The sequence below is a fragment of the Cinclus cinclus genome, chromosome Z (genome assembly GCF_963662255.1).
Source record: "Cinclus cinclus chromosome Z, bCinCin1.1, whole genome shotgun sequence".
Lineage (NCBI taxonomy): Eukaryota > Metazoa > Chordata > Aves > Passeriformes > Cinclidae > Cinclus > Cinclus cinclus.
Window position 1 is genome coordinate 69,667,656 of NC_085084.1, and position 144,179 is coordinate 69,811,834.

A 144,179-nucleotide genomic window follows, 5' to 3' on the forward strand; every position below is an offset into this window, starting at 1 on the left:
TGACAAGGAAGCTCTGTTTTTGATTGCACAAATAATGTTGTTGTAATTCAATTAAGTACGTGAGAATTTTAATTCTTCCAATCAAACTATTAAACTTCAACATATGTCAACATTTGCTGTGGAAATTGAATACTGCTATGAAAAAAAATTAAAAAATAGATGTCTCCAGATATTTTTTGTAGGAATCAAAAATATGTTTTACTCAGAAAATCCTTGATTTATAAAGAAAATAAAGATTAAGAGTCAAGTGTATTTCCACAGGGCTGTGGCCAAATTCACTGTGAGCAGATCCATTTTCACAATAGCAGTATAACACCAAAAAAAGGAAATAAAATTAATGACCTTTGTGTTACAGAATTGTGCGCATCCAAACCCAAAACATTTGCATACATGTATAAGCTAGACTGTAGAAGGCTTTCTCTTCATCAAAAGGAATCATTTCTCTTTTCTGAAGCACTCCTTTAAAGAGAGAAAACAAAGGGCAATGTAGTGTCATATTCTGTATGGACTGCATTGGACCTGGAGACCTTGAGAGGGATCTGCATCTCTCAACTGAACACTTTTCAATTTCCTCTTAAGACAAATAGTCCTGCACGTGCAAAATGCAGGTGTATGCACATGCAAGTAAACTATCTGAGCTAATCGTGCTGGCTTGGGTTCTCAGGGCCCTTCAAGCAGCACCCTGCACTCACTGTTTTGCTCACAGCACGAGGATTCATGCCACCCTTGAAGTCAGTCAGATTTTAACAGACAGTTTCAAATTCCCTGACAGTCATATCATACTTACTCCTAGCACTACTTACACACAGTGTTGCCTATTATGACCTAATCTTTTTAAAATCCAGAGCGGGCTAAACATTTCCATCACCCCAAGCAACAAATAAGTGAAAGTGGCTGAAAAGCGTTGATTTATCATCTAAGCATTTTCTTTACATGACTCTGAAGGAACTATAATGAGCCATCTTGACAAAAAGCCATTTTTAAAAAGTGTGCCTTTCACGTATACAGCAGACTGTGTAATTACAGCATATGGGGTAAATAGTATATTTTTAAAAAAATTAGTATGCATACCAAAATACATGTTTACCTTAAAGACTGTAGTAGCTTTGAGGCAGTTATTGTAGTCCATCAGGTAAATAGCACACATTTCCTAAATGCTGCACAAATGTATGTTATTATGCAGTATGTGTGTCATTATATAATAGACTGCAGTGGCTTTGAAAAACAAACTATTCTGTTGTGTTAATACTTCTAAATATTAATGACATCATATTTTTACTTGCCTATGTTAGGAATGAAATAATAAAAAGTAAAACAAAGCAGTGTACAAAGGGAATTCTAAAAAATAATTTCATCTCCCCCCCTTCCACCTCCACACAAATCAGTAGGGGTTTAATTTTTATCTTTCACCATTTCAGAGCCTTTCAGGTGGAACAAAAGCATCTACTCAATGTAGTAAGAAAGGGAGCAAAAGCTTTAATTTTGCATGTTCCTAATGTCTTATTTCTTTTTGTGAGAGAAAAATAATAGAATTTGCTTAGTCTTGACATCAAGATTTCTTTATCGAGTATTCTCTGCGATGATACATATTCTGTCTTCTTACACCTGTATGGTTTGTGCTGGAAGTATCAGAGTTATTGTTCTGGTTCTGGGCCATGCACAACTGAAATAGCACTAAAGCAGAAAATACTAAGACAAACAGGAAAGATTTAATCAAAAGAAAAGGAAACAAAAAGAAACAACAAAAAAGAAAACAAAAAACCAGACAAAACAAACAAAAACGACCAAACCAAACCAAAAAAAACCCACCAAAAAAAACACAAAACCCCCCCCGAAAAAAAGGGAAAAAAAAAAAAGAAAGAGGACAAAAGAGCAAAGGCTGAAAATGTAAAGCAAAGTCATGCCATCTTAACATTTGTGGACAAAAACTGGAATTTGAGCTACACTCCACACTTTGTGGATCACCCATTCCTCCTCCTCTTCCCTGATGAGAAGGCATCAGTTGCCTTCTATTATCCCTGACCTTTGCCAAGCAGCCACTTTAACCCTCTACTCTCCACACAAATGCAGGAGTTGGAGAACCCCTGCATCATCACCTTCTTGTGCTCAGTAATAAAGATTGTAGCTGTAATTATGGTGGGTTACCCCAGTCAGATATGGGAATGAGATCATGTAGGTTGTGGGCTTGACTTTACCCTTCCCCTTTGGAATAACTCTCCTAAAATCTTGAATCTCCTTTAGTTCGTCCAAGCACCTGGGTTAGCAAAGAATTACAAATACAATTCAGTATTGATCCAGGTGGGCAGGAGGTGAATTTATAATATTCAGATTATGTTATCAGCTGAATGAATAATTGATACTAACTACTTTAGTAGAAAGAGTATAGTTTTAAAGTCAAAAAGTCATTAGGTCTTTGGCTGTCTCTCTTTAGGAGAGTGTTGTAGTCATATTGAAGTGATACAAAATATCACACTACTGAAGTTTTGCATATACCTGAGATTTTTTTCTTTGCTTAAAGGCTATATCCATGATTGTAGAAGTATGGAAACAAAATATGATTGCAGAAGCTGTGAGCGAGCTGTGGATAAACTTGACTTACAGGGATTTCCAGAGCCAATAGAGGAAAAGATTAAATAATCCATCCAACCCTGTTAATTATTTTCAGTCACTAGTGCAACCAATTTGTGATCATTAGTGACAATTTCAGCAGAAGTTCCAAGAGTGCACAGAACATTAATTTTCTTTTAGCCAAAAGATTAAAACCTTTGGATGGAGTCAGAATTTCATTTGATGGTTAACCTAATTTCTACTTTCTTACCTGCAGAAAAATGGTACTTGCTCAATTAAAGACATCCTTGTATTTCTATTTTGAGATAGAGAAAGTCAGTCATGAGCCAATATATTCAGTATATTGCTAAAGGGTGATATATATATAAAAGTATTAGGGTTTAATTTACAAGAAATCCAGCAAAATGAAAATATTTTATATAAGCAAATGATTAAAAAAATAATTACCTTATTTTTATTGTTCACAAGTTTCACAGTTTGTATTTTTTCATTTTGTTCACTTTCACAATGGCACTAAAATGCCCTAAATTACCAGCATGACCCATAGTAACATAGTTAACAGATGATAGGAATCTTAGGATAATTTTCACAATTTTTATGTATTGTACTGATTTCAGAGTAAAAAATTATAGTTGACCAGGAAAATTATTTTACTGCTTTCTTTAGAAAATCCTTTCAGCATATATTGCTGAATTACACATACTTTTGTCTTCCACCCAGTGGTTTCATAGTCAAGATTATGGCTAGACCCAAAGTTCTACTTGCATCAATGTGAATTTAAATTCAACCACTAAATTTGTTAGCAAATCTTTTTATGCTGGTGATAAAAATTCTGTGTTTTCCTTTTGTTGTCTGCAATGTTTGAATTTTGAGAGTGGTCACCAAAAATGTTGTTCCTATGGAAGCCCAGGGAAACTAATTCCCTGCAATTTTCAGTGGTGAGTAAAGAATTTGCCTTCTGAACTGAAAAGCTTTTTTGGCTTTTCCAGCATAGTAGGTCTGAAAAGAAAAGAACAATTTTGAACATTTATAAATATAATTTTTTTGTGTGTACTTTCACATTTATTCTTATTTAGAGCAGCATTTATTTTTTCCATGTGCATTAAAAGGTTACCCAATAAAAACATGACACAACTGTGCAGAGAGCAATTCCCCTACTTGCAGGAATCCTTTGGTATTTTAGCCCCAGTGATGGAAGAAAAGCAGTTTGTTATGAGTGCTGAATTGCTTTTTTCTTTTCACATGTAGTAGCACTTAAGTGTCATGTTAAGCCTGAGGCAGGAAGGACTTTAAATGACCTGTTCTGACTGGAATTGTGTTTACTGTACTTTTTCAAAATGCAGTGCAGGATCCCTTTCCTTATCAGTACCTAAAGTCTAACAGCTTGCAGACTCAAATTTCCCCTTCCAGGCAAAGTTGGATTTGTCTGTTGTTTTTCACAGCTAAGAGTTTAGTGAATTCTGCAGTTTGGTATCTGCCTTGTATTACCCAGTGCCACCTTCTAGGCTAGGAATCAACATTTTCCAGTTCCCAGAAATTGCCCAAAAGGCTGCTAGAAGCACTGCACATTGAGATGTGTAGGAACACATCCTTCTAACAGTTCACATCAGGAATTCTGGCAGTGAAGTTGTAGAAGCACTCTCTGTTGGACTAAACCAGTGAACAATTAAGCAGTGTCTGTAGGGAGTGATTGCCCTTGGCATTCGTGACTGCAGGTGTGACATGCAGTCTTTGCTCGCTCAAACCTTCACAGATCCTTATGGCAGAGGAGCCTTACAAACATCATTAATGTGGGAATATCTCTCTGGAGGGAGACTCTTGACATCACTGCTCCCCCAGTCACAATTTTGCTCTGGATTTCCTCCATCCAGACTGTACCTTGTATTCTTCCTAGTCTGCCCTACAACAACAAAAAAAAAAAAAAAAAAAACAGACAGTGTTGCCCCATCCCCACTCTTTCACAAAATATGACTCCCAGGAATGAATTGTTTCTTGACGAAACTGTCCCCTGCTTCTTTTGCTATGCCCTAGAAATATTTTGTAGATTTATGTTTGTATGGTCCCTTCACTGCCTGTAGGTTTTAAATTCCTGTCAAAGAAAGCTTTATTTTGCCTCATTTTGTGCTACCTTCAGTGCTAGGTACACCAGGGTGTTACTGGCATCCTAACAGCATAAAATGCAAGAATTAGAAGTTGCTTTGTTTTGTTTGATTGATTTTTTGTTTCTTATAGGGGGAACTATCTTGGACCAACACACATGTAATACCTGCATGCAGCTTGGTTTCTTGTTCCATATCAGCACTGGCCTCAGTGGCAGCATCCCTGCCTGACAGAGGGAAGGACAATAACTCTATGACATATTTTATCAGCAGTGGGCTGGTGGTGCCACAGCAACTCTCTAAAATATTTGTATTCCTAACTTAGTAGCATCAGAGGAACTCAAAATCAGCCATTCCTCAAGTCTACCACCTCCTTGTGGTTTTGCTTCTCTCTTTTACTTAGATGTTGTTCATTCTGGAGGAAAGACATGAGGGCTCAACTGCAATGAGTGTGTGAACTAAAGAGGTACATCTATCAGAAGCTTCATGGGTTGAGCACACACTGGAGAAGAGCAGCCCAGCAGGAGAATTCATGTTTCTGAGGGGCTCTGTTGATCAGAGCTAGTGTAAAACAAATGCAAGTATGGACTGCTAACCATTGTCTTACAAATATGATGAGATCCAAAGATATGGGAGGGAAAGTAAGAATCAGCATGTACCTTCAAGACTGGAAAAAAAATAGGTATGCCATAAGTGGGATTTTCTAAGACTAAGTTTTGTCTCTTTCTGGAATCTGCCTCTGGAAGAATCAAATGTGAATATTTGTAGTGCTAGAATAATGCAGAATATATTCTTGTCTGAACTTCAGGCTGGTTTCCATCATTAGGCAAAGGGTAGTTGTAATGAAAACAGGGGTCAGATAAATTAATAATGATTTTTTTTTTATTTCTGTACTGCTAAAAAAAATACATATATATATATATATACATATATATACACATAAACTTATATAGTTAAAAAAAAGTAGTAAGCACTGAACATGTAAGTCACGTGGCACTAAAATTGATGCTCAGTTTCACTGCTGGTCACTGAATATTTGTTTTCTTTATTAAGAAGAAATAAGATTTTCCAATTATTTTAGAACTTAAATAGTGTGGCTTTAAAAGCAAAATTAAAATACCTTAAAATCAGAACAAATGACAGCAAAAGATGTCAAATATTGGAATTATTTTCAAGTTTTAAGGGATATTTCAACAGCATGTTGTCAATAATGGAAATTATTTTAATACTAAGATATCAAATGATAAAACTGCAGATTTTTAAATCAGGGATCATGAGCAATACTACTTAGAAAAGTCAAGATCATTATTAAATAGTTCCTTGTTCAAATCTTCCTAAAGAGGGCTAATATATCTATAGTACTTAACTACAAGTCGACCTTTAATTTTACTTTATAAGTCCTAAAATTAAATTAGGTACACAAAAAATATTAAGATTATTAAGTAACATTAAAATCAGCTTTAATTTAATTTATTTTGGGGTTTTTTCTGTCTGCTTTAGTATAGAAAAGGAAATGTTTTCAAATAAATTTCAAGTTTTTAAAACGTGGTGTCTAGGAATCTTCTCTTTAAGTTGAATACCTGCATTCTTACCAATGAAAATTTCTCCAGAAAACTAGATTTAAGTTATAGAATATTATAAATGAAGTTATTGCTCTAATGAAGGAAAAAAAATAACATATCATTTAACTGACTTGGGAAGTTATTGGAACTGCACAAGAAAAGTTCTCCTAAAATGAATTACGTCTGAGTTTGAAAAAATAATTGTGAAGAAAGAATAGAAATTTGCATACTAAAATAAAATTAATCCATTACTCTTGTTTCAAACCCATTTGTGAATTATTTACCTGTATATTTACCTTAAAATTTTCAAAATAATTCCAGACTTTTATATATAAAATTGAGAGAACACACATGTCATTGAATGATTAGTTGCTGTGTTACAGAGGTAAAGATAAATGAACCAAACATAAACTCCAATTTTCTTTCATTGTTTTAGCTGTTGCTAAATACAAATGCTTTATAAAGCACTAAGTGTTTTGAAGATTATACACCAATTGTGTCAGGTCAATGAGATAAAATTCTGAAAATTATGAGAATATCACTATTCTGGTACCTTTCCCTCATGTCTTGTTTTCCACAAAAACATCTACACATGCCAGCAGAAAATTAAGAAAATGGAATAAAAATTCAGGGAGGTGAAAGGAAGTTCCAGGAAGGGAAGTTCCAGGAAGGGAAGTTCCAGGAAGGGAAGTTCCAGGAAGAGAAGTTCCAGGAAGGGAAGTTCTGGGAATTTCTGGGAGGTTCTGGGAAGGCAAGGCATGGCAAGGCAAGGCAAGGCAAGGCAAGGCAAGGCAAGGCAAGGGAAACCAAATCCCCCAAAAACACTTACCAATTTTGGTTTCAGTTCTTCTCAATATTAATTCCTTTTTTTACATTGCTGTCAAAATTACTTTACTGTAAATCTAAATCTAAATTAATGTGATGATGGATCTGGTTATTTTTGTTATATGTATATATATTTAAAATCCTAGTATATAAGTCATATGATTCTCAGTCTTCTTTCTACACTAGCAATTAATTTAAGAAGTGTGAAAGGAATTGCAGAATATAAATGAAGTTTCTGATCTGAGATTTCACCATCCTTTTTGTAGGAGATGGTTTATGGGATCTTTTGATCTCCACTATGAATGTCAATGTTTACTTCTTAGACTCTAGGTTTTTTCCTCTTCCATATGGTTCCAATTCATTGTAGATGATGGTCTGTTTGCAGAACATTTCTACTCAAACCTTGCTTTTACAAAGTGAAATAATTATATATTGTCTTCTTGTTCTTTTATCAACAGCACAATTGTAACCCCTCTGTAAGACTTTTAGTAGCAGAGAAATCCAAAAAAAAAGATGCTTGCTTCTATATCCTGAGTATCCATATCCTCTTTAATCTACCTCATCTGAAATATGTTTTCCTTCAAGTTCAAAAACATGATCTTGATTCATTCCATCCATTTATAATAATATACTTATTTCATGTTTAGCTAAGCTAGTCACAATCAGGAAATGAGTTATTGATGTGAAGAAAAAAATTGAGAAGATAAGAACTGCAGGATAATCTATTTCATAGAACCAATACATATTATCTTCTTAAGTTTAAAACCTTAGTTCTTGTAGTTTAGGGACACAATGCAGTGCCAAATCTGGATACATTTAATGTCTTAAAACTGAATTTCATGGCCTTGGTGCTAGCTGAATCAACTATAAGCTCATAAGTTTTCCAGCACAAACAAAGAAAAAAAGGGAACCATGAATCCTTAACTTACAATTATTCTAGTGAAGTCTGTTCATTTAAAAAGTGAATGAGCATCAGAATTGACAAACAACAGAATGAGGAATAACAGAGTATATGTATGAATATATCAGAAATGAGGAGCAACAGAGCCCCAGACACAAAGGTCTCTTTTGTTTGTGAATGTCTAAATGAGATTGTATTCTAACATTTTCAAATGCCTTTTTTATTCACAATGAGCCAAAATCCTAATTTCTTCCAGACTCTAAATGCTCAGGACTGAAATTTAAAACTTTCTGTGTAGCATCTTCTCAACAATGAAGGCACTGCACCTGAATGTCTATTACCAAAGTGTAATAAAAAGAGAAAAACCTTTTTTCCTTGAGCACCTTCCCCACAGTCCACAGTTTTATCAAGCAGAAACTGGTTCTGCAAATGCAGAAGCTTAGTTCAATATATCCTCACCCAAGTTTTCCACTTCAAACAATAAAGAAGGCTACTCTTTCCCTTAAAAATTGCTGTGAAATGTATTCACTGGGAAAAAAAAAAAAAAGAGAAAAAAGATAGACACATATTTCTTAATTATTTTATGAAAATCAGAGAATGTCAAAATCCCAGACGTTCTGGATATACCTAAATTTAAGTGTGGACTTCCCTACATGGAGAAAAGAAAAATCTGAAAGCCTGATTAGATGTCATCGACCTGTTTTTAGTACAATTTAAGTACAAACATAATTCTTCGTATGGATTTATGACTCATTTTGCATTCATTATTTGGGACTTGACTAACATAATTTATTCCAGTTGTGATTCTTTTCTCTGCAATGTCATTGCATCTTATTCGTTCTTTCTAGTGGAAGATAAATGTCTTGCAATAGAAAACAAAATGCACAGCCAAACCAAACCAAATCAAACCAAACCAAACCAAATCAAACCAAACCGAACCAAACCAAACCAAACCAAACCAAACCAAACCAAATACATCAGATTACCCTCCTTCTGGCTTTTTCAGGATGCACCAGTCTTTCTTTTAGTGATACTTTGGATCAAAAACAGGTTGTTAAGGGACTTTTGTATTACTTGCAGAACTGACCATAGGCACAATTCTATGCAGGTAAGTATTATATAAAAATATATTTTAAGAGTATGAACATCTCTCCCAAATACTCTGAGCCTTCATAAACTTTTTGCAGAAAGATGATGTTTTAAGCAAGCTGAGAAAACTTAGTGACTCTAAGCAAAATTTTAGCAAATGGTAAATATGTTCATAAAATCAAATAAAATTTAAAAAAAAGAGAGAGAGAAAAGAAAGGTAGGAAAACATTCTCAGTGGCGAATATCAGGTAGAAGAATTCAGAAATGAGTACAAAATATGCCTTCCAAACCAAATTAGTGACCATTTCATATCAAAAGTGTTTTTCAATATCACACTTTGAGTGATTAAAAGCAGAATGTGAAGAAGACAATATTTATTGGAGACATTTTCATTCCTAGACAGGTTATCTCTGGTCATGAAACAGTGCTGGAAAGTGAAGTTCTTTGTTTCATGAAGAGTAGTCTGTTTCAAAGCAAAATTAGTGCCTTTTCTGTCCTACTATTGACCTCGACTTTGACCTGGCTGGACCACCCTTACTAGAATGGGAGGTAATAAAGTCCCCAGGCTGGCTCAGCCCTAGGTCTCAGTAAAGCAGAGACTATCAATCATGTGAAATTAAGTGTAGTGGTTTTGTGATGTGGATGTTTACTAGGAACTAAACTGAGATCATGAAAAACTATTCATTTACATTTCCAAGGAATACTTAAATGAATACCAAGACATTGAAGCAAGATTTCTGAATTTTTAAACAATTTTAGGTGATACAGCTATCCATTTTAAAAAATTATTGCAATTATATTATTTGGAAATTTAGTGTTTTGAAGTTAAATAAAGTGCTTAGCTTTAAAACAAGTTTTATAATCCTGTGTGCAATAAAGAAATATAACAATTCCAAGACAAATTCAGTAATTAATTATTTATATATTTTATATTTTAATTGACATAAAAGTGAAAAAAATTCTAATCATTAATCAAAATTAATCGCTTTCAAATTGAATTTTGGAAACTTTTAATGCTTAAGATTTCAAGTATAATACAGCAAAATCCAGCAGATTATTCACATGTCATCTAACATTATCCCATTCAGCTTTAAAATTTTGCTCATCAAAACCTCTCAGAGAACTAACAAGATTTTTTGGTGTGAAGGAGCTGATGAATATTTGTTTATATTATTGACATAGTTCTTAGGAGTCCCCAGTGATGCAAGTCCTATTGCTTTCAGTACGACTTACATTTTGAAAATTTGTCCATCTCAGAGAGTTAATCTTTCCACATAGGAAGTAAAACTTACAAAGTGAGGGGCTGGTGGGAGGAAAGAAGGAAAGCAAAAAGCGGCTGCTGTGCAGAGCCAGCATCAGAAGATAGCATGATGCAGCACCCTCGCTGTCAGATGGCATTGCCTCCCTTTAAAGAGGTGCTTATGAAATGTTTTACCATGAGACAGCACAGGTTAGCTCGTGTATGAAGGAGGCATGCTGGCATGCCTGGACACTGCCTGCTTTTCATACACTGGCAGGAGACAGGACCGAGAGAGCTTTTCCCCTTGGGAAAAGGGGAAAAGGCTTCCCCAGGGAAGCCCTGCTTGCATGGAATATTTGCTTTTGCTGAAAGAGAACTTTTCACAGGTTTGATCTGCTGTACAGAGGAGAAATGCCGTTTCTTCCCTCTGTCTTAGGATCTAGCCACAGTCTGTTTTCCTATATCCATTAGTCAGAGTAACTGTTCCTGGAGCTTATCTTCCCAATCAGAAAGTCTATAAACAGATTTAAATAGAAGCTCAGTTTCTGAAAGAAACTTCTGCAGTCCCCAGAAAGTAGCTTTGCTATCCACCATGGGGTCATGACCCCCAGGTTGGGAATCAGCAATGCCAAAGATATCCTGTGTCAGTCTCATGTGGCTCAGCTCTGCTGAAGGCTTCTGTCTTATTATTCTCACACCTCCAGAAGAGAGATGGTTGAGTCCCCTAATGCTGATTGTCATGTCTCATTTCACTGCTAAGTTTCCTAAATTTTATTTGCAGAGGTTTTACACAGTTGAAGTGCAGATTTTGCTTCATTTAGAAGTTCTTCACACAGGTACCCTCTGGGAGACATTTTTTTCATCATGCATAATAGAAAGTGTTTTATTAACAGTGCATAACAGCTCATTCTTGCTGTCCTAAAGCAATTTACTTGATCCCTTGCTGTTCTATGCGATCTTAAAAAACAATTGTTTTATTCCAGATTTGATTAATCTTCAAGCTTAATTAAAAAAATAAAATAATCAATTGAAACTTCTTCAATATCTGAAATTTCCCATTTAACTTTTTCTGGTATTCAAGCCAAAAGAATAACTGCAAAATAGTTCCTTTCTTTTGAAAAGGCAGTATGGGGGAGGTTGCTGTTGAATATAACAAAGGAGTGTGCAATTTGACAGCCAAAAGGTTGATGCCATTAGGAGCTCTTCAAACTTATTTGCTGAGAAATCAAGATGATTGATACCTGTTTGTCAGTCTGCTTTCCTGACAGTGGCTGCACAACTTGATTTCAGGACTTGGTCAGGTTTGTTGGTCCAGAGCCTTCATTCTGCATTTTATAATGCTTTGCTGAGTCTAGAAAAATCATTTTATAAATTCCTATTTTTTTTTAATAATAATCTTTTGTAATTCCATTGTCTGTCAATATTCTAAGATAATTGTCCTGCTGCTTTTCCTTATCATTTGGCATTTTGCTTAGTGCTGCTGTGGCCAAACTGATATTGAGTCAGTTAAGTGGTGCTATCAATGGTGAGCACTGAATTTTACTAATTTCATTTCCTTTTAAAATTTTCTGTGTGTAATTTCACACACTAATGAAAAGCATTTCAAAAGCCTAAACAGATGGATTATACAGCCTTATGCTCCCAGCTCTGTGCTTCATAAGGCTAGAAACTCTCACACACAAAGCTAATTATGGACTTAGTTCAACTGGACTACCGTGTCCTGTCCTGTCCATGTTGCAGGACTGTGGAATATTTGTCACACTGATAAATAATAATGAAAAGAAGGAAAGGAGATTAAAACCTCTCCAATATCATCTCACCAAAAGTGTATCCTATCCACAGTATGGCCCTGATGCAAAAATGTTAAATACATTTACTAAAGATGGGACCTCTTGGTATCTCAGACAGCAAATAGAATTCTAAAACTGAGTATTTTGAGGCAGTCGATAAAGATTAATGGTATTTATCACTGATAATTCTTACTTTTCCCCATGTGACAACCTAAGGAATATTGAAAGGACTGTATGTTTGATTTTAGGGATGAGAAGGAAGAGAAATCAGAGTTAGACTGGTGTCCTTACACCTTTTAACTCTAAATTGAAAAGATACAAATAATCAATATGTTGCCTTAGATATTCTTTCTACACTTGATATTAAATTGCAAGAAATAAAATCGTGTTCATGAAGTTACTAATTTAAATTAGAATAACTTATTCTACACCTAAGTAATATTCTTTCATTGTTCATATTCTCATTTACAAATCCCAATTCTTCAGCTGTCTCAGAGCAAATAAGCTACTAACAAATGGTAATAAATAGATAGATCTGACTGATGTGGATATGCCTTTACAAGAACATACATTTCATTTGTGTGACCTCACTACAACTGTAGAGACTCTTGTGGCTCTTCTTCTTCCCCAAGTATCACAAAATTCTAGCTTATTTTGCCCTGCATTCCGTCCTCATATTGCACTTACGTAATGCCTGTGCGTGCATACAATAGAACTGAGAGACAATGTAAACAAGGCATAAGTTTTCTTTATGATGTATATAAGGATATTCAGCATTTTGGAGGTCCAACATCAAAAAAGCCTTGACTTTCAGAGAGGAAGATAGATTGTTCACTAGAACAGTGTGATTGATAGATGTATAGACATGCAAGTCAAGTACAATCATCAATCTTGGACAAACTCCAGGACATTAAACTTTAAGAAAAAATCAGGCAACCTATTTTCAAGCATTTTCTGCTTCACCACGGCTCTGTATACAGGAGTGAAAAGTGTCACCTATTGCACATGTCGTTTACTTTCAGTGTGCTCATCAGGTCTTTCTTCTTAAGGAACAATGGGAAAAATACCACAATAGGAAACCCTCTAAAGTAAAACTACGTTCAATAACATCAAGCTGAGATACAGCACTTTCACTGCTTTTATTTTCCTCCATGCTTAGTAATGTAATAACACTAGGCATTACAGAACTCACACATTATGGAGCATGATTGAAAAGCTCTGAGTATATGAGAATTAATCTTCTTTTACCATGACAGACTAGCATATTAAAAATGGTCCCACTTGTATAACTGTTGAAAATTGCTTTTGGAAATCATTCAAATAAAAGAGGTTGAAAAATTCTTTTTGAAAACTGCATGAGAAAATAAAATCTGAAAAGTATGCAAAGTACCATAAGAAAGGTATTTCAAATGTATTTTGAGTGTCAGAGATAGATTCTGTGGCAAAGATGTGGCAAAGAAATTGTGGTGCTGCACTGCATCTAAATGGGTGGTTACCAGCTTATCTAGTAAAATAAATATATGTGGCAAATGACACATACCAATTTAATGACACTTTGAGTTCATGTGAAGTTTGGCAGAGTAATAAAAGTCTTATCTCTTGCCTCCACTGTTATTGCACAGATTTAAACTGCTGTCTCAGAGGCAGTTTTACTATCTTTTTCAATCTCTGCCATAAAAGTGAGACTTGATTTGCTCAGCATGAGAACAGATCAATAAAAGCTGAGTTACACAGTGGATTAGATCACTAACTCAGACATCAAAGATGTTAAATACAAGTTGTATCGGAACAATTAGATCAAAAGTTAAGTTCAAATGTACTGTACTTGTTTGTAAGTCTCAAAATAAATATCAACCTGAAAAAGACATTGAAAAATTGTCAGTTTTGTTTCTTTTGTTTAGAAAAAAGAAAGAACTTAGTTTCTGAGCAGCCAAAGACATAATTACTACAGATAGAACAGTATTATTCTATCAATATAAGTAATATATTATCTATATATAGATAGATCGATAAAATATATATGTAAAGTATATAGTATATATACAATTTGATTATTCTATATAATTTTTCTAATTAAATCAGATATCTATAAGCATCTTGTCTTCTACAAAGGGATTTGTATTAAAAGGTGCCTGTTCAACAAAGAATAAAGGTCAATTCCCAAAATATTTTGAGGTACTGGCAATGTCCTGAACAATGATCTCTAGCCTTCTATATGCTTTAAATATAATATTTTTTAAATGATGAGTCAATTTAAAATAAATTGTTTCCTATTCAACAAGGAGATATTTGTTTACTTATAAGGGTAAGGCTCACAAAAACTTAATTATTCAATTCAGGTGCAGTTAGGAGCTAGAAAACATAGTAATATCCACAGCTTGCACACAGATATATGCAATAGATTGCATATTACCCATAAAATAAATTCATGTCAATGAATATTTTGGATTAAACTATTTATCTATATTACAGAGGTATAAATGTTGTGAAATTACACAGATGGCAGTGGTCATTTTAGTATAACACTCTGTCATTCTTTTCCTTTGAAATTTATGTAATTTTAGTTCATGCTGATACGAGAGTCCTTTAGGGCAAAACAGCTCTTTTTATTTCCTGTACAGTGTAATGTCATTCCTTATTGAAAAATAATAATAATGATAAAAAATTTGAAAGAGATTCCACTAGCTTTCTTCTTTGTTTGGAATTCTCTCTTGGACTTAAAAACTAAGCAGCTGTGTCAGATAATTCTCTAAACATTCAGTGTGTATGATTCAAATGCAGATTCTGACTACTACTATCATAAAGTGCAGGAAAACAACATTTTTTTAAAAAATAATGCTCATCTATTGACTAAAAATACAGTGTTCACTAGGCAGCAGGGTCTTGGGCATGTACACAGCTTTTGTTGAAACACAATTATTGTAGATGTTTGAGAAGCAAACATGGAGTATCATGATTTCTGAGTTTCTAAAAATCTTTGACATGGTGTAGAAAATCAATATTTTATCAGAAATAATAATTAATATTAATCTTTTAAAACAAGGAATTTACGAATTAGTTGTCTACAATTACTGGTAATCAGATATCTGAATGACTTATACAAGGATATTTCAGTTGTTGATTTTAAATATCTAGAAAATACCTTATTCTGAGGAAGAGAAAGTTTCATTATTAGTATTAATTATTTAATATCACAGTAAATATAATGCACATTATTCAGTTAGTTATTTAAACAAAAAATACCCCATTCCTTGGATTGCTTTGTTTTGCTCTAATGAATTATTGTTTCCCTTTCCATATTTTTTAGGTATTGCTTACTGTTTTTCACCTTCAAGGATATGCAAAAATTAAGGCAATTATTGGATAGACTTCTAGAAAGAATTTTCAGATTTAAATGAAATAAATTTGGCACAGTTTTTCTGCTATACATAGCAGATGATGCAGGCCAGGACACAATTGATACCAAAATAATTTCTGAATGTCCTACATTTATTGGGGTTTTAGGAACTACATTTATTTAATTCCTGTGTGTTTTCACCATAGCATGAAACAATTCCTACTATTACTCCTTTCTCCCCAGGACTATTAGTGGCAGATTTATTCCTTGAATTCTCTTGTGCGGTATCTGTCCTTTCTACTGCAGTCCTCATGGCAAGCCAAAGTCACCAAGAAAATAATGAGTTCTTCACATTGGAAAACTGCAATCTCTGTTTTACAAGTGCTAGGCTGCCTATTATTTATAGGAAAATAGAGAAGTCATTGGGATAGTGAAAATCTTCCAGATATTGACCATCTTTCACTCTTTTTTTGCATTTTCAGGTAGAGCCCCAGTGATAAAAATGACTTGCTTTCTAGTTGCTAGCTATCATCTCCCTAATTTTCTTTGATCAGGATATGACAGACAGACATCAAGCTGATAAATTCGCATGACTTATTCTTGTTCACAAACAAAGATTCAATGTCCACTCTGCAATTCTTAGATATGCCAAACTTTTCAATAATATAAATCATGCTCTGTTTTCAGCTGGATACTCTAAAAGGATGGGATATTTATTTTTTTTCAATATCTGCACAAAACATGGTAAGACTGTGGTGGAAGATTTTGAGGAAGTGCTTTGTGGCATGGTGGAAGTAATTCTATAATGAAAGAGTATATTTTTCATTTATCATAAAGAATATGGAAATATCTGAGTCAGTTTTCTGTTATCTGTATCTGTCCCAAAGGTTGCTGAATGGAAACCAATTTTGAAAGTGGACTTGACCAGGTTACTGAAGAAGACTGAAAAAGGGTCTGTTTGTCCCTGGCAGAGGGAATAGGTGAGTAGTCTGTCATTTGAGCACCTTGGACAGTGTTTGTAATTCTGAGGATTAACCAAACTGTACTTCCTTAATGATAAACCATGATAATTCCTTAAACACTATTTTAAATTAATTATATTTTAATTTAATTCAGTAAGATTTTACAAGGAAAAAATTTGGATGCATTAATTATTTCCAAATCATAGTAAATTGAAGATGAACATGCACTGTCACCCAAACAAAATGAGCAGAATGCAATGACTGAAGTCATGCTATTGCTCCTCCCTGCAGAAAACATTGTTTTCATGGCTTGTGTTTTCATGGTTTTTAACCTACATAGACTGCAATTGCATTTCACAGTTTTAATGACCAGATAAAAGTGAGGGAAAGCAGTGGAAGGTATGGTAGTAGTGAGAATATTCATTTAAGATTTAAGTAATGACAAATTGCAAGGAGATTATTGTAACAAAGGAAACTGCTGGATGCACCCCTGTGGGTATCCCATATAGAATTCTGAATGCTTTTAGTTAAACCCATTGTGAAAGCAGCTGATGACAAAAAAAACACTCATGCTAGAAAAAGTCATTACGTCAGTTCTATAGATGTCTTGTGCAAGAGAAATGTAAATGCAGACTCTCAGTTGCTTTGATAATTAATTGTATAACACATTTCATATCTTTGAATTAGTTGCTGAAAATATATCTTGCATTGATAAAAGAAACTGCAACTGTTGCAGCTTGTGTGGAAAAATGAGAATCAAAATAACTGTTTACAAAACATAAATTAAATCACAAGTGTACACTGATAAGGTCGTTGAATGTTAAGTTAATTCTCATGAAATAAAAGTTAACACTAAATGTATTTGCTATATGTAAACAACGCAGTTACGTAATTAGAACTAACAGGAAATGACTGAACTAATTGAAGTAGCACTCCGTAAGCAATTTACCTCATTAAATTTTTTACAGTTCTCCATCTGCATCAAAGTTATTATGCATTTAGTTTAAATAATTATAAAGGAGGCAAAATCAAGGTTAATTGGCATTTTAATTATTAATATCTCAATTAAAATTATCTTACATATAGAAAAGTCTTCCCATGTAAATAACTGCAATATGGTCTCTTACTTATCCTGTAATTTGAAGAACTAGATGAAAGCGAATATGGATTTCTTCATCGTGAGTTCCATCATGGGTATTGATGGAACAATCCACATATTGTGGAATACTCCACATTTATCTTTATTAACCTCTTATCACCTCTATAATTGTTATTGGGGGGAAGTATGTTCGCGTGCAAATATTTATAAGGACAGCTGTGTGATTCTGGATGGATTTTCCACTTGACGGGATAAAAATCCACTATCCCTGCATGAGGAGTAGATGAAAACAGTAAAGAGTTAGTTAGTCTACAGATGTGCAAAGTAACTTTCCAAACCTGCTTAGACCAATAGATTGACATTCTTGTGGCTTGCCATGACAATTCTCAAAGATGTTTTTGGTCATATGCAGAACACGCATTTTGATATTTTTATGTCTTCTGTGAAGGATGATACTTACTTTCAAGAATCTTAAGGTCATCAGTGTATTACAGACAGTAATGCAAATGCCAGATATCTGATTTACTATCAGAGAAGAACCTGCCTCAGCGATTTGACAAGGAGACTTCTATAATTTCATGTGGTTAACAGGAAATGGAAAAAGAAATGACACCTCAGATAGATAAAATTAATACAGATTTCCATTTTTGTCGTATCTGCCACGTGCCTTTTCTCACTGTAAATAAAGAGACAGTAAATTGTTCAATACAAATACTAGTGAAAAAGGTAATCCCTACCAATTGTCTGTCTTTCCAGTTTGCTGACAATTCCCCTCATATTTTGTTTAATTTTTGTTAAATTATTTTGCACTTTGAACCTTAGACTGCATATATTTCATTAAAAATAAGACAAAAAATAGGCATTCAACAGTAGTTTTAATGTTGAGGCATTGCAATTTGCTTTTGTAAAGGAGGTAGATAGAAACAGCATAAACACAGGTACTTTCAACAAGAAATTTATACCAGATCTTTCTGAAATCTTGAAAAACTGAGCAGTACTCCTACTGCTGAGTGTATTGTCTGGAACCTTTAAGTTCAGGGTTATTCACAGATTTCCTGATGGCTTTCTTTCACTCCTCCTCTGGGTCATTAAAGGTATTGAGGTGGATAGTTGCTATAATAAGCCTGCTGCAGGACACTGAGGCTGGCCTCCAGGAAGAGCAGAACCTCCTAACCCATGTGATGGAAACTGCTAAACCAGTTGTGTGTTTACACATCAAGCAATCCCTCTGCTTGAATGCAGTTTTTACTGGAAATCACACTAAACAAGATGCTCTCTGGAGCAGCCAAATAGGCATGTATATTAAGCAGGCAGGCTAATACTTGGGCTGAAATGCAAAAAATTCCTTTTTCTCATCCCCACTGAGAGACAGATCCTTGCCTGCTTTATTCTCACACTTCAGGAACTTTAATTTATATTATGCATTGTAAAGGAATAAGTATACTTGTGCATATACTAGATATATTATATGTGGGATTATTTATTTATTTATTCATTCATTCATTTATTTATAATTTGCACAAATATTTTTTTAAATCATCAATTTTCTCACTTTTCACTTGCATAACGTGTTTGACTTTGCTTCCATCAGAGATCCCCCTCCCCGTATGCCTTTCCTTATGGTCTCAGACTGTCCTGGAAGTCCCTTTTCCTTCCCCTAAGTGTACCTAGGGAAGTGTCATTAATTACTTTACTTTTAAGTAAATTGCTGCTTAACTGTTTTTGGGGTTTTTTTTTTCCATATCTTGATGAAAATAATAGCAAAATTCCTGCTATAAGTATTGTGATAAATTCCAGGCTCCACATGCCTATGCTTGGATGCATGTTTGGAAGATGAAGATAATGTTAGTGAAAATAAGTTAAATGTTCTGTTTGGTAATTGAGCTTAAATTTTGAATTTAGAAAGACTGCATTAAACCTAACTTGCAGTTTAGTCAGTATTTGTCTTCTAGCATGAATAAGAAAACAGATGAACATCCATTATGAATTTCATGTAACAGAAAAGATGTTGTGAAAACTCCACAGCAAGGTAGTGTTTCATTAGGCTAAAGACTGAAGGGAATACAGTACCTGGCCACCTACCTGCTCTCCTGAGAATGAGATCTTGTGTAGACTTGTAATTGTCTTTCTCACTCTTCATCCATGCCCAAGTACTTTGGGAGTACTACAAGGGACTATCACTGTGGGCAGGCTGGTGGCAAAAGTAAGTCTTTATTTCTTAATGAAATTTCTGTTACTTAATGAGTACTTGAATTGAAGTTTCTAATGATGAGTCACCTTTTCTAGTTGTCTGGCAAGAGGCTAACCTCATGTACTTCATCTGGTGAGGAAACCCAGAAGTAGCAATGTTTCTGCACTCCACTATATGCTCCTGTAAGGGAGAAAAAGCTCTTAAAGCTGTGTTCTCAAGTTTCACTGAACAGATCTCTAACACAAGGTAAAATCTTACAGTATATCTGGCATAATAATTATTGATGCATATGGAAAATAACATGATTGGTTTCTATTTCTGTTCTTCTTATTCTTGATTACTACTTTGTTAAAGAGTAAACTTTTTCCTAGAACAATAACAGACTTCCTCAGAACAACACATGCAGCTTGGCTCACATTTTACCCTTCCTAACAATTATGGATACTTCTCTGGGGTGTGCAGTGCAGTAGCCTGGCTTCCCTCCTGCCTTATGCCCCAGCTTGTTCAACACAGTTCTTTCCATGTTTTGCTAGAAGGTGTCTTAAGTATATGGGACTTGAGGCACAGAGTACGAGGAAGATTTTGTGCAGGACATGCAGTGCTCAAGAGGACTTCTCCATGTAGTCCCTGGCTTTCAGCGTGAGCTGCAATCACCGAAGCAAGTGGTACATGAGCAAGGGGGTAAAAAAGGGCCCAATCTTTTTGCTGTTTTATCTGCAGCATTGTCTTGAGAACTGGAGAAAAGCAAATTAAAGGGCTGTGCTAATTCATAACTTAAACAGACTTGGTAAGTTCAATTTTGCAGTTTTTATTTTTCCTGAGTCAGAACTTGACAGTACTGCTGGTGATAGGCACAAGAAGAACTTTGTAGTATATGATTCCCCTGAGAGAAACTGACGCAGGATTTATGCCAATAAATCAGACTTAACAGTGCTAAGGCTAAAGCACAAAAAGAAACCTCTGATGGATATTTTTCAAAAATCTCTGTTTCTATGATTTGTGTTTGTCTTTTGAGAAATTGTCAATGCCTTGTGGCAGAACCAGAGTCAGGGAGAAGTGTGGTTTTAGTTTTCCACAGAAGATAATTAGCATCCCTTGTTTATTTTAAGTAAGTATAATGAGGAGATTAGAAACAGTTTCAAAACTTGCATATCTCTAAGTGACGTTTTGTGTTAATGCAATGTTATAACTAACCTACAAATGATAAAACGGTGTTTTTTTGTTGTTTTTTCTTGCCTAATGACTGTTGATAAACATCTGTGATAAGACTTAAAATATAAATGTCAAGGGCTGAGACATTTCTTCGGCTGGATAAAAAGATCTTAAGATTTCATGAAGAAAATGTTGCTATTTTTCACCATCACTTACCAAGAGAAACCAGAATTGTCTCTTGAGAAAAGAAATCTATATTTAAAGCAAAAACTGAGATTGTGTAGTTACAAATCACACAGCTGCACACATATAGACACAGTAGTGCATAAAAACAGTAGAGGAGTGTGCTGGTTTTGGCTGGGGTAGAATAAATTTTCTTACAGTGGCTGGTATGGTGCTGTGTTTTAGATTCATGCTGAACACATTCACAATATAGAGATGTTTCTGTTATTGCTGAGCAAGGCTCACACAGAGCCAAGGCCTCTTCTACTCCTCATACTGCCATGGTGGTGAGGGGACTGGGGAATACCTGGGAGGAGACACAGCTGGGACAGGTGACACAAATGGATTAAAGAGATATCCCAAACCATGTCACATCATGATCAGCATAGAAAGTGAAGGGGAGAAGAAGGAAGCAGGGAGGAACACTTGGAGAGGTGACACTTGTTTTCCCAAGTCACTATTATTGTGTGATAGAGCCCTGTTGACCTGGAGATGGTGAGCAGCCCATGGGAAGCACTGAGTTAATTCCTTGTTTTGCTTTGTCTGCATGCACAGCTTTTGCTTTCCCTAATAAGTTGTCTGTATCTCAGCTCATGAGTTTTGTACTTCATACCCTTATGATTCTCTTCCCAGTCCTGCTTGTGTGGCAGTGAATGAGTGGCTGTGTGGGCTTTGGTTATTAGCTGGGATTAAACCACAACAAGTAGAAGTATATTAATAATCACAGGAAATAAAATCAAATGAGTGACAAAACCAACACATTTTCCTTTCTTTTTTTTTGCACACATAGGCACACAAACTATACCGTTGCTATCTATTAGCTTTCCTTATCACTGTGGAAGGCTGGATTTGGTATGTGACTTTCACAACTAGTGTAATGTCAAATCAAAACAGACATAGCTAAAATACCCTGCCTATTTCTTCAGTTTTCTTGTCTTATTTTATGAGAAGAAAATTAATCTTCTAGGATTTTCATGATAATCAAAATTGTGATTGAGGTAAATGATTATTATAGGATAAATTAAAACATATCAGCTTGGCCTGTCTGCTTTGTTGATTTCAGTTCATGAGTATGTGTATAGAGGAGAAAATCTGGCATGTCAAGGTTTGGTGTTACTAAGTTTAAACCAAGTATGCTTTCAGCTGGGTTGAGGAGAAATAGTCTCTAGTTCTCAGCAGAGCACAACCTGAGTAAATAGGAAGTATTTGACATTTTCAAGATTTTAAGAAATTGATTCCTCTCAGGTGTAATTGTTTTCTGTTTCTAGCAGGTTTTTTGTACAGTCTGTGCAAACATGTGCTTTCTGAATTTTAAAATGTTGTTATATATTCATATAAAAGCATAGAAAGTTTTCAGAAATCATACATTGAAAAGTTGATTCCAACAGTTTTTTTAATACAAATTAAAAAAAAAAAAAGAAAAAAAGCAAATAAAAGAAAAAAATATATATGTGAAAGAAGTTGTCAACTCTATAAGAAAAATAAAATGCCAGTTCTGTAGTAAAACTAGACACAAGTAGGTATTGTGTCTTCTGTTTAAGAATGAACTTTTTCTTTTTGCTGTTTTTTCCAGTAAAACTGGGATAGTTAGTAGCACATAACAAGAATAAACTTCTAGCAACAAATCTTGTAGAACTGGTGACATTTTCTCAATTAGACCTTAAGACCATATCTGTTCTAATAAGATAAAGAGTGTCTGAGGCCATCCCAAGACCTGTAATGCAGACATGTGCTTCCAAGCTCTTAAAGAGGTTCCCAGTTCACTGTTGGCCTTGCCAATATGGCACTGTCTCAAATGAGAGAGAGGTCAGACTACAACAGGAGCCACTCAAAATATCTGAATATTGCCTGGTTTGAGCCTACCTTGTTTTAGCTCTTACAAGAGCTAACCCACACACATAGGGCTGCTTCTGTATCTACATTGTTACTGCATAAATGCTTAAATGCAGCCCATGTTCTGCTACAATTTGCAAATGAACTGCCCCTAGAGCAAAAGAATTTAAAATACTCTAAAAAAAAAAAAAAATCAAACTTTTCCAGTCTTCCCCCTACACTCTGTGTCTACTGACTGCATTGGCAACCTGTGCTAGGAGCCAGCCACAGTCATGGTGTAGTACTCCAGCAGACAGCCATGTGCTGATGGCATGCTGCTATGAAAGGATACGTTTTAAGCAAGCAAATTTTCAGATTAAAAGTCAGATGATACAAGAGGGACACATTAAATTGTTGCCTCTGAAGAATGAATAAATAAGGGTAAAGCATCCAAGTTAGTAAAGTATTGGTTACACTGTGGGTGAGTTACTTCCTCCCCTATTCGAACTATGGAGTCTGATGAGCAATACATTAGTCATTGTGGCAAGGAACTCCCCCAAAAAACCCAACAAAGCAAAAACAAATGCAAACAAAACAAAAACAAAACAAAAACAAAACAAAATAAATCAATTAACCAATCAATCAAACAAACAAACAAACATCAACCCCCCCCCCCCGAACTTGAATCCAGATTACAAAATCTAATAGTCTATGCATTTCAGAATGAAGAGAAACTAGGTTCCAGACAGGTTCTCAATACTGTTTATAATTTTAAATTAGATTTCACAAAATACATAAGCAACAGTGAAGTGCAATGGCATTAAGTGTTGTTGCAACATATTTGTTGCAATTATGAGGTTAATCTGCCTCTGTATCTCAGTGTTATTCAAGGGGTATGTGTCTTTTCCAGTATAAAAGACCTTGTACTGCTGACTTCCAGCCAGCCTTGCTCTCATCTTCTGAGCTACTGCTTGAAAGTACCAGAATTAATGTGTAAATATATATGACAAATTTGAAAGTAAGTGCGTGTACTTTTATACAAATAGTATCTATTTACTCCTGCTTCACTTTTTAATTTTTTCCATTAACCAAAATTCTGTTTTCTGTGTGATATTCCCATTGGGATATAAAATTGCAGTAACTGGGTTTCCCTTTGGTGAGATGATTTTTTTTGATGACCGATGAAACAAAACATAAAATTGATCAGTACTATCTTTTGATGAGTACTCTGCTCTTTTAAACAATCTTCTTTAAAGACACATTCTACCTATGGATGTGTCTAATGTTTTTCACTGCCTTCATTACTTTTTCTGCATACAAGAGAGGCACACAAGCCATCACTGAGCTTGTGCAATTGCAACTTCCATGAATTTTCATTTTGAACAACAGCACGTGTCTTAGTTTCCTAAGAAAATCTAATTCATTTACTGTCCAGATGAAAAGTTGTGCTGATGGAACCCTTTCTTTCAGAAAAGAAAGGAGAAAGAAAATGAAGAAAACTTGATGTTGTATATTTTCTGCGGCTTTAGGTTAAGCTCATATGTACGTTTTCTGTTGTCTGTTAAGTGTATCCTTTCTGCAGTGGGAGTGTACCTGTATGCCTATGACAGACATTGTAAAAGTCTAATACCATGATCTGTCTGTATCTAATATTCTTTATAGGCAGTCATTCAATATCCCAAATAAACACATCTTTATTGGTAAGGAATCTATTTAAAGGAATGGGATTAAAAATGCATTTTCTAGTGGCAAATATTCAAATATTCTCCTCTGAGCATTGTCTTTAAGAATATTTTTTACAAATTTTCTGCCAGAATATCTGATGCTGATAAGAACTCACCATTATTTAAAGAATATATAACCTTCCAGGAATTGCAAATACCTGTAAGAATCCGACTTGCCTTAGTTCACTAAAGGGGGAAAAAACACAGAGAAACATTGAGCTTGTTCAGGTTTCTCTGAAAGAAATACTAAAAATTCTTTTGCTTTTGTCCTTATCCCCTCTGTAGAATTGTGCAGTGTTCATGTACACCACTGAGGAAAAATATGTTAACATAAAGAGGGCTGGTGAATCACAAAGGGGAATTCTTTATGTAGCTTGTTTCCATATGAAAGTAGCAACATTTGCGCATAAATGGCTTGCAGCATTTTTTTATGAATTGGGCCCTAAGAGCTCATGATTGTCCTTGCTATTCAGTTTTCAGTCATTGGGTAGCGTTGAAACAACAGGAGGAAAAAAAGGAAACATTTTGTACCTGTGGTACTCACTTGGACAACAGAATCTTAATAAAATAGCTACAGTCTTTTCCCTTTTTGTTACAAATTATACAGGGAGAAAATGATGCATGAATCAATGAAAAGGAAAATAATATATTTCTGAAACATTAATAGTCAGTGCCATATGCCAGATTGAGGGGGGGAGGGTGTACAGGGGGGGACGGAGGGGAGATTGTTACACTGATTTTTCTATCTGATTTAAATTCACTTTCCAATCTTTCCTAACCTGGTTGCTGCCTTGACAGAATCAAATTTTGTATGGAAAGTGAGATGATGATACTCTTATCTGCAGGTTAGTAGTGCTTCTTTTTTTCTTTTTCTTTTCTTTTTCTTTTCTTTTCTTTTCTTTTCTTTTCTTTTCTTTTCTTTTCTTTTCTTTTCTTTTCTTTTCTTTTCTTTTCTTTTCTTTTCTTTTCTTTTCTTTTCTTTTCTTTTCTTTTCTTTTCTTTTCTTTTCTTTTCTTTTCTTTTCTTTTCTTTTCTTTTCTTTTCTTTTCTTTTCTTTTCTTTTCTTTTCTTTTCTTTTTCCTTTCTTTTCTTTTTCCTTTCTTTTTCCTTTCCTGAACTTTCCTTTCCTTTCCTTTCCTGAACTTTCCTTTCCTGAACTTTCCTTTCCTGAACTTTCCTGAACTTTCCTGAACTTTCCTTTCTTTTCCCGAACTTTCCTGAACTTTCCTGAACTTTCCTTTCCTGAATTTTCCTTTCCTGAACTTTCCTTTCCTGAACTTTCTTGAACTTTCCTTTCCTGAACTTTCCCTTCTCTCTTTCTTTCTCCTCTCCTTTTCCTTCTTCCCTTCTTTTTTCATTTATTTATAGAATACCCCAAGTTAGAAGATATCCACAAGGATTCTCTGAGTCCAAATCCTGGCACAAGAGTCACACCATGTCCCTGGGAGTGTTGTCCAAATACTTCTTGAATTCTGTCAAGCTTGGTAATGTGACCAAACTTGGTGTTGGGCACTGCCTAACAACCTTCTGGGTGAAGAAAATTCTACTAATATTTAACCTTGCAGTCAGGGAAGAAAACTGACTTGGCTGATCAGGGACCTTTTGAGCAAAATCAGAGAATAAAAAGGGTTTATTATGCCCTTTGGAAGAAGGGGCAGGAAACTCAGAAAGAGTACAAGGATGCCATTAGGTCATGTAGGGAGAGCATTAGACAGGCTAAAGTATAACAAGAACTCAATCTGGCCACTGCTGTGAAAGATAATAAACAGTATTTTTATAAATCCATTCAGCAACAAAAAAGCGGCCAAGTAAAAATCTCCATCTTTTATTGGATGTGGGGGGAATATTGCCACCAAGGATGAGGAACAGACTTGATGCCTTCTTTGCCTCAGTCTTTAACAGAAAGTCGGTGGTCATCAGGGCAAGTGGCTCCCTAAACCCTTTTTCATGGGATGGGGAGCAGAACAGACCCCTGCAACCCAGGAGGAAGTTGTCAGTGACCTGCTGTGCCACTCAGACACCCACAAGTCTATGGGACCAGATGGGATTCACCCAAGGGTACTGAGGGAACTGGCAGAAGAGAGAACAATGCCTGCCCCTCTGCTTCCCCCACTGAGGAAGATTTAGGCTGCAATGAGGACACCCCAGCCACCTCTTCTCCAGGATGAACAGACCAAGTGATCTCAGAGACTTCTCAACTGCCTTTCCCTTCATCATCTTCCACATATTAAGCAATAACATATTCAGGAAGAGATAGGTAGATTCATTTGGTTGTTACACCAGAATTGGTTCCTAGTGAATTGTTACTATTGCAATATATGGAGTTTCTTTGAGGGAAATGCATCCACGTACTGATAATGATAATGTGATCTTAAATCATGTGATGAGACCAGAGATCGCATCACTTACCTGCATGTTTGTATAATAGCCAACTCTGCTTGAGATTTCTGCATTCAGTAGATAAACTGAGAGTGTTGTCTCCCTCAAAAAGAGCTTCCATAAAAGTATGCTTTAAAAAAAAAATTGTTACTGTTTTTAAGTTGAAGGAGAAAAAAATATTATCATGGTAGCTATCACTAGCAGGGGTAAATTCTGAAATAATCTTTAAGCAGTTTCCTTCAGATTAATATTTTATTCTAGATATAATAGATATGCTATTAGAAAAAAAGATTCCCTATGTAATGATCCTTGCCTCCAAACTTCTAAACTAATATCATAAGGAATTATTTTATGAATTTATGTTTCTAGTGACAGAAGATACAAATTTTTGTTTGTGTCCCTCAGCTTACTGTCAGCCTGTTGGTAGTGAAGAGAGTGAACCTGTCTTGTAGGTGATATCTCTGGCTGTATAGGAACAAAAGAAATCCTTTTCCCTATCTCTATATCCCCATGAGTTCATAAGCACAAGAATATTTCAAGGCTTTATCCTTTTGCTTTTCTTCCCAGTCTAGACAACTTAGTAGCAGTCCATCAATAGGAGATTCTGCAGCTGGTTTGGGAGACAATTGCTTGTAAAATGAAACAATCAACTTGATCTCCTGTGCTTCCAGGCTAGGTGTGACAGTAGGGCTCAGAGTGGGCATGTGTTTCCTTGGTTATCTGGGGCAGTTGTACACCACTGTACCATGCACCCTTCCATGTGGCATTACCAGTAGCCCCTGTTTGGAACTGGGATGAGTAAACTAGCATTATTTAGCTCAATCTCACTAACAAATCTGATCATTAGTGTTCTAAAACTCAGTACCATGGACTCCTGCTCTGAAATGGCTACATGATGGAAGGGGAGGAGGACCTGGTAGCAAGCAAATGACAGACTCAATTGTAGATCAATGTGGTGATTGTATCAATTTCAGATTCTCTACTAACAATAGGTGTCTGATTGGACACCACTGACTTTATTGGGAAGTAGATGAGATATAATATACCTTCCAGTGCATTAGTTGTTTCTGCTGATTGGATGAAGGATAAATTTCACAGAGGGCAGTTTGAGTCCCATCATTCTCACAATTACGTTGAACACCAGCTAAAAGTGTCCTGTTGCTGCTGCACTTTACAGCAGCAAATTAGAAGGATTTTCCTAATGCATTTCCTCACCATAGTCTGTGCAGGATCATTCTTCTGTAAACTAAGATCTGGGTCAAAATGTCTCACAGTTCTTAATTTCAATAATTCCATTTAAAGGGTAATCACTTTCTCTAGAAAAGGAAAAGGACAATAGAAAGAATAAACAGAACAGTTGGACTCATGGAAATAGCATAAATAAATTGAATGCTAAGAAGCTTTTATTACGGTAAATCGTGTTTTATTCCAGAAGATAGCAATGTAAACTCTGCAGTGAAAATAGCCATTAAACAAATCAACACCCTCTTAATCTCATAACCCTACTTCACCCCCTCCACCTCCTCCCCCCCCCCCCCCATGAATTTTAACAATGCTACATTATCTGGACCACCTCTCTTTGTTTGAACCACAAACTTTACTGTGCAGAAATTAATGTGTGAGATCTTTCATTACTGTTTTGAAGATTCAGCTCTGTAAGATGTTGAATTCTCTTCTAATGATCTAGCAAAGGGAAGGAGGCAGGGGGAAGGAGGAGGGAAATCCCATAGTTTGCTGAAGAGCATGTTATTTGTCTTCCACAGACTTAAAGCTTTGCACGTTAGCTCTGCTGGCTCAAGGCCAGACTGCATAGTACTTTTTAGAGTCACACCCTGAGACCCTAGTTCATCAAGATACTTAAGCATTTGTCTGATGTTCAGTATACGAAGGAATACCAGTTAAATTGGAGTTTAATTATGTGATTAACTCAATTTATTTAACATTTTAACCAGAGCATATAAACAGACCGTGTAAATAAAGGGTGGAAGAGATTCTTTCAAGAGTAATTCAATAGCTGTTAAATATTTTCTATATGGTTCATGAATTGTGTGGCCTCATGTATTTACCTTTTAATTGTTCAAGACTATTAGGATTCTAAAAACAAACAACTGAGAACTAATCTGATCTAAGGAGCTTTCCAAGGAACTTTTTTATCATTTATCAAGCCCCCTTTGCTCTGTTAGACTTCACAGAATGACAAGGCTATTTTCAAGCCGTAAACCCCCATGCCCCATGCAGTTATGGCATGCAACCAAAGAAGTCTGGAGGAGAAAATGAAGTCATAATTAACAACAGCTGCTCACGCCTAGCATTTTCTAAATAACATCCAACGATTTTTCTTTTCTTCCCCCACTCCCCAGCCCCCCCCCCCCCGCCCCCCCCAAAATCCAGAATCAACCCATACCCTATTGATTTATCTTCAGGTTAAAAAGAGGAAGCCTCACACCAGTCTCTGGGGGTCTCTTTGTTGTCCAAACAGTGCAGGAAACTCTCATCACAGGTCATTGGAGAGAGGTTTCACTGTTGTTTGCTTGTTACATTCAGTGAACAAAATCAAAGCAAAATGACAGTAATTTCCTTTGCTCATGTATTGGTATTAGTGTGGTGTAAGACTTTGTCATCAAAGCTCATGGGAGTGTTCTGTCCTTTAGAGGCTAATATTAAAATATAGAATGGTATGATCATGTTTTATTGGCTTAGCCTTTCCCTGCACTGCTTATAAAAACAGACAGTGCTTTAAAATGTCTCACTAATGCTCATTTTCCTGAGGGTGGAGTTGACCTCAAGTACTTTACAACTTGGCTGTTAGTTAAGACTAATTAACTTTGACTTTGTTGTTAGAATAGTCTAATCTGCAGTTTCATCTTAAAGAAGTCAAAAAAATAGTACATTCAAATAAAACAATGGAAACAGTGAGTGTTTATATGTTGGCTATATAAGGAAGTCTTTTCCTCCTCAGTTTTCATCTTTATCTTTCTAAAATGTCTGTGGTTTCACACACTTTAACAATTCTTTCTAAACTGGACCAGAGCTCTTTAAGAGTGAAAACACCCTTTGTAGTTTGCGTGCCTTATCTGCTTGTTTCCAGGTCCTGTGAGCAAGAAGTACAACTACATTTTTAAGCAGCCTGTGTCATTTGAAATAACATTTTTTCTTGAAATGGTACAGCTTAATGCTTCTAAACAAAGAGCATTGTGCTAATGACTAAATTTGCAATGCTTAATTGTATCATTAATCCTTGATGTACTGTCTTTGTGGGGCTTTCCTTATAGCATTATCACTCTGTAGGAGTAAACCATATTTTTTTTTGTGGGAAACATTATTTTATTCAAGCAAAAGGAATGGAGAGGCTTGTGGTTTAATTATGTTAAAATTTTAAAAATTACCTTATCATACTACTTTTGCAAAGAACTTATTTGCATTAGACAATAACTTTTGAGCAAATAATTTTCTTTAAGAGCAAAAGTAACATAGACTTAGTTTATATAATAGCCACGAAAGTGGCTTTAATGTCATGTTTGTCTTTAATGTATCAGTTTTATCAATACATTCAACATTCCTTTATCTTTAGTAAAAGCTTAACAATTTAGTTTTAGAGGAATTATGGCTATAAGGTTTAAACCACTCTATTCAAAAGTTTGGATTTTTGAATCTTCATCATTGCAATTAAGTTAAAATTGAAAACAATTTAGGAACTTATGCTATGACATTAATATTAGAGTTATTTTGTTTTGTTTTGTTTTGTTTTTTTTAAGTGAAAGCCCCAAAAAAGAAACTTCTGAAGTTTGTGTCTGGACCCCACAAATTATTTTGGACAAATTGACTGCCATTACAACATACAAACACTACATTCATAGACCTGAAGGTTGACATTCATAATGTCATATTTTATTAAGATAGTGTCAAACAGCACAAAAATATATTAAAGTAGTTTTATTTAAAGGTATTTTATGATGTCTTGAGCGGGACTAAAATATCAAACTGGACAGACTGAGAATGAAGCTGTACAAGTGTGGTTTAGGAAACCTCCCTCACTGCATTAACCACATAGCAAGCTTTACCTGATGGACAGCACCACCAAAAAATACAGGATGAGTCAGCTATCATATCAGCCTTACAGTAGCCAGGTCACTCTCTCAAATACATTGACTTATGCACAAGCCTTTTGTTAGGTGTTTTCCACTTGGGGATTCTGTAGGAAAGGAGACAGTATCCTTCCATTGCAATCAGCAGTTTTGGCAATTAATTCAAGCAGTTCAAAGAGTTAGGAGTAGGATGTTAGTTAGAGCTTCAGCACTTTGTTACACAAGTGAAGAGCTGGAAACTAGAACTCCTTCAGAAATGTGGTATTTTGATCTGACAGACTTTCATTTACAGAAGTAGCAATGCCCAAAAATTTTCCTTTTTCTGCTCAGCTCCTGAAGTTGGTTTCTCCAGTGCCTCTATCTCTACTTGGTTGAGGTTAAATGTACACTTTAGTGTCTTTGTGCGTATTTGTGAAGTAGGAACAATACAGCCTGACTCCAAAGAAAGGGGATCAAAAGTGATGTAAGTAGTAGGATGGGAGGTATGTATAATCAAGCAAATATGTTCAAATCACACCAGCTACTTCTCTGCTATTAACAAGGGGCCAAAAGAGGAGGTTTGGGAAGGAAGGGCTCACCACATCTCCCCTGTTTCCTCACAGTTTGCTGTGGTGAGCAGTGGTGCAGTTCACAGGGGCACTGACATTCTGTTCTGCTCTGAGCTACCTTGACTCTCAGCCTGACTGTAAGTGTTGGTCTCTGAGGCAGGCAGAGCTCAGTGAGCTTCTGTTTGTTGTGCTCTGTTTTATTGTCTCCTCTCAGGAAAACAGTCACTCTGATTCATCTGATGAATAATTATCAAATATTCAAACTTTGAAATATGGCTTAAATGTCATTCTGGGGATAGGACAAGGTGCTTGATAATGTTTTTTTCATAGATCAGCATTGAACTTTTTATAATAAGACATTCCATGCAAAGTTTTTGGGTTAATGCATCTTATTCCTTAATATCTATGCCTGCTTGAAGTGTGACATGTAGGTGAGTTTATGCTTTTTTAATTTAACACTCTCATGGTTTAATTTTTCATGTTATCTCATTGTAGTTATTTGCTTTTGACAGTGTGCCTTTAGGAAATATTTTCATTTTTATGTTTTTTGACATTGCCAGTGATCTGTTAGATTAAGAGTCAGCAGCTGGAACTACTCACTTCATTTTTTGCCTTCACCCCTGCTCTTCAGGTGGTCTTCTGCTTGCAATACTCTTCTTAACAAACATGATCAGGCAAAGAAAGTAAAACAAAATGCTATGTTTGATCTCTAAAATCAAATTATTCCTAGTTGTTAAAATTACATGTAGTTTGTTGAATACTGTAGTTGGTTTCTTGTTTTTTTTGTTTTTCTTTCTTTTAACTGGAATGAAGCAGACCTTGCACTGCAGTAAATGCAAAAGCAAAAGCTATTGCATGCAAAGGTCTCACTGTGCTCTTTTAGCCTCCCTTTTAAGCACTTGTAACTGTGCTCTACAGAAAGGCACTATGTTTCTTAGGACACACACTCTTAAAAAAAGGTAGATATTTTGGCTGTTCCACTTGCTTAAAAAACTTTAGTGACAACATGTTTCTCATCCAAATAGACAGAGAGAGAGACTGAATGCCATTGTGTATGTCTCCAATTCCCTGATTGTGAGGTCTAAAAACAAGATATTGGGACATGATTCAAGGAAAATTATGCAGGGAATGTGTCTTTGAGAGCTAAATGTGACTTGATGCATTTGATTTTTTTTTTTCTGTTAAATAAGTACTGTTGTTCGATAACTGACCAATGTTCCCACTGGATTTTTAGCTGTTTTGCTCTAGATTACCATTGGAGAATATTCTAGATTTTAATTGAAGAATGGGGCAAGACATTTTCTTATACATGGGCATTTCAGACTGCCTAGACAACAAAGTAGTCTGATAATAATGTCAATCTTAGCTATTAAAGCTGCTTCATCTATATGATATTGCATTAAAAAAAAAAAAGGTGTGGAGGATTGATTCTCTGAAGTAGTGTCTGTGCTGGAGCTGCATTGCAGAGGGGAAACAAAAATAGTTTGCATGAGGTTAAGGTGCAGGTAGTACAGAGGAAGAGTTATAGAATCCTATTCACTAAATATACCTTCAAGTTTGCTGAATAGACTAAAGTTTTTTCTAAAACTGTGTTAATTTTCTGCTGAATGTGTGAAAAGACTACCTGCTCCTTAGGCCTAAATCAGTCAGAAAAGGAGTTTGCTGTCTGCCAACAGCATAGAATAAAGCTTTTCAGATTATTACTTTAATGTGCCCAACTGTCAATCTGCTGCCAAATTTTACTGGCTATTTTTAAAATTAACATTATTTTAACAGACCACTCAAAAATAATTGTGACACTTGAAAGTGAAAAAAACTTTTTGTGGCCATTTGCCAAAATAATCGTATGTAATAGCAAATAAATTTCTTTCTATACTTCTGTACTTACTGGGGTTTAAATGCTTCACAGTGAAATTCTTAGAATTTTATCCTGGTAGCCTCAAAGTATAGTGCAGAAGAAAACTTAATTCTGATGAATCATCTGCAACACTTATGGGGAAATAAATATTTCAAAGGCTTGATAATTTTGTAGTTTTGAAAGGCACTGTTTGCCAACTGTGAAGTAAGCATTCCACTTTCTTTCCTTTCTCATATCAGTTCTGAAAAATTATTATAAACTGAAGTTACAAATATTATTTTCTCTTAACCCATTTCAACATAAAAGGCAGTTCCCACTTACTACCTTTCAAATGACCATTTATCCTTGTATCCTTGTAGTAGTAAGAAAAACTGGACTGTAAGTCCACAATGAATTTCATATAAAATTATCATTAACTTAAACTAAATTTAGATAACCCTCAACTTGTAGTCACAGTACATGGAAAGGACTCATGATTGTTCCTAGATTAAAAATAAAAGAATACTGTGTCCTTAGCTATAAAAGTACTTTGATGACATATTTTCAGAAAGGATCTTGTGCTCATCTTATTAAAACCCAAAATTTTCTATTTGACTGGAAGATCCAACATTCTAACTGTTCTCTTCCATTTTACCTTTTATATTTCAGCTGCATGAACTTACAGATGGTGTAGGGTTTGCACAGAAAGAAACCACTGCTGTAGGATAGAGTTTTCCTTTAGTTATGAAATATAATCACAGCTCACCACTGTGCGTGATGGTTGTGTACTTGCTCACAGTAGAGGAAGAACCATCAATATGCTATTGAACATCACCAATTTAAAATGTTTAGTTTCTTTCTAGTGCAAATTTAACTGAAAATTGAAAATGGTCCTGAGTTACACCATGAACATCCTGCATGGTATTATTTGTGTTATAGGTGTGCTGGGTAGAGCTGTATGAACTACTATAATATGAGGCCTCATTGGAGACAAGACATTTATCTCTTGAGTCTACTCTACTGAGAAATCTTTCAAAGAAATAGGTATTTATCTTGCCAAGAGTATTTTGTGTAGGTAAGTTCATTGATCCATTGGTTGGAGAAAGCCACTCTGAGGGTAGATGGAAGGAATAAACATACAGCCATCCCAGGAACACAAAACAGACCCAAGCCTGTATTTTACTTTCTAATGTATCTAGGGATCAGTTAAAATGCTCAATGAATGCAGAACTGAGCTCTATCTAAGATATATTTCTAAAAGAATGTATTTTGTCCCAAGGAAACACAGCTGTCTCTGTGTCACTTCTACAGAAGTGACTTCTACAACCTCTTTCTTTTCTTGTGAAAAATGGTAAAATTAAATAGGTAGAAAGAGGATATTAATGTAGCGAAGGAGAAAATCTGACTGATTGTAGTTGACTTAGAAAGGTTTTAAAACCAATCTCAGGAACTTTTATGATTTTTCAGTGTCAAACTCAACAGTGAGTACTTAAGGGCTTTGAGTCTGGTGTCTCTGTGCTGCTCTGTGCTCTGCAAGCATCACAGAGCACTGCTGAAACTACTAAAGTTTAAAAGTACTAAAAAGCAGCTATAACCTATATTTTCATAAAGTGGTTTTACTGTTTTGTTTCTCAGTCAAGATACTGTGAGCAGTAAATTCACTAGAATATGTGTAACAAGGTCTGTACCTGGACATAGTAGAACTTACGGTAGTTTATCAAGAAGTGGGGGCTTCACATTTAAATAAGTGTTAATAAGTTAATAGAAAATATGTCTATTTGTTTACTTTCAAGATGTACATAATCTTGTAATCAAGTTTTTTATAAAGACAGGGATGTAGATGTGGACAGATAATGTGGACACATTATCACAGGTGATGCAAAAGATGCTGTATTATGCTGAGCCTCAAATAAGCTGGAATCTGTATGAACTTCCTTTGAAAGAAACCTTGAAAATTAAAAACAATTATGATGGCCACATCTATAACCTTGTATCACTGCCTCTTTCATTTCAGATGATCACTCTGGCACTCATCATGAGTGTTTCACCTGTCAAAGGTAGAATTTCAGTTGTTAAAAATTTTAGATAAGGATCTGTGTACAACAGCCCACTTATGCAAACTATTTCTTTCTTTATCCAATCGAAAGATACATGCTATTTTTCTCTTAGAAACTTGTGTCAGGGGTATCAGCTGGTTAACTGGTCAACAAATTAAAAAATAATTTGGAAAATTAAATTTAACATGAATTTTAGTTCACAGAATTACAAGACAAATGAAAGGTCAATAAAGGATTGATTAGCAGTCTTTATAGCAAGATGAAAAGGTTTTAGTTTAACAAAATATGTGCTCAGACAAAATTATCAGGTTTTTTCAGGTTCTAAGTTTCTTAAGTTTCCAGAAGTTACAGTCATGCCAAACTCCTGATTTTACAATTCAGCATATTAAAACTCCTTGTTTACAGATGTCATGTATGCTAAAAGTCTGTGTAGTTTCATAGGAATGTAGGAGAAATTATGAACAATGGAAAGCTGTGGAATGGTTGTATCACCTGAATATTTCCGTAAGTCACTTATGTTTGGAAAATGCTTAGGCAAAATATAATGTGTATGTGGACTCTAACATTTTTCCTAGGTAAACTTAGGCAAAAGTTACTGACTCAGTTGGTTCCTTGGGCTGAAAATACACACTATTTTCATGGTTTGTAACACCATGTTTGATTAGAAAAATGTAGATTTTACTTAACATGCATGTGAAGGATAAACAACTAGCCCTTTTAAAAGACAAAGCAAAAGCCCTGTATCCATGACACTCAAAGATTCCCTCATCACAACCATCTTTGGTAGAGAGGGATTTATATGCACTTCTTTCTTATGACATGTAATTTTCTAGAGAAAAAGTAATATTGCCTAGTTTTAATTCAAGTTTCTTCTTTCATAGTGGGGAAGAAGCACTAGGGTTTGGAAGTTTCCTTGAAAGGGTGCAATGCTATCTCCCTAATACCTGCTACTTCATAAATTGTATCATTTTCCTCAAAGGCATATGGAGTTGAAATACCTTCAGGGTGTGGTATAATCCACATTAGGTGTTCATCTAGTTCAGGGAAAAAAAAAAAAACAACAGGTACTATTAGATGCCAACTATACACTCAGAGCCCAGAATAAGAATGTTTCTTCTCTGGGTAATGCAAACAACATGTCTTGTTTCAAGTGCCCAGCAGAAAAGTCTGGAGGTCAGCATGAGTGGTATGGCCTTGTTTACAGGTTTGACACTTTAACTTATTAAAACTGAAGAAAATGAGACCCTGAAAAAATTGGTGTTCTTACATTTAAAGTAGTAAAATTCCTGCTTGTATAATGTGTTCAGTATAATGATAAACCAAGCCTTGCACTTTTGCATGTATGTTTCCAATGCGTTTGTCTCAGAATGATAAACTGAAATGAACAAAGCAAAGAACAGTACAGTTGCTTTAAGAATAAATGCCATTTCGATCTCCTTCATGACACCTTATTTCTGAAAAAAAGGAACCTCAGCTGTAGTCTGACACATCTGATATATCTCAGAGAAAATATGTGAGCATTGCACCTTGTTCAAGAGCAGCTTCTTGTCCCCATCTCCCAGAAACCTCTGTCCCCTCACACCTTGCTTGTGCAAACTTTGTGGATTTATCCAACTGTTGAGCAAGTTTGTCCTCCTGGCCAGTCCTGGGCCTTTTTTGTGGTTCTGCGAAACACTGGACCAATCTTCCTGCATCTGATTTTTAGGAGGAGGCCATGCTCTGGAAAGTGATTTCTCTGGTTAATCCTTCCTTCATATAAAATGCTTTAACAGAAAGAATTCTGTGTTTCTTGTGTCTGGATATCTCTGGATACAAGAAAAAGAAACAGTGGAAACTAATGATTCTCATGGATAAGACCAAACACAAGTCACAGTTTTGAATATTCTTTATCCCAGAGAACTCGACCTTTGTAACACAACTTTCTATAGATGTTTCCATACGGTAATCTTAATGATAGTGTTTTATCAAAATATCTAACAGCCAGCACAATTGTAATTCAGTTTAATTAAGTCCTTGAAGTACACATCAAAAATGAAAGTGGAAAAACATAGGTCTTCTTCAAATATATCAGTAACTATATAATCCAATACTGTATAAGAAACTCTTCCCTTGTTTTATTTCTAGATTGTATCATAAGTCATGCACTATCTTCCAGTGTCTGATGTAAAATGTGGTGCTCCTACATGATTTTAAAAGGGATTTTTCTTGAGTAATCCCATAATTAATAGATTGCCATGTTAAAGGGCTATTCACTTTTCCTTTCTGAGACTGGAAAAGTCTTTTTTTCTTTAAAGACTGACTTTAAGGGTGCCTCCCACACTTTTGTGTATATGAAGTTGTAGTCCTTTAATTAAGCTGATCTTTCCCTGGCTGCACGGGATTGGCCCCCAAACTATTCCAGGACATTTGTGTCATGATCCCACCTGACAAGAGACAAAACCAGAAAGTTAATGAAGCACTCAAGAAATCAGAGGTCTTCACAGCTTGCAAGACAACAGTTTGCTACAGGCATGGCTGGTGTTTGAAAATTGGACTGGAGGCATCACATACATGTGTTTGAACAGCAGCAACTGCTTCACACTGTTGAAAGATCAAGCAGAGGCAAGTAAAGGCTGCTGTTCTGCTGTAAAGAAGCATTCATTAAAGAACTCTGCTCAGCCTAAAGAACTCTGTTACTCTGAAAGGGTTAAACATAAGCTTTTGTAAGATGCAAACATAATGCCATCTTCCATGAGGACTTGAAGTTTTTGTCTTCTGTATTATTTTTTCTGCTACTCTGTTTCTACATTTTGAGTTGTAGAAACAGAAAAACCACTCTTAGGCAATGACACACCAATTAGCACTTTTCTTGTTCATCTAAATATGTCTTCCTGAAGGCTCTGTTCATTATTTCTCAGAAGAGGTTGCTTTTGTTCTTGCCACCTTTACATTCTTTAAAAATCACCTTGCCCAAATTCCACATCTATTCTCAAGACTCAGGGTCTTTAATTTTCTGCTTGTAATTACATCAGTGAATTTTTCTGGTTTGGTACAAGTACCATAGATCACTGCAGGAATGTAATGAGTGTGTCCCTAAATTCTGGTGCAGATCTCTCTCATGAACAACAACAACAAAAAAAAATTAACTGTAAGGAATGGGAGTCACAAAGAATTTAAGGTATTGATAGTCTTCACAATGGCTGCCAGTAGAAAAATGTTTGGTAGTCTAATATAAATATTATAAGACAACTAAACAATTTCCCACAGAAAATACACCAGAGGACATATATGTTTTAGTCCAGTACAAAATTTTAGGAAATTTTTACTTATTTATTCATACCTTGCTATTACAGATGCTGCATTAGGACATTATATGTGCTACAGTAGGTAGTATCAGAATATATTTCAATGCAATTTCCAGAACTGGGAATTTTAAAAAACAATTTTGGAAGGGGCTCCTTTCCAAAAACTTATTAGTTCTTCAAAAGTGAATAAAAAACTATTAATTGAGAGAACTTTTTTAGAAATTGAAACCTCAGTTAATGGAAGTAATGTGATTTAATTTCCTCTCAAAGAATGTGTGGATGCATTATTTTGGAGTTCCTGTGTGAGGTGTATTGGGGGTATATGAATATCTTTCATGTAAAAGAGTGATATATTATCAGTATTAAAGTGGCAACTGTTCTGCTTCTAAAACTTTTCAACTTTCTGCAATATACCTCAGTGGGTAGAAGTTTTGAGTTTGATTTCTCCTTCAGGAGGGAGACAGGTTTTGCACTGTGACTAAATTGTATTATTTTTTTTCCAGAACAAATGCAGATAGCGGTTAACAAGTCATACTTTATGTGGAAACTGTTAACATGTGGAGAATCATGTCTGTGTCCTGAGATCTATCCCACTTAGTAACATTTTCCACAACCAAAAGCAGGTAAAGTAACACATTCTTCTTAGGCTGGCAAGTGGCACCAAATTAAGGGAACCAGCTGATGCTCTGGAGAACAGGGCTGCCATCCAGAGGAGCTGGGTCATACTGGAGGAATGGATCATGTGCAGTTCTGAACAGAGAAATGCCAAGCCCAGCCCCTTGAAGTCAGGGGCCAAGGACACAGTGCAGGGTGCACACTGTTAGCAGCATCCAGCTCTGCAGGAGTAGGAGCACAGCCAGGACATGGAGGGGTGTGAGGACCCACCTTGACTTGGCATTTCGGACCACACCTAGGTACTGTCTCTGATTTAGAGGAGGAACTCTCCCTACCTGAGGAGAGACTTTACCAGATTGGTGTGAGACCAACAGAGAGCCACCTGGACGCTCATGGACTGGAGCATCTGCACAGTGAGATGACCCTGAGGGGCTGGGCTGCCACAGGCCTGGAGAAGGGAAGGCTTTGAGGGCACCTCAGAGCATCCTTCTGCCTATGACCTGCGTTTTGGACAGACAGGTGCAGGCTGTGCACAACCGGTATCATGAGAAACAGTAGGTGTACATTAAAACATGACGAGTTCAAAGTGGAGATAAAAGGAAAGCCTTCTCCTCATGGTGACATCCCAGAATGGAGTGGGTTTCCCAGAGAGCTGATGTGCTCTGCATCCTCAGAAGTCTTGAACACCAGGCTTGGGAAAGCCCTGAGCCACATGGTTCAATCTTCTCAGTGGTGGCTCTCAGGCAGAATTGTTGGTAGAAGCAGATAGCAGACCTCCTAACATCTTTTCAACTGGAATTTGTCCATGTTGAAATGACAATAGCAACAGACCTTCCTCCTTCCAGAAGAAGCAGTGATGAAGGGATTGAAGAAGGAACTGTTTCACATTTCAGCTTTCACCTTTTGATAACGGGCAAAACAGAGATTTCTCATCAACACTTTTCTGTGAATGCCCAGATGAGAGAGAAAACTCCACAATTGTACTTGCAGGCTCAGTCTTATTCCCTGAACAGTTTGAAAATTAAGTGCATTTTTCAAAAAGAAAATTTTGCACTTAGGAATGTACTTTGATGCTTTGGGCTACAATGACATTTCTAAGCATCATCTTGGTGGAAAAACATAGTTGGATGATGAACTGAGGGTTGTTGGATGACTGATGTTTGTATTGAGAATATGCAAATCATGTCAAAATAGTGTTAGGAGAAGTTTCATGCATAACAGAATAGTCTGAAAGAAAAGCACTTGGCAAAAAACAAACATATAAACCATAAAATTTATATTCCTTTACTTTTAAAGGTTAGTTGAACTACATGTAATAAACCACTTTTTTTTAATGTAAAGATTACAATACATGTGAACTATATATTTATATATATTAAATAATGATAAAGCTCCTAATTAAGATGCTCTTTGGTCTCCTATGAAGATAATTTGACAAGCATTGAAATAACAGAATGAAATATTTTGTGGTATTTTATCTTCTAGATATTCAGTTTCAACTATTCACACAAATGATGATCTCCTGCATTTGATGCAGTATCCTCAGTGCCAAAAATGTTCATGTATATGTGTGCGTAGATATATATGTGTGTATATGTATTTTTTTATATATATATATATATTTATATGCAATAAAAGCAATGAAAGATTCTCTCAAGGTGCTGTGTACCTATGGCTTCTACTCTTTCTTCAGTATTTTTTTTTCAGGTCATCCTGAGGGGCATACGTGTTTGAAAAATCTTTAAGTCTTGGACCTCATTTGCTGTGTTTTTAAGTGTTTGAATGTATTTCTTGCAAACACATTATTAAAAAAGAATTAAGAGAAAAAGAAAAAATGGAAAATAGGCTGAAGGACTAGATCACTAGGAAAAAAAAGACAAATATTTTTGTGTTTCTGTACTGCCCCATCAGAGAGTGGCGGTGTATTGCAAAGATATATTTGGTGTCTGAGGTAAGGACAGAAAATCTCAAAGCACCTGATAAAGTGTTTATCATCTTAACACTTTTCTAGCTGACACTAAAAAAAGTTTTTTTCTTCAAAAGACCAATATTTAAAGGGTGTTGATTTATGTAAATAAATAATTTATCAACTTGTTCTCTTTCTTTGCTGCCAACCAGATGCTTCTAGCTTTGCACTGCCAGACGATGTCAGCTGCAAAGCATAATGGCCTTGTGCTTCATGTAGAAATAGGGACATAAATATTTTAAAAATCTTGCTACAGGAAGTGAGGGGGAGTTAGGTTGGGGGTGAAAGATTTTTCTGTTTTTCTGTGAGAGTACCGCAGCTCTACATATTTTATGGGCTAGTTTTATCAGAAGTGGAGGCAGGGACATTTCAGTCTGATTTTTATCTCCTAACAAGACTGACAGACCCAAGTCTTTTCATGGCAATTTGTTGAAGACATCTGGTGAAGCTTTCTAGGGGATGAACACACAGCAGAGTGTTTCTCTGGTATCAGTTGGCATGGCAACTAGTAAAAGACTATTCAACATCCATAGGTTTCAAAAAGGTTGAAGCCTAGTTGAAAATCCATTTGGGCTCCTATCTGCAAAATTCTCCTTTTGAAAATGCACTAAACCTAATTTCAGGGAACCAGGCTGAACCAGTAAGTACAATTGTGGAGCCTTCTGCCTCAAATAATTTCCAAAGCACAGTATTAATGATTCCAGGAAGCAGAGACCTGAGATGATAGACAGCATTACTGGCACTGTACAAAACAGAATATTACCAGAAGGCTGGTAAAGTCTGCTGAAGCCTGGGGGTAGTGCAGGGAAAGATGAGATGAGACAGAGGGGAGGAAAAGATGTTGTTATCAAAGTTTAATACAGTAATTATCATGAGTCACCACAGGCAAATGACTGATTATGCTTCATCTTTATATATTAAGTAACATAAAGTTTATTCTATACAAGGCACTCCATTCCTCATTTGGCAAGATCATATCACTCAAAACACACCCAACAGCTAGCTACACAATATAGATTGCTTATTTAAAAAGACTGGCATAGAAAAACAATATCTTGAAAAGTAGTAGTCACATATTCTGCACAAAAAATCTGAAAAAAAACCCCACCACCAAAAACCCACCAAGTACATTGCCTTTGATGGGTAAATTTATGAATATTGAGAATATGCCAGCCTGGATGTTGTTGTCCTGTAGTTACTAGCATAATCATTACTATCTACAATGCCAGTGCAGGAATGACTTTTGAGAAAATATACTCTTGGAATTTGATTTTTTCTGGAGCACACCCCTTCACAAATACAAGTGGCTTGACAACTGTTGCGACTCTGTAGAGTCACTTTCCATATTTAAAATTATTTATATAATGGATTACATGGAAGCACACTATAGCTGGAGGTGTAACTGGAGAACCATGTTGAAGACAAGTGTGGATCATCTCAAGGTGAAAGCTTGGTTATGGAAACAAGATATTCCTTCAAATTTTTGTGCTGGTGTACAAAAATAGGAACAACCAGTTAAAAGAGTCAGGCTAGGATAGAAAACTCCTGCATAAGTTCTGTACAACTAGTACAGCAGGACTGTGGGGAGACCTTTGCAAAGGCCAGAGTACTGTGGAATACATAGTGCCTATAGATTCTTCCTACTTTTCAGAAAAATGAAGTGTAGCAATACGCCATAAAAATCCAGGATAACCATGCTATAGGAGGCTGCTGGTTTCGGTGTGTTTAGGAGCATACATTAAATCAGTAAAATTGGAATTGCTATCGGGAAAGTATCTGTGTGCACTTGTGCTTATATTTCCCTTTTATACATGATTTTTTTTTGCCTGCTTCTGTACTACATAGGTTACTTTGGAATTTATCAGTGTGATATACTTTCTCCTTAAATAAAATTTAAAATGTAAAAGTAATTGATTACTAAGCCTGCATTCAAAATGCTAAGATGCAATACAATGTTTCCCCTTTACCTGGACCTCCTTAGGAAACCAGATGTAAGCCTTAACAAGGGTTATCCAGGTTAAATACTATTGCAGTAAACTGTACAGCAATGAGTAATCTGGCTCTAATTAAAGTTAAAACTTTTTCCTCTTCCCTTCCCCCCAGACTTTGCCTGTGATCTTTTCAAATTTATAGCAGGGAATAAAAGAGAATTCCTGCCAAACCTATAGTTCCTCACCCCAAATTATGATTATATATTCTTCTTAACTGTGATAAAGTGACAAATATGCATGAAATTATGTATGAATTTAAAACTTGCAGTAGACGCACAAAGTTTTTCTCACTAATGAAATTACATTTGCTGTCCTAATATTGCTGCTCTATGAATTGATATGGATTGTTTCAGCGTGACATTGCTTCAATTAGACATCCAGTCCCCAGTGTTTCACTTCACAGTTTTGGATCTGTGTAGGTGATTCTGGTGAAATAGATTCAGTCTATCATTGAAGTGCTTATTGAAACGCTCTAGCAGTGAGCTCCCTTATTAAACATGAAGTTGGCAGAAATAGTTGTTTTGGTGCTTTCTTACTTGGGACACAAATACAAGATCATGTGCATTAGGAGAGGAACAGCTGAGAGCTTGTGGCACCGTGATACCATATTGATATACTTTTAGAAGCAAAGGAGCACTGACTATGGGTACTGCCTACATGAACCTCTAGGACTCTTCATTTCAGGAGAAGTTTGATACAGAATTCACAGTATCACAGAACCGTTGAGTTTGGAAGGGACCTCTCAAGACCATCTGATCCAACCTCCCCATGCTACTCAGGATTGTGTCCATACAATTTTTGAAGACCTTAATGGATGGAGATTTCACAACCTCTCTGAGTAACGTGCTCCAACACTTGGTCACCCTCACAACAGAAAAGGTTCCTGATGTTCAGAGGAAACATCCTGTGTGTGTGCTTGTTGTCTCTTGTCCTTCACTGAAATACACTGAAAAGAGCCTGGCTCATCTTCTTTGCAGCCTTCTTTCAGATTTTTGTAAACTTTGATAAGATTCCCCCTTTTCACTGCTCCTAGAGCCTGTGAACCAATTTGCTCCTTGCAGGAGCGTGCATTTGCTTGCCTTTTAATTCAATGAGAAGAAGCCTGTTTACATTTACATTATTTAGCTCTTTTTTAAGGGCAAATACTTTGCAAGCACTGTGTATGAGTACTGAAACCAGTATGGCTAAGGCGAACCCTCTCCTAGTTGCAGGAGAAGATAATGACAAGGACTTCAAAATGTTTAGCTCCTGTTATGTTTGCTTGTTTGTTTGTCCATCCCTATTTCTACTTCTGGGGCAGTTGCATTTATTTTATTCAGCACTAGTTATGAGCCTTGAATATCTCATCCTGTGCCCCAGCATTTCCAGTAAACAGATAGATGGTGACCTAAAGTGAATCCAGTTAGATGCAATTTTATCCATTTTGTTTAGTTACTTGAGCATGTGGCAGCATATATCCTATATCAAGGAGATATATTCCATATCAAGGAGAAAACACCCTGTTTTCCCACAATTCACCTATATTCTTTCTCAGGTAAATCAATGTATTTATCTTTGAACGATGCTATACTTTGAGGAAACAAGCACCTTGTTTTGAATTGAATCATTCACACTGAAGACAGTCCATGGGCTTCAGCCTCCACAGATATGTGGACAACCAACCTACAGCAACTGCTCTACAGTGCCCATGGGTAGAGCCTTTGTTCAGTTCCAGTTCCTCTCTTGATCAGTTCTTATCCTCCTGTATGAAAATAGCAGCATGCGGTTAAGAGAGCAGCTCTAATGAGTGTGTTACACCAGTCTGAATTCTTTGCTAGCTGCAAAAATACTAAAACTTTTGAGAGACACTAATTAAAGAGGGAGGGGTGTGGGGGGGATTGGGAGAAAGAAAGACATTAAATCATCTAGTTCCATGCTTGAAATGGTGATAAAACTTCATTTCCACTTTTTGTTTTTCTTTAATGTCAATACAATGGATTTACTAGTCTTCAGAAAAGGGATCCTAGTTTTATTCCTTCTACCTTTTACTTTGTGTACATTGTAGTATTACATTCAATTCTGATGTAAGCTTTCTTTCAAGATATGCCTATTGAAATCCATGAATTAGATCCACTAAGTGAAAAATTAAACTTAATATATCTATTTTCTGGGTAGTTCTTGTGCCTGATTGCATCAATCTGCCTCCTCTTTTTTTTTTTTTTATTTGATATATAATTAAATAGAATCTTTAAAGTACTCCTCATGTGTGCTACTAGGAATCCTTGCTACCAGTGTATAAAAGAGGTTTAATCTTCTGAATCTCTCTTTTTCTAAGAAGATTACATACCACAGAAATGAAATTATTTGAGTGATCTTCTATGATATTATTGCAAAGCCTTAATAAATTGCCTGTAGGAGGTTTCCTATCTTTATGTTTGTTTCTGCAGTTGTAAGCAATGCTAAAGAAACACTAAATGTTTCACTAAAGGAACAGCAGAATGGTTATTATTTAATTATTTAAACATTTCTGACTTGATAAATATTTTACAGATACATTAAAATTATACATTGTCCTTAGACAACTTAATTTTGATTGGATACTGATTAATAACGGAATAAGTAACAGGCCTTCAACATAAAATATATAGATTACTTAAAATAAATTCTGTTTTCAGAATATCCATTATCTAATCATGTGTGATTTAACAAATGATTTAGAAGAGCAACTAGACTTAAACAAAGTTGACCCTCCTAACAATTCTCCCACTACAGATGGTGATTTCTAACCAATCATGGCAGGGAGAAGTTATTACTTTATTCTACAAATAAAGGCATACTTTAAAGGTTAAATAAAAGTGAATGGTATAATTCACTCCAGTGAATTCTTCCCAGCTTACTCCCCCAGATGCAATTGCTCTCCATTCTAAACTCAGACTTCATTTTTAATTAATACATATCAAGCTGTTCTTAACCTGTTTTCAACACAGTACTCCCAGTCACACTTCAAACTTCAGATATCCTTTAATAAAAATAAGCTGTGTTAAGATCTCAGACAGCTCAGGCAGTCACATACACTCATTGTTTTCTGTTCCAAATCAAAAAAGTGTGCTATATAGTAAATCCCTTTTCACTGTGACCCTTCGTAAAATGTTAACTGAAAAGCTTAAGTCTGATGGACTCAAAGTGCTGTGTGATCACATAGGCTGTGTGAGTCTGAGGCTCACAGCCAGGCCCAGCATCAGATACTGGATGAAGTAAAATTCAGCCTTGGAGTCTGACAGATTCTGGGTGACAAGATCACACCAAAAAACAGAGCCAAAGCCCTCCTTCCCTCCGTGGATTTGGCTTTAAAATTAGGTCAAGGGGAACTTTGGAGATCAAGAGCAGGATCTATATATCTAAAGAAACAAAAAGAAAAAAAAAAATCCCAAACCTTTCATTTTGCAGTAATAGAAATAGCCAAACTATTCGGGTGTCATTTTTATAATTTTGATGTAAAAGGATATCTCTACCTAGGCTGAAGCTCTCCGGGATAATCAGATGATCAGCTATAGTAATACTAAACAGTTTTTCAGATCTACCCAAAGAATAAATTGGTATATTGGCCTGTCTCAGGAAACTGGAATTCAGTCAAGTAGGCATCTGAAGCACTTAAAAGCCTGCAGCACTGGAGGTGAAATGTTGCATCAATCTCAGCTTCCTCAGTTTCACTAAAGGCCCGCTCAAGCACAGAAGTCCTTCCCTGGATGTTTAAACAACTTCTTGACCTGGAAAAACAGCATCTCAAAATATGGATGTTATGAGGAAACCTTACTGTCATTGAGAAAACATTTATTGCTGTAATTGCTACTGCTATTAATAATATATTTTTTCTTAGTTATGCAAATATGCTATATTTTATACAAGTGCAGCAGCTGCTTTAAATTGCTGTAAATATATGATAAAATTTTTCATAATAATATATATTATTATAAAACTTTGTTATAATTATGAATTTTCCCCATTTTTTAGCATCAGTATAATGCAATTCATTTTAATACTTAGTATTTCAACATATCCCCAAAGTACCTGAGTTTCTAAAAGCAACAGAAAAGGGTAGGTGAATGCACACTGAGGATCTTTAGCTGTTGAAAGCTAAAGCTGTTAAAATGCAAATGAAATATTTATATTTTTAATATGTCTAGACACTGTAACAGCCTATAGAGAGTTCTGCGAATTCATAATCAACTGAAGCCAAGGTGTCAACTTTGACTTTATCTATTTTCTTTTCATTACGCCCCTTACGTGGCATAAGGCTCATTAAATGATGATTCTCTGTCTTATACAAGGCATGAAGACAAATTAGGTGTTACTATCAGTCATTATTACAAAAATACAAGTTTATAACTAGAAAATATTGTTTAATTAATATAATGTCTAAATTTATGTGTCTGTAGTACTATTTAATTCTTGTATTGTAATTTGTTATTTGAATTTGGATGTTTATTTTGACAATGAAGTTCTGGAGTGATGTTTCTAGTACAGTTCCTAGGGCTTCCAGAGGGCAAGGGACGTACATGAGATGTGATTAAGATTAAAGATGGTGTAGATTACTTCTAGGATTTAACAGATATGTGAAATAAGTTTTCAGTGAAGGTACTACGATTAAGCCTGGCTAAAGAAATTGTTTTGTCTCAAATGTCTTTGAATTTTACTTTATCTTCAGCTTCATAAGTCTTTATATCGGAATCCTGAAAGATCTGACATTGTATATTCAGCAAGTCAGTATTCATTAAGTGTATTAATGTCAAGATGATTTTTTTTCATATAAAGAAGTAAACATCATTTTTACTAAAAAAAAAAACCTTTAAAAGTTAATCAGGTAATAATAAGCTTAATAGACTGACATGAATAATATGTAGAGCTTTCAAAGTTATGTGTGTATATGTATATATATGTATGTATAAAACTAAGAATAAATGTAGGGACATAAATAGAAAATAGGATGAAATGCAAAACATTTTTTGTCAAAGGTAGATCATGTCAGATTAACCCTGCTATCCTGGGTTTTAAATGGCAGTTGACAGAGGAAATGTGTTCTGTGTAGTCAGTCTAGATTTCACTAAAGCATTTGATAGGGTGCCACAAGGGAAATTACGAATTGAATTTTATAATATGGGGCTAGTACAAGAACTTTTAAAGTGGATAAGAAGAGCTAAGTGGGAGGTGATAATGGATTATTCTGTGAAGGTAATTACTAGCTTAGAAAAACATAATGCCATGGATAACCTGTGGACCAATTTTGAGATCAGTCTTATTAAATATATCCTCTAATGTCATGGGCAAATCCAGATTGGTAGTGGTGTTTTCTGTCAGTAATTTTGCAGGGCATCATCAATATAGCTCTATTGAACTATCATAGGAGAAATATAGCAGGATGAATAATATGATGGAGATGGAATTATTTTCATTGTCACAGGAAACCTGAGGGCATACACATTTTCAAAAGTTGATTGCACTGAAGAAGATGTAGAGAAAAACAGATAGAAATATGTGTGTTTTAAAAAGGTAAGAACTGCACAAAAGATTGAACTCAAGACCAGCAAGATGGATAGTGAGAACCTGATGGCCTTCAGGGTTTATTTTGTTTGGGCTATGTGGAGTATGGTGTCATGGACTGAAAGTCTGCTATTGTTAGAGTACATTAGATATTCTCAGGAGCATGTATTTTGGTTTACTTTCAATCTAAAAGTCATCTACTCTGCACACTCTACATAAGATCCAAAGCACAAACCAGAGCACACTAAGAAGGCATAATCAATTTTGTTCAAACATAAATCCCAAGTCTAGGAAAATATCCCATGTCTAGGAAAAATATCAAGAATTTGTCTTATTTGTATAGAGAAAATTACATTTATTTCCTTTAAATACATAAGAAATCAAATGCAGCAAATTAACTTTTTTAAAAAAAAATATCAATACAAAGAAAAGTGAGTACAAAACAAACTAAGAGAAGAATCTCATACTAGATGGAGTTTTCTAATTATAAAAGGTAAGGTTAAATTAAATTCAGAAAATACAGATTTCCAAATCGCGTAATGAATCCCATTTTAAACTTTTGTGAAATTCTTCAGTATAATCTCTGGAAAATGGAAATAGAATTTCCAATGACTTCATTGCAGCAGAAAGACACCAAAGCAAACTGCCTCAGATATTAATATTTTATCTTTCTTTTCCCTAAAAGTTAATAAAAAGAATGTGAAGATGGGTGAAAGGTAATAAGTAATTTAACAGATACATTTTTCAAATTTTCTCCACCTGAAAATGTTCAGGTTTGTGTTCAGCTCCAATGTGACTTGGGCTCAAGATAGATCATACTGATCTATATTGAAAAATTCATTCGCAGTAGAAATTTTTGAAGCAGTCAAGCACAGTCTGCTGTCCTCAAACTGCTGAATCTTTTGGTCTGTGGAGCTCTGTCTTTCTAATCATAAAAAATGTTCCAGTTGTTACTTTGGTTATAATACACTGAAAAAGCTAAGTTCATTACATTGGAGGAAGAAGAACTGAAAGACATAAAAAAATATATAGACCAAACTCATTGTACTGTTACTCAAGAGAGGAAAGATTCCTGAGAGAAGAGTGACAAATTCTGTCATAAGGCATATTTATCTTGAAATATTTGGAGGTGAATTTGCAGATAAAAGGGCAAGCACAAAATTTATATGTGCTATCTGAAATGTAAGAGAAGGGTCCCTAAGTAAATCTACTCTCCCAATACATTATCAATATACACTACATGCATGTATATACATACTGAGCATAATAAATGTATATATCTACTATGCATATTATTGCAAGGCACTTCTCTTTGCTGTGGTCAATTTATATTTCGTAGGGATTTGTTCTTGGGAGAAAAGGACTACTCAGTCCATTAGCTGATCTGAATTTATGATGATTAATTCGTTGATGTTCAGCCATGACAGGAATTACTCTGGTCTAATGAGTAATAAATGTGGATAAGTCATGTGTCCCTATGGATTTCTTGGCCAGAAATTGCATTTAGAAGAAGGCTAATTGTCTAAAATTTATCCAAATTCAATACAAATTTTATTGTCACTAATTGCCTTTCCAGGTTTTGCAGCATTAAAAATATTTAAATGTATTTGTCATACCACTTCTGTGAGTGTGTAAAGCTCAATACCAGTAGCAACTGCCATCATATTTAGGATTTTTAACAATTTCTGTAATTCAGTACTAAATCATTATGAGTAGGAACACAATTTTCCATTTTTATTACAATAGCAGATCATGCCTTAAAATTTTTGTTAATGTCTCTGTAATAAAATGTCTTTACTACTCTTTAGTTCTGACATGCTTTAATTACCATGGCAGTGCTATAAGCAGGAGATACTGTAATCAAGTGACACCCGCTATTGCCACTAGAGTTGTGTCAGAATTACCAAGATAGGCTACAATTTTCAAGAGTTTGCATGCTAAATGATATAAATCACTCTAAGCTTGAACTATAGTACAGAAAGCTACACAGCTTTAGGCTCTGCATAAGTATTATGTGGGGCAGAGAAGAGATTATTATTATAGCACTAACAATGCATTCAGGATTGATAGAACATATTGCTGTACCTGTGTTTCCGTTCCCAAGATGCAGCTCCCAAGGCCCTTACAAACACTGTATTTCACATAAGTGCTATTGTTTAGGACAAATGTTTATTGCAAAAATAAAAGCTACAATGTGCTTAAGAAAGATGGTTCCATTAGGACATAGGATCAACATCTTTTTGACAAGTATATTCATCGCATACCAGAGATAATGTGGAAAACCTATTGTAGGAAGTCTGATACAATTAGGGTCACAAATGTTCTGGAATACACTGAACTTAAACTTTATGCTCTTGAAATTATGCTTTTACTCAGTTCTACTGCATAGTTCTGTGCACTCAAAAGAAAGATGAAAAAGAAAGATGAAAACTTTCCACTTTGTGTTTATGCTGCATTAAAAATATCAATGCACAAAATTCAAATAACACAGGTTACAATTTTTGCAACTATTTACCTATCCTATTAAAATCAGGTGGTCTTTTGGTTTCCTTTTTGAGCTGGCAGTCTTTGACTTTGCTGTAAAAATGATTGTTGCTGTTCAGAACTGACCAATTTGCTGGCAATCTCTTGCAGCAGTCAAAAGTGAGCCCAGTTTCTTGGTATTCTGACCTCCTAAACCAAGGGCAAGGGAGAGAATAGAAAACAAGCTTGTAGAAGGGACGTAGATTTTTTTTTTTTTACATGTTCAGACTGTGTGTTAAGATCACCCATCTCTGTCTAAATCATTATTAGAATCCATGTGGTTAAGCGAAACTGGAGAGATCAATGACTTACAAAGTCATGAATCCCATGAAGTGATGACTTACAAAGCAGTGAAGAACAGTGTGTTTCAATCCTCACATTGCCATCCCTGTGAAAGAGGTGGGCAGAGGTCAAGCCACTGACAGAACCTTTCCTTCCCACCCCTAAGTGTTCACACCCTGACGACTAGACTCCCAAAGTTCTCATTTCCAGTGTACGTGGTTATTTGGACAGTCCTCTACTATTCAGCTGTGGCCCCATTTGGGAGTGGTGCTACCTGTACATTTATCTATTTCTGATAAGCCATCTTTGTCCTGTGCTCATAACTTCTCAACTTCAAGCTTGAGGTGTAAGTAGTCTCACCATGAGTTTACCAAACTGCTTTTTTCCTCTTCATTGCAGTGTGGTCAAGGGGCTTTGCTCCAACCAATGAATTAAGTTTATTTTAAATCATGGGAGAGTCCCTAGTTGGTCTCATTGAAGTAAAAAGTATTTTAATCCATGCTTAAGAATTGGAACTTAGAGAACAAAAGACAGGAGTCAAACACAGTCACTGTCTCCAAGCATGTAAAGGCTGCTGTGAAAAGAAAGAGATAATGTGTTTGCCTATATGTCTATAACATATAGCACAAAGAGTCATAGGTTTACTTTTTGTCAAGATATAATGTGGGATGTGAAAAGAAGCTTTGGAATACTAATAATGGAGATGGGAATAGATATGGGCATAGACAGTGAAGGTTGTGGGGTCATCATCATCTGAGTATACTGTTGTAAAACAATTTCGTCTTAGGGAAAGTAGGGGACAAAGCCTAGATAATCTCTCCAAGCTTCTTTTGCATTTTTAAATATTTTTTTTTCTCTCTGCAGCTGAAAGAAATAACAGTTTAGATATATATAGGCCATAACTGATACCTAGAATTCTTGAAATATGGGCATTTGAGTCAAATATGATCACTGTGTCAGGTTTTCCCAATATCTTATTTCCCAGAGACTTCTGATCCTTCCATTGATGAAAAATGAGGGTTTTCCAATTGGCTGATCACTGACAATGTGCAGTGAGAACATTTAGTTAAAAGTCATTGTCAAAATATCTCAATCTCAGTGATCAAAAAAGACACAGGTGTGTTCTGTGAAACTGTGGGATGAATAATAATAATTGTATTTATAGTGTATTTTTATACTTGTTTAGAAATTTTCATCCAAGGTTCTTTATCAAACCACAGTTATTTCTAACAATAATAAACTTGTAGTATTTCTAATCCTTTGGCCTTCTGCTTGCAATCTGTTCAAAATTGTGCCTCTTTTTAAATTTATTACTGGTTTTGCTACTCTCATATTACCCTTTACTTAGGCAACTGCATTGACTACTTCTAAAGCTGAGAATCAACTTCAAAATTTTATTGTTAACATTAAAGGCTCTTCAAACCTTTTCCCCTTTCAATTTGTGAAATCTGGTTCATGTTTATGGCCCCTCTCATAATTTATGTTTGGCTTCTGACCTGTGTCTCCTCCGTCCCTACCATTTGCTGTGTCAAAATATCAGGCTTCTCCTCAATTAACACTACTATTTTGAAAGTTTTTTTCCCCCTTTGTAGAGTTCTGTGGCTGAATCTTTTGGCCTGTTTATCTTAAAAGTAAACAATTTTCTGTGGCTTTCTGTGAGAATACTATTCAGAGACATATTTTATGCTTTATTATGTCATTCTTCCTTTGTTATTTTGCTGTATTCTGCACTCTGTATCAAGGGTTAGATATTATTGAAAAACAAAGTAGTTATGTTTTTTTATACTCAGCTTATGCAGTTCTAGTTTTTATTACATCCCTAGATGTAATTGAATACTCAGTCATGACACACATGGATAAAAATCATAATCCTGGAGTTGGAAATGTCTTTTCATAATACCTAAAATACTGAGAACTCAGGGACCAATATAAACTAGGGAGGGGAAATGATGAAAGCTCAACATAGAATTATGGATGATTATCAAGATCTACCACTTGAGGAAAAAACAAACAAACAAACAAACAAACAACACCACAAGGCTAATGTATCATCAATAAATGCAACCACACAATGAAAAGCAAAAAAAAAAAAAAAAAAATTTAGTATCTAAGCATTGAAGATGTACCAAAGATAAGATAAAACAAAATGCTAAGACTTAATTTTTAAATTTTTTTCATCAGTTCCCGGTCGTATCATATACCAGTTTACATTCTACCCAGCTATCAATTCAAGACTGAAAGTTGCGATTTACCAGATATGAGTTTCAAGCTGGAAGTAGTTTTGAGTAATGGAGATTTTTTTTGCTTTCTTCAAGAGCATGAGCAAAAGATAATTGCTCACCATTAAAAAATTGTGACAGCTGCATGCCTCACTGTGGCTCTGCCTGCTTTGCCTGTGCTCATTCCTTGGAAATGCAATTGTCTGCTGACAGGTGTCATGGTGGCTTGTCCTGATCCTCCATTTTAACTCTTTTGTGGGATTTTTAACTGGTTTTGCACGGCTTTTTTGGTTTGGTTAAGTCTGGGGTTTTGTAATGTGTCATCTTGGGAAGAGTAAAATTCACTTTGCTAAAACGTTGTCAGATTGGGATAGTGTTTGACTTACTTTTCTCTTGCTTTTCTCTGCCTTTCTCAACAAAAGACATTTTTGAAGGACATAACTGTGTTGTTTCCAAGTCATGGACAACTCAGTTAACCCTCTGCTATGGTGTAACTCCACTGGGACCTTTTCCCACACAATATCCTGAAGCCACTTCAGTTTCACTACCTTAAAAATGCTTGTATCTTTCTGTTCCTTGCATGCATATTGCACAGGGAAGAAGGATATTTAAGTCTGTTCCAAAACACTCTGGTCACATGTAAGCAAACTAGCATGAACAGTGCATAGCCTAACTCCTAATCAACAAGTGGAAACTGTTTGGAAAAAGGACAGTTTTTCTGGGACAAAAAGTCAGTCTCTACTAAGGTGTCAGGTAGGGTATTAGGCAGAGCCATGGGGTGCAGTTGGTCCTACACAGTGTCCCACGACCTCACTCCCTGCACACCTGCACATTGATGCAGGCTCATTCTGGACTGGTCCCATCAAGGTGAGTGACCGACAGGGATGAGAAAACATGAGGTTTGCTCTTGGGGCTTTGTCTTTTTCCACTTTGCCTGCCCTGAGACAGCTCTGTGATGCAAAACAGGGCAAAGTCAATGGGAAAGGAAAAGATACTTTAAAATTTCACTCCCCATCCCCACTGAAACGCTGACATGGGCAATCCCAAACTAGGGTATAGATGTAACAATTTAAATAGTAATGACCAAGTTTCCACACTTGGAAATATTTCTTAGCAAACTAGATTTGTTAGTTTTCAGTTCCATTTTCTCAATTTTCTTCTATTTTGAGAAGTCCCAAGGTAAGCCACAAATGAATGCATCAGTAAGCAGGCTGCACACTATAAACCCCCTGACATCTGAACATTTCATGGAGTCATCTGGTGGGGCATCTGAATCTTCTGAAATGGGCTGGAGTTTATGAATGCAGCAACATCTTTGTTAAATGAGTCTCAGTTCGCAATTCAGACCACATATGTAACGTAAGCAAAGTTCATTTCTTGAAAGTGAGACTATGATCATATGGATGTTCTCTGAAGGAAAAACAAAGAATATTTTACATTTTTAGGCATTGTTGATAAAGCTACAGAATAAAACAAGTACCCATGAAGGAATATATGAATAGATAAAGTAATTTTATCAGCTCTTGAACTGCCTTGAACAGACAACATAAAGTAAATGTTTAATCTTTTTCCCCAGTACCTTTTTCAGTAATTTGACTTTGTTGAAACATTTTTAGTGCAGACCATGATTCAATTTTTTTTTTTTAATGAGAAAATTTTGGATTAATGTTATAGTTTTATTGCTCAACATTTTGTGTATTTCAGGTCTCTAGCTGGGATTATACATTGCATATTACAGATATACTTTTTCTGAGTCTTCTGACTTAAACTGAGGTATTTTGAAAAGTATTCTACTTTCTTAAGATATGAACTATACTTTTGCCATAAACCCCAGACTGACCACACAAAATACAATCTTAAAGAAACAAGAGAAAATAATGCAAGTAAATTGAAACATATTTGGATAACTTTTGAAAACTTTTTTTCAAATCAGGATATTTATTCATCAGCACTTTTCCTAATTTGAAAACAAAATTTTTGCACTTATTCATACTATATAAAATAATATAAAGAGGTCAAAATTAACATAGTACATGAGAATTCTGGTCTCAACATAATTTTATTTTATATTCTTCAGTGTAAGTAATTGAAGAAGTTGCAAGCTTGCAAAGAATTTCTTTTAAATAATTTAAATATTCTGCAGTAATATGAGGACTGATCATGACTTCTAAAAGACATCTGGTCTATTATACTGAAATATACTGTTCCAGTATGTTTGGTCACATGTAGAAATCTGGCATGGCAGCAGGGCTGTCAGGATTGTGACAATGGGTTTGTGATCATGTGCTTGGGAGCTGTTCACCTGTCTGTAGTAGGTGCATGGATACAGAAGTTTGAGCAGACACAATGATTTACATGATTTAGATAAGAATTTTTTAGCTCTATGGTGATGCCAGTAGTGTTGTAAATAAGTTTCTGTCACAGAAATTTTGTAAGAGAATATGGTGATTGGCAAAGAAAATATCTCTGTTATTACCAGATTTAGCATGAATGGGTGGCTTTGAGTAGAAAATAGTCTCCAGTGCCACAGTTAAGTAAAAACAAATACACAGTCAAGTTGCTTGAAATGTGTTCTGGTTCCCTGTCATTTTCCACTTTAATCAAAAGGTGAACTAAATAAGTATTTCACTCTAGTCTGAGTCCGTAGATAAGCCCCTTTTTTTGATAAAATCTGATCACAGTATTGAATTTGAAGCCATAATGTTTAGTATATTTGGCTGAACCTTGACCATTGACATCATATGTGCTTATTTCTGTCCCAATTTTCTAATCTGTTCACTGAGCTATTTACCTGTTTTACAAAATATTAAGTCTGAATTAAATGAGGCAGGATTTTGGCCTTTCCTAATATTGCTTATGAGATGAGAAAGAAAAGGCAATATTTTCTCCTGGTATCCACCAATTCATCTGACACCTAAGAAAAATTTCCCCCAAGTCCACATTCCCAGAGGAAGGATGATGCCAAAGCCTGTCAGAGGAGCTGTCAGACCACCATTACTTATTCCTGAACATTCCAGGGAGCTGTGGAGGCGTAGGGGCTCTGGGGCAGCACTTGATGCCTGCCAAATCCTTGGTGATCTTCAATTAAAGATAGTACATGCATTAAATCTTCTACAGCCACCCATATGCACATCTCTGCAGCCATTGAGAGTTTAATCTTGATAAGGATTTGGGGAAGATAGATGTGGGATGCACAGTGATCCGTGGGGTCCTTCCTGGCACACAGTGGACAGCAGGTTGGCATGTTTCCCAGTGAAACCCAGTTACAGCCCCATGCTATCTACTTCCTTGTTGGATTTCAGTGATTTAATTTATGATTCTGGAAGGAGAATTGTATAACAACTGAAGAAATTATTCCCACAAATGAAAAATAATATAGATAATACCAGGGTCTGCCTTCTTTCTGCAATAGATTTTCCAGATGTGCTAAAGGAGTGTTGTGACCATGAGTGCCACATTCTAGAGGATCTATTAATCTCTGTAGAGAGTCTTCCCTCCTGGCCATTCCATTATAGTGACCTTCTCATACTGAAGTGTTTAGTATTGAAATGGTTGACTTGGTTGCTTAATATTGAGCATCTGTTTTTTCCCATATGTTCAAGAATATCCAGTAGATTAGAAAATGTTATTGCCATCTGAGATTTGAAAGGTGTAGGTCTGTCCAGAAATGCATGGGGTGCTTTTAAAATAAACATTTTTATTTTATGGAATGCTCTTCTGTGTTTAAAAAAGATATATATTCTGATATACCGTATGTTAATTTGTTGTTTTTGATATGAGGCCTTTGAACGGCAGTCTGCAAAGTGCAGTAATTCTGGCTTGAGATGAGAGCCCTTGTTGCACAGGAAGATAATAATGAACCTTGTTACACCCACAATTACTATCACCAATGGAAAAGAGCTTGGCTGGGGAGCTGAATCATGGTCGATGTGTCCCCGAGATGTCTGATTGCAATAATGGCAATGGCTCCAGGTGACTCTTAGCAGCTGGCACAAAATAAAGAAACGTTTCAGCTTCTGAATCAACCGCTTGCAGCAAAGTGGTGTAGAAAAGCACGTGTTTTCAACTGCATTGGGCCCTATTATTGATAATTAAATCTTTTCCACTTTAACCAGATATCAGGCTGTTATCTTCCTGAGTCTGCACTCAGTTTCATTTGGTAACTCAAAGGGGTGAACTGTTGCATTAGAAAAGGAAGAAAAATAATTGAAATTCTGATGGATTAGAAGTCACTATTCGCTGTTCCAGAACTGACCTCCCTGAAACCAGCAAGTGGATGTCCTCAGTTTGCAGTTCCAAATTTCAGCTAAAAATTGGAATGGATTATAAAGAATCAACTATCACCTATCCTATCTATCACAGCATACATTTTACCATATCCATTAAGCATTTTCACAGCATTAAAAACCTGTTTAAAAAAACATATGCACCGTATACGGACTGCAGTTGAAAGTGAGGCCCTGGGCAGCTCAGAGTAAGAGGCAGAGGAGGGCACAGAGGGGGAAATAGGCAAAGGCTTTAGTCCAGGCACTTTGTCACTGAGTCAGAAATGAGGCTTTGCACCCTTCACATCCTTCACACACAGGAGGCTGTTTCCAGGATGGAAAGAGGTCAAGTGTGTCACCTACTGCACACCGAGCAAGAAACAACTGTACACTTCTTGTGTACAGAAGAGGCTGTTCTGCTCCTCTGTGAAGCTCTCTTTGAGTCACAATGTGCCAAAATGAATAGATTTTTCTGAAAAGAACAGTGTTTTCCAGGTAACTCCATGAAAGTCTTTCACCGGGGTGCTGCCTCCACACACTATAATGAAGTGTAAATGCCAGGAAATGGTGTGGAGAAAATGGAGGAAGGTGTTTTCAATCTGAAATAAATTATTATCCTGAGGAATCCATCTGGGTTAATCCACACTCCCTAAGAAAACAAATAATATGATTCTACTTTTCATCCATCTGTAAATTTTGAATAGTTTAATGGCTTTTAGTGAAGTGAATCTAGACATCTTGCTTTGCCTAGTACCTTTTAATAGCAATGCTTGCAAAAAATTCACAAGTGTCACAACTGGATTAGTTAAAAAACACTGAATCCCTGTGAACAGTTTTGCTGAGGATAATATGCCACAGACACACACATAATTTATTGATGATCCACAGTAACTTTTTATGTGGTTAATTTAGCCTGTGTTTCTTACCTAAGCCCTGAGATGACCTTATATTTGCCATGTGTACTCTACAGACTGCTGACATACGGTGACTGAACCTGTCACAGCTTCAGTTTTATTTATTTTACTTCCCTTTGGGGGTGAAGTAACCCAGCTGAACTACTACCACCTAAGGTGCATGCTCACATATTATCTCAGTTCAACTAATATATTTTAGTGTGATTTTACTTATTTAATTAATTCAGACTAATACCTTCCAGATGTCTCCATACAGACAATTCTTAAGTAAAACTGAGTCTTACATTCCATATAGTTCTGGGGTTTTTGCCTGTGTTTTGGGTTTTTTTGAACTTCTGTCTTTGTATTTCCTCTTTCCAAATGTGGACAGCTTCTTTGTCACTCTCTAAGGTTTTGCTCCTTACATAAATTAACCAGGTGTCCATATTTTTATTTTATCTTGAATAAGCGTGGCATATAGTTTCTGGTAGTCTTGAATTAGTGTAAAAACAATGGTTATATTGTTAAATTGGAATGTTTTTGTAAATGTTCTTGATAGGGCTGTGCCAGGCTCATCTCTATGTAATCTGCAGTGCATATACTGTTCAATTTAGTTATGTGGGGAAAATATGCTTCATTTTTAAACCAAGTTCCCATGTAACACTTGATAGCTTTTGATATTTGTACTTGTGATCATAAACACATTGTCTTGTACATCACAGATCTCTCACATGCTTTCATACATCTGCGCATAAGTTTGTATGTAACAGATCATAGAAATTAATTCAGCTTTCAGGTAGAATTTATTAGTGTATACTAACAGATACTCTATCACACATTAAATTTCTTTTCCTACACTCACACACTTCTTCAATACATCATGAGACTTTCTTTTTCTTGTAATGCTGTTACTGACCTCCCTTTTAAAAATGTTGCCTTTATTTTTCTATATCTGTAAGGACTGTAGCTGAGGAAATGTGGACTCCTGCTTGATGAAATTTAAGGTTGTTCAAAAAAGAACAATAACATATTTTATCAAGAATTAACAAAATTAATTATGAGTGCTAACCACAGTTCCACAATTTTTCATATTTTTCCTCATACTCCAGATCCAAGCTCAGACACTTTTTCGTAAGTTTATATTATAAATTATTATATATGTGGCTATTATATATATGCATATATATCAACCAATTAATAACACTTCTCTTCAGTATCAAATGGTCCCAGTGAGTTTGAGGTCCTAATACATTTCACAAACTTCTCCACCTCCAGTATCCTCCAGCACACAGCTGCCGGTGCATAAAATGTTAGAGAAGCAGGATTGCTCGACAGGCTCCTGGGGAGCAAGCTCCCGCACTGACACCCTGCATGCTCCCGTGTGCTCTCAAGGGCACTCCAGCACTGATGAGTCTCCCAGGGGTCTTCAAGCACTGGTAATTTGCCCAGTCACTTGAGGCTGACGCAGAGCTACCTGCTTGACATGTCTGTGGGACAAATGCACTTCAGAGACTGAACAAAATAGCAAGAAACACATTTATTAACCATGCCCTACCCCGTATGTATAGCACTAGAGAGGTATATATGCCAGCTTAAAGATGAAGTAAGAAAAAAAATTATTTTGTCACTTAATTGCAAGAGTAGTGTCAAAAGATTCTAGAAATAAACTAGGTGTGAAAAGAAAGTCCCAAATTGCAAGCGGAGAAATGACAAGGACCTCCATTTTCCTGACAACTTCCTTGGGGAAAGGGAATTGTTCTAAGGATGGGTTAGGCAGCGCTGACAGCTTGTCTGTCTGATTTGTGCAAAGCACAGTGCCTCATTCATCTTGATTTTCTCTATAATTTTTTTTTCTCACTGAAGTAATTAGCAAAAGTGGTTATTTCCATATAGTAGTGGTCAGATGATTTAAAAGGGAGGAAGAAATTCTCATTTCAAAAGCAAGCGATCAAGTACAGCTAGAAAAATATGGAGTAAATTCATCCTTAAAGGCCACAATTTTGTAGTTAATGTTAGCCCAAAAACTAGTTTGTTTATTCCAATCTATGGTCTTGTCATATTTGTTTTCTTCCCTGAACACTTAGCAAAGCTCACCAGAATTGAACTCTGGGATCTCAATGTGCATTTTAATCAAGTAATTAACTGAATATAAAACAAGGAAATTATGAAGTTTGTTTATTTTTCTGTTTAAAAAAATCCACAAAATGTTTACTTTGCAGTCAATTTGTCATATATAGCAATTTATGGCAAGGTTTAAGACTGTAGACATAACACAGTAACTGCTTGTAACATCCTAACAACCACTTTTGATTGTAACGTATGGGTATGGGTATTGGACTGTGCTAATTTCTGAATCTGGAATATCTGTAGGACTATATGTACAAATATCTCATTGAATTTGCTCAGCAAATGAGTCCATTTCTGATCTTGTTGAAAACTCAAATTCCGGGTGGTATTTTATCTGAATCTTTGGCTTTGGAACTTGATTCTTCCATTGATCCCAAAAGTTAGCTTGCCCTAGGTCACTCTTCAATACAAATTTGCTGCCTTCTGTCTGAAGAAATCCCGTAGGAGAGAGTTGAAGTCTGCACTTCCATTGTGAAGGATTACTGGGTTCACATAAGATTTCACTTTTTTTTGCAGTTTAAATATATGAATCTAAGAGCTGTAGCTCATTTTACAAATCAATCAATAAAACATAATTTATTAAATTTATTTTTTAGTGAGCCATGACTTATTGTCAGCTACTTGCATTGATCTGTCAAGTGGTTGCAATTTATTTTCTCTTTAGTTACTCTCTAGCTGAATCCTTTAAGTCCTCTCTTATTAGCAGGATACAACTCTTCTTTTTAATGGTTCAATCTAATAGCATTTTGTTTGCTTGTGCTGTAGGCTATGTGCTCTTTGATGAGAGCAGATTTGTAACTTCTGTACAGAGCTAATTGGATTTCTTGATTATCTCATTGAAGCTAACCAAAATGACCTCCCCATGAAGTGGAAATCTGAAAGATTTTCTTTCAGAAATAATGGTCTTTTCTTCCCGATAAATATTTATTGTTTCAGGTTGGCTAAATATTCTTCTTTTCTGTTTATTTTTCTGTTTTTATCCTTGAAGGATATTTGCCTTCTAATTAGAGTTACATGTCTACAGTCACACTTTCAAAAAAAACCATGTGTATTTCTAGACTGCAAGTCATTTGCATCAAAATGTAAGATCTTGAGTATATGAAGCAAACATTTTAAGGTGATTTTATCCTAGAAGACCTATTTCAAAGAGCTGGTTAAACAAGTGTCACATAGCACTTATAAAGCAGGAAGATATTACTAATAAATGACATGAGACACAGGAAAAAGCACTGTAGGGGATTTTTTGAAAATATTTGCATTGGTAAGTTTACATCGAAATGAATTATTGAGTTAAGTATATGCATAGCTAGATCATTTTAGTAGTCCCATCATACATGACTGTAGCAGAATTATAACTTAGGAAAAACATATTCCATTAGGTTAAACCTGAACCATAAAAAAATTATCAAAAAAGCCTCCCATCTACTTCTGTAGTGCTGATGATAATGCTTAACTTTTCATGAAACTTTTCCTGTGACACTCTTATGTTACTTGTTTAATGCAGCTTTTTCAAGTTCCACAATGAAAGAGTCCTTCAAATTTATCATCAAATGTACTCATCCACATGAATATGTTCTTCAGAACAGTTTGACCTTTATTGCTTTCAGGACTGTCAGAAATGGCCTGAGAAATAACTTAAATGAACGTGTAATTTTAGGAGTCTGTTCACACACTTGGGCTGTGTGGCTCTGTGAATAGCTGAAAAATACCAAGCTCACCAGCTGAGCTGCACTGACATATCCCAGGAAGGAGGTCATTCTGCAGCACACCAGGCATGAGCCATGATGTTGGAACTGTTGGTAGTTGCTTCCAGACTGGTCTCCTCTGGGCTCAGGGTCCCTCTGCCTTCAGCATTGTTCAGAGAACAGACTGCAGATCCCTGTCCTCCAGACCCAAACATTTCCTGGTGCTTTTTTTTGCAAAGAAGCTAAACCTTTGCAACCATGGATAATCTGAAAATAAGAGAATAAAGGGGAGAAAGAGTGCATCTACTCCCTTATATCTGTTGTTTATTGCAAGAAGGCCCATAGATATTTACAGGGAGTTCCAGTTACTAACCTGCCTTGAATGTTTCTCCATGTACATATCAGCAATGCATGTTCTGCATACTGGAAAACTCGATTTCTTGTTTTTTTCCTTCTGCAACTTGGCTACATAGTGATAGATTTTTTTATTTTCTTTTTTACACAAAATTCTATTTAACATAATATTCATATGTATTTTATGGGTATTCACTAACTAGACAAGATATAGGGGAAATAAAGAAATGAAAACATATGATGTGGTCAGTACCCTTCATATAAGACAATCTGAATGTATTAAGCTTCTTCTGATATAAGTACCATATTATTTTAAGATATGGTGGAAGGAATTAATCTTGATTTTAAACACCTGTCTTTGCACTTTGTTTGCCATAGGTATGTTTTTTAATTTGCCAGCAATTTGTAATGACATGACTGTGCAATTCTTTGAGATCTTTAAACTCATTCTGTTTTTCTATCCCATTTTGTAATTTAGTGAACTGCTAATGATTACAGAAATATTTTCTTGGCATCACCTTTCTTTGTGGCATCCAAATATCAATTAAACTGGCACATTCATAGGGAAACATGCCCTTCTTTCAAATATATTGGAGGGGAAAAGAAGCAGTCTTTTATTATTTAACTGATTATACACATTCTGTAATACTTGTTTACAAATATTGGTTTTGTTTCTATTGCTATTTTGCATTCTGAATCTCTCCTTTTCCAGGTTTCCATAGCAACTCTTGTACAGCTTGATCATTAGAAAGAAATTCTCTTTAATTGATCTCCTAATGTATAGCTTAATAGTAACTGTTAAGCAGTCTTTTGTTTCCAGGTCATATTTAAGGTTCATACATTTGCATAAAAACATCTCATTAGCTCAAACCAATCATTATTAGCAATTTTCTTCCTTTAGTTTTTTAATAACTAAATCCTTCATTGAGGTTTTACAAATAGCAAATATTTATAGCTTATAGAAAAGGCTTTCTCAGTCAGCCTGGATGCTTTGTTTCTGTGAGCAGGAAGAAAATTACAGTGCTTCAAAATTTTGATCACATAATACAAAAAGAAGGTGTCTTTTTCTCCAACTGAAATTTAAATAGACCATGCTATCTACAGGCCAGAGGCAATATTTAACATCAAAGTTGCAATATAGCTCAGTCTTGTACAAATATGAATAATGATTTAAAATTGCCCCAAGAATAACAGTGAATTTCCCCACCACCACTGGCACCATGAAAGACATTAAATTCTTGGATTTAGCTGTGTTGCTCATGGCATTCTTACCTGAAACAAAGTGAAGATAAGTAAAAGTAAGTGCAGATTGCATGTAGACATTAATTTTTATTTGACAATAAGGCAACCAATTTTTATATCTACGATTGCTACATGAAGATTTGAAAACAACCTTGTGCTACTCAGCATAAGCAATTGCAGATCTAAACAGGTATGAAATGAGTTTTACTGAAGATCCACTGTGTATATGTACCTCTGCAAATATGCAGCTTACTTTGTCTTCTTGTGTATGGAAGAACTGAAGCATAAATTTGGAAAAGCTGAAAAGAAAATATTTTGCAGTAAGAAGAACTGGGGGAAATGAGCTTTAAGTAGTGCAAAGGTACTTTATTTTTCCCTGATAATCTATAATAGGTTTCATATCCCACTCTAAAAACAGTTAACATTAAAAGAATAGTTTAAAATTATATCATCAGGCCCAAATGCATAAATGGTCACACCATCATGATAAGCTCAAGAAAATATAATTAGCATGTGTAACCTTTTTTTCTTTTCCCCTTTTTTTTTTCTTTATTCCCCCTCTGTCATCCTTGACCCCTGTGTGTCTTTATAGAAACTCTAATAACATTAACATTATGCTACAATTAAAAAGTTAGACAGCACAACAATGCTGCCTGACAAGATATTTTTGCAATCCTTTTTGATGTCATTCTGTTGGGATTGAATGTCCTTTGAACTCTTGCAAATTAAGTGGATGTTCAGTGGATGTATACTGTATCTCTTTGTGCTATCTGTTAGGTCTCTTCTGCTGTTTGCAATGAAGGATTGGTTTGCATTTATCCCAGCATCTATAATTTTGTTAAACAGCAATTATTCATGCATAGCATGGATTTCAGAATTAGGTTTTAAACCTGGATTTACTATCACTTTTCAATATGTTGAATGTAGGTTTTAAATAAATTGTATGATGTCTATGCAAGCTGAGCTGATAAAAATGCATGAGCTTCTGTTTCCTGAACTATTTTCATCAATTAACATCAGGGTTTACCCATAAACAGGAACCCAGCCCCCAGCATACTGGTAGTGTAATGTCATTACTGGTTGTATCATATTGTGTGTGCCCTAGTCACATTATACAGGCATAATAATAAAAAAGAGATCAAGACTTTAAAATTTTGTGTAAATTAATAATTTATTGTCTAGAAGAACCAAAGCTTTTATTAGGGTGAAAAAAGGGTGAAAAATCATGCATTATCATAGCATGAGTTTTCCTTTCCATATCAAGGCACTGGATGAAGTGCATTATTTAAGCTCTATATTTTCAGCTAGAAAGAAAAACTAGTGAATTTTCCTTAAATGTCTCTCTTTTTTTTTTTTAAGTATAGCAAGATGAATAAGAATAATCAATATTCCCCTAAAAGAAAAAAAAATAAAATAAAACATAACAAAACAAAACAAAAAAAACCACAGCAACAACCAACAACAACAACAAAGATAAAAACCACATGGAATTTCTGAAGAATGTCATGGGGAGAGATACCATGGAGTGCTTGACAGTAACAGGTTCCAACAGGCCAAGAAGTATCAGCCAGGGTTAAAGTAGACAATAAAAGAACAAAGGATCCCAGTGGCATTTATGAATCCAGAACAGGAGCATTGTAGTTACTCCACAAGCAGATTTTCATGCTTAAGAGATGCAAGTATTGAAGCAGAAGCTGAAATTGTTGGTCGAAAGTCATAAACCCAAGTTAGGTTATGATGACTGTATTGTTTCACTTCAATATGCAATTAGAGGCAGGAAAAGTCCAGATAATTGAGAGTATAGTTGTACAAAAGGCTGAAAAAAGTAGGAAAATGTGGAAATTCAGAGTAGCATAACAAACAGTAGGAAAACAGAGGGGAAGATGTTTAATTTATATATCTGCAATAGCTATTTTGCTGTAAAGGGCTTTAGAAATGGATTTAGATATTGATTAACTTATGCAGAATACTAGAGAGCAGTGAACCTCAGAAAAATACACTGGCTCTCTGATGACAAATATTTATTAGGCTCAAAAAGTATCTTGTTAATGGTATGCTATTAACCATTCAAAAAACAACATTTATGTTGTTGTCCCTTGGTCAGGTTTTGTACATCAGGACACCATTTTCCACTCGTGAGCTCAGACTGCTTTTTTCCCCCTGAATCAGTTATCTGTTGGTACAAAATATGGAAATACTTATCTCTTGTCTATGTTGTTTGTGATGTTTTGTGCTTTTCCAGTGCACAATACATCCTCTGCATTGTAGACAGACCTAACTAAGACTTTTTTTCAACACTCATCAGTTTAAGTGCCTCACAAACTTTAGTGGCCTAATTTGTCAGGTGAAAGGCTGTTACTTCCTTTGTACAAATGCTAAACCAAGGACCAAAGAATTATTTTCTCAGAGAGATTTCTATTTCTTGAAAGCTGAATACAGATTAGAGTGAAGAAAGCTGATTTCAAGATCTGAAAGAGCAATCTGTAGTGGGCACAGATTTTTCTTTTCTCTCTGTCAATTTCCTTCTGAATTGTATCTTCTGTTTAACCTGCTCCAAGCAATCCTCCTCCACTTTTTCTTCTTTATTTTAATGCTGCCTCTGCCCTGTAATCTCATTTGCTTTCATAATCTCTCCTGTTATTTCTCAGTCTTCACATTTCACCTAAAACCTCCTCTCTCACTGAGTTTTCTCTTAGCCTTATTTCACCACTGAAATACCCCATGACCTGCCCAGGCTTCAGGAGTATTACTGAGTCTCCTTTGCTCCCTTCTTTGGGCCAATTTTGAGACTGAGGTGTGAAATTAACCACTGCACAGTACACCTAGTGATTCAGCACAAATGAGGTGTGATGGGAGGATTACAAGGCAGAGTAGAAGGTTCCTTGAAAAGTGTGAGACTTCACAGAAGATAGAGCAGGCTGATTTCAGGCTTCCTTTTTATCAGATGTTTAAGGAACAGCATAGTCAGGGGCATTTCCAGCAGGGTGTGGGGTACGTAGGGGTCCATAGCAGTTCCGAAATGCAGCTAGTGGAAGGGATATGCTCCAATGTGAAGTGTGGGTCAGGCTTTGTGGTATGTCCTATCCTGCTTGTGCAGCTGTTTGTGTCACTGAAAAATACTGATTGTGAATGATTTTGTGCTGGGCATGGACTACAGAGAGTGCTGTGGGCCATGGGCCAGGAGTGATATCAGCAGTATCTCCTGTCACAGGTGAACTCTGTCAGTTGTGGTAGTGCTATAAAGAATGAACAGGCTTCACCAGAGGTGATAAGAGGTAATGAATGGGGGGTCAGTGGGAGGGACACTCCAGACACTACAGCCCAAGGTTCTGCACTGAGTCTGACTGAGATGGAGTTCATTTTTCCATAGCAGCCCTCAGAGTGCCCTGCTTTGCTCTGCTAGTTGATTGGAAGGGTGTTGATATCACACCAGTCTTTTGGATACTGCCGGGCAGCGCGGTCCCTCTGACTTCCCATCTCAACTATATCAAGGGGCTGGGAGTGGGAAACATCCTGGGAGGGGACACAACCAGACCAGCCGAGCAAATGGGTATTCCATACTGTGTGACATCAACTCAGATATAAAGGCTAAGGGAGGCAGAAGGATTAGGGGTGGCATTTATAATCCATCGTTTGCCTTCCAGAGGATCTGCTCTTCAGCTGAGGCCCTGCTTCCAAGCAAGTGTCTGAATATCGCTTGCTGATGGGAAGTACCAATTAACTTTTCCTGTTTCTCATATGTGTGTAAATTTTCACTTTTGTTGTTGTTGTTGTTCTGTTTTTTGGGGTTTTTTTGTTGTTGTCGTTTCTGTTTTTGTGGGTTTTGTTTTTGTTTGTTTGTGGGTTTTGTTTTTTTTTTTTTGGTTGGTTTTGGTTGGTTTTGGTTTTGTTTCAATAAACTGCCTTACCTCAACCTATGGGTTGTTTTCCATCTTAATCTCTCCCTTCTGTTCCACTGGAAAAGGGGGTGATAGAGTGGTTTGGTGAGCACCTGGCATCCAGCCAGTGTCCAACCACTACAGACCCCCGAGGACAAGAAGGAAAACATGAGTGATGCAGTGGAAGGAATTTTCGAGGAGTATGCTACTTCTGGCAGTAAGAGCAAGGCACTGGGTGTGCCCTGTGCACACCCAGCCACCCATAAAACATTTGCAGATCTATGGCATCAAGAAGGAAAAATGTGTTCTCCTGCAGGAAGATCCAGGCAGACAGCTCTGTAGACTCTTGGGAACACAGATGAAAAGAGGCAGCAAACAGTCTTTGCTTTTGGTGATTCATGTGGGGACTGGCACTCATTTACCAGTCTGAATTATGTTCCAGAGGTGTGTTAACCAAAATTGCTGGGATTAATAAGTCTTGGATCTCCTTTTAAGAATAAAACATGCAGGAACATCTAAGAAATTGTAAATTTATTTTCATAATATTTGCTTAGAATTATAGTTAGATAAAGTTACTGTCTACAAACACTGAGATTTATACTGGGCAAGAGGTGGAACGTAGGAGAAGGGATATAGCTACCAACTTGTATCTAAGCTCCTCCCAGTAAATTGTGCCACAGCAAGAACCATCTAGTAATTATATTGAACCAGAATAGTCTTGTGTGTCTTTCTTGCCAATTTATTCTCAAACCAGTGAGAGAACTGTGTTTTAAGGAAAAGCTGGTATTCCCAAATGGCTCTAATACCAGGCTTTGCCTCCTAAACAATATACACTCTAAAGTCCCAACCCCTGGGATGGAAATTGCAAACCACATAACCAGTTTATGCACACATTAAAAATTGTCACAACAAAAGGAAGGAGGATCTCAGTGGAAGATGTTTTCAGTTTATGCTTCCCTTCATATGTTTATTTCCAGAATCTTATTATCACTAATTCTTCCTGGGAAAAATCTTTGGGCATCCTACCCCCATGAATCTCAGTTGCATCATAATTTGTCCTCTTAGTCTCCCTACTTTTCAGTGTCTTGTAACATCTATTACTACATGAACAAATTAAAGGGAATTATTAATTTCCAAGTAGGATGTGATCTCTGACAAACTATTCAGATTGAGGCTGAAGAATGGATCTGGTTTATTTATTGATATGGATGTAGGTGGGTAGTAAAACATGAGCCAGTTACAAAACTATCACACTTTCATGGTGGGAGTATTTGTGGGGGTGCAGTACAGCTATCGGTGTGTGACAGTCATCTGGGAGGTTGCTCCTTTCTCCATCATCCTGCAGAAATTCAGGGCATTTTCCTAAAGGATAGGAATGAGAGAACAGAGTAACAGAGAGAGCTACTTCCACAAAAATTTGAAGGAAGGTCTTTAGGAAGTTTTATACTTGATGAGTTAATATCTAGACAAACTGAGAGGTAAAAATACTCTCAATAGCTGAAAGTTTCCTCGGTGCACAACTGCGTGGATAATGGGACACAATGGAAGAATGTGTACTGTGCTATAATAATCTAACTAAATGAATATATTAATATATTATTCCAAGAAGTCCTCACCTGACGTAGTGATTTCCTCACCTTTCTACAGAACCTAGATCTTCCAGTTTCCTATTTCTCACAATAAAATTTTAATAACTGGAGTTTGATTTTAATACAGACTGGGATTATATTTAAATTTCTTCATCCTTCTTTCTGAATTTCAGAAAAGAGTTCCAATTTGAAGACCCAGAAATAGCACATAGTTCCTGTAAGATAAAAGACAAAAGACAGAATATTCAAAGATAATAGCAAAATATGAAATTTGTATTAAACATGTTATAAGGCATAAAATTACACCACCTTTTGCAAAGTTTAACAGTGCAAAGAACGAAATCACCTAACATAATTTTATGCTCACTATCATAATAAATTTTAGGTGCACATAGATAATTTCATTCAAATTACTGCCCAAGACAATGAAAAAATGTACAAATAAAAGAAATAAATGTCTTCATTAGATACAAATGAAATATGTAAATTCCTGATCATCTTGAGTGAGAACAAGGTAACATACTTAAAAGAAAATAGAAAAATGTTTATTTAAGCTAACATTCAAAAAATGAAAAAGCAAATATATTGAGAAGTAATTTTAAGATCTGGATAATATCAAATGGGGGGAAAAAGACAAGAAAAAAGTATAGTTAGAAGCTTTAAAAAATATCATAATTATAAATTGTAATTTTGAGTACAATGCGATAGTTCTGAAAGATTGAATGAGAACAAAAATGAGAATAAAAGGAGAAGGATGGTGGGAAAGAGACAGTGATCATAGAAAATACCACACTGAGAATTTGAAAATGAGAGTACGGATGAATCAGAGGACTAAAGTGAACAAAAGAAAGGTGAGAGATGTCAATGAATGCAAGACTAAAATTACATTTCCTATAAGGTTTCGGACACACTGGTACTGCTTAAAGGAACAGCTTCAAAGATCTCGACATTTAAAAGCCAAGACTGAAAATACCAAACACATCCAATATGTATTTCAAAAACCTTAGTAAATACAGGGTATGTTGTGCAAGAAATACCATGTAAAATTTCATTTTATATATATTCTATATTTCTTTTACACTTCTATATTCTATATTTTATTCTTCTGTATTACTTACTCCAGTGAACCAGCTAGTTTGTGATGAAAGCAGTTTTCACAACCATAGATTTTAAACTCAAAAAAACCTGTTAGACTTAATAGACTAACTTTGAGCATAATTCTTGGGACACTAAAGCTGCAAAAAAGTGCATTTTCAGCCCTATGTTTAGTCTGATAATTTAGAATGTCATCCTGTAGCCTGCTAGGATTTGATTTGCAGAAATTGCAAATGGAATATTGCAAGAGTCAATAATTTAAATAATTATTTAGTACTTATGATATGTTCTATTGCCTGGAAAGTCTTAAACAAAGGTATTTGCCACTTAGGCTGAAAACCAGTGCATTTCCTCCTATGCAAAACCTTTTGAGCAAAATAAATTGAGAATTATACCTTGAGTCAGCCTGACTTAATGACATCTGATTTAATAGAAAACCTGCTAGTATGGAAAACATGCTAACGGGTCTAGTTGTTCCTGGTTATACAGAAATTAGTTCACTTCATTGAGAGCACAGTTCAGATAAAAGAAAAATACTAGACTGACAAAAAATATTTTTAATGTGAAATTTTTAAGATGTAATATTTAAGCAGTGCAATGAATTCATCCCACCTTGAAGGTTTTTACACAATTCTATGCAGTCCAAGATTAGAAACATGCTTTTTAAATCAAGATTAAATTTTTTGGAATCCAAAATAAAGATACCTCACTGAGACTGTTCAATTAAAGCATTCAGAGTTGAGCTTTTGCCTAAAGTAACCTCTTATTTTTCTTACCTGAAAAAAAAAATTATGAAAAGCACCTAAAAAAATGTACTTTCCAGGTATGGATAGCTGATTAGAAGTAATTATCCAAGTCAAAAACAATTAATGCAGCAAGCCAAAATCATAGGTAACTTTCTCTGGCATTTGCCATATATAATCCAAATCTTTGTAAGTCTTTTACAGAGTATAGCAAATATAGTAAGGGTAAAAGCTGAATTTATGTACATTTAGGAATCATTCATTCTCTATGTAAAAAACGTAAGCCAAAGTTGGACTCCTAATACAAGAAATCAATCAGGTTTGTTCAGCACTCATGTTCTAGAGGTCTATTGCTATTAAACTGCAAGTGACACGTAAATATACGTATAATATAAATCCATAATGTCATTGGAAATATGAATGTGCCATTGAATCTCTTCTAGTAAGGATTTTGACTGACAGCTCAAGCCAGAGTTACCAATCTGAAACAAAAGAAGAAGGAAAAGAAAGAAAAGACTGATGGAGCAATCTTGCTCCTATTCAGGTCAATGTAACACTCTCATTCAAGCATGATCAGGCTCCCTTTGTGCTCTATACTAAGTACGTAGGACTCACCATCTTAGTGCAACAGGGCTTACCTGAGGGGAAGGTGAAATTTAAAATTTCTTTTGGTCATTAGACTTAAGATGATCACCAACATAGTCATTATGATTGTGTTTATATTATCAGTACAAGGGATTTTAGCAAAAATGAATTGTTTAAAATCTGAGCATCTTTATTCATCCTGAAATTTTCAAAATTAAAAACCGAATTTAATTTTCTTGCATTTTAAGTCTTTCACTACTTATTTTACTGATATTTTTATATATTAGTACCACTTTTTCTGAAATGGATAAAAACTTATTTTTTTAATTCTGATTTTTGGGGGGTCTGTGTAAACAAACCTTTGCTGATTAAGCATTGGTTTTTTTAGTATTCTTAACAGGTTCATTTGTCTTTCCAGCAGAAATCTAGCTCTAACAGGTGTACGTTCTTACAAAAGCCTCTTCTTTCATATAGATTCGATTAATGGATTCCTGTATCTACGTGAATTGCATTTGCATAGCATGACTTTAATTGGCAAGGGATCTCTCCATGTCCTTATTTCAACCCATGATGCTTTCACATCTTTCCTCTGTCCTGCTGAGGAGGGTGAGGGATAGAGGGGCTTTGGTATGCAGTCAGCATCCAAACAGGGTCAATCTCTCACTCTTGGAATGAAAAGATGTGTCTAAAACCAGAATATGGGAGAGGTCTTCCTTAGAACTTAAAAACGTACCTGATAAATGTTACAACCTCTTTCAGTGTTTCTTGCAATGCTTTCTATTCTGCTTCAGGTATGCTCATAATGATCACAGTTTGCACATCTATTTCTTGTTTAAATTAACTAGAAGTAAAAATAGAAAGTGGTATGATTAATCTGATTAATCTGACATGGTCAATATACTCAGAGTACAGTTAAAACACTTCATGTTTAAGATGTGATTGTTTCTGTTAGTATAACAGAAAGGCTCAAGAGGGTTTTTAGTTCAGGGTTAACTCCCATCTTCACAGGAAGTTTCTCAGTCTTGTTCCTGCCACCCCAGCAGTCCTATAGCTTGCCATAACAAAACAGAACCTTTGCAGACAGTGGTTTAGGGTTGTGTTAGCAGTTTAGTGTGCTTACAGGTCAACTCTTTTTTTTTTTTTTTAATTTCTCTTGCTATTTTGGTCACTTCTGTTTAATAACCATTTTTCTGTTGCATTGCAACTGCCTCAGGAAGAAATGAAAGGCTTGAGTTGTTCTCTCCTATCCTTCTAACTAGACTGAGGAATTCATTGTGGATCACCACTGTGTGAGTAAATAAATATATTAACAAACTATAGCCATGATGCCGAAGGTCAGATGTTAGCTGTACCAAAGGAAAGTAAGTTCATGCCTCCATCCCTAATTTAGGTACCTGAGTTATTAAGAAGAACATGTTTTAGGGTCTGCCTATGGTAGGTACTTTTCAAATTAAAACATGCTCCCTTTCCATACTAACTTCAATGAAATTACAAGTTTAACTGCTACTCTCTTCTCATGAGCTGAATAGCAACTATATCAGCATATGATATTTTTATTTTCATTGTCATGGCCAGGCACAGAGATGTTGGACATTTGCCTGTATTGCTGTCAGTGGACACCACACACAGCACCCCCGAGTACATGGCATCTCTGCTCTCTACTTATTTTAGGACAGCTGCCTCTCTCCTGGAGGTGGTAGATGGATTATTAGGTTAGGTTACTGATGGTTTGTTCTGCACACAAATGAGGAAAAAGCTGAATTTGTGCTGTCCAGTGAACTGAACTGTTGTCAGAATTTTAAAGCCATATGAGCTTAGAAATCTTCTTGCTGGACCTTCAGGAAGGCTCAGCAAGCAGAGTTGAGCTTTACTTAAGAGCAATATAGTCTTCTCCTGAGATTCGCTTCCAGAGGTAAATACTGAGTTTTAACAATATCTGTTTAATGGCAAAGTAGATCATTATCAGCATGCACTGAAGTAAGGAAGAATTTGAGTTTCACTGCATTATTTTACATGAGGGGACAGTGGGATCTTGAAAAAGAACAAATATTTCAGCACAGAAAGTGAAGTTCTCTTTCAAATCCAATTTTAAAAGTGTTGTGGAATTTTGTCTCTGTAAAAGGGTCTTCAGAACTCTTCCTACTGACTTTAAACACATTAAATTTAATAAAATTAAATTAAACTCATAAAATTAATCCTTTTAAATTTATAAAATATATTTGGTATAAAAATCCAAACAATATAATTCTAAGTGTATTTATTATAGTACTTTGAGACTGATTCTTAGTTGTAAAAATTATTATACTAATTTACTCAGATAACAGCTTAGTCTCTGGTGAACACACTTTGCTCTAAATCCCTCAAAATTGAGACAAATTCTTTGACAACTGCAGCACAAAGCAATGAGTGCTTCCCATGCCCATATAGCAGTACTAAAAGTCTCCTTTCAGGTGAGATGCAGGCTTCATTCTAAAACATGTGTTTTGCACCCCTAAAAGTTGGAAAGTAAAATCATTGAACATTCTGAAATTACAGCAGCTGGCCTTATGAAAGACTCAATTTTCGCAAGATTTATTTTAAGTAGAATGGTTTGCTTATCTGTAAACTAGCATTAGTCAGATTCAAGTCTGAATCTCTGGAAAAAAAGCCCACTTCTACAGATTTGCAAAATCTCATAGTTAGTTAAAATCTAAAGGAAGCTGAAGGAAATTGAACACTTCAGGAATATTTCAAATAGTAACGCTGTCATTATGAAAATATTAATAATTATTGTTTATAACAGTTATAACTACAGTCAAAGACAGTTCAGCAGCTCGGGTCACTGTCAAGTAGTCCTGGAGGGATTCGGGGCAGTTCAGTCAGCCTGGGAGCCGCAGTGATTTTCCTGCAGCCACGGATGCTGCCTGGTCACACACAAGAGGGAAGAGGCAGTGTGCAGCCTGCCTTTGCAGCACCACCCGTGTCTGCACACTCTGGGATGCATCAACACAAAAGCCACAGCTTTGTCTCAGGCAGCCCATGCCAGTCAGTGTCAGGCCCATGTCCTTGCTTTGTCATGGGAAAGCTGTGACCTCGCCAAAATAAATAAATAAATAAATAAATTAATTAATTAATTAATAGAAACACAAACAAACAAAAAAAACAACAAGCAATCGACTTCTCTCCATTTCTTTCTCACATTTTCTTTAGCTTAGAAGGAAGTTATGTTTTGAGCAGATGGAGGAAGATGTTCCATTCACTGGAGCACCAAATTCCCATCTTGATTTGTTCCTTCCTGCTTGTGACGGGCACGCTGTATCAGACCCAAGCAATTCAATCTCTTTTTAATCCCAGAGGTTGGAAGAGGGCTTTCAAACAGGTTGTTTACTACTCCTGATTTGCACTGTTTTGCTTTTTTGCCCTTTAACAATAAAACTGTTAAAAAGCATATCCACATTCTTATTTAAAGAAAAAATAGAACCCTAATCTTTCTTTAAAATGCTTGCTTAATATTTATTTTATTAGCATAGCCAGTGCTGGTTTAATTCTAAAAAATAAAATAGAAATTAGGATACTGTTGAAGTTTTTTCTTTTTTTTTTTTCCTAAAGGATAGCACAGCAAAAGTTATTTTAGTTTTTATGTGTGTTATTATAGATATTTTACTCTCCTAGACTGCTTGTGTTCTTCCCTCTAGTATGTCAACACAGGACTGGAATGGCTTTCTGGGTCACTGAATCCACTTGCCTCTCATAACAGATATTGTTTCTTCACTGTTTTTTTAAGACCTATTATAAATGGCTTTGCTTTTTCTTTTTATAATTTAAATTTTTTAATGAAGGTTTCACATATTTTCTTAAGCCTTCGTTTGGCTTGTTAGAATAAAATACCATTGAATCTGTTTGAAAGAAACTCTCTTTTCCTCTGGGTAGTAAATTGCTACTTGGTGCAAAGTAAAAATATTTAATTTTTAATATCTTTGGGTAGCGGTTTATCTCCTTCCAATCATTCTTATCATGTAAGAAAGATAAAAATCTCCATGTCTTCAACACTCTTTTTCAGCTGATGTTACCTTTACATGTAGGAAATCTTGTTACTCATCCCAAAACCAATGGATTCACATTTTCCAATATGTTAGTCCCTCAAGATCAGTCAGTTATTGCCAGTTGATAGCTACACATGCCTTTTCCTTTGATAACTCAGTTTTGGCTCATCTGTAAGTTTTATTTGTGAAAATTTCTAGATTTTTTTTTTTGCTTTTTAAATGTCATCAACAGGAATAAACAGATCAGTCACAAGATACTTGAACTCCTCAAATAGCCTTCATAGAACCCAATAGTTCATTTTCAGCAAGCTTTTTTGTCCCTTACAGTTCTTTGTCCACCTTACAATGAATTTCTTAATCCCTGCACTCTCTAGATGAAGTAGTAATTTCCTATGTGGCCCCATATCAAATACTTTAGTAAATCAAGTTTGCATTTCCTTCTGTAGAAAAAAAATGTTATCAGAAAAGGATATCAGATTAGTCCTGCCTTAATCGAACCTATGTTGCATTTTCTATTCTATCTCAATAATTTTATTCAGCTCTTTAAAAGCTAAAGCCTACCATACTACTGAGATCAGACCAATCTCTTCTTACTCTTCTCTTTCACCTCTGCTCCTTTATACCAGCTCTTGACATTTCCTACCCTGTAATCTTATGGCAGTACCACTGATTTGATAGATTTCTTTAAAATGTTTACCCCCTCCACATTCAGATCTCAGAGGTCAGTGTAGTCAGCAACTTTGGTAATGAGTTCCCTTAATTTATTAAGGTTTGCCCTTTTGAAACCCAAGTTCTCATTGCAAACCTACTATAATTTAATTTAAACTGAATCAGTTCACCATCACTCAGTTGGACATTATTTGTACTTTCAGCCCTTTTTATAGCAACATTCTTTAGACTTTTTCATGTATGATAACATCGTCCTTTGCTGGTTCAAGATTTAATGGATTAAGAATGTAATAACAATTAAGCACAGAATGTCTTGCTGTAGTACAGATGCTACCTGCTCAAGCCCACAGGGACTTTAAAGGAGAAATTGAAAATAACTGCCACAATAGTCCACCTGAATTTCTAGCCCAGCTCTGAAATATTGTGAGACTGAAAGGAGTATGAAAGTGTTTTGGTATTACCAAACTATTTTTTTTCTCTAGATAAAATGGACAGAAAGAAAAGTACATTTGTTTCTGGAACAAAATTGGAAAGGTTGATGTCAACTTTGAAAGTATTTGTTTTTCAGATTTTTCTCTGGAAATTAAGAAGATATATGATACTAATTGCTCCCAAATATCTCCCTTCAGTCTTTTGTTTAAAACTGCTCACTGACAGGGGTTTTGGACTGACTTTTTGAAAAAAAAGAAAGGGAATTTCTCCAGAATGCTTCTTCTGCTTGGAATTTTCTGATCCAGAAACAGAGTTTTGAATTTAATATCCCATAGTGGATTTTACTTCCTTGGATATATCCAATCAGTTATCAAATCCATATACACTTACAGCTCCTGCAGCCTTCTGTTGTATTTCAAATATATTTCATCAGAAATATTTATTTTCTTTTAACACAGTGTCCTAGTTGCATTTGGTACTTGCCTAGGGAGATGCAATTATCAGCCTCTTGCTTACAGTCTTCCAGATCACTCAAAATTTTTTTGGACTTTCTTATCTCTCTGTGGTCATACCTTTTCTAGCATTAATAGTTATCATCTTATCTTAGCTATTTTTGGCTATACAAATTACTTATTCCATCTGAGTTTTAGTAAGCATGTACTACACTTGAATCACAAGTGAAATTTTAAAAGGAAGATAAATAAAAAATGTTTTCTACTGGAACCATGAAGCATTACAGCCAATCTTTATTCTTTTCTTAGTGAGAAAACAAATGTTTGAGAAACACAGGTATTACTGGATTTTTTTACACCATATGCCCTTATTACTGTTACCTGAGGTCCCTTTGAAAATCTAGTTCAAACAAAAGCTGTGACAGGTCAGCTATGTTTCTGAAAGATGTAAAGAGAGATGTCTTGCAGGTGCAGTGTCTCTCAGGAAACAAAAAGAATCACAGTACCAGTCAAACACAAACAGGCTAACCTTAGCATTCACCTAAGATTAGAGAAGGTCCAAATCAAAAAGCTGGCATTGCAAAAACATTTTTTTTACCAGGCTCATCTACTTTGGTCATGACTTGTAACTCAGCAGCATACAATAGTTGTTAATGACACTGGATAACTTAATATACTGCTACTAATACAGAGTGTTTGCAGAAATGTTTTAACATTTCACCCCAAACTACTAATTTTGCTTTGATGGGGACAATTCCACAATAGTGAAAAGGCTCAGGAGAACATGTAGCAAGAGTCCCCAGGAGAAGCCCTGCATAGAATAATGCAAAAAATTCTCAGCACAAGCATCTCACTGAGGTGAAACTAAAGTAAATGAATGGGAAAATGCCCCTAAACATCTTATTTCATATGACTGTGAGACCAGCTCCTAAGTGTTGTGTGTGTGCACAACTTCAAATTTGAAACTAAACCTTCCACAGGACAATTTTCCTAGCCCCAGCTTCATGGCTACATGTTGGAATTTGAGATACCAAGTGTAAAATATTTAACACATACATTTGAATAGGAATATTAGCCCATGAAAAGAAAATAGAAGCACACTTTATTGGAAATGAACAGGTAATCTCTATTGGAAAGTCACCCTGTTGTTCAGTAGTGCCATGCTTAAGAAAGATGAGATGGCATATGAAGGACTGTGCTTACAGTAGCAGGGCAATTCCTAGACTGATGGAACGAAGGTAACTTTGAGTGCTGAATTTAATAGGAATGATTTGTTACCTTTCAGTATAAAATATTCATTTGTTAACTACGAGCAATAATTAGTTCAAGGCACAATTAGTACAATAACTTCCAGTAATTTTGGTCAGTGAAGCCCAAATTTTGCTCATAATATTTAATAAAATATTAAAAAGTGTGACTACTTTTATATAATCATCTTTAAAAACCACACTAAGTTATTTTAATCAATATACTTGTTTTAAGTAAAAGCCATTTAATCTTCTGACTTATGCATTAACCTTCCATTAAGTATTAGTGAAGAAGTTAAATGCACCTTAGTCAATAATGCTAATGCAGGAACTGTTGTATTACCTATGGAGAAATGCGTATTCATATTATGTTAAAGTGGCTATCTGTAACGATTAGCTATTATATGTCAGGAAACTGATCATAAATTTGAAATATTCTGTAGGAAATGAATTATAATGTTGAAACTGAGTTCTCTGTACTGTAATAATTTTGAAATGAGGTCATCTACTTCTCCTGGTCAGTGCTTTTTAAGGCAATGATATTGAAGTGATGAAGATACCCTTGATGATACTTTGACCTCACCTTGTGGTTTTGCATCTTGGTAGGTAATAAATGAGACTGGTAATTGTACTATACTAAATGAAAATGTATGAATCTACCCACAGGTATATGAAGAAGTTGTTTTAGCATAAATTCTCATTGCTTTGTTTTTACCCCAAAGTACCTTAATGTACCATTAAGATCAGCAAAATGCTACAGCTACACCAAAAGATTTCTCTGAGTTTTAGCCTAAATTACAGTGTCGAACTCTTTACTTTATAGATCTTATTCCATATGACTTTTTCCTACCTTTTTTTTGCCTTTAACAAGTTTTATCCTATACCAGATTGTGGTGCAAGATACATTTTTTACACTAACCTGGTAAAATGCTTTCACAGTGGGATAGCCCCTTTCCTCCTGTTCTTGTCTGCATATTCTTGTTTTGCTTCTTTGAGATCTGCTGCTTCTGTGGGTATTGGCTGAGCTGATTCAGCTCCCTGATCTAATTTTCTCTATCTTTTTTTAAGAGAGAATATTTTTCTCTTTAGTCAACCATCAAAATCCATTTTTCCTTAGTTTCCTGGTAGCTAAGTCCAGTATGAAGGAAGAAAATCTATGAGTAGGGATATGTCCATATCTTCCTTCATTACTCAATTTTTAGTTTTGACTTTTTATATGACACAAAGGGGTATATAACATATAGGGCAGGTGATCATGAAGGAGACAGCAAAAATTTTGTAAGGTAGCCACTCAAGTGATCCACAGAAATGTACTTTCAAGAAAGAAGAGGGGGGGAAAAGAGGGGGGGAAGCACACAAACATTTACAGATAAAAATAAAATAATTTTGTTTGTCTTTGAGGATGGTCATCAGCATTTCTCAGAACATCACCTTTTTTTAATTGTTGAATTTATTCCCTCATGGTATAGCGCCATTTTTTTCTGATCCTTTTCAGATTTTTGTTTCAGCACTGTAAATGATTATTCTGCTCACATTCACCTCTGCTTGTCCTTTTTCTATAATCTGCGTGCCTTCTGCTGACTTTACAAAATCGTGTCCCTGAATCCTTAAAGGTACATCTGGTGTCCTATGGATTCAGTATATTTGAAGAAACTCAAGATCTCAAAGTTAGGATTTAATTGGCTGCTAAATAATAAATCACAAACACAGATTGACATTGATATAGCAAAACAATAATATTAATATCAAAACATTGAGAAATCTCTCCTCTGAATTGTAAATGCAACACCTTTTTTAAATATTTCTGAATTTTAGGTACTTTTTTCCTACCCTATAGACCACTTTTTTGTCAGTATCCTCCATCTATAATTTAAACTAGAAGGAGATTTAAATGATTATATAGAACATTCATGCAATGGACTGAAAATCCAAAATACTTTCCAGCTCCCTCAAAGATTTCCATTCAGTGATCATTAAAATAAAAATCTAGACAAGTATTTCCACATCTTCCCTACCCAAATATCTATCATTTACGCTCATCTGGGAGCTAATAATACTTCAGAATTCTTGAGTGGTCAATGTTGAATGATAAGCTCAAAGATAAGCTCTGGCTATGGCCACATGGCCACTAGATAATTGCAGCTGCAGGCTGCTTGGAAATGCCATTAGTATCTTACAAGGTATAAAACTTGCTACTGAAAGGTACTGGCTAGGCATTTTGTTAATGAGACAGTACTATGAAATACTCAATCATATTATAATTTTACTCTCTCTTTCATATTTAAATGTTTGGCACAAACCACTGAAATTGTTATGTCCCTAAAAACAGCTGGAAAAGAGAAGTAATAGATTCTCAGTATCTCCACTGCCACTTGAAATCTACTATTTTGAAACAAGTAGATTGCTAATCTAAAAATAATTTATCAGCCTTACATTATGTTAAAATGTGTTTCAGAAGAAAGCACATATATTTTTCTTTATGTCTAAAATCCATTTTATCTTGGAGCACTACAAGACAAAGCACATTTGTTTACAAATAATAATAAAAAAGAGTCCCCAAAATTTCTTGGGCTTCAAACATAACATGAACTGACATTATGACACTGTGCTAAAAAGACTGCTCTTCTGTAAACATTGAGATATCTCCACTAATTCTCATGGTCAGTGCTGGTATCAATGATGTATCATTTGAACAAGTGTCTTATGTCAAATAACTCTTCACTCAATTATCTGCTTCTTTCTGATTCACATTACCTGAGTTCAATGCCTTTGTACAGTTGTGACACTATAATTTTTTCTTTTGGTGCATTTCTTTCAATGGGCAGGAACATTCAGACACAGCATTAATGATAAGCAATTTATCAACTCCATCTCTCCTCTTGACCAGTTTTTGATTTATAGTCCTTACTCATGATTCTTACTCTAATGAAGTTTCTAACTTTTAATCTTCTAGTAATCCATATTTAAACTAAAAACCCTAATTATAAGGTCTCATACTTGGGGAACCCATTTTATCTTCTCCCTACTTAATTTCACCATGGTTGTTCATACCAGGACATCCTTTAATTAGAGTGCCAGTTTAATTCCTTCAGTTTTTTCCCCCAAAATTCTTTTTAGGCATTTCATTTCATAAAAATCTTCCACATCTTATTTTCCAGAAACTCTTTCTCACACATGTTTCTTCAGAGTCTGCCACATCTTTACCACCCTTAGTAATATGTGGTGATGACTGGTGCATCAGTCAGATGATATCACTGTATCAGAATGATACCACTGTACCTACCTTTTCTCATCCTTTTATGTTGCTCATTAATGCCTCCCACTGCTGGTCTATATTGAGTATGGGTTTATTTCATGCAGGAACACATCATCCCCCCTGAAGTAGTGAAAAACTTCTTGATAGAGTCTTGGCCATCACAGTCCGCAGAATAGACACCCATCTCTCTGATCGCTACATGCTGCAAAACCTTCTCTTGCAATCAATAGCAAATTTAAGCATTACTATAAAAACTAAAATCCACCACTCATAATGTATGATGGGAAAAGATGAGAACATTCAGGGTAAATGATAATGAATATCTCATGTCCCTTCAAGAGTAAGAAGTCCTGTGTGCTAACTGTTTGTGTGATCTTGTGTTGTACAGCACAAGGCACAAAACACAGAACACAATCCTGTGACTCTGAACTCTTTGAGCTAATGCTGAATCTAAAACCAAAACATATCAGATTAGACAATTTTGTCTATCAGCATCCACTTCTGTTTAACTGCCTGCCCTCACACTGTCAAATTCCTCATCATTGCCAGCAATCATTCTCTTATTCTTCCCAGTACTCAAGACCCTAGCTGGAAACACCTCTTCATCTTCTCTCTCTTCTTCCAACTCATCCAACCTTTCAAATGCTTCTTGAACATTTTTTTCACACTTTTAAGGTATATATATATTTTTTTTTTCTGTCACTGCAAAAAAAAATCAAATATACTTTACCTTGGTCTTCTCAGAGATATATTTCAACCCTTGAAAATAACTATTGTATCTTCTTGGTCTATCAGCTGGATTATACTAATTATATTCTTTCTCCTACATTCTAAAACATTCAATTTAAGACCATTCTATTTACATATTTAAATAATGAATTGAATAAAACTGTGTCTTCCATTTGTTTAAACTTGATCTTACCTTTTAATTTTTCAGTTTTTCCGCTCTCTAAACTTCTTCTACTTGCTTGTCTGATTTTTCCACCACATCACTTTCAACACTAAATACCTTGTTTTCATGAACTTTTCAGTCACTCCTTCAGTTTAGCATCTGGGAAACAGAACCTTCAATAAAATGGTTAGAATAAATATATTTAATATTAAACTGGTTATAGCTGTAATGATATTTCCATTAAAAGAAAATGTACTCAGATAAAGACAAGGCTTCTTCCTATAATGGCATCGGCTAATGTAGTTGAGGGTCGAGGCCAAATTTTCGAGAACATGAGAACCTGCTTAATTTTTTTCTCTGTTCTAATGTTAAGAGGAACATTTTTGTTCATTCACAAAAATCTGATTAAATATTTTTAGATTGTGCCTGTGATTGCTGCTTACTGTTCCACAGGAAGTGACTTTACTTATGCAAAGTAATGTATCCCAGAAAACTGTTACATGTAGTTTTTAAATGGACCTTATCAAAGTGATACAATAACAGGATTTTGTAACTTTGCTGGAATCTTGACCTTTAATTTAGTTGTTGTTGTTGTTGTTGCAGGGAAGAGGAAGAGGAAGTGGTAAGGGAAGTCAGATTTACTGCTTAGTTTATAACCTGGTGTTTACAATATACTAAATTTCATTACCATTTAAATCAGAAAACACTTCTTAAAAATCACATAAGTTGTTTTGTTTGATTTAATTTTATTAATTTTCATGCCATTTAGAATTTTGCAGTTCTTTTTGTTGGAAATCTATCATATATCTACCAACATGCCTGGAAATGGATAAACCCAAACTTCTATTGGCATGAAAATATTTAAAACTCCTATTTTAAAGAAGTTTTAACCTTTTTATTTTTACCTGCTAGAGGCTAAGCTTTTCTGAATAATAGGCAGCAATCAAGCTCTATAAATTAATTTCCTATTCCATTTTCACTTAAAATACTAAGAAAAAAGTTCAGACATAAATTTACTGGTATGCAAATACTTTATATTCTTGCCTGTGCTAGTTATCTATTCATAAAAGGTAGAGAAGAAGCATCAAAAACTGAGTGAAGGCCAACACAAGCAGCTGGTTAAGCTGCTCACAAAGACCTTTCGCCAGGACCTTTCCAAGTGTCAATTTTCCAATAGGCACTTTTTTTGGCTCTAAATTTTGCAGCTGTTTGGCCTGGTGAAATTGGCAATCAGGAAATAGGCAACTGATCTAAAAAAGAGAATTTTAAGATGCTTTTGCCTTTAAAAGGCTGGAAAAGCTGTAGGGATTTGACAGAGTAATTTGCCTGCACAATTTTAATTCCTAAATCTTACTGACTAAATCCTGAACATTCATCTTTAGCATAATTCTTTTCACTTTCACTTTTTAAAATATATTTTTGGTATTCATTCCTTGACATGCTTTGCATGAATTTTAATGACAATTCTTAATATACCAAAATAATATTTGAGATGTCTTAATGTAACTTGCATTGTACACTTTGGATAGGTACCTTAGCTTGTAATATAATCTTTTGAAAAGTATCCAGTCTAACCAAGCTTGACTTTCTCAAAGGTCTATTCATTCATTCCATGTAGGACCAATACAAACACATTTTGGAGATTTACAATCATCACTGATATTCTAGGAAAAGTCTTCAGTAATGGAAAACAAAGAAAAAAAAACCATCAAAAGTAATGTCTTGAACACATATTTTGAAATTCTAAAGCAAGGGAAGTCATTATCAGAATTAATATGTTTTCAAAGAATCCAACCCAAACCCTTTTGAACTTTGGATTCATCTTCTTGTGATTTAACCCCAGCCATTAACTAAGTGCCATGTAACTGGTCCCTCAGTACCCACCCACCTGCTCAATAGGATGGGGTGAAAGGAAAAACAGAAAACCTGTGGGTTGAGATAAGATGAGTTTACTGATATTTTTTTAAGCATATTAATAATAATAATAATAATAGTAATAATAATAATAACAGTAATAATAATAGGACTCGGCCCCCGAGAGGCGAGTGATGCCCAGTGACGCGGTTGCTCAGCACCTGCTGACTGATGCCCAGCCTGTCATGCTGCAGCTCCCCCCAGTTCATCCCCTGGCCGTGTCGGGCTGTGTACAGAATATCCCTTTGATCCCCTTATGGCCAGGTTGGATCAGCTCTCCTGGCCATGCTCCCCCAGCCTCTTGGGCACCTGATTGCTGCAGAGCTCGGGACACTGAAATGTCCTGGATTTAGGGTGAGCACCACTGAGCAACAACCCAAACATCTCTGAGTCACCAGCATGATTCTCACACTGAATGCAAAGCACAGCAATGTACCAGCTACCAGGACGAAAATTAATTCTACCCCAGCTTGAATCTGGTCATATCCAATTTGAAAATAATAAGGAAATTTTAAATATAAATTGTATAATTGCAGCGGGTTTGATTTTTCCCAATTTAGGAATGCTGATAGAGGAAAGTGAATCTTCCAACACAATATATATCAGTAAGGAGTAGGAAGAGCTTCTACATGCACAGTGTTGCAAATTTTTTTTGTTCCCAGCTAATATTTTCCCCTTAGTTATGGTTATTTTTATTGACTAGCAATGAGACTAAATGTAATACTGGGAAATGTAGAGAAAATTTGTTTATGAGTTCAGCTAATGAGATGTGAAGTATATGATGTGAATGGAATTTTTTTCTGCATCTCAGTGCATCATTGCAGAATTATTGAGAAAACAAATATAATGAAATTGAATTAGAAAATTATTTAAGTGGTTCTATATCCTCAAATCTTAGAATGTCTATATAAATATGACTGAAAAATATAATGTATTTTTTCTTTATTTAAAAATATTTTCTCTTTCTGACTTTTTCCCTAGCTTCTGCATCCTAAGTAGGCTTTTGTTGTTTGTGTCTCTAAATCACTAGTTTCCTTGTGCATTAGAGATACTAAATTAAAAGTTGCTATTATAGAGTTCCAATATCTCAAATAGCTTTTTGTTTCCATTTCATTTTGATTGATTTAATTAGGGATCTAAAGAAATAATTTTCTGTGTATACCATAGTATTAAGATGAAGACAAAGGCACTATTCATCTTCCATAAAACCAGTTGATGGGCCAGATGTAAAATCAATTATCTATGGTGAAGTATAACCTTGTATGGCTTGCTATACTTTCTAAATTCTCACCAAGATGAGCCTGACAATTGCTTCTTTTTCAGCAAAGTGTTAATAACAAAGCTGTAAAACTTAGATGATGAGAGAATCCACAGAAGTTTTGGAGTTCAGACAAATGTTTGAAGGGTCAGTTTTCATTGAACTCCTCCAACCTAAGAAAATCTTGTTTTGTTTAATAGCTCAACATTTCCACATGGTTTAAATCTTCTAATGAGGATGACGCATCTTCGTTGTTCACCCTTAGTCTTAATTTTAGTCTTAATTTCTGTTATTTGAGATTTGGGGAGGGAGGGGGGAGGAGGAGGAGGGAGGGGTGGAAAGTCACATGGCAACAGCGTCCCTCTCAAAATCAGCATACAGATACCTTCAGCATTTTCATCATATACTCCCTCCCTGTCAGTCTTCCATGCCCTTTAAGTATGTGGGTATTTCTTGCTACATTTTTAAATAGATTTTTTTTTGTTCAGATTTCTTGTAAGTATTTCTCTTAGAAGTAAAATTACACTGAATCCAGCATAACATTTTCTCAATTACAAATTGTTTCATTTGATCACACTTTTCTTATCTGTAAAATGTCTGGATCTGAAATATTTTGAAAGAATATCTGTAATAACAGTCATCATCTCCTCCTACTTGCATGTTCATACTGTGAGATTACTTAGTATCTCCTTTATACGAAATGTATAATTTTCAGTCCCTAGTTCAATATGTGTCTAACTCAAAGTGTGTGAATTTTCCTACTGATGATAGCAGAGGGCATTAATTTTGTTTTAAAAGATGGATATTTCTATAGACCCTTCCTTGAACTTTGCTCTCATTGAAATCACCCTGTTGATTTCAGGAAAAGCCGAAACAGGTTTATTAGCAGGGAGTGTCCAGGTGAAAATAAATGTACTTTCTTTTTCTAAAATAAGCAGAGTGAAAAGGTTTTCAGGAACACAACACTTCTTGCAGAGAACTCTTTGGAAAGTTGACTGGCATTGATAGAATTACTGGTTTTTCTTTTCTTTTATGAAAGAGAATTGGCTTACAGACAGAAAAGATTATTTCTGTCCAGGATTTTCCCCATCTGTGGTCCATGCTGGAAATATTATTGACATACAGAAAAGTATTATCTATATTGCCTATTTTCTCCAAATGAATTAGAGAAGATAATAAGCAATAAAGATTATAACTGTCTTTAAGAAAAAGAAAATTGACTCACTTCTAAGTTTAACACAAGAAAATGTAGTGTTTTAAAGGATATCTAAAGCTAAAATAAATGTTAAGAAAGCAAAACAAACATTTATCAGAATGCAGGTTGTATATTTCTTGTAAAAGATATTTAAGATCCATTTTTCCTAATAGATGTCTAAATTATAAAAGAAGAAAGAACCAATATTTTCTTTTTCTTCTTTTTATTTTTTTAAGAGTAGAGATAATTCTTAGGTAGCTCTTTTAGGATTTTAATCATCAGATCTAGGAAGAAATTATTCTCTTCATCTTGCAAAATGTAAGAAATATTCCTTCTTATGAAGCAAATAAATCCTCATAGTTTAAACTAGAAGAGAACTATCTAGATTGTTATCTTTTACCACAGACTTCTATAAAATCGTGATTAAGTTTCTTCTTGATCATTTCTACTTTATTAAATTAGACAAGTAAAGACTAGACTGATTAAAATTCCACCTGGCATCCCCCATTCTACCTGACTGTGGTGGTAATTAAAACTTTATTCAGTCTAGGAAATATTTTCTTTATTCTAAGAAATACTTCCAGCTGACATTTTGTCAAAATTAGCAATTTTTATGCACAAGGCACATTTGATAGGTCAAAACAAATAATGTTTTATTTTTCTCAACAATTACACCAAGTAACAAAGATCCCACATGATCAGTATATTACACCAGTGTATTAAGGCTGTTAAGGCTGATTCAGAATACAAACTCTTTAATAAGTGAGACCATAGAATTTTTTTTAAAGAAATCAACTTACTGATCCATTTGGTACTAGTATAAACTGATGAATTTTCACACTAGCTTGTGGATGTAGCCCAGCAAAGCACTAGTGAATCAACTCACAGAATTTCTCCAGGAATTTAAGAGTCCTTATTCACAAATAGATTTCTTATTGACTTCAATGGGACCACAAAACAATGCACTAGCTCTTCCAATTTTACTGTGTAAAAAGAAAAAGCTGACAAAACAGTAATGTAACACACATGGAGAGTAAGCAACAGAGAAAGGAGGAATAGGGAAATGAAAGGAGGAATAGGGAAATGTTTAAATACACAAATGCAGGAAGAGTTTGTGTGTGTAAAGAACCAAAACAGTTAGGAAAACACCACTGCCTATTAGACTAAGAAACCTTGTGTTTGTGAAAGAAGTCCAAATTTTAAAGGAAAGTTTTGTTACAATTATTATTAAAATGTGGGTTTGGAGAAGGGAATACTCTTATCTTTACTGTAGGATTCCACAAGCTGAATGACAATCATCCCCCTTTATTAAGAAATATATAGTTTCCATCAAGGAAACTTTTTTTTGAAGGGACATTTCCAGTTACACACATCTGCTCCCATAATTTATACAAAGTACACCATCAGAAAACCTCCTAATACGTAATCATATATTTAACACATTAGCATATTCACTAATAGTTCCTATCATCCTGTATAGTGGACAATTCACTAGGAATTATTTCAGAAGGTTTAAATGCAAAATTCTTCTCAATATAATAAATCAATCATATTTATTTAATTAATGCATATTGTTAATATGAATATACATCATATGCACACTAACAATAGTTTCAGAATCCCTATATGTTTGATAGTCAAACAAAAAAAGCCACCCAAATGCAGTCTAGAATTCTCATGAAGATATAAATTTATTCTCAGTGTCATCTTGCTATTTATGTGTTGATTATATGTAAGTTATTTAATGGTTTATGTTTATTGACTGCACTATATCTTCTCATTTCTAATACAAATAGCTGGCATTTAAAATGTCTAAATACTTAATTAAAATATATCATGACATGTGAAGATTTCAGAATTCATTACTCTGTTTCAAAATTCCATGGTGAGCCAGGGAAAATTATGTTTTAATATGTTTAGTGTTATTTACTTGAGGATTTATCTAGATAATAAGGAATAGTGCCTTTAATGATGTAGGTAGTAATAACACCAAAAGTCTTATTGATTACTCTTGAACAATTACCTGCAGCTTGTGCATATTTCTCATACTATAACACAGTTTCAGTGTGTACAAAATGAAAGAAGCACATCGTTTTTTGTGTGTGTGTGCAATATTTATATGTGCTAAAAATAGAACGGAGCTGCATTTACAAGTGAATCCATCTTTCATAATAAATCTTAATTAAATAAGTGTCTGAACGAGCAGTTCTGTGTGCTGGCATCATGCATACTCTCTCAGAAGATTTCAGATACAGAACTATCATGAATCTATCTATAAGTTTATAATTATAGATCAACTTTTTGTTGTTGTTTTTTTCTTTTTGACAATGCGCAGATCAAAATGTCACGTTCATTAAAACCTACTTGGGATGATGGAGGGATTTCAGATTTCTTGCAGTGACAAGAAATAGGGAAATTACTTTAATGTATGCAATGCTTAAATATTGTCAGATATTCATCATATTTATATGCTTTGCCTGCCTCTTTGCTCAGGGTGATTTAATACTACATTAAAGTAGAACCTGGGAGGACATCATAAACAGCTCTTGTTTAAAGGGCATTGTGAAGGAGAGCCTTTAATCTGATTGATGAAATAAATGGAAAGTAATCTATCCTCTATTCAACAGCTTGTTGATGATATGAAAGAATTCCTACTGAAGCAAGCAAAGCTTTAAAGAGAAAGACCTCTTTCATCCTGTCAGCTTCTCATTTTTAGAAAAAGTTAAGTTTTTCATCATGGTTCAGGGGAGTTCTTGTAAAACGTTCATTGAAAATTTAAGAGCAATTACAGTGTCAGACAGCTAGAAAAATTGCTTTTACTGAGTGAGAGTTCTCTGACAGATGCATTGTGGGAGAATTGATTCTTTCTAAGGGATAAGTGAATTGTCATTGTTAGTCTCTTCTCATGACATCTAGCTAGATGTCATCTGCTTTGTAACAGAAGATTTGAATCAGACAACTGTACTCAACACTAGACAGTGTCTAGATTAGTTCAGCACAGAAATAAGCCTGTACTCTGCATGGCATCAACTGAGCTTTTAAAGATTATGGATGAGCAAGGGTTTGAGAAAAAAGTTTGAAAAATCAAAACCAAAGCTTTATAGCCACTTCAGAAAGCCTGGATGTTTAACCTGTAAGGAAGTCTGTCAAATCCTTGAGGAAACCACATAGAGAAAGATCAATAGAAACCTACTGGCTCCATTAGCTTGATGTAAAAAGGGGAAGAGGGAAACCAGCTCTTCCACAAGAGGAGATACATTATTCCAGGGATTAAGCTGGATCAGTTCTCTTGCAGAAAAGAAGACAAGAAAAAGAATGAAGATTCTTGGTGGGCCAGAACTGGAGTGAAAGGGCTTGTCAGGTAATCTAACTGATGATAAGAGAGCAGTTTATTGAATAGGAGGTGTCTCTAATTAGGTGTTCATTAGCATAAGGGTAGGTGCCAATTCTAATCTTGAGTTAGCAGCAGAAAATAGGCTGTCATTCATTCTGCAATCCCTGAGATAACTTCATACTATTGCTGAATCCAGTCCTCATTTTTATGTGTTTTTTTTTTGTCAGTTTGGACTGCAGGGATATAATTGGTGTGTATGAATGTCATTGGCATTTTCCCAAAACAGCGCTGTCAAATTCATTAATATTCACTGTATTAAAATGTGATATAATTTGAATGTAGTATGCATGTATGTGGTTAAAAAAAGGTATGTAATTTTAAATATAATAATGTTTCAATCTGAAATCTTCATTTCAGTTTCTGAAACAGATTTGACTCTACATTTAGATCAAAACAAAACAAAGCAAAAAAAAGCAGCTTTTCTTATTTTAAATAAATTCACAAGTATCAAATTATTTTTGAAACAATCAGCTAAAATACTCTCCACTTCCTGGTTAGACAAGTATACTCTTCACGAGCTCAAATTTCAGTAATATTTTGTGGTCAAGATTTACTCAGTATCAAGTTTTTATATTTTGCACTCCTTATTCTGTGCACTTGGTATATTTGAAGGAAATTATATAGACTTTAATTTAAACACTGAGCATTTCTTTAGTTTCTCAGGAGTTAAATAGTGAGGCATTTTTAGTTCTTTATATGTTCAATTATTTAATCCTTTAATATGAATGACATTATCATTTAGACTTAAATAAACTTGCTCCCCTTGGAGAGATTCTATTTATATTATATATCTCTTGAAAGGTTTGGTGGGATGGCCCTAAGAGGAAATAAACATAATTTTTCAGCTGTGGGAAGTATAGGCCTGAACAAAACTGTTTTTCCTTTTCTGAACATGTTTAGAACACCATAAGAGTTTATATGCCATTAAAATATTCTTTTAAAGCAGTGGAAAAGAAAACTGTCAGGGCATCGTTTTCAAGAAGTCACTGATGCTAAAAATCACTGACCTGTGTTAGTTTCAGTACTGCTCCTGACATTTTTGCCATTAAGATTCAATAGATCTCTTTATCGATGTCCATGAGGCATTTGGATGAATCAATAATGATGATGGGAAAGCAAAGTGTAATTCTATTTTTAAAATGCTGCTAGATAGAGCAACACACAAAATTGATGCAAGTTCTTAATAGTTTTCCTTTCAGTACTCTAATGTTTTGTATTTTCACCTCAGTGAGTCCTAGCTAGCTACTTTATTATAAATGGAACTTGTTGTGTTCTGGTATTCTAAATAAGTATTTTGCTAAATTTCTAAGGTGGCATAATCACTGAATCTTTGACAAACTACAAAATCAGGGCTTTTTAAAAATAATTTTTTCCAAGGGAATAAATTTTTCATAGCATTTTCTTATCTAAATTTATTTCTGCAGTTGTTAGAACTGTAAGTCTGTGGGGACAGATACTGAAGAAGGGAATGCATTTGTAATTAGTGTATAAATCAATTGTCTTTTTCAGTTCCAATTTTACCTTAAGGAAAATTAGGCATCAATTCTGTTTTGTAATGTGTAATAAATTATATGCAATTTTGTAAACTGATTCATATTAAGAAAATTATCCAGGTCTCAGTAAAACTAACATGAGCCTCCACTGATTACACTGTGTTTTGACGGAGCCAAATCTAAAAGTCATGGACAAGATTATTTCTAAATACTTTTTTTTCCCAACTCCAGATACAGTGCTGCAGTTAGAGAGGGATTGTTTCGAGATTTTGGTTTGTGATGTTTCTGAGAGCAATTATTCTATTTTTGCTGTGAATTATTAATTTTAAAAAAGGCTGTGACACATGCAAGTGTTAAAATATTTATCTATAGCAGAACAAAGATGTTCACTTAAATGGGTGTTAATTGCATAAAAATTCAATACAATTCAAAGAATTTTGGGTTTGAGGTATTTTTTTAAATATATCTAGACAAAGATCTATTTATCACAAACATATTTTCAATAAAAATAAGGGTAAAGTGAGACCAGTGATATATTTTTGCAAACATAATACACAGTCTTTAGGAAATCACAGCTGAGAACTTTTTTTCTCTTGTTGACTTTTCTCATTTACTGGTAAATGTACATGCACCATCTCAATTTATTGTTCAGAGGAAAAGTTTAAGATTAAACACATTTAAAAAAAATACAGTTGAAATTTTAACATGTGACTACAGTACATTTCTCTTGAGGGGTTTTTCTGTTTCTTATTGATCTTTTTTCAAACCAGATCCTTGCTAAATATGTCAGAATAACTAAGTTTTGTTTTATTTTGTCAGAGTTTCTTTTCTGACAGAGTTATAGCAATATTTCTCTACTTCACATAACAGTTTCACTAATTATGCCTAGATGGATTTGATATTTCCTTTCAGAGACTGTTGCAGTCCTGGTATTTGTTTTCATGTATCACTGTGTTATACAGATAGTGAAATTATTTACTCTATATATATCAAGTAGTTATCAAATACTGCAGCAGAAACACTACCTTTTGAAAAGCAGTCCCTGTGTGTGTAATTGCTAAGAAACAAAAGGAAGTTTATGAAATAGTTAAAGTTGGAATATATGGTTTCATTCTGGTATTTAACTGCCAAAGTTGAATGTGATGGAAGGCATCTGTGGCTGTGTTTGTGTAAGGTTGTCTTTAGTGGCAGAGTGTATTATCTAGTGTCACTTTATGAAACTTTCAGTGGTACAGCCTTTTTCTTTTCCAGTATGTGTGTAAGAATTACTTTAATCTTTTTTCTCTATGAGAAAAGATAAATATTATCTGCTGTATATACCTGATGAAACACTTATCTTTTTGATAATTAATGAACCCATTTTAAGTCCATGTTATGCTATCCATCTTTTGTGGTACTGAAATGGATGACAGTGTGATTATGTCTTTGAAAGATAAGTAAATGTGTGTGCTCTTAGATCATCAGGCTTTTAAAATACCAGGAAAGTAGAAGTACAGCAAAACTGGGAGTATTCCTTAATCTTGACTTATAATGCAGAGTGGTTCATGCTTTCATTTTAAAATGTGCATTTTCTTGCACTACAAACACACACAAGATTTCAAAGGCCTCTGCAAAGGTTTGTATTGATAGTTTACATTTCATTTATGACTTTTCCCTGTATACCACAGAATAATATATATGTTATACATTGAATATTACATGATTGAATATTGATTTCTATACATTTGACATAAAAGAAAGGGAAAAGTCAGTTAGAAAGGAATAATGCTGTGTTTTATGTGAGAATTCTCAACACCATTAGAAGTCAAGTTAAACTTTGAATTCTATTTCAGTGTTCTTGTCAATATAAACTGGCTTGCAGAGACACACTTAGAATTATAATTGATGGGTTTCTCAGAATACCTTTGTCAGTTGAGAAAAGTATAAGCTTTGCATTTCATTATTATAAAAGTATATTTTTAAGAAGTCAAACAGATCCTCTTGAGTGTCTTAAATGGTACATTTTTGGACGTTTGTGTTACAATATGGAATAAAGTCCAATTATCTCGTTTATCACAGCTTCTGAAGCAGCTTACACTATAAATTCTGTTTACCAAGGGCAAAATTATACTGTCAGATTCACACATGCTTATCTTTGAAAAGTGACTTACAGAACACATTTTACTGTTTTAAAGGAGGAAATAAGAATATGAATTGGAAGAGGTCAGTAGACCTCTGGACACTTGATTCTCCTGTACACCAGTAAAAAAGCTACTGCAGCTTGGAGGCAGTATATAACTACAGGTAGGCAGAGAATCTAAACTAGAACCAATCCAGGGTCATTTCTTTCAAAATTATGAAATTATGTCTGCATTTTCTGGTTCTGTATTTCTATCAAACAAAAGTCCATGCCTCAGAAGATTGTTATGTTCAAAGACCAGCCAAATCTAAACTTGGAGATACTACAGACAGTATATGATCACAGGTATTGCTTTATTACTTATGACAAGAGGTAATTAGGAAACACATAAAGCTACAGTGATATTTGCTTAGTATGCATGCATTGTCATGAAATATTAATGATGATCAGCTATCTTTAAAGTAATTTCTATATCATATTATCAAAGAAAGAATGAACACCGACAATTTTTTTGTTTGTGGACAAAAAATTCCTTTCAAATGTTTATTTGTTTACTTAATTCCTTAGCCCATTAAAAATTATAGTAGTGTGTTAGTTAACTAACCAACATATAGAAATACTTTTATGTTCCAGTGGTTTTCTCTTCCCTAAAATTACGGTATTTGAAAAACAAATAAATGTTTGATTTCAATTCCTTAAATCCAATTTCTAGAAATTGGACCATAAGTAAAGACAGCTAATTAAATATTTTTATTAATGTTAATGGTAATGCAAGAAAACTTAGTTTATGAAAGTTATCTAGTACATTCTTCTCTAATTTATGCCAAATTGGCATTTCAGGTTGTGTACACGTACACTGAATTAATGACATCTTTAAAAGGTGGAGCAGCCTGATGGGGACTTAGCAAAACCATAAAATCATTGATTTGCTTTGGTTCTTCCACCAAACACGTCTTTGAATAACACATTGTAGTCATTAATCTGTTTAGTTAGTTTCTGTTAGAAGTCACTTCTTCAATATGCACAGTCTTTGAACAATCTGGGACATATACATTTAAAACATAGAAGGTTGGACTCTGGTGGTTATTTTCTCTAGAGACCAGTAGCAAAATAATTAGTCTATTTCTTGATTGACAATTATTATAAAATATGCATATATAAATATAAATATATTCCTGCATGAGCTCTAATATGTAAAATAAGTCATTGTCAAAAGTGCTAATTGTGCATTTTTGCTAAGCGTATTTTATTTTAAAGACAACATTTTGCAATTGTATGTACTCTTCACAGTAACAAATAACCTATTCCTAGAAATACTGTGCAAATCTCCTATAAAAATGTAATCATTGAACTTCTAACTGAGTAAATCTCTTTCTCTGGGGATACACAATAACCATCCAGATACAATCCTGAACAATGTGCTCTAGGATGACCCTGCTTCAGCAGCAAGGTTCAACCAGATCACCCACTGTGGTCCTTTTTAACCTGCCCCATTCTGTGATTTATTTACATATTTATGCAAGCAAAGTTCATGATGACTACATCTCTACCTCCAAATCCATGAGTATATATTGTGCACACGGTAACAGAATCTAACAATGTGTGATCCATATAATTTCTAGGATACTAAAAACGTCTTCAAGTTTGCAATTAGTTAATAAACTTATTTTTTCTTACATTTTCCATTATTTATATTTTCTGTCTCAGTAAGGTCCCATATAGATGATATCTTCTTGATAAGGTGAAATTCTGAGCCACATTGAGACAGCCTAACTGAAATTATTGAACCCATGGAGTGAATGTGATCATGCTTATCAATATGAGCTGGGAATTGGGACTTCTGTGTAGGCTGAAACTTTTCAGAATTTACATATTGTTCTGTCACTGTGGATTTTTTTTCCTCAGAAAAAGAGATTTCATTCTTGATTCTAAAAACTAAATTTGTCATCATTTTTCTATTTCTGAACTGTTGTAGTTGGGAGCCCCTTGATCTTCTTGATTGAAACATTTAATCTTTTGAAGCACGCGGTGTGACCACCACAATCATGGTATACTATATCAAAACTAGTATGATTTATTCATTTTGAAAATTCACAAAATAATAAGTAATTATATTAATATCATATTCCATCCTCTGATGAGATTCACTACTATTTAGTCTTTTGGACAAATAATAAAGAGGGAGGGATTCTGTTTTCCTCTTTATTGTGCATAGCCATCTCACTCTTCTGAAGTAGGAAAGTCCTGCCGTAACACTTGCCATAGAACAGCAGTTCAAAATTCAAATATTGACGGTAGTACAGTATATCAGGTCACATATAAGTCTACTGAAGCTTGGTTCACTAGCCATAACTTGAAACAGTACACAAACAAAAATTCTTTTGCATAGGTTTTCTAAAGAAGGGATACATACTCCTGGGTGCTTGTGTTTTGCCTGAATCTGAGGTGAGCACCGGCAACCTCTTCTTATGCATCTATAAATAATTTAAATTATTTCATACCTTATGTTATTACCTTTATGACTATGCATGTTTACTCAAATTAATATTCAACAATATAGTAAAAATATGTATTAATAAGAAAATCTGAATTGAAGCAGATTCATGCAGAACGTACATACATTTTCAGCACATGCTGAAACACTGTTCCATACAGCTTTGTTAACAGATTATAAACCTTTTGCTTATTATTATTTGCTAATAATTATAAAGGATAAAAGTATGTAGTACTCAACCACAATCAAGTGCATTAGAGATATGACAGTTAGGCATTTGTTTCAAAATATATCTCCCACCAATAATGTATACATACAGCAAACATGAGTGTCCATAAACATAGGCTAACATCAGCTAGATGTTACAACTAGATGATAAACTAAAACAAAATGAAATTCGGAGGAAAGTGCAACAGCAACACAATTCTTTTTAATACTGTTGCTCAGTGAGATGCTACGCAGCAGCATTATGGTCCCTACCTGAGGAAAATCTATTTGGTTACCACTCACTTTACTTGTATTTGTTACAAGTACAAACTTTCCAAGCTTTGTTACAAGACTGAGTCAGACAAGGAAAGATCTTTCACTCACTAATGCAACACCTGTTGCAACACTAGTTATATGACCACATTGCGACCCTGTTTTTCTATCAGTTTTACTAGAAAGGGAAGTGAAAAAAGGAATAAATTCGGATTTCAGGAAAATTAATTACAGTGTTTTAACCAGAAAAATAAGGGCAGGTTAGAATGGCAAGCAGAGAAAGGATTTTTTCTTTGCATAAAGGGCTTAAAATTTAACTAAACAAAACCTTTTCATTGCATCTTCTTCCCTAACACCCTTCACCAAAAAAATGCTGCCAACTAAAGCACAACTTACTGATTTTTACCTTACCAAAAATTTTGTGGGTTTATCTATGATTATGAATAGCCTCTAGCTCAGCAGGTATTTCTGAATATAAGTTCCTATTCCTGATTCAGTTAAAATGGAAAATTCCTTTGAAAAATCTGTATAGAAATACTTTGATTTCCGTTTCAGTTCACTTGTCAAGAGCAAAGAGAGTGTTGCCATTCTTGTACTTTAAGGATGTGAGGTGTCACATCTGACAAGCAGAAATAGATTGGAAGTAAGTCCATTAATATATCTAAAATCATTTTGTAAGTGATCATTTTTAATATACACGAGGGAGTTACACCTACACATCCAGGGAAGAATATATTCACTTTGAATATGGCTCATGTCCCACTTCACTGCATATAAGTCCTTTCTGATATAAATTATTTCTCCTCCAACCCTTTTTCTCCATGCCTGAGGTATTTTAAAGCTCAGTCCAGCAAAGACATTTGACCAATACCAATTGTGCTTGGAGAAAATTATGTTTAAAAATGACAAAATGTCTAAATCTGAACTCTTTGGTAGTACATAAATAAACAGCGAGTTTATTCTCTGGCCCAAAAGTGACAAATTCTCTACAAAAACATTGACATCTCCAGTGCATAAAACCTTGTTCTCAGTTTGTACCTCATCTGGTATATAACTTTGAGCAAGTCACTTCACCCTTTTTCTTGAATATTTAGACTACAACCTTGTGGGGTAAGAGATTGTCTTTGAATGCAAATTTCACAACAGTGTTCCTACTGCAACTATATTTTAGCTCCAACATTCCATTTCAGTACAATAATCCATTAAAATATACCAAGTAAGAAATAATATGAGTAAGCTCTGATTCCAGAATGAAGAGAATCACCTACCTTTAGAGGCCTGTAGGCAGTGGCAGCACACCCATACTGAAACCTTCTGCCTCACAGCAATGAGAGAAAAGGCAGAGGTGGAATTTGTCCCCATCTCTATGAGACTTGAAGTGCAACCTGGCCTCACATAAAATTGCTTTTCCTCTATATAGGACAGCTCTCTATGCTACATAAAATACTATAGTTATTAATTCATTAATCTTCTTTATTCTGCATTTTTAATGGGCTTTATATTGATTTTTATTACTGTTGGAAAGGACCCATTTATAGAGCAGAGGATTTAAAAGAAGAATGTGGTTTGAACAGGACTTTGAAACATGAGAAAATATCCTGAACTGTCCTTTGCCATTCCTAGTAAAAAAGAGCATTGTCTACCAGGAACTTCTTGCTCAGCTCTTTTATGAAACTGTTTGTGCTAACTTCTGTTCTTGACCTTGGAAATTAACTACATGCATTAATGGGTATTGTGTAAAGAAATTACTCACAAAAGCTTCACTTTCTGACTTTTCTATGCCTTAACATTTGTCGTCCTTTTATTTCCTTTTCTCCTGCCCTCTGAAGGTTTTGATGTCCCCTTGTTAACCTCCTCTTTCAAGAAAAATTTTGCCACATATATTTATTATAGGTTAAAAAAAATTCTAATGTAGTTGTGCCAATTACTGAGGAAAAAAAATGCCAGAATTTTCTATCTATGAAACCTTTGGTTAACCTCCTACTATATATATATTATATGCAGTGCTAAGTTTCATTATCACATTCTAATTTTTCTTTAAGAAATTTCATACCATTTACTGTGCAACACTCATTCTCAGTAAATTAAAAAATTTGCATTAGCCTCATTGCCTATGTATAATCTTAAGAAATATATCCTGTGTTCAAGTTCTGCTTTTAAAATAGATATTTTAAGGATTTATTCAAGGATTTACGAATAGCTGCTTTAAATCCAGTTCTAGCTTATATGCAGAGCCTTGATAAGGACTTAAATTTGGAGGAAAGTAAAGAATAAATTTTATCATTAAGGAAAAAAAAGAGAAAAACCACAAAAGCAACAGAATAAGATCATTAACCTGAGTAAATACAGTTAATCAATAAGCAAGATCTCATTAAAGTCAGGCTGTAAACCACGGCATCTTACTGAAAAGATCTATATCAAAAATCAACTGCAAGGAATTTTTTTCAAATAGAACAACACAAAGAATCAGTATTTTTAAAAATCATCATGGTTGTATCAACAGAATTTAAAAATCAAAATGGAGCAGACAAAATCTTTGGGATGAAAACCTAGAGCCAGATTAATTATTACAGAATGGTAAGCAGAAAATTTTTATAAAATAAGAATGATAGAGAAGCATAAGGGTTTGCAAGTGAAAATGAACAAGAATTGTGGGAAGAAATTATTATAGAAATGCAATGGTCAAAGAAGATTATGAAGGAAATTTAGATGCATTTATATCTCACATAATATTTTATTGAGAATGTGTCTAGATAAGATACTTTGGCTCCTGCTGTATATCTATTAATAAACATCAGATTAAATAGACAAATTAATATGTCTAAAGTAAGTTGTATATTTAATCCTAGTGTGGCCTGAGTGCACTCTACATGAAGTAACAGTAGAAAAGGGAGAAAAAGGAAGAAAAAAATAGGGGGAAAAGTGTTTCTTCTAGGCATAATCAGTTATGAAGGTCAAATAAAGTTTATTCTAGAATTTGTAAACAGCTAACCAGCACTATCCCAGCGTTATTAATTACTATCTTCTAGGATACCAGATTTGATTTCAAAGAACAGAGAAGGAACCTGTCAAAATAATGGTCTGAGTGAGGCCATGTTGAGGTCTGCATGACCAAATGGCTGAAAGTAATCATTACGTTCATTAACAATTCAAAACATGTAATAAAAGAAGAGACAGAGAGAGGCATTTTACTGGACAATATTAGGATTCAGAAAATCTCAGCTGAGTGGAGACATGTGAAAAAATACAAGATAACAAAAAGTCAAGATACTGCAGTTGAAAATTTAAATGCATAGAAAAAACTGGGAAGAAATTATTTTTCAACACAATCAGATCAAAAAGTCCCATGTTGGCCTATACTGTGATGCAATTTTACAAAAGCATCCTTTGATGGATTCTTAGCACAATCATTACTGTAAGAGCTGGTTCGTGAGCCTGAATGCTGCTAAGTCATCTTCCATAATACCTGTACATCTTAGGTAACTATAACTTAAGGTTATATACTGAAAGGGGAGGAGAATACAATGTGAACAATAAAACACCAGAATGATGAATATTAAAACACTGCAGAACATTAAGGAAAAATTAAAATTAATTAATTAATGCCATTTTCCCCTTTTTTGGTGGGGCCATATTTAATGAAAACATTTGTTAACTTCCTCTCAATTGTTGCTGGTTTATCCTGCTCTAGGCCATTAAGGAAGAGGAGAAAAAAATTGTAATTATTTTAAAAATGGTTGACATTGAAAAAGCATTTTTTTCAACAGGATCAAGTATTCAATCCCCAGGGTTGCACCATTAAGAATGAGATGAGAAAACAGAGTCTTAATAAAAGCTGCTCTAAATACAGCAGGTGTTAATAAATATCTGCCTAAATAAAGTATTTTATATATCTCAAAATGCAATTTGTATTCTTAATTGCTCTTAAACTGATTTACAAAAGGTTTTAATAACCTTATTCAGGGTTTCTAAACCACCACACAGCATAACTTACAAAGGTGTACTACCCTTCAGTCTGTGTCAACCTTTTCTTCTTAATTTATCTAATTCATCACTTAAAGTAGGTCAAAATCCTTGAAGTCTGTCAGATTTGAAAGGGGTCACCTGAAAATAATCTTGTCTTTCAAACTCTTCTTCCTAGCAAATATCATCAGTGCACAATTCATTCTTTTTCACAATTCCTATATATATAAAACAAAATATTTGGGAAGGTAAGACCTTAAATTCTCAACATTTTAAATTGAATGAAATTCCGCTTCCATCCATAACCAAATATTTCCTTTAATCTATTAAACTAGCTCTTGGTGTTTTTGTCTATCGTAGATTTGAGAGTAAATAAGAAATTTCCTGGATTTTGAGACATACCTCTTTATCACTCAGCTATACATTACTGAGGGGGAAAAAAGTCTGTGATTTCATAAAGGCTGTTCCTTAACCAGGCCAAACTTTTCAACTAGTGCTCTGATCTACTGATAGCATACAAGCCTGAAAAAGCCAAGAATGCCAAATTCTCTTGGCTTTCACCCGAAAAAGAATTGCAGATGGTTGAGCCCAGAGACAAGATTTGAACCCAATGTGTAGAGCCACTCAGAGCAATTTTGTCTGGAGAGTTTTTTCTTTGAAATTACAAATGCTGCACAAAAATCAGCCAGTTTCCCTTGTACATTCTGAGGAAACAAGAGAAATTAGAAAATAGAAATCACCTACTACCCTGGGATGAAAAATTCAATTTTGCCACTTTAGGAATGGAATGTTTTCATATCTTTCTTTGAATTAGATGTCAAAGAGACCTAATTCTACTACAATATGCCAATTGAGATGCATGGTACATGCTAGTAGATCTTAACATTAAAAATAAACAATTTATTCTACTGAAAAGAATTCTAAAATAGGCATTATTCATTTTAGCAATAAAACTTATCAGTTTCTCCAAATATATTTTCCATTATTTTTCTTTATGTAAAAACATAAAATATTCAGGTTGTATTCTTCTGAAACAAAGCAGTTATTGAACTTTTCTAAATCCTTTGTGAAACAGAAAGACTTCAAAAATTTTAAAATAAGTTGAGAACAAAAAACTTGAAATAGAAGACATTATTACAAAAGCAGCTTGTTTGCCAGTGACTGTCATCACAGTAGTATCAAAATATGTTCATTCATAAAGCTGAGCTTCTCTGGATTACAACAAGCAAAGATTTTTGGAAAACAAGTAACAAATAACTAAGATTGTATATGACTTACACATAGTCTTATGAGTTTCTGACTGGCCTGAAGTACTTTATGTAGTTACAACATTTTTTCCTGAGATTTTTATGTTTAGAGAAAGGTATATAAATATTATATAGGGGGTTTTTGCTTTTTCATTGAAGGAATACAACAACATTGACATTTAATGAGGCTCAGTATGCAAATTACCTCATTTATAAACTCTACTGTATGCATAAGCCAATGTAATATTACATTTGTGATATATACATGTTACATTAAGATAAGAGAGAAACTTTTTTCACAAGACTTTTGGGCTTTAAACCCAAAGTTCACTTTCTTTCCCAAAATTTTTACAGCTTCTGAAAAAAAAAAGTATGCATACCCTGTATGAAGAAAAGCCCAATTAATCAAATTTTTGAGATTTTTCACATGGAAAATTCATATTAAATGGACACCTTAATAATCAAAATTCCTTAAATTCAACTTTCCCATTATGAATCTTCCTCTCTTTACAAGAAGACAAGGCTACAGTTTCATTCCTCCTGCAAAAATGTACTCATTCTTTTTCATGCTGAAACACTTCAGCAAAGAGATAATATTGTATATAACTCAGTTTGGTTACAGCTCTGGGCCGGGAAGATTTATTTTAAATATCAATGCCCAAAGTTAAACATCTTGATAAGCATTTAGCTACAAATCTTCCATTAAAACATACCCACTAAAATGGACTAAAAATCTCAGTTCAGTAGACAGCCCTCTGATTACTTTCTTCTTTCAACAGTAGGCTATTCAAATTCAAAAATGGTATTCAGTGAGGAAAGAGCAAGCCCTCTCCTCACAGTTTGGTGCCACAGGCAGAATGTTTTGTGAATCAAATTTTACAATCTGAAATGAGCCACCTTGAAAACAGATACATCCAAAGGCACTCCAGGCTGTCACTGAGAAGCATTTTGACATTAGCTTCTCAGACACTAACATTGCTATCCCTGCGTACACCCAAGGATCCCCAGACTTGAAAAAAACAAACAGGGCAGATCCTGGCCTTTATGGAGCATGGCCAAGGCAGATGAGCTACAGCCTCCTTTCTCAAAGCCTGATGACGGGATCAAAGATTTCCAGAGCTGCTTTGGATAATTTATGCTGGTATGACTTAGAAATATAACAGAAGAAATTATTCTATCAGTTCTCTCTATTTTGTCCAAATCCAAACATGAAATTTTTGTGATTAGGGAACTTACCAAGACTATGAGAGACATATTATTTCCTTATTTTCTCATCCCTCTCCCACGATATTTTTGTATCCAAGGCGGACACATCTTGATGTCAAACAGGTCATCCAAATACTGACCAGAAGATCCAATTAAAAAGCCACACTGAATGGCATAAAGGTCTGGGTAACCTGTTTTGATTCATTAATCAACACTGTTTTGAAAAGGATGGTGTTTTAGAGATCTTCTGAGATCAGTTCTAGCTCCAAATCCAGCCTGAGTTATCCTAAGTCTGCAGGACAGCTATTGGGAGTATACAGGAAGAGGTTTAAGTTTTAGACTTCGTGGTGTATAATTTTTATTATTTTTTCAATGTATTTTACTTTATGTTATTCTCTTATTCAGTTTCAACAAAGTTGTGGAAATCATTGGAGCATGACCCAGATATTTTCCCATAACTACACTGTCTACCTAGCAATGGGGACAGAGTCTCATTTTCTTGGTCTTCTCTAGCTAAACAAAATTTGAATTATTCTCTGCTTATAAAATACAACTCTTCCAAAGAAATTCTTTTTAGTGGAGCTCTGTGGCAGGAAGGAAAATCCATCCTTAAGATATTATTTGGTTTTGAATTACTTCCTCAGGTTAATGATAGAGTCAAGTGTAGTGTATAGGAAATATTCTTTTGTGATGCATTTTTAATGCTTCCTGGACAAGAAATGTGCTACTTGAAATTGATGTTAGATACTATCATCTAAGCTGAATAAGACATTTAGCCAAAAGATTCAACCACATTGTATCATGCAAAATTTTGTGAAAAAATTCCTAAAAACCTGAATTAGACTCCTATGCTTTTTAAAATATTGTGATATTGTTCAACCTGTGCCCCATCTTCTCTAATATCTTGTCTTCCACCAAAGCACAGAACCTTCAACTAATTAATAAGTAGTAAAACTTATATTCTTCTTTACCCATACAGTGGTAGAAAAAAAGAGACCATAGAGCACATCCTTCTCTTCCATAATTTCAAGTGAGTAATAGTCTGGTCATATGAATATGATACGGGAGACAGAGTCATCCATGAGGACATGACTCAGCATAGAGAACAGAAATGCATGATGTCCAAGATCTTTAAGCAACACCACAAAGGATTTAAAATTTAGCTTTTTCGATTGTTGCAACAAACTTTGGTAAGATCTCTCAATTTTTTTTATGTATGACATTTTATTTATATTAAAATCTGTTGATATTATCAAATATCATCATTAGAAACTTTCCCTAATGTGGAAAAATTCAAATTTTTCTTCCTAGCACGTAAGAGAAAAACTTATCTGAAGTTTCTCTTCAGTTGGACTTCCTACGTCTCAAGAAATGCTCTTAATTTCTTAGCCATGTCAATGAAATCTGAAACATGAACACTATTTCAGCTTTCCTGGGTCAGTTGTGTTGTAAAACACTATTACTAATTACCACTATTTTTAAGTAGTGAAAGACAAAATATTCAGCTTTGAATATAAATTCCTCACTAACATTTCTGGTTTGAGGATAGATAAACAAATAATTACTTTCTTAGCCTTTTGTGTTCTGCAATAAGGAAAACCTATCATGATTTTTCTTTGCAGTCCAGAGTACATAAATATAGAATCTGAGTTTAGAATTATTTGGGTTCTGTATAAACAAAACAGTTTTGTTAGTCTATAATTTCTAAACATTTATTGAAAAAAAAATACACAATTCCATTGTTTTTAGGCTTGGATACATATGCATTTAAGATATCTGTGGATTTAAGATGCATGTGGATCCTTGATAAGAAGAAATATATCATTGTAATCAATGAGTAAATCCTGTGAAATCATTATGCTTACATTAAGGGATTAATTATTGTATAAATGTATTTTTAAGTAATTTTCATTTTTGAAACTGGATTAACAAATTCCACATAATAAAATCCTGGGTCCATATTTCATCATTCAGAAGAAGGAAGCTTTAGAGGTGAAATTTCCCACACAGACATATTCTATAAATATATTAATAGGTGGTAATATCCCAAAAAACTCAAAGTTGAAGTAAAATGTGTTCAACTCTATAGTAAAATGATTATCGTTAATTAGGGGGCTTCTCTGCAAGCGACCTTGAAAATAAGACTAAAATAGTAGGTATGTATATATCATCTTTGTGAGATCATTCATTTGTGTTGTGGATGCAAGTATATAGTAAAATATTAAGAACACTATGTTCATATTATATATCACATAATCAAAGATATATTATCAAAGTACATATGTGATTCTGTGATTTGCAAAAATTTGCCTCGGAATCATAAGAGTTAATGACATCTGTAATCCCACATAAAGTTGTCTAATACATAATGATATTGGACGAGCCAGTTCAGAGGGGAGGAAACCTGAGATGAGGGTGTAAATTGACTCATCCTTTCTCATAACCTGTGGTGCCTTAGTGTCACAAACAATAGAAAAGCAAGCCCTTATGGGAAATGGAAACTAGAAACTGAAATTCCAAGCCTAGGTGAGTTTAAACAATTAAACAGAGTTTAATCAAAAAGAGTTGTCACTCAGATTTGTACTTCTCCAGTTTAGCTTCTTTTGCTACTGTAGACACAACTGATGTCAAGAGCTGACGCCTCAAGAGATGTGATTTTAAATGTTTCTCTGCCCTTTGCTGAAGAAGTTGCTGTCAATATAAAAGTATGGGCAGCAAACAACTACAACACATGATATAGGGTCAAAGTGCAACTGTTGAAGAAGTTTTTCTTGAACAAAAGTGGTGAGCTAGAAGCAACATACATTTTTCTTTCTTTTGACTAGGGGAAAAAAGTGCATATATGAGAACAATTTGCTTCCCATCCTGAAATCCATGAGGAACTGCTTTGGTATGAAGTTCTGGCTTCAGAAAAGTTACCAATATAAATCTCTCATGTTTTAGGATTCAGGGTAAACATGCTCACACATAAACTTAGATTTCTGAGTTTTGTTTATCCTTCAATAGAATGGAGCAACTAATTGCCATTCACCATTCATGTTTACAAGGGAGCATTTTTGAATATTTTTTACAAGGTTCCTGAATCTCAAGACATTCATATATACTTGATATGAATCGTTATGCAGCCCCAGTGGCAAAAATAATCCTTCCCAAAATAATTACAGGTGAGATAAGCATCTCATTGAGTTTATCCCAGTGTGCAGGAATAAATTGTACCAATGCTCCCTATTTTACAGAAATAGCCCTTCAGCCACAGAGGGAACTTGGAAAGACAGACAGTAATCATTGTGCATTTTAGAGAGGAAGAAACGTGCTTTAAGAATTTAAAGAAGTTTCCTGTATTGCAAAAATTGTGCTAAACATCTACACAGCTTGATTTCACAGGGTAGAATCAACACTTCAAGACATAGGCCCAGGTCTCAAGTTTGAAACTACAGGGAGAAAGCAGTCTAATAACAAATTAGTCATTCTCATTCTGGAAAGTGAAACGAGATGGTTTGATGACTTCTTTTATTCCAAAAGGATTTGTTAATTTGTTTTCCCTCACCTTTTTTTTTTTGTGCGGATCAGAGTGCTTGGTGTTCTGGTCTATCTAGATAAGTGATGCTTATGTTCAAATCTCTTTTCAATAGCTACAACAGAAAACTCTTACACCCAAGGGCTACTTTCTATTTGAAGTAATAATAAAAGTCAAGTAGTTTTAGGCAGAGCTGAGCTGCAGATGAAAGGAGTTTAGATTTCTCGGTTGTTATATATGCTAAATTGAGAAGAGCTGGGAGTCTGAGGATGGGGTTAATGGACACAATGCAAGGAAGAAAGTGGCAGACTTTGGACTGGAGACAAATTCACTGCCAATGAAAACTGTTACCAGTAATAGTAGTCTACACAAAACGCTTGGCTGCTAGTTGACAGCAGTTGCCTGTGCCAGATTCCTGTGATGGAGGCAGTGTTGATCTGTGTACTTTCGTGTACATGGAATTAACGCAAAGAAGTAAAAGCACTTGTTGCTAAAGTAAAGCTGGCAAATATTTTTTATTTTCTGTAATTTTTCTTGCCAGGGCCTGAAAAGCAGCTGTGCACAATGAAGCACCTGTACAAGAGAGCGATTGAAGTGATAAAAGAAAACTAGAAATAACTGAAACAGAGTGTATTCTCTTTTTTTGTCACCTCTAATGTCAGTTTTTGAAACATTTTTTGAGAAAGCCTTCATTGACAGTCTGGAAAACAGCACAGTACAGAGCTTATCTCTGAGCTTTAGTGAAACGGGACTGGAGAAAGAAACACTACTTGAACTTGCAGTCTTTTTTTCTACATTGTGAAATGACAATTGGGAAAATATTTTTATATTTAGTGGTTAAAGTCACTCAGCAAACTGTGTAGCACCATATGCAATACAGAATTACATACCTTGTACTTCTATTTACCAACAAAATAGGTATTTTACAGCAAGTGCTGCAAGGCTTCTGCAGGAAACAGAGTACAAAGTGAAAGTGCTCTTGCTTCCCATATGCCTTCCCATGCCATAAATATGGGTAAAATTCTAAAACTGAAAAGTCAAACCTCCTCTGGGTTTATTAACAACTTGGTTCAGAAATCAGCAAAAAGTAATTTATTTTTTAACTTTTTTATCTTTCTTTTCCTTAAAACCAACAAGGTTAGAGATTTGGGAGTACATGCTAAAAACTGGAAGCAAGCAGTTTTACCTTAAAAAAAAGAATCATGTGCCCCTACACTTGTTTGATTCAGGAAAAAAATGTTATCAATACTTATATGAGGAATTTTTTCTTTAATGAGGTTGCTCTGCAAACACTAGTTGCAGCAGCCGCTTCTGACCACATCACTCACTATAATTGGCAGGCAGACATCACTCAGCCCATAAATACCAGGCTACAGGGACTGTTTTATTGTTTGGCTGATGCAAAGTACAGCTGTGCAAGGTTGACAAAGCCAGCATTTCTTTGTGACAGTTCATTACACAGATTCTTAATATTAGGGCTAATCCTAATCCACATATTCAAGAAAAGCTTTTACTTCATGTGTGCCAAATCAGTAAACAATCCAGGTGCAAAACAGTAAATATTAGGGTCTAAGAAAGCTCTTGGAGGACCACAGGCAAAGCAGAGTTGAATACTTTGAACTGATGCAATCACCCATTTAAGAGACTCTCCCTACCATCAATGACACAAAACCCAAGAGACACAGGACAAAAATGAGCCCTTTTACTTTGCATCTTATTTGGAGATGGAGGGTGGGATTACTCTTCTGGTTATGCACATGGTTCTAACTGGAAGAACCAAGAAATAAACAGAAATTTCCCTCTGTAAGTAAAGTATCATTAGAAATAGCTTGCATACCTTAAGTTTTTGAATGAAGAACTCTTTGGTTTATTAATGCTGATTTTATTAGCCTTATTTACACAATGTCGTAACCACTTAGTGTAAAAGAATGGCAATACTTAACTAAGTGGAAATTACATAAATGTTTTAATAAATGTTTTGAGAAGTTTTAGGACACTTTCTAAAAATGCCAAGTTTTGAGACTAACATCTACAGAAAATAAAACTTTCCTCATATTCCTCCTTAAAATACCTTTTTTTCTCTACCATCAGATGATTTTATGCACATTCATTCAATTTATTGGTTTATCTGTCAACAGTGGTAAGACACATTTTTCTTTGGTGTGCTCATATATGAGAATGTATCTAACATAATTTTGCAACATAAAAGAAGAGACAAAAACATCTGGCATTAAATAACTGCTTCTATAGCACATTCAGCCTGGAAATTAATAGAGCTCAGAACAGTACTGTTCACACACACCCTTAAAAGCTCTTACCCATCACCTAAACCAGAAAGTGAGACTGACAAAACAAGACTTTGAAAGTGACACAAATGATACTTTGTAAGAACAGGGGTGGCAAAATGTTTTAACATGACCCCGAGATCTGCTTTGGGCAAGGAATATCTTAACAGAAATATACAAATGATTCTAAATTATGTTTTCCAAGAACACACAGAAAGGGAAACACAACTAAAGACAAGAAAATGTAACAATTAATAGGAAAAAAAGTCATGTCCTAACTGCTTCTGTAAATGATCTGTGAATGGTCTATTAACTGTCATCACTATGTAAAGTTTTTTTTTCTTGAGAAATAAAATCCTAGCTATAGCCTTAGACAGTCAAATACATGGTTACACTTTCTCTCCTTATTGCATCAAATACATTAACAGGTTCTAATCCACCAATGATTTTTTAAATAGATTGTCATTATTTTTGTGACAGTTTTTTCTACTCATAAAACTAACACATCCTTAAAATGTTTCAATATGTATTGCATAGCATATTAATTGTATGCATCAGTAAATGTTTTATCTAATAATTTCAAATCTTTTAATTTATTGGAAAATGAAATTCTCAAAATTCATATATAATAAATTAATTATCCTAGAATTAACCTGCTGTGGCAAGGTTTATTTGTTAGCAACTAAACTGATTTCTATTAAATCCATAATGGTTTTCTGAATAACCTGTGCACATTGGTACTCTCAACAAAATATTTCTGTTTAAGAGTGAAGTGACAAAACTACAGCAGATGCCCAGAAAAGTGAAGAACTGGATATGGCTGGTTTTCCAGTGCTTCATCTTCCTGGAAGCAAATATATGCAGTCTGGTGCTTTCCCATGAATGAGCATTTTATTCATCTTCAGCCATAGAACCCAGAATACATACTTCTCCATAGTATGTGAATTTCTCAAAATACTTATTATTATGCTGGAAATTTTTCATAATGGTATATTTTTCATAAGATTATATGATACTTTATCTTTCTAGAACACCTCAGCAGTGAGAATCCCTCTTCTAATAGCATCTAATAATTTATTTCTCTGAAAATTTGGTTAATGCTATTTGATCCTATATTTTTTTTTTCCAGGATTCATGTAAAAAATTTCCAATCAATATCTGCATACTCATCTCCCTTAGAAGAACTCACAATTGGTGGAAGACCACTTTAACTTCCTTTAATGTTTTTTCCTATTAAGTGCAACATTTTTGCTTTTTTCTCTCCCTTTCCTGTTCACAAGAACATAATTTTGCCTATCACAACATTCCTTTAAATATCTTCCTGGAATTTCTCATTCTTATTTTATCCATCAGTTCTTGCGTGACAATTACATGAGCAACTTATTAAATGAAAACCTTCTTGTGGATGGTTCAGAATATTTTCAGTGGAACTCAATTTGATTTTAGTTTTCTGTTCTGTCAAGGGTAATTATTGAACGATATTTGACACTTCTTAATGTTTTCTTGAAAAAGTTAAAATTCTGTAGATATTTCTGATTCCAAAGGAAAGGGTTTTATTCTAAGAAAAAGAAAAACAAGCACAAAATAAAACCAGAAAAAAACAAAACAAAGCAAAACAAAACCAACAAAATACCCTGGAAACTACATAACAAAGAATATATAAGAGAAAACTTGAAAACACCATTCAGCTTTGTGAAACAGAACCTTTATAACACTTACTAAACTTTATTTCTTTTTTTATATATTTTTATCTCTATTATTATTTATCTCTATATCTCTTTTATTCAGAATTATTTTCTTACCTTCTAATGCCTTCTTATTTCTCTAAGCTCCTTATAGTCCTGACACGTATGCGGTTTCTTGTCCACCTTCTTACATTAAACTCTATAGAAAAACATCACATTGGTAAAATTGGTTTGCAACTTGAAATGACAACTTTGAATAGCCTGTTTCTACTGGAACCAGTTCAGATGGAGCCAGAAATACAAGGAACACACTGGAAATTTTAAAATAGTAAAATCCTTATAGCGGTTTTATAATTTGATGAAAGATTAAAGGAGTTCTTTACAAGACATATTTTTTAACAATTTAATACCAATACACATGATTTTCACATTTTAAAGTATTTACACTTGTTTCTGTAGATTACACTTGTGTAAAATTGTAAATGTCTCTAATGAAGAGGTTCTTTATTGCTAAAAGGTGGATTTTGTTATGCATTAGGTAGATCAAAAATGGTTTTTGTTCTAGGAAAATTTCAGGATTTTTATCATAAACACCAGCCTATCAAATGTTTAATTGCAAAGAATTAGGTAGTGATCTGAATAGGTACAGTTGCTCAAAGCTGATTAACTGGCACCTGCACATTGTTCTGACCAGCTTGCAAAGGTTCAAGTTATATCTGACATACTGACTGAAGGTAATGATATATGCTTCATTCACCAAAGAAACAAATGTTTTGTTTCCCTGCTCTGATTCCCTGCTTTACAGATACTTGCAGTGGTATAATATGCACTACTACTATTGTAAAACAAGAGTTTATTACATGGCTAAGTAAGTTGATCTTTGTAAAAGTGCACAAGTGCATTGAAATAAAATAAAAACTACTTAATCCAATCTTCTCTTATACAATTTCTTTCAAGGAGAACAGACACAGCCTGTTAAAATAACAAAGAATGTAGAGTTTCCATTCACATTCATAAAGTGTCCTCATTCAAACCCCCACTATAAAGCTACCTTTCCTCTCCTCTCCTCTCCTCTCATTTTTCTTTGTGGTGGAGAAATGTGATTCCATGGAACCAACAGTGATTTTGTTTTATGTTAACTGGCAGAGCTTTTCGAGCCTTGCAGACCTGGTGACACTTAAATGGCCCACACTTTGGATTGTCTTGTTGTGTGGAAAAGGTAGATAAGGGGAGGAGGAGAAACATAAAACAGGTGGGCAAGGGCAAAGTGGCATTCACAAAAGTTTCTTATACTAAAGCCAGGTTGAGGATCATTTCTGAGATAAACAATTGCTGTATTGAAATTACATCACACAAGGTGTTATATTACTCAAGAAGTCCTGAGAAATCTGTAAAACCTGGCAAGCACATCACATGGAAAAAAAAGTAAGATCTTCTGAACTTTTAGCCAGGAAATCAACAGAAACTAATATAGTTTAATGGTAATTAGTCTAATATTTGCTGCTTGTAGAAGTGCTGCCAATAATACCATGTAGGTATGTTGTAAAATGCCAGCTACTCTGGCTTCCCTGTTAGGGATTAGGTGAAGTTTTTAGAACTGTACTTGGCTTGATATTTAGGTCACTCCTGAAATGGCTTTATAAGTTAATTTTACAGTGTATGAGCTACAAGATCCTGAACAATGTTAATATTCTATTTATATTTTCATTTGCACCAATATTTTCTCTCTTGTAAATTTGAGATCCCATAAAAAAATGGTATGTGTTCCTTCTGATATCAGTGTGGTCCTTTTGATGTATCCCTGACATACTGACAATCAGATCAGAAAATTAAAATTAGGACCTAAATAAAAGAAAAATTTGAATAATATATATATTCAGTAGCAATTTATCATATTCCAATAAACTTCACATATCTGAAAAAACTGGAAAGTTTATTGCAACTGCTTGAGGTAATGTTTTGAGTGTGTGGCCCTCGTCCTTTCCCTGACTTTCTGTTTAAAGAATCAACTGACTTGTCCACCCCAGTCCAAATTCCATTTCTTCATTGTTAATTTCTCTAACTACACTAACAATGTTAAAAGGAGAGACTTTGCACCAAACTCCAAGAAAAGGCCATGAAATGTGATCTAAGATGTGGGTTTGTGAATGGGTGAGAAAAGGATGCCAGGGTTCTTGGATGCTGAACTTTTTGGGCCAAGCCAAGAGAGTTGCATGCCTAGCCTGGAGCACAGGCTTCTGCTTTGTGTGAAAGTGTACAGAGAGTGTTTCATATGTGCTGCACCAGACTAAATATGCCTCAATATGCACAGTTACTATTCCTAAAATTTATTATCAAAAGAGCATTATGGGAAAAATAAATTGAGGTACAACAATACATTAAGAAGTTCTCAGAGATTGTGTCACTGACAGTCATGAAAATGGTTAGATTTGTTCACAGCCACACTTTTTCACAGTCATTTTAATTTGGAACAAGGTGGAAAAAAATGCAAATTTGTCTGCAGATTTTCTGCTTGCTAGCACCTGGCTATGCAATCAACAGAGATGGCAGTCATTTATCCCTGTATATAATTGCCATGTTTGTATCACATGCATACAATAATTTAGAGAGACTTCTGCTTACACTGTACTTCATTTTTGTAACAGCAGTTACAGGGATCTTAATTTTTAATGAACTAAATACACATTTTACAAATGAAACTGTTACCTCAGTTTTAACAGTCCTTTACTCTCTTTGCATTGCATGCAAAGACTATTGTCAGGCAGTACTTTATACTTCAGTAAGACGTAGTTTTTATGAGATAATAAAATAAAAAATTCTCTTTTGGATTTATCTCCTAATTCTTGTCAAATCATAGCAAAATTATCTCTATAATGATGAGTCTGTGACTAACACACAGTAAATGGTGTATCAGGTTTATCATTAAAGCTGATTATCGTTATCATTATCAGTAGTAGTAACTGCAGTAGTAGTATCAATCAATTATTTATTTAGCCCTATTTTTGTAAGCAATACCTCAAAGTACTCACATGGTATGGTGATATACAGTCTTTTCTGATTTAAGGTCATTTCACAGGGTTTTTTGATCTCACCAAAAGCTATTTTGTACAGATCACCTGAAAGAAAATCACCCTAATTAACAACTAGATACATGACCTAGCAATTAGTAGGTCAGCAGCTAAAGCATACTGTGTTTATAAAGACTGTCTAAAAAATGGCATTCTTAGTAAACCTAAATGCTGATATTACCAAGTACACTCTGTAGTATGCCTCCAATAATTACACACTTAGTAATTTTCCTTACAGAAAAATGTTACTCTTTTTTAAAGGTATTTCAGATTCAGTTCATGGATTGAAAATAATCTCACATACTTACCAGACAGGTTTTTTAATACTACTTTTTGTATGTGAACACAGGCAGGCAGACATACACACGCAAACACAGTGTATTACACTTCACGGAACAGCTATAAATATTACCCTGTAAGTAGGATGATTCCTGGGAACTGGGAGTTTAAGACATATGAATAACAAGGATTGTCCCAATGGAAGCAGTGATGCTCACAGCCCTGAGATGGAGCAGTACACTTGGCCATGTGTGGTTTCAAACATTGAGCTGCCTGCAGCACCTGCAGCATATACAGGGTGAGAGTTTACAGCCTAGCTCATGGCATTCTCAGAGAGCTCAGGAAAAGTGAGGCAACCCTAGACAGGCACAACGAAGGATTGCAACCCCTAAGGGCTGGGCTCCCAGCCAGCCAGGGTCCCTCCTGGGAGAGCCCAGGCACAGTCATGCCCTTCAGGAGCAGGGCACACAGCCTCAGCTGCACTGTCTGTCATGGCAAGGAACAGAATCGCAACCTGGCCCTCAAATATTTATGACTTAATTATCATTTAAAGTGTACTTTTAGGAAAACTAACCATAAAATTATGGATTTCAATGCTAGTTTCTGCACAAACAAGCTGCTATAAAAGTACACATCTCTCTTTCACAAGTCTCTGGATTAGCTTTTGAATGCAAGGAAGGGAGAGGGAGGTATTTCTAGTGCTGCTTCTGGGACCGGCGTCAGCACTTCTGTCACCACCACGGCCATGAGTAAGCAAAGATACGGGGCACACACACTAAAAAATGGCTTTGCTCCAAGTAGCACATTTTTTTCAAACACACACTCCGGGCTAAGAATATTGAAAAATGGTTACAATGTCTGGTTAATGTTTTGATCACCTCATATGGTCCCTTATATAGTTCCTTTCTTGTGTACATTGGTGACAGCATAACAAAGGCTCTCAGAGATCCAAGAGTCATTCATATTAATTGTTTTTCCCATTGTCTAACTTTGATTATGCCCAGTTTTCTTAAGAGAAACTGCTAAGCAGCAATCATTCAAGGGTGAGTAGACACAATGGGGCCACTTGTGCAGGTTTTTGCTGGCAAAGTTCCTCTTGAAATCAGGTGAAGGAAGCAGTTGTTTTGTTTAAGAACTGAAATTGGTTGATTTTTGAGAAGCCAGACATTTTTTCTGAAAAGATGTCAAGCAGGCTAGCTTTGCTGACATTAGAGAGTTTTGTCCTATGTGATGGGCAATTTCATTCAAGTACAAAGTACAAGACAGGGGCCCAAAGATGTGCGACAGTTGTAGATTCCTTCCCTTCCCTTCCCTTCCCTTCCCTTCCCTTCCCTTCCCTTCCCTTCCCTTCCCTTCCCTTCCCTTCCCTTCCCTTCCCTTCCCTTCCCTTCCCTTCCCTTCCCTTCCCTTCCCTTCCCTTCCCTTCCCTTCCCTTCCCTTCCCTTCCCTTCCCTTCCCTTCCCTTCCCTTCCCTTCCCTTCCCTTCCCTTCCCTTCCCTTCCCTTCCCTTCCCTTCCCTTCCCTTCCCTTCCCTTCCCTTCCCTTCCCCTCCCTTCCCTTCCCCTCCCTTCCCTTCCCCTCCCTTCCCTTCCCCTCCCCTCCCTTCCCTTCCCCTCCCTTCCCTTCCCTTCCCTTCCCTTCCCTTCCCTTCCCTTCCCTTCCCTTCCCTTCCCTTCCCTTCCCTTCCCTTCCCTTCCCTTCCCTTCCCTTCCCTTCCCTTCCCTTCCCTTCCCTTCCCTTCCCTTCCCTTCCCTTCCCTTCCCTTCCCTTCCCTTCCCGGAACTTCCCTTCCCGGAACTTCCCTTCCCGGAACTTCCCTTCCCTTCCCGGAACTTCACTTCCCTTCCCTTCCCTTCCCTTCCCTTCCCTTCCCTTCCCTTCCCTTCCCTTCCCTTCCCTTCCCTTCCCTTCCCTTCCCTTCCCTTCCCTTCCCTTCCCTTCCCTTCCCTTCCCGGAACTTCCCTTCCCGGAACTTCCCTTCCCGGAACTTCCCTTCCCGGAACTTCCCTTCCCTTCCCGGAACTTCCCTTCCCGGAACTTCCCTTCCCGGAACTTCCCTTCCCTTCCCGGAACTTCCCTTCCCTTCCCTTCCCTTCCCTTCCCTTCCCTTCCCTTCCCTTCCCTTCCCTTCCCTTCCCTTCCCTTCCCTTCCCTTCCCTTCCCTTCCCTTCCCTTCCCTTCCCTTCCCTTCCCTTCCCTTCCCTTCCCTTCCCTTCCCTTCCCTTCCCTTCCCTTCCCTTCCCTTCCCTTCCCTTCCCTTCCCTTCCCGGAACTTCCCTTCCCGGAACTTCCCTTCCCTTCCCTTCCCGGAACTTCCCTTCCCGGAACTTCCCTTCCCGGAACTTCCCTTCCCGGAACTTCCCGGAACTTCCCTTCCCGGAACTTCCCTTCCCTTCCCAGAACTTCCTGGGACTTCCCATCCCAGAACCTTCCTTTCCTTTTATTGAACTTTTAGTTGTAGTTATTTTCATAGTTCTTAAACTTAATTGTTCCAAAAATAAAGTAAAACTACATAAAATAAGTTTTAAATAACAAATTATGATCATACCATAATGTTTAGGTGTGGAGGAATGTGTAGGAATTTGAGCAAGGCAGGTCAGAAATATGCATGGCTGAGCAAAGATCTGTTCCTCAAACTGAGAAGTAAGAAAGAAATGCACAGGCAGTGGAAGAAGGGAGAGATGACCTTGGAGGAGTACAGGGATATGGTTTGAACATGTAAGGATGAGGAAAGCCAAGGCAAAGCTGGGCAATTACTTGGAAAGGAATGTGAACAAAAAGAGATTCTGTAAATTTATAGTCAGAAAAGAAAGGTCAAAGAGAATGTATTCCCCTAACAAGCAGGGGTGAACTGGTGGTGATGGATACAAAAGAGGCTGTGGTACTCTGAGTTTTTCACCTGTCTTCACTGGCAGTCAGGATTTCAAGTCCCCAGACATCTGGGTGGGTATGGAGGAAGTCCTTTCTACTGCAAGCAAGCAGTTTCAGGATCAGCTGATGAAACTGGATAGCCACAAATCCATGGGATTGGAGGACATGTATTCCTGACAACACTGGCTGATGTTGCCAGCCCATTCTCCATCATATTTGAAAAGTCATGGTGGTCAGGTGAAGTCTCTGGTGATAGAAAAAAAGAAGTGTCACTTCTATTTTTAAAAAGGGGAGAATGGACGATCAAGGGAACTACAGACCAGTGAGCCTCACCTGGGAAGACCATGGAGCAGATCTTCCTAGAAGATATTCTAAGACATATGGAAGTGAAGAAGGTGATTCAAAACAGCCAGGACTGCTTTACTAGGTGCAAATCCTGCCTGACCAATCTGGTGGTCTTTTAATGGGACACAAGGGAAGATCAACTGATATCATCTACCTAGACTTCTATAAAGACTTTGATATAGTTTCAAATCATATCCTTATCTCCAAATTGGAGAGACATGGATTTGATGAATGGAGTATTCAGTGGAAAAGCAATGGGCTGGATGAGCAGAACCAGAGAGTGTAGTCAGTGACTCTATGCTCAGGTGGCAGCTGGTGATGAGTGGTGTCCCTCAGGGCTTTGTGTTGGGCACAGTGTTCTTAAATATCATGATTCATCAGTGATATAGACCATGGGAATGAGTACACCCCCAGCCAGTTTTTAGATAGCACAAAGTAAAGCTATGCAGTTGACATAAAGGATGGGACGTCATGCAGATGACCCCAGACATACTTTGGAAGTCATAGAACCTCATGAAGTTCATCAAATCTAAGTATAGGTTGCTGCACTTGTGTCAGGAAAATCCCAGATGAGTACAGGCTGTGAAAAGTCATTGAGAGAAGACCTGCCAAGAAGGACTTAGGGGTTCTTGTGGATTAAAAGGTAGACATGAACTAGCCATGTGTGCATACTGCCCAGAATCAGAGAAGGTGTGTCCAATAGGACAAGGGAGATGACTCTATCTCACTACTTGTCCTTGTGAGACATGGAGGTCTGCATCCAGCTCTAGGTCCTGAACATAAGACAAGGATCTGTTAGAGCAGATCCAGAGAAGGGGCCACAAAGATCATCAGAGGCCTGAAGCATCTCTCCTATTAAGAAAGACTAAGAGAGTTGGGGCTGTCCAGCCTGGAAAACAGAAGGCTGCAAGGAGACCTCATTGCAGTCTTTCACTATCTAAAGGAGTTAATAAAAAAAGCGGGAAAGGGACTTTCTATACAGACAGACATTGACAGGAGAAGGGGCAATGATTTTAACTGAAAGACAGTATGTTTAAATTAGATATTAGGGAGAATTTTTTTTTACTCAGAGATTTGGTGAGGCACTGGAATATGAGAAGTTGGCCAGAGAAGCTGTGGATGTCCTGTTCCTGGAAGTGTTCAAGGCCAGGTTGTAAGGGACCCTGAGCAACCTGATCTATTGGATGGCATCCCTACCAATGGCATGGGGGATTGAAATCAGATAATCTAGATAAAGGTTGCTTTCAACCCAAACCATTCTAGGATTCTATTATTCTATGAAATACATATTCAAAATAAATCAGTTACTTGTCTTCTCTAAATTCATGTCCCCAGATGGACTCAGAAGGGCTCCACTAACAGAACTGGAAATTTTTTTGTGGCCTAGTGGTATGACACTTTCCATTAAAAGAGAAATTTGACACTTGACTACTTTAATCACTCAGCAGTTACCCTGAGAAACAAGGCTAATTGAGCTTCTGAGTGGCAGTGGCTGCACTGTGTTTGTGGAGAAAGCCACTGGGAAACTAGAGAAATGGAGTTCAAAGCCAAAACTGGACCAATCTAACAATCTGCTGTGCAAATTTGCAAATATTTTGCCTGCTGTATAAAGGGGGAAATGGGAGTAGAAATAAATGGCAGCAGGCACTGCCTAAGCTGACACTGTCACCAAGTTGAAATAGAACTAGCCAGAAGCTACCCACAAACCTTTTGTTTAGGGCTCCTCACAGGGCTACATATTAATTCTGTAGACCACCATGACCTCTGTCAGAGGAAAAAAGCATCAGGTACCAGGCTAAATGATGATTTAAATAAATCCTACTCCTCAGCATGCTCAAAAAGTTTCATAGGAAATCAGTGACAGAAATGCTTACAGAGCCTGGAATTCTTTGTCAGCTGGTGAAAGTCAGTGGAGTTTATTGCAGAGGATTTATTAATAGTTTTATATGCACTTATCTAACCTAATATTAAATAATCTGCTGTTTCCTTAAAAAAAAAAAGACCCACAAAATTTTATTCTTAACATAGTTTTACCTAAGAAAAACACACATCATCTGCACTGTCTTCTTTTTGCAGGTTTTAGTAATCAAGGAAGTAGTTTTGTCAGGGTGGAATTGCCATGTTATAGTATAAATTTAACCTTAAACTTAGACAGGGTAGTCCATAGCCACAATGTGTGTTAACCAGTAAAGTGTTTCATAGAAGGGAGCATTTCCACTGTTAATTGCACTTACTGATAGGTGTTGGATTTTTTTGCCCTTTCTTTCTAGCAAACATGCTAGAGGTAAACATAAAGGTGCTTTGCCCATGATGCTGTGAGAGGGAGTAATTAGTTTTTTAAGAAAGGGAGTACAGAAAGAGACAGCAAAATCTTTTATATATCACTTACCTTCTTGAGACATGCTCATCTTCCTAATAGAGATATAGCATGAGGGTAGAAGTGGTATTTGAAAGAGAGAATCTGCAAATACAGATTTTGTTAACAGAGTTTGTTACTAAATTGTTATATTTTTTCAGCTATATCTTAGAAATAAATTATATACTGTCTGTCCTCCATTTGAATGAAGGTCAAGAGTGTTTCTTGCTAAATATGTATTTTATCCAATATGAAAATATTTGGAAAGAAAATGCTAATATCACCAAACTCAAAGTTTTTTCTATAAATATGTTACTTTGAAATGTCCACAAAAGGTGGTTAAGAAGTTTGCATATATAATTTTCTTTAAGGAAATTTAAGCACCCAAGAGTCCACGAATAAGAAAAGGTTATTAGTCACACAGATTTATCAACATAATTTATTCTCAGATTTTTCTAATGGTTGAGCTACTTAGAGCTTCTATAGACTTTTGATTTAAGATTTCTCTATTAATATAATTTTTGTTACATGTTTCTACAGTTCCCTGTAGTATTCTCTTTGTGGCTAGTGCTTTTAAAACTAAACTAATTGCTAGCAAGAGTGACAAAATGAAATAGTTCATTTTTATATTAATTCTGAGTTTTGAGAACTAGTAGCTGAAATAAAGAAAATAAAAATGTATCGTTTTGATTTTTTTCTCCTTGTAATCAGAAAAGGAGAAAGAATAATCATGTTCTTTAAGACATAAGAATTAATGTCTTTTTACATTGAGGGTGTTTTCATACATCAAAGAAAATATATCCTGCACTGTTTTTGGAAGTATAAAAGAATAAATTATATGAGAAATTTTTATTTTTCCTCACTTTCAATATTTTAAAAAGCATGGTTTTCTCCAAAATTGTCACAATTTACCACTCATAAACTCTACATGCATTTTCCATGCAAGCTTCGCAATGAAAGTCACTTCCTATTTCACTGTCTCTGGCTGCTCTGTTTTTATGGTTTTTTTCACCACAGCTGTGGTACCTGAACTTCTATTCATGATTTTACACTTGGAAGGTACTCCTGGTTTAAATGTCTTCTCCTTCACTGAAAATAAACAAGTTTTTAAAATCCTGTTTTTCTTACACAGCATGCTCACAGTTGTATCAACAGAGAGGACGACCAGCTGTGGGGCAGTAGCAGGGGAGCCTAGCCAAACTGGGGTGGGGGACCATTTAAGCCACTGCGTCCCCTGGAACCCTTGGTAAACCAGACCGTGAAAACAGAATTTTATTTTAGATATTATAGTGCCATAGCCTCTATTCTCTTCTTAGCTTTGTCATCAGCCAAGATTAAACCCAACTTCTGTCCTTACGTATTATTCTTGTATACCATTGAGTTAAGAGAAATTTAAATTACAAAACTGGTTCTTCCCTCTTCTATTGTACAGGATATTCAGTGCCTCCACCTGCAAGTCGTCCCTGCTTTAAAGGTAGCTTAAGGCACAAAAAACTGTGGGTAGAGAAATTTAATTTTTTATTAAATTTATTTTTAAAAAATAGGTTTATGCTAGTTTATATGATTGAATAATGAAATGTGACATGTCAGAAGATGTTAAATATTTGTAAGAAGTTAACATTGTTCTGTGCACTTTCCAAATGGATCTATTATGTCTAAGAATTCTAGGTACTTATTTTAAGTGATAAGTGTCATTTGGCATCATGTGTCAAGGAAGTACCATGTGCTCCCCATCTGCCTTTCAAGAAGTTACAAATGACACTATTCATCTCATCATATGACAGACCTGTTGCTTCTTATCATCATATGATGTCTCCCTGTTGTAAACATGGTAAAGATACATTTTCCTACATTCTCTTGTGTGCTCTGCTTTGAGTTAGTGGGGAAATCTTCTGGAGGTTTTAAAAACACTTAACAATTCCTTCTTGAAGTGTATTCTGTTTATGCTGTGACCAGATATCAAAGCAGTCTAAATACACAAACTACTCTGAAATGTATTTCACTTTGGTTAAGTATAAGCTAATGCCTCTCTTTACAGGTTCTATGTATTTTAGTGCAGTGAATATGAGAGTGTGTTTCAGGAAACCCTGAAAAACAAAAACATGAATGTGCACATGGAAGATTGTAGCTGTAAGATAAATAATTGAAACATGTTGGGAAACTCTTTGTGAGATATAAGTGAATTCATTGTGCCCACTGGGATATTTACCAGACGAAAAGTGTGACAATGACAGTACCCTTGTTGTTTGGTACATAATTTAGAGTATTGCTAATGAATATTTCATGTAGTGTCATTTGTGTATGAATTGTAAGGCATGTATATCAATATTCACTAGGGGCACTGTCAAACTCCTCAGTTTGAAATAAGCACTTATAAATTACTTAAGGATATTGTAGGAAAAGGGATTAGTGTACAATCTTTTTAAAGCAAATAATTATGTCCCTTCTTGGGGACAATAAGCAGCTTTGCTTAGTGAAGGAAGAACACTCTAAAACAAAGAAAAATAAAATTCTCTCACTTTCACATTAAAAAGCAACTTCTGTTCCTAGAAACTCCCTAGAATATTCTTAAAATGCATGTAATTTTTAAAAAGAATTGCCAGAAGTAATTTTATCTAAATATGGAAATTCATTTTTATGAAGTCAGGGGACTTTGGGAAAACATTTGTTAAACCAGTTCAAAAAGAAGAACTCATTATTTATGCCAATATTTATGCATCTCAAAAGCCTAAACGAGAAATTTTTTTAAACAACAGTCAGGGTGATTTCATAATTAAGTGTAGTTCCATCATTTTTAGCTACAAATTTTGCAAGAGTAGACTGATTTTTCAGTCTTCATAGTTATCAAACACATTAATGGAACTGAATTTCAGTTCACAAGTGATTGTGAACAGATCAAGAGTATAAATAAAGAGTAAATAAATTGAGAACAAAGAGGTCAACCAGTACCAAAGTAAAGACTGTTATGTCTTTCTAAATTATGCTTAAAAGAAAAAAAAAGTTTATATATATACATCTAAAAACCAGTACATATCTACATCTTCAAGTATCAACCTGTCTTTAAACATAAGCCTGCACAAATCCTTTGGAATCTTGTATTAAAAGTTCTTGAATCTGCAATTCATCTGGATAAATAATCTGGTTTTATAAGATCCTGAATATCTGTGAAGTCCAGTTAACTTTAGGTGTTTATAAAGTACCAAAATTCCTGAAATTTTTTTTTTGCAGTATCCATATTTAAAGAATCCTCTTTCCCTCCATTTTCTGCAAAACAAAGTTCACAGCTTTTCAGGTTTGTGCAAGTGCCTTTAAGGTTGTTCTGCATTTGTTGCAGAACAGATAAACTATAACTTTATGAGCAATTCTTGTTTATATCTGTAGAACTCGTTTAAGCCTACTTTTTTTATTCATTTACTTGATACAGTTATGTTTCCAGAAATGAAAAGAGCAAATCCATATTATGATAAAACCAAGTATGCACTTGTCATTTTATTAACTAATAATACTTTTAAGAATTCTTTTTTTGATGTAAAAACATCAATAAAAATGATCACTGACATTACTTATTTTTTTTTAAAATGTTTTAGCAGCTTAGTTGTAAAGTAAGTAAAACTTGATGTCTCAAATAATTGCCAAAGGCCAAGATTCAACAAAGCATGTTCTCAGTTTAAAGTACATATTTGAATCTGTTGACTTTATGGGACTCAGATATCTGCTTAAGGACATGCTTCAGTCAATGCATGGATTCCCACTGGAGTCTCTGGCCTTGCTCTTACAGTTTCAATGATGCCTCTTGGGCGCAATGCCAGTAAACTCAATCTTGAATCCACTCAAGTCAAGAAGAACTCTTGTTACTGATTTCACTATGTACAGAATGAGGCCATGTGCAGGGAAGTGCAGCTCTCAGGTAGTGCTCCTTACACTGCAACATGCTTCGTGCTTCCCTCTCTTTTTTTTTTCCTGTAATCAGAGATGATAATTTACAGAGAGGGCTGTTGTTTTTCTTGCTTTCTTTCCCCACAGTTTTAGAAAGAGGGAATGTCATTCTGTTTCTGACTCTTGAAGTTTCATGTGAATCACATTCTGCTGTACCTGGATATCTCTTCAACTTCAGTTAAACCAGTCAAAGAGGTTTGTGGGAGGTGGGGGATTTTATTTTTGCTTTAAATAATTATTTCTTATTTATTATTTATTTCTTATAGTTCTTATTTCTTATTTACTATTTATTATTTAATATTTATTATTTAATATTTATTACTTATTGATTTCTTTTTAGTTTAGGATGTATTTTTAATATTTTAAAAAAATTTTAGAACTTTATCCCAATGTCAGTTAAACTGTCTATACAGATATTTCAAAATTATGAAAGCAGTTTCCACATCTATACAAAAAGCTGTGTTCTGTTCCATTTAAAATGAAGACTTATATATACTCCCTTGCAAAGTGGTAGATGGTTTTTGACAATCCTGTTTCAACTACAATTTTTTTATTTTTTAATTCTTTTATTTTACAAATATGTCATGGTATGGGAATGCAGCATCCAAATCCATTAATTGGTGGGGTCTTTCATTACATTTTTCAATTCATTTCATTCAATTCAATCATTCAATTATTGTCATTTTTCAATGACAAGGCTTGAGTTTAAGCCTCAAGTTTTTACACTGAGCTTTCATCCTCATATCTCTCTTCTAATTTATAAAGCAAATGTGATAACACCTTCTGTGAGGTTTTCATGAATTAATTATCTAGAATAGATTTGCCTATTTGTGTTAAATTCAGTTGAATTGATTCCAGCTTTTTTTTTTTTAAATGGAGGTAAGCATGGAAAACTATCATTATTATTTCTGCATGGTAACAGTCAAGTTATTTGTACTTAAAGAGTTTTAAAGACAAGACTCCAGTTGAGTGCTTGTTTGTGTTTTAAAAAGATTTTTCAGACTGTCTATTTTTTTTTAAAGCAAGCTAAAAGTAGTAAAATGACTACTGATATATCCAGCATCAGAAGACACTGGAAAATCAAAGTGCTGATCAAGGTCAAGGATTTTAGCTCAAAGTCTCTAAAATCTCATATCTTCAAGCAACCAAAACCATAATTTCCTGAATGATGAAGAGCAGGAAAATGCTGCTTCTGCAAGTAGAAAAAAAGCCATTTAGTTTTTAACAGGGAAAAAAAAGTATTTCCTCTATTTTCTCACTACGACTGCTATTGCAAATGTCTCTAGGTTCTCATAGCAACATTATGTATGAACCAACATATGAAGTTACTGTTTCTTTGAAAAATTTTATCCCCTTTAAAAGCACAAAGTTTATCTCTACTACAAATAAAAACATCATGGCTTTAATAGTATTTATGAAGGCAGACAAATAAACACAGCTACATTTAAACACTTGATATTATATTTTAAGACTAGAAGAAGAAATCTTATTCAAAAGTGAAAATATCTAAGTGAAATAAGAAGTAAGAGTGTGAAAGGATGTGCAAATAGATAGTAACCCACAGGTTTATATCTACATGAAGTAGTCTTTAATATCCAACTCATAAAACTTTGCAAGGTGCTGCCTAGAGTTGTTATCAAAACTTCAGTGTATTCAGCGACCCAAAGTTTCACCTCACAATTTCACAGCAGTGAAAATGCTCCCTGTCAGAGTTCACACAGTAGAAAATCTTTTCCATTCCACACGCATTGGAGGCCATTTGCACTAAGTCTCTATAATATGTGAATAGCTGTTTGTGCTTACTATAAAATGGGCAGATTTTCACACAGGTTAAATCTCATCCAGAGATTCTGGGAGCCACTCTGAAAAACTCTGTAAATGAAAGATGCTTTCATTTTCTCAGGGATTTTATAAACAGCTAGGAGACCATACAGTAAAGAAGAACTAAAAAGTAACAGAACACAAAAAGATAAATACTATATAGGTACTGTTGCTTAATCTTTCTTGAGATACCTGTCTATCTTTTCTTCTGATTTTTGAATTTTGTTTCATATTTAGAGACATGTACTTGTATTTTTGGTGAGCTCCTGAGTTCCTAGAGAATAAATCCAACAAGAGTGTTGCATAATAATTTCCTTTTATAACTGGTCACAGATATCTCACAGATATGTTGGATGCCTTCTAATTGTTGCATTCAAATTCTTTCATATGGATCATAAAGTAGTTTATATGAGATAATCTGACTTTTTGAAGTGTATAATATCTGGGGCTGCGAAGGAGCACTAATAATAGGAAAACATTCTGCCAAAGCCTGATTCAAGATATAAGGTAATGGGTGATCATCATGAAAACAGTGCCGACCAAGGGTTTTAGTGATCTTTAGATAGGGGGAAAAAATCTAAAACACAAAAGACAGAGGAATCTCAGAGGAAGCCTATGACCACTTGCAACAGAATGTTAATAGCTTCATGTCACTTTAAATCTGACAGCTCTGAAGTGAAAGGCCACTAATCTTTGTTTGTAATGCTCACAACTGAAGAGAAAAAGTAAGTATTCTTACTTAAGCCATGGATAAACACTAACAGTCTGGAAATGAAGAAAATGCTCTGTAGCTTATTTTAAAGTCAACAAATATCTCCCCCCAAAGCCTTGGAAAATGTATATTTTTCTTTCTTCTGTGATAGCACAGGTGATTTAAATGGAACATGGGTTTCAAGTACTCGGTTCAGAAGTCACCATCTTTACACAGAGAAAGTTATCCTACTGCAAATTTCAGACAAAAAAATAGTTCATGTTTACTAGAATGCCTTAGGAATCATCTGAGTACAGGCTTGCTCACAGTATTTTGTTTGTCAAACTGACTCCAAGTCAGGAAAAAGATTAAAACATTAAAGTAACCACAAAAGCCATGGCTGCTTAGGATATATGTATACTTGATTTATAAGCAATTGGGATTTCAATCTTTTTAATATATTTTGTATTAAATTTTAGACATAATAAATACTCCCTAGAGATTTCCTGTTACACTTCACCCATATCCCTTAAGATTTCTATTACATCACCTCTAGGCCTAGAATCAGTCCAAATGTTACATTGCTTAACATATATTTAAATCAAGGTGATTTCAGCTAGTGATTTTGATAGTAGCATTTTGAAGTAATCACCAAGAATCTACAAGCATTATATCATTTTAATCTTTCTTATCTTGCCTTATGTTCTTAAACTTTTGCCTTTCCCATTTATGCCTAGCCAAGTACATTCTCATCTGCTTCTGAAAGTTGATTATGTTTATACATATAAGTGTAATTGCAGGCATATATTGCTGTTTAATACATAATAATACCAGACCCCTTGTTCCTTGGATTTATATTTCTGTTATTGATATTACCAACTGGTAAATCTCAAAATTATAGCAATAGAACAGGTTCGGCATTTCTTTAACTCTAAACAGATATATTATGTCTAAGTACATTTATTTGAACAGGAAGCAAATTCATAAGCAAAACTCAGTAAATTCATTTCTCTTGTCAGAAATTCGCATGATAATTTCCTTTTTTAGTGACTAAGTAATGATTTTTAATGGCTCATATTTTAAAATTCCAGGTAGATGAAAATTAAAATTCCATTAAAATACATAAAAATCATGTTATAACTTTTTTTTTGTGTAAAACAACATTGCATATGTAGTACATACATAAGATGCTTGGGTTTGTAATCATGATTTTCTATTTTCATATTAAAAATGAACTAGTTTTAATTAAATTCTACATATTTGTTGTAATCATTGTAATTTCAAGTTGCAGATGTAATAGATCTGATTGTTCTGTAATCAATGCACAGGTGAAAAAAAACCCCAAAAATATAAACAAAGAGACAAACAAAAAACCTAAACCAAAAAACCATACACACACACAGAAAAACAAAACAAAAAAACTGCAAACACAACAAAGAAAACTAAAACCAAAAAACACATTAAAAACCCACACATACACAAATATCAAATACAAGCAAACAAAAAAGTGGGAGATTTTTTTCCTTTCTTTCTGTGGTTTTTTCCTTTTTTTAACCTTCCACGCATTTCTGAACCATTTCATTGCAAACACTGAATGTAGAAAAACATAGATTTATCTGCAGAAATAACTGTCATTTACAGATTAATCATTTCAACAAAAGGGAATTTCTCGGGGATTGATCTCTTTTTTTTAATTCCATGACTTTACTGTCTTCAAAACTATGGCAAAATATAGGCCTTCAGTATACTCAATGAATTTTTCCATTAACTGTAATTATTCAAGGCAATTGCAACAAACTTGGAGATTCATGCAGATTTAATCATCATGATTTTTAATTTTTATTGTTTAACTAATATATTTGGTTAAATAATATAAAATATATTTAGGTTCACTTTAAAATATAGTTTATATAAAATATCTTCTAACTAAAACTAAATAGTGTTTTAAAATATTTCCTTTCCCTGGGTAAGAAAAACAATGAATGAACAAATTGTTGTGAAATGGAATCAATTCTATTTGGCTGGCATTTTTTGTCTTTCACTGAACATTCCATTACCAAAAGGTTACGACTGTGGAAGACTTGCAACAAAATGTTAATATATTTATTAAGATATTCATTTATATTTTATAGCTTCCTCTTACATACTTGTTGTTTAGCTGGTCAGGACAACTGCTTGCTATCCAATAGTCATTTTTCTAAACATTAGATGAGTGGCGAGATAGTGGGACTTATGCTTAAATATGATGCCCACATTTGTGTTTTGACAATAGCTTTATTTTTTGCCCAAATTATACTTTTTCCTTATAAAATGGTTTATTTATCTTCCTAGTTATGAATTGTTTGAAGCATGTGTAATCTTCAGTCAGAAAGAATTCATTTAGTAAAAATCGGACATATTTTATAGCAGTATTGTTATAGTGATGTGTTAATGATGACAAATCATATACACTCAAATTCTTATATCCAAAAGCTATGTACTGTAACTGCTCTGTAAGTTTTCGTGAAGAGAGTACTATTATGTTAAATAGCAACTGTATTTGCTTAGTTTGATATTATGACCATTATCCATATAAAGGGTTAAATTTCAGAAACAAGCTAAATTATTTTATTTGTTCAGATTTCACTTATTGTTCTTTTTTCCTTTCAGTCCTCCTTTGCTTCATTAGCTGCAGTAATATCTCCCTTGCCTGTGACAATTTCCATTAATATCTCAAAGGCAGCTATTAAGTATCATTACAAGAGAAGATTATAGAAGGATACCACATACAATAACACTGAAGATAAAGACAATAGTCACATTTTCATTTGTTTCTTTGTTCTAAAAATGTAAATCAAATTCCATGCACTTTCAAGCATTCTTTCATTCTTCTTGCTCATGCTTTCAAAGTGCTCTAAAAAGAACAACCTTCATGGCCAAATAAATTAATCTGTTAGTATTACCTCAATGAAGAAAATACTTCTGTCAGGGATCCTTTCTGCCCTGTGGTCGCCCAAAAGAATAACAAGCGGGAGAAATAAAGAAACTATTTCAGGTGCATATATATATATATATACACACACACATACATATATATATAAATATACACATATACATATATATATTTCTTAGGGGAATTTGGTTAAAGATGTATTTTCACAAAGCTCTTTATAAGTGAAGAGCCACTATTCAAGTGTTCTGCATTTAACATCAGTCTATGGCACCATCTAAATATTTGGTCAATCAGCTTTTAGAAAATTATCTAAACGTACCTATGGGAATCTAATTATAGCTAAAGGTCATTCTAATTCTAACACTAGGAAGCAAAACTGAAATCACAGAACTCCTGTACTGCAAACTTTTTAAATTTTTATAGTATGAATCCTCCAAGCCAGGATGAGCTCTGTGTGTTAAGAGAACCTAACAGGCATCTGTTCTTTTCCTGAGGTGGAGAACTGAAAAAATGGGGACAAATTAATTTGATATGTATGTAGGCTAGTTCCAAATATGTTTGGATGCACTGTGATTGGGTGTAAGTCCTTTGGAGGAAATGGGAAGACATTATCAACTCAAGAGCAGCTTAAGTCACCTAGAACAGAGGAAGATCAGGCTTGTCAAGTCTCAGTGTCCAGGAAGGTTAGAGAATAGATTATCTAAAGTGCAATCACACAGCACACGCCAACAACCACGGGATCAGGATCAGCCACCATGGGAATAGGAAAGGCAGATCCTGACTGTGTTACCCAATCTCCTATCTTCTTTCACTCATCCACCAGGTGACCCTCCTATTGGATGAGGGAAAGGCTGTGAATGTTGTCTGCATGCATTTTAGCAAGGCCTTTGACACAGTTTCCCACAGTATTCTCCTAGAAAATCTGGCAGCCTATGACTTGGACAGGTGCACCCTTCACTGGGTTAAAAATAGGCTGGAAGGCCGGGCCCAGAGGGTGATGGTGAATGGAGTTACATCCAACTGGTGGCAGGTCATGAGTGTGGATACCCAAGGCTCAGAATTGGGCCCAGTCCTGTTTGCAGCACTATTGATCTTCTGGAGGGCAGGAAGGCTCTGCAGAGGGATGTGGACAGGCTGGATCATGGCTGAGGCCAATGGTGTGAGGTTCAACAAGGCCCAGTGCCGAGTCCTGCCCTTGGGTCACAACAACCCCAGGCAGTGCCACAGGCTGGGACAGAGTGGCTGGAAAGGACCTGGGGGTGCTGGTGACAGCAGCTGAAGAGGAGCCAGGCTGTGCCCAGGTGGCCAAGAAGGCCAATGGCATCCTGGGCTGGATCAGCAATAGTGTGGGCAGCAGGAGCAGGGCAGGGATTGTCCCCCTGTGCTGGGCACTGCTGAGGCCACAGCTCGAGTGCTGTGTCCAGTTCTGGGCCCTCAGTGCAAGAAAGACACTGAGGGGCTGGAGTGAGTCCAGAGAAGGCCAATGGAGCTGGGGCAGGCTCTGGAGCACCAGTGCTGTGAGGAGCAGCTGAGGGAGCTGGGGGTGTTTGTCCTGGAGAAAAGGAGGATCAGAGGTGACCTTATCACTCTGTACAGCTGCCTGGAAGGAGGTTGTGGCCAGGGTAGGTCTCTTCTCCCAAACAGCCAGTGACAGAATGAAAGGAAATGGGCTCAAGCTGTGCCAAGGGAGATTCAGGTTGGACATCATGAAGAATTTCTTCATGGAAATAGCTGCTAGACATTGGAACAGAGTACCCAGGCAGGCAGCAGAGTCAACATCCGTGGAAGTATTCAAGAATTGACTCAATACAGCACATAGTTCTGTGGTTCCATTGATATGGTGATGTTTGGCCAAAGATTGGACCCAGGAACTTTGAGGTTTTCTCCAACCTTAATGATTCTATAAATCTATGATTCTGTAAAATCAAAATCACCTCACAAAGGTATCCGACTTTCTCTACCAGTTGTACTGGGAGATAGCATGTGTCATGAGAAGAAAATAGCATTCAAAAGTTAATGTCTTCATGAACACAGTTAATGTATTCATGAATTTCAAGGTCTCTGTTTGTAGGTATAGGATATACCAAATATACAGTTAGGAAATTTATATGCAGATATCTGTTTTAAAATCTCTGATCTATTGTCTTTTGCATCAACAGAAAATGCATATTCTCCTCAATGGAAAATTTTCAAAAATAAATAGCATTTTTGGTGAAACTGCAAAGAGGATAGTTTTTATGTGGGAGGTGGAACAAGTGACTTTGAAACCTTTCATTCTGCCGAAGTAGAAATAATCATTTTCCATAATTCAACTATAATCTGATCTCTTGATATCAGGGAAGCCAGAGCTAGATTGTTTCCTCAGGTTTGAGTTTTGGATAGACCATCTCTCCCAAGAGAATCTTTTTCTATTTCTTCCAGTCATTGCAATTAAGTGTGGAAGTACCTTATCCATCACTCCAAGAGAGAGCATAGACTGATGCGAGAATCTGCCTCTCAGAAGGAGCTGATTATATAATGGATTAAAATAATGCTTCTGAACTTACTTACACATTTTTGTGTAAAAATCTCATGTACTTGACCAATCTGATCAAGCTGAAGAACGGAGAATGAATAAATGAGTGACAACATTAGGTTTTAAAAATCTTGGTTGAGCAGTAAAATTTAAAGTTGCCTGATTTTCTGAAGTGCTAAACATCCAAGAGCTATGATTGAACCAGTGGTTCTGTTCTTGAAGTAACATCTGTCCACATGTGACATATGGACATGTGTTATACCTCCCTCAAGAGTGTACTTCTGGATGGTGTTCCTTGCTGCTCCAGGCAAAGTGGAGCTGACTCTTGTTCTCTTAGTTGCTGCAGTTCAGAAAGAATAGAGTTATACTTTTTACCATAATAAGATCTTTTGTATTTTCCTTCCAGACTAGGAGCCATATCCTAGTCCACATACAACAGTGGCAAGTGGCTACAAGTTTGTTACTTAATATGAAAACACAAGAAGAGTGGTCATATTTGCTAGAGTAAGGACTAGCTGGAAAACATTACTGTTATATTTGATGAGCCAAGCGATTTCAGTCTCTTGTCAATGATGATTAATTAGGTGGAGCTTCATTTCTGTTCTTCTCAGCAGCCATCAGTCCATTATCTCTTGACCAGCCCTATAAGTATTTCAGAGCCAGGACAATTCTTACCCATCTACAGATGAAATCAGCATGAGTGCTCCAATAATAAATAGTTAGAATTTTTGAAGTAGGTTCAGCCATTCATTAGTAGTTCATAAATTGCAAGACTGCAATGTCAAAGGTGCCATTTTTACCTTTGGGGTTCTCACACAATCTTACATAGAATTACACCACCCACACAGTCAGTACTATGGATAAGATGCTTTCACTTAGAGTACAAAGGTGAGTACTTAGTGAACAAAGCTTTATTGCTTCTTTTCTCTATGTATGTAGTTGAGATAGAAACATCACTTCATACAAATTTTCAGTTTCAAACTAGAATTTAATAGATAGAGGCCTGCAGTCAGTAATCAAGAATTACTTAAATAGCTGGATAACACTAACCATTTTTGCTTCTTCACCAGCTGTCTCAGCTACTTCTTTTCAGCTAAAAAAAAAAAAAAACCTAAGGACAATTCAAAATTCTGTTAAATTACAGAACATAGTTTGTATCAACTAGTATTTTGAATAGCAAGGTATCGTTGAATGTTAAGTAATCTCTCTCTGAGAGAGAGAGAAAGACAGGAAATAATGTTTTTTTTACTGTCAGATTCATCAGGTCTTCACAGAACAGCCTCCAGCTATTCTACCCAAGAAAGCAAGGCATAGGATGAACAATAAAATGTCTGGCTCTTTCCCAGGTTTCCTACTGTAGAAAATCGCCATGTAGTTCAGACTTTTTGTTAGCTCCAGTCAGGTCTGGAGAAAGGAAAATTAAGAATTTAACTAGCATTGGAGTGCTGGAGGACAGACAATCAGCACAGTGTTTAGGTGACATGTAAGTGGAAAGTAGAAGGCTAAATTTGGGTAAATTATGAATTTGCCTTTACAGAGACATATATTTTTTTGCAGGGCTTAAGGTATGCTATGGAGTGTTGGTGCACTGAGTTGATGTAATCCAAGCACAACCATGATGTTCAGAGCTTTTGCTAAACTCACACATTTTAATAGCTTTGGTTTAATATGCTGTAGTTAGCTTGCCACATTGCAGTGATTGGTTTTCAACTAAAAGCAGTGATAATGAGATCCTGAGATCCTCAATTGCTTCAGTACATGAACACTTGTACCTCTGCATTGGGTTAACTTTGGCTAATGGCCAAACACCCCTCCAGGTATTCTCTCACTGACCCTCCTTCTCAGTAGGTCAGGGAAGAAAATACTATTAAAAGCTCATTGATGAGATAAAATCAGGGAGATCACATACCAGCTGCCACCACCGGCAAAACAGGCTCAATTGGGGTAAAATTAATTTAATTCTTTAACAATTAGAATAGATCTGGATGGTGGGAAATTAAGGCACAAATCAAAAAATACTTTCTTTCTACTTCTATGTCTCTTCACAGGCTCATCTCCATTCCTTCATTTGCAACTCCTTTGCCTCCTCTCAATAAAGGCTGCAGAGGGATAAAGAATAGGGCCTCTAGCCAGTTCATGGTATCTCCTCTGTGTTGCTCCTTTCTCCTCAGGCTCTTCCTCTGTTATAGTGTGGTGCTCCATGGGCTGCAGTGCACTATCTGCTCTGGTGTCTGCAGCAGTTTCTCTTCATCCATCAATGACTTTGCTGTTCTCAGAGTTGTTTCTCACCTATTTTTTCTCTCCTCATTTCTCTTTCTCTTTGCCATTTTTGCCCTTTCTTAAGTATTTTCCCAGAGACACCACATGTATGACTGTGGGTCTCAGCTGTGTCCAGTGTCGGGGGTAACTGAATCCTCCTGTGTCAGCTTAGAATCAGCCCGTCCAGCCTCTTCCCTCAGAGGCCAGTCCTGTTGCTCCTCATTGTCAACACCTGGCCACCACCATCCCAATACAGTCTCCTACTTGCCAAGATACTGCTATCACCAGCAGGCAGCACTACATGCAGGGTATAGACCTCTGCTTTACTCTGTATGTTATACTGCTTCTCTGTTTAAACTGATCTTTATGTCAGGAAAGACAAGCCAGAAATAAAATAGAAATAAAATAGTAGAAACTGCAAAAGGAAGCAAAGCAACAGACTGGATGGTCCAAGAACATTGTTATTTTTCTTATTCTACCACCACACCCTTCTCAGTTTAACAAGAGCTTGAATCATCTCATCCTTATTGCTGTCTTGATCATCTCTTTGGTTTAACTCTGTCAGTGACTGAACTGTGCACCCACAGAAACAATTTTTATTTTGAGTTTGTTTCACTACATCATAGTTTAGCAGTCTTGCACCCATCATCTTCTAATAGATGAAAGAAAATGTAACAGTTCCTCAGCCTTCTGAGCATCTTCAAGGAAACAAACAACAAACATCACACTAATGTATCAAATAGCTATATTTCAAGTACATTGTCTTGTTATTTTGGCAGAAAGCACACACACACACACAGAACCAACCTTCCTTGAAATATGCTTAACAATTTATCAAATACTTACATCACTTATTGTATTTCATGCACTTCAGTACCTTACACATATCATAGATACAGTGCCTGCTCAAAAAACAAACACTCTGGTGTCTCACAATAATTCATCACTCTGAATATATTTCTGATAAATGATTCAGGATTTCACGTCGATAAGTACAACTGGCAGTATATCTTGGCTGCTCAGCATTGTTGTAACTGAGATATTTGAAAATGTGCAGAAACAGAACTTTGTGTGTTTCCGTTGCCTCAGGCACCTGCAAAGCTTGTGAGTCCCTGTGGGTTTTAGCAGGGATTGCTAATGATCCAGCTCTGGAACTGAGTGTCTACATTGCTTTAAAAGCTGAGGTCCTTTCTTTAAAATCTGATCTTGAATTCAGTTATTATTCTGCATGTATTCTAACATGGAATATTGTGATTAAGAACAGAAAGAGAAATAAAAATTCTTTTCCATGGCAGCACTGAAGAAGATTTAAATCCAATCAGACTGAGAAGGTCAAGTTGAACAAAAATAATGAGACTTACTTTTTACCTGAGGTTAAAATAAGTTAAGGAATTTGATTTGGTGCTACCAGCTTCTATACAAAACAGGCAGAATCATCAATACTTTGAACTTAATCTGTCAAAAACTAAATTTCTTGACCTAACTGAACACATGTGATCATGCTATAGTTTGTTCTTTCTAGAAACTTTGTCTGGTTTTGGAGAGAAGCCAGGTTTTAATGAAAACATTAAAAATACTTAATTATTATTGCTAATAATTAGTAAGATGGTATGTACGAAACTAAACTTATCACAAACAGGTACTTGCAAAGTTTCCAAGGACTCAATTCCTACAAGGAAAAGAAAATCATCTGTGTTTGCTACATCATCTGTAACATGTACCTTGAAATTATATGCCCAAATTATACAATAACAACCTTATAGTTAAAAAATAGCTATATTTAGTTAAAAGTTTGTTTTCAGATACATTAACTTGGACCAAGAATAAACATCCTGCACTCATCAAAGCTATTCAGATCTGTGTTAATGTAAAAAGGGAAGAAACTGTGGCCCATAATTTAATGTTTAAGGCTTGTTCACGTGGTTCTGCTTGCTATCACACTGCCCAAAATGTAAACACAGTGCATTTCATAGAATAAAATCCACTTGTGCCCACAAGTGAAGCAAAATTCTTTGTTGTTGCAAAGGTGAATAAATGATCAGTTCAAGCATCATAGATGCTTTAGTTCAAGCAGCTGAAATATATTCAGTAGTTTAAATGAACTCCTCCTATTATCATGAAAACCCCTTAATTTTTTCTCACTAGCTTGTGGCTTATACTTCAGGGAATGTTAAGAAATAAAAGAAACCAGGCATTTCCTCAACTGTAAGTATAGACTACAGACTATCACTGAAATACTAACTTATGATTGTGTTTTGTTAGGTGCTTTGCCCAGGAAGCTTTTTGTTTATTCTCATCAGCCTGATGTCCTCCATTATTATAATTTACAAGTGTGTAGGCAATCTAATAAATCCTTATTTGAAACACTTCAGAATCTATTGGCAGTTTTCAGCAGTAGCACTGTGTGGTTTTGCTATTGCATAATTGCCTTTAGCAAGTACTAAGGAAGAAGCATTTGCAAATTCTCATGAAAGGAGAGACTGATTAGAGCATGCTATTTATGATGATAGCAATAGATTTCACTGTTTTCCTTCAAATTCTCAATACAGATGGTCCTTTTTATCAAGACCCTTTCCTAATGTCTTAACTCTCTCAAATAATATAAGTCTGAGAAAGGTAATACAAATGTGTCTAGAACCATTTTGCTGCCATCATTTCAGAGTGCACTGAAATGACTTTATGGGAGTTAATTTAGTGCCACCAATAAGGAAAAAATAAGATTCTAATAAATTAAAAAAAATTACAGAAAACAGCAGGAACAGAAGGGACTAAAAAAAAAATGTGATTCAAGATAGAGGAACTATTCTGATTTAATAATTTTCGTACTAGAACACTGTATTTTCCCAAATATTACCTTTTATCTAGAATGGTACACAATTAGATGATTAAAATACTAATTTTTGTGAGACTTAATACAAATAAATAAAGCAAATAATCTTTTCTTTGAAAAGTTAAGGAGCTTGTTCAATGCCATGTAACCACCCAAAATTCGATTCCAGAAGCATACAGCAAAATTCTAATTTTACTATGCAAATTTTAACTATGTATAGTATAACTATAATATTCCACCAAAGCCAGAGTAACATAACCTTGACAGACCAGGATGCAGAGGAAGCTAAATGAGGTTTTTTCAACTTTATTACCTAAGTCACATCATCATGCTACATACACAAGGATGGAACAGAATACCAGCTCAGTATAGTGTATTGTCTGCAAGACAAGCAAGGAGAGAATATAAAACACAAAACATTCAAGAAAGTCAAGTGAAACCAGGAACAAGTCCAAACCAAGTCTAGCAGCTTTTTTCTGTTACAAGGAATAAATTGCTTTAAATAATCCAGTAATGCAGCAATTTTTTAAAATATAGTCCTTTTCTAAGCTGATATTTTAAAAAAACAGTAAGATATAAATCCATGCTCCCAGTCTATAATTTACATGTAAACCAAAGCTTTTCTTGGTTTACAAATCTCACTAATGTCAATACCGGGGCTGTGTGTCTCCCTCACAAACAGTAACCAAAATGAGTAGCTATTTTGTCTTGAGCTTCCCCAGCTTCTAATCGTCTCATCTAAGTAATAACTGGATTCCTATTTGTGTGATTTTGTTTAAGAAGTGGGGGAGTTTTTCAAAATATAAAAACTGACTGTTACTTTCTATGTTTACTTCTGCTACAGCAAATATCTTTTCAAACATCTAGGGCTCCTGTTTGCTTGTTTGTTCCCCTGTTTCATGCAGAGAAAGGCAGCAATAAGCAGTAAATGAAACAGACAAGAAGGTCTGTACTTGCCAGAGTTTTGTTTTATACTGACACATTTATCACTTTAGGATAAGCAGTGTATTGCACATGTCCTTAGCTAGTGAAGGCCAAAACAAAAGCTGAGAATGAAAGCTTTCCTCATACACAGTCCTGCATCTGCTGCCTCTTCTGCTGGCTCCAGGGCTGCTCTCTCTTTGATAGTCCCAGTCAGGGCATCCCAAGGGCGTTGCACAGTTCACATAGTTGGTGCATGTAACTCAGAGATGAGATCAACCCCAGAAATCCCTCCTGACCTTTGTTACTTGTATATGTGACATTCCTGGTTTTTTCACTGTTCCTTCTCACAGTTTTTTCATAAAAGTTACTCTTCCGGAAAGGTGCTTCATTTTCTCTGATTCAGTATAGATGGGTCAGCCAAGAAGGTATCATGGTGATTAAAAGAGACCAGGGACTTGTGGATGTGAGAAGGATTTGAGAGGACAAATTGTTGGATTTTATGAAAGCTGAAAGGTGAGAGCTTGAAATTAAGACCATTGAGCTTGACTAGAGGGAGTGACAATGTGCACCTGTGGGAAGGATGACCTTAATTATGATGAAAAATTCTCAAAAAGAAGATCAAGAATTGTTATGCTACATAGATAAGATCCTTACTATTATCTGGTCTACACTGGCCGTAGGAAGAGCTGTAGTCTCCAATGTTCTAATAATATTTTTCTGTGTTCTTCTGGCTTCTCTATCTAGTTATTCAATACATAGTTATACATATATAGTTATTATGTGTATAGTTATTAATTTGCATAGCCATTTAAAATATTTCTTAACAAATTGCTCCTTGCTTTTTAAAATATTTGAAGGAAAAATCAAATAGGAAGTTTATTTCCCTTATGTCCTTTAACACACTTATATTAGGTTGGCATTTCCTGAGAAACCACAATTCTCTTTTACCAGATCTGAAGATGTTCCCTTGTTTCCATTTTCATGCGCCTGGAGTGTCCATAGGTAGAATGATCAATACCAAGACAAAACAGTACAAAAAGCCATAGAATCATAGAACGTTAAGGGTTTGAAGGGATCTTAAAAAATTATTTCATCCCAATTTCCTCTGCCATAGGCAAGGACACCTATGCTAGGCAACTTTGTTCATCCAGCTTGGCGTTAAACGCTGCCAGAGTTGGGGCATCCTCAACCCTCTTGAGACACCTCTCCACCCTAGCAATAAAGAATTTCTTCCTAATATCCAGCCTAAACTTCCCCTCTTTCAGTTTGTACATATAATTGTTTGTCCAGTCACTGTCCTGATGAAGAGTTGCTCTCCAGCTACCCTTCAGGCTTCTTCTGATACTGGAAGTCGCTAAGAGTTCTCCACCTTCTGAAAGCTTCTTTTTACGTTCTGAGTTTGCTCAGCAGCTCCTTACCCAAGGGGGCCTCCTGGAGTTTTTGCCTGATTTACTCCTTTTTAGCATGCATTGTTCCTGAGCTTGGAAGAGGTGATCCTTGAATACCAGCCTGCATCCTTAGGCCTCTCTGCCCTCCAGTGCATTTACCCATGAGACTTTACCAAGTAGGTCCTTGAAGAAGACAAAGTTTGTTTTCCTGAGGTCCAGGGTGGTCAGCTTACTTCATGACCTCCTCATTGCCATGAGAATCCCCAGCTCTACCATCTGTTTGTTGGTCACTGCAGTAAAGGCTGCACTGGGGCATCACTTTCCCCAACTATAGGTGAGAACAAGGTCCAGCATGACACTTCTCCTTGCTGTCAGATCAACCACTTGTATAAGGAAGTTGCTGCTGACATATTCAAGGAACCTTTGGGATTGCTTGTGCAATCACTACTTTCAATAGCTTGTTAGATATTTATCCTGAAAAAATGGTGATTTTTTCAGTTTAGTCTACATTACAAAGGATCTTACTCAAAGCCTGTTGTTGACTGCAGTTTTTCATATCTATAGTGAACATGCCAAAACAGGACTGAAGTGAAGCTTGTCTTTTGCTCCTTACATTATTTAAGGATTTTGAGTCTCGGATAATTAATTTATTGCATCTTTCTCTCAATGTGTAGGTAATATTAAGTTCTACCTCAATGCAGATGCATCCGCTGAATGTCAGGACATGTCAGAGCTAGGATAAAGCTAATAGTTTGGATGCTGGAGTATTTTCTGAGCCTTGAATTGCCTTTCTTATTGCTTTTGTGAAAGAGGACTGTAGTAGGAGAGCAAATTGTATTTTTTCTATTCTCTGTGAGTGGTTTCAAAATTGTTATTATTATTATTATTACTACTATTATTATTTCTTCTTCTTCTTCTTCTTCTCCTTCTTCTTCTTCTTCCTCTTCTTCTTCTTCTTCTTCTTCTTCTTCTTCTTCTTCTTCTTCTTCTTCTTCTTCTTGTATAGGCAAGAGCTTTTTAAGTGAAAAGTAATTTCAAAACTTCATTTTTGTTACAAAAGGCATAAATGAAGTGATGAGCAAAGTTTTGAAAAGCATGAATTTTGAAAAATTAGGACATGAAGACTGAAATACCATGTTTGGCTATCTTCCTTTTAAAATCATCAGAAAGCCCATTTATCTTCTCATCAAATAGAGCTTAACAGCTGTTCAGAAAAACTGCAAAGGAATTAAAATTTGTTTTAACATATATTATGTTGGAAACAAGCGTGGTCATAGGGTAATACACTGAGTTAACCCAAAATTATACCTGATTTAAGGTTTTTGATATCTCACTAAGATGGTACACTTAAAAGTATATTGGCAAGGTAGAACAGAAGTCGAGAACTGCTAATTGCAAGAAATAGTATTTTATTCTTGCATTCACTTGCATGATGATTGTTAAAAGAGATCTCACATATTCCTTGGTTTCCTAAGACATTGTTTTTAGCCTGAGTTAAATGCAGTATCTAATTGCCAATTGCAATGCATTATGTGTATATAATATGATACTTATTTTTCCACTTGACTAGATAAAGTGGATATCTATTTATATTATCATGATGTCTGAGTCAGTAGAGGCTGATTAGCTACATTGAATGTCAGCAAAATCAAATGCAGTCTCCTGAATAAAAATTGGCAGCTTTCATGGCATGTGAATGCAAATAGACAAAGAGGAAAAATATGTTACTCAACCTAAATTTCTGATGTTCTTCTTATATGGCTTATTCACACCAATAAAATTGCAAAATGTGAAATTCCTCCAATTTTTTCTTTTTTTCCCTTTCCCAGAGAACTGCATAATGCTCTTGGCATTGCTTTACAATAAATAGACACATCCCTTAACTGTACAGTGTATGTTATTTCCTCTTAGCAACGTACAGACAAAGTGTTACTGTGTTTGATAGAGTTCATTTGGGTGAAGAGGTTCTGCTTTGGATGAGCTGTATTTTCCATTAATGAGTATTTTCTATATATTGCTTCTCATGAAGAATTGATAACCTTGTAATAATCTGTTTTGACAGTATTTTTCTAGAAATATTGTGTTAAATATTTTTAGACGTGAGGGATCATGCACATATGGATATAGTGGTGTGCGCCTTCTCTAATTGCATGCATTATACAATTCTCCATTGTTGGTGACTGTTGTACTATTCTTCATTCATTTAATAATGCTTTTGCAAATTGGCAGATAGCATTTGGGCTAAAATACACACAAAGTTTTTGCAGGAATAAAACATGCTCTGCCTTTTCTCTAGTGTAGAGCAATTTGTCAAGTAATTAGCCAACTTAATTAAATTTTTGTAGCACTAATCAAACGAATATGCTAAAATTTTCTTTGCACAGCCAGTTTGCTGTCTGCTTGCATTTAACTTGATGGTTTGAAAGAGGCCCTACTATGTCTGCCACTCCACTTAATCACCTCATTTGCATTTTATATTGGTAAATCAAATAAAGCACCAGTGGCTTTTAGTATGATTGACTGTGGTCAGGGCTGCTCAGATGGGACTTTTTCACAGAAAATTAGGCACATTTTAATATGAGTGAGTCTGTGCTTTCAACATTCAACAAACTACATTCACTCAGCTAATTAAAAGTGCTTGTTGCTTTTTGCCGATGTATGATAGATTTATCCAGCTGGTGTGTCCATTTTCTTTGCATAATTTCTTGATGGAAGTTTTTATCTTTATACATAATAAGATTGTCTAAACAACACTTCAAACCAATTTTCAAGAACTATATAAATAATATTTTACAGAAGCTATTTACTTTGAAAGAAATACACTTGCTGTTCAGCAAACTGATTAGGTTATATATCGTTTCTTTTATATCCTTCTAGAATATAAAGCCTTGCACTATGAAATTTTCAGATTCTGTCTTCACTGAGCCAGAACATATCCCTTTCCTAAAATTGTGGTAAAAGCTGCTCAGGAGTATACCTAACAGTTCATCAAAGCAGGGTTTGAGAGTCCTTTAGATTTGGTCAGAGTTCAGACCCAAAACTTTACAGATGAAAAATTTTAAAAGTCAGAAAAAATTATTTATCTGCAGAAGTGAAGCTTCATTGTCATTATTTGAAGGATTCTTTACCAATTTAAAGCATTTCCCAGAATGGGAATGGGAATTTTGGGGAATTTTTCTTCTCGAGTGTCAGTAAGAAAACAGGTATCAAAATGCATTGCCTGATGACTTGAAGTTCATATATGTGCTAACAATAGGTGGAGAATGTGATCACCAACATATTTACAAAATAAATCCATTTTTTATTAATTGTTTTGGAGTTAACTCACTAGGTCGAAATTGGTAGTAGGGTAAAACCCAACAAAATACAAGACTGGATGGTAAACAACCTCTTTTATCCTTAAAGAATTGTGTTCACACAGAGAGGCGCTAATTTAACAAAACACTTAAAATACAACTTTTTACATGGATCTAAAGCAAAATTTTTCAATGTAAACTGTGGTATGTCTCTTTGAGGTGCCTGCAAGTCACTCAAATAATCTCTGTTGTTAATAGAGCCATGACAGAAGTAATTTAAGAGGGGAAAAGAAGACAATCTTGAACTGTCATAGGTATTTGTTAAGGAAGAATATGTCTAAATCTTTAGTGATATGATTAGTCCCATTGCTAAAGGCTCACATAAAGAGGAAAGAATTTCTTGCAGTAGGTTGCTTTGGATGGGGGTGAGAAAGGAATGAAAGAAAGTGCCAAAAGATATGATGTAAAACAAAAGATAGAAATAGCAAAGAATTATGTAAATGTAGGAAAGCCATGGTTTGCAGGTGGTCAAATAAAGACAACAGAATGTTGTACCTAACTACAATGCTTAAATACCCATCTTATTATTCTAAGAGTCAGACTTAAAGGCAAAGTTTGCATCTCTCCCCATTACTGGTTCCACATTGTGGCTCATTAAACCTCTTTGGAAGCTTCCTCTTCTTAAATATACTTCTTAAAACCTCAAAATGTTAGAAATAGTTACAGGATTTTCTCTGATGAGGGAAAGTGCCCTTGAACATGGAAGTCATGATTTAGCCATGAAAAATATTGGAGGGGGGAAAATGGCTCAGCAGTGGCCATAGAGACCTCAGGAGAGAAGCTTGAGCTGAGCCCTTGACCCACAATGTACAAATGTAACAGATGTCTAAATACCATAATGCTGCTTTAATTAAACGTAGGCCAAAACCTCCTTGCTCTAAGCTCACAGGGATTATAATGATAAGAACTTGGCCTTGTTCTGGCCAAATTCACTCTGATCCAGAAGAAAGACAGCAATGCTTTGTGTATTTTGATACCAGGCTGGAATAAAACAAGCTATCTTACATCCTCATGTACAGATCATTGACCTGGGAACACCAGGTGAACTCCTTTTTC